Here is a 144,179-nt window from a genome sequence, read left to right as displayed (position 1 = left end):
GCCGACAACGAAGAAGTTTTCGTCATCCAGCAGGACGAGGTTCGCGAGGTAGCGACGCGCCGCTACAAGCCGAGGTCTGCACCAACTGAGAAGAATCGCTACCCTGAGTCGCAGAGCTGCGAGTGAAGCCAACAAAGACGCCAACGTCCACCCTGTCACGAACGAAGCATCGCTCCTCGTCAGAGTGACGACCAGCGAACAACCTGCAGGAAAGGCGGAGATCGCTGAACGAGCGCCACCTTGCGCCACCTTGCGCCACCTTGCGCCACCTTGCGCCACCTTGCGCCACCTTGCGCCACCTTGCGCCAAGCGAGCGCCAAGCGAGCGCCACCGCGCGCCACCGAGCGACAACGAGCGACACCCAGATCGACCCGCATCAACCAAAACCGACTCGTCATCCCGCCGTGGAGGAAAAGAGTCAAAGCCTTCTGGACGAGCGCGCCGCTCACCTCACAGCGGAGAAAGTGTCAGCTGACGCTCGCACAGACAGCAGAGAGGTCGTATCGCTTCCCACACACAGACTCAAGGAAACACAGAGGAAATCTTGTCAAACCAGTTTCCTTTGTCTTAGAGTCTCGCGGAAGAATTAATTAAAACCGAGCCAAATTCGCTCTCCCGCAACACGCCTCACCCACCATTGACTCCAACCTTCCGTTAAAAGGATTTCACACTTGCCGATTAATCTATTGACATATACTTTCGCCTCTTGGGTATAATAAGTGATTTTTATTACCGCAAAATGAAGTGTGTCATGCTTGTTTTCAAACTCGGCCAGTCGCCGATTGTGATCGATACAAAAATGAACTAATGAGATGCCTGGTTGTTAGGAGGGTTTTTTAGTCATTCAGTTCGTTAAATGCATAAGAGTTTTGAGTTATTCATTCATTTTAGTCAAACGCATAGTCTCGTAATTGCATAAGAATTTTAGTTATTCATATTAATCGAACGCATGATATCGCAAATGCATAGGGGTTTGGTTATTCATGAATTATTGACGCATGTTTGACCTGCATGATAGAATGTCACGTGCTTGTTAGAATAAAATTGCTTCACACCAACTGTTCGAGTGCTTCTTTCCAAGTCCATGCAAAACTATCTTATTTTTGATAACTGTATCCTGTGATGAGATATGAAAATGGAGACCTAAATATCATAACACACACTAGGATAATCGGTAAACGTTTAATCAATGATCATCGTGTTATCCTGATTGACATAACTCTGGATAAACGAAGCTGAGCCTAATTACCACAACTGCTCACATTAACATCATCGCAAGCATCCGCATAAATTACTACGATTATCTCCGCGATTATCATAATTTATGCATACAATTACTCACACCATCATAATTTATGCATATCATTACACGCATTATCATAATTTATGCATGTTAATACACACATTAACATAATTAATGCGATTTGCGCATTTTTCGGACAATTATAAATTTTTATTATTTTCATCAAAATTTCATAACCTGACACATACAACATCGGTCAGATTAGGGCGTCCATTTGCGTTGGAGATATCAAATTGTCGGGACCCGTTTTCGTTTCGTCTTCCTTGGCGGTTCCTTGTCTATTGGGCACTGATTTTTTGGCTAAAATGCCCATTAAAATTCTCATCGATCAGCGTTGTATTGAACTACCATCGGGTCGCCGTATTTAATTTTTGACGAACCCTACTGAAATTCGGACGGCGTGCGCTACGATACAAGCCTTGGCGACACAGACCGTGCACGTGCCCCCGGGTTCACAGATGTTAATTCCCCTCCGGTTGCGGAAACCATGGGTGGGGGAGACCTCGGAACAAGGCATGCTTTTGGGTCCTTCTAATAGGGCTGTCGGAGGTCTCGATTTGTCGGTGGCTCACACTTTGGTTCGGGCTGACAAGGATCCGTTTGTGATGGTTTTAAACGCTGGGTCGCGGCCGGCCGTCATTCAGCAGGGCACCGTGCTAGCTCGCGCGGCACGGGTCCCTGCGGAAGAGCGGCTGGTTGCGCAGGTTGATCCGAGCCCCACGCAGAACATTAAACCGAAGGAGGACCTTGAATGGGTCGATTCGCTGTGCGCGGACTCGGACGATTTGTCAGCGGTACAGTTGGGTGCGCTGCGCGAGTTGCTGATAGAATTTTCTGATGTGTTCAGTAAACATAAGTATGACATTGGGTGCACGAACCTGTTACGCCACCACATTGAAACAGGCGATGCGGCACCGGTCAGGCTAAATCCCTTCCGACTGAGTCCTGCTGAGAAGGAACATGTTCAGTCGGCCGTCAACGATATGCTAGAGGCCGACATTATTTCGCCTTCTTCCAGTCCTTGGGGAGCACCTATTGTGCTGGTTAAAAAGCAGGACGGGTCCTTGCGATTTTGCGTAGATTTCCGTTGTCTGAATAAGATCTCTGTGGCTGACGCGTATCCGCTCCCCAGGATGGACGAGTCCCTCGATGCATTGTCTGGTGCGCGATATTTTTCGACTCTTGATTTATTATCGGGATTCTGGCAGTTGCCACTCGACGAAGAGTCTAAACCTAAGACTGCATTTCGGACTCCAGGGGGCCTGTTTCAGTTTAACCGGTTACCCATGGGACTTCACTCCTCTCCCGCGACGTTTCAGCGCCTTATGGAGTTGGTTTTGTCGGGCTTGCAATGGGATACGTGCTTGATTTACCTTGACGATGTCATTGTTTTCAGTAAAACGTTTGAGGAACACCTCCAGCGATTGAGAGGGGTGTTCTTGCCAATGCGATCGGCTAAATTAAAGTTTAAACCGGCCAAATGCCACCTTCTTCGTAAGTCCGTTAGATACTTGGGTCACATTGTCGACTCTTCGGGGATTTCTACCGATCCCGCGAAGACGGACTGTGTCAGTTCATGGCCGACGCCCACGTCAGTTTCGGACGTGCGCAGTTTCATCGGTTTTACTTCTTATTACCGCCGATTCGTTGAGCACTTTGCCACCATTGCAAAACCCTTGCACGCTCTAACGGCAAAAGGAGTGAAGTTCCGATGGGGACCGGAGGAGGAGGCCGCGTTCTGCTCCCTCCGGGACGCCTTGGTGGGTGCCCCACCCTTGCGCTATCCTGACTTTGCGAGTCCCTTCTTGCTAGACACGGATGCTAGCAACACGGGCATTGGGGGGGTGCTATCCCAAGTCGTTGGGAGAGTCGAAAGGGTGGTCGCCTATGGTAGCAGGGTGTTGTCACCGGCGGAGCAGCGCTACTGCGTCACCCGTCGCGAGCTGCTTGCCATTGTTTTTTTTGTACAACAATTCAGACCGTATCTCTATGGTCGTCACTTTACAGTCCGGACGGACCACGCGGCGCTCCAGTATTCATTGAGGGTCGCCCAACCCTCGGGCCAATTGTCACGGTGGTTGGAAGTCCTCCAGGACTATCAGTTCACGACTACGTACCGTAAGGGGTTGCGACACACAAATGCCGATGCACTGTCGCGATTGTTGCCTTGTCACAAATGTGCATGCTTATCGGGATCGGCGCGCTGTAAATCGCCAGTTGCGGAAGGTATGGGGGCATTGGTTGCGACCGCGGGTGCACCAATTGGGGATGTTCCCGCTACCCCAGGGGGTGAGGACTCGCTGCTCTCACTGTCGCTGATTGAGTGGGGCCGTCTCCAAATGGCGTACAGCTCCCTGCTAGCATTGCGCCGCAGGGTGGGGGGTTCCGAAGAGGACCAGGAGCGGACTGGCTCCTACGTACTTAAGCAAGGCCTGTTAATGAGATGGGACAGTTTGTCCCGGCGGCACGCACTTGTGGTGCCTTCCGCTGTGAGGGGGAAAGTTGTCTTGGCCGCACACGAACGCCTCTTGCATTTGGGAGTAAACAAAACGCTTGCCCTGCTTCAGCGTGACTATTATTGGCCGGGGATGGGGAGTGACGTGGTGAATATTCTGAAGGGATGTGTTGAGTGCGCCAGACGGAAACCACCGCCCGTGGCAGCTAATCCACCGCTGCAATCTTTTCAGGTCTCACGCACTAACGAGCTCGTTGCGCTCGATATTCTGGGGCCTTTTCCAGTCACGCCTAGGGGTAATAAGTACCTGTTGATGGGGGTCGAATATTTTACCCGGTGGCCTATGGCGTGGCCACTCGACAACCAGTCGGCGGCGGCTGTGATGGACGCCTTTGTCCAGGGCTACGTCCTGGACAAGGGGGCTCCCGAACGCTTGCTGACCGACCAAGGGAACATTTTTTCAAGTAAATTGCTGCAAGAGGTGTGCGATCTGTTGGGTACTAAGAAGGTGCGTACCTCCCCGTACCACCCGCAGACGGACGGGATGGTGGAGAGACTCCACAGGACTTTGACTTCTATGCTGTGCCAGCAGGTGTGTGAGGCACATGTTGATTGGGACCTGCAGGTCCCGGGGGTCCTCGCCGCGTATAGAATGGCCCCCCATGCAGCAACGGGATTTTCCCCATTCTATCTGATGTACGGTCGGGAAGCCGACCCGCCCATGGAAACGCAGCTGGGCCTGTCCGCACCACGAACTAATTCAAAATTGGCAGAGCATATTAAATTTAATATTCATAAGCTGACAGAGGCAAGGGAGGCCGCACGGCTTAATTCGCGGGCTCGCCAAATTGCAAACGAGGGGTTGCGTGCACGGAAGGTGTCCGTGCACAATTGGAAACCAGGTGACAGGGCCTGGCTGCATTGCCCTCAGGCACCTTTGGCTACGTCGCCTAAATTGTTGAAGCCATGGCGGGGACCCGTGGAGGTCGTGCGGGTTGCACGCCCCCAGTGCGTTCAGATAGAATGGGGAAAGCGCCGTTGGTACGTCCACCCCTCCCGACTGAAACCGTTCTCTCCTCCATATGGCCTCCCCTTGTGTCGTGAGGGCCGAGCATGTGACGTGACCGACGACCTAAAGGGGGAAATGTCTCTGCCTGATCCTCACATGTCTCCGCCTGATCCGCTCCCAGGTGTCTCGGAACTGACAGCTGCCGACCACCGGCGGCCGGATCTTCGCGGCGGGGCCGGTCCTTCCAAGCCCGATCCGCGCCGTCAAGAGCAATCGGAGCCACCGGACGGTCGTCAGCGTCCCGTCCCATACGACGGACCGGCCAGACGGACTCGCGCTAGGTCGCGCTACTTTTTATGACCTACCACGTGAGGAGTCGAGGCAGCCGGAGCGCCTCGTCACTGCGTTTAGTCACAGAGACACTGAGCGCGTTCATTTTCTGGAATTCGCTTTTATTGTGTTGTTCGTTGGGCTGTACATAGCTTCTTATCTAGGTGTTGTTGTTGTTGTTGCGTTACGGGGCACACTGGGGGGTGGGGTTTTTGTTGTGTTGACGTTGTGTTGTGTTGTTGGTTAGCAGCCGGGCCGGCTGCGAGCTATGTGGGAGGGGGTGATGTAGTGGTGATACGCGCTGGGGTAGGGATCGCGTGCCAGCGCGTAGTGATTGGCTGTGTGTGTGGTGACGCGCGCTGACGGTGAAGGATCAGGTGTCAGCGCGGGGTCGTGGGTTATGTGGTGCTGATTGGCTGTGTGCCGGTGACGCGCTTGAGAGGGAGTGATCGGGTGGCAGCGCGGCGTGATTGGTTGGGGAGTGGTAACACGCGCTGGGGAAAACGGATCGTAGGAACAGCGCGTCGTGATTGGTTAACTAAGGAGCGATGCTCACGTCGAGGTCCGCATCCGCTCCGTCTCCCGTGAGCGGGGACTATATAAGGTGATGCACACAGGCGCACAGGGAGAGTGTAACCAGCGAAGACTGAAGACGGAGAGGAAGAGATAGGGCCCTGTGGTACCTAGTCCCGCTGTCCTGTAGGGACCGGGACTCTGTGTAACCCAGAGGCGGAGTGCAGGGTGAGCATGCAGTGTGAGCATGCAGTGTGAGCATGCAGTGTGAGCATGCAGTGTGAGCATGCAGTGTGAGCATGCAGTGTGAGCATGCAGTGTGAGCATGCAGTGTGAGCATGCAGTGTGAGCATGCAGTGTGAGCATGCAGTGTGAGCATGCAGTGTGAGCATGCAGTGTGAGCATGCAGTGTGTGTAGCCAGAGGCATAGGGTCTACACGAGTTAAGTGAAGTGTGTGTAGCCAGAGGCATAGGGTCTACACGAGTTAAGTGAAGTGTGTGTCGTCAGAGGCATAGGGTCTACACGAGCTAAGTGAAGTGTGTGTAGCCGGAGGCATAGAGTCTACACGAGTTAAATGAAGTGTGTAGTCAGAAGAATAGAGACCACACGTTGTATCGAGACAGTAGTCAGAAGAATAGAGACCACACGTTGTATCGTGACAAGTCAAGATCTAATAAAAAGTGTGTTACCCGTCAAGGAGTTTCCTGCCGTCATTTCCAATACTTCACCTGTATAACCTCTTACCACGGCAACTCTCTCTCCCACTTCAGCAAAACATTATCTTGCTGTGGTTTTCCCACCTGATGATTGCTTGTGTTGCAATCAAAACGTCGTGATTTATTTTATTTTATTTCATACCTACGTGACTTTACCGAAAGAACCAAAGAGTATTAAACATTTAATTCCTTTCAGCACCAATTGGCTCCAGCAAACTCGTTTTATACTGATCATAGTACAACTTCAAAATTAAGTTGCAGAATCATAATATGTTCAACAAATCGCATGCAACTATCGTATAAATTTAAAAGATTAGGATATTTGTCAAATTGTGATTGAGATCGAAGAATAGCCAAGGACGGGTGTAAAGCAATAGGTGCTTTGGTGAAGTAGGCGGATTAATTGAGAAGGGGTGTTGACGGTGAAGCCTACCTGACATGATGAGACAGTTCATAAGTTGCACTAATGAGCTCTGACAAATCACTTACAATTGTTTGAAGATAGATTAAACGAAAATAACTATATACTGCTTTGAAACTCAATAATTATAATTGGCAGTGACTTACACATTTGATCCAGCACTCTGTATGCGAGGGTTGGTGGATAACGTAGATTTGTGGTAAATCAAAAGCTCCTGAGCTGTGAAGTAGCGAGAAAATAGTATTACGGATGTGTTGCTTACAACCATCTTTGCAGATATTTTGTATTATCCCCTCACAGGCATTGGTTGTCTCCACTTAGACCAGTCTTCTCCCATAACAAAAAAAGACAAACGTATAATGAAACTGGTATTGCAAGCCAAATATCTCAATGCCGAAAATGTACCTGCAAATTACCCAATCGGGATTAAACACAGCAACATCGCCGCTTACTGCGACAAACTTTGCAGGACTCTCTTGGAAAATAATCATGAGACTCAGTGAGGCATTCCTGAGTGAACAAGCGTAATACATTATACGAAAAATGTCCACTTTCTGTGAAGACAGACGTACAAAAAAAATATTTTATAAACATGCCAGCAACGAGTTCTCACTTTACGACGAATCTCTCAAGCGCAACTGATTTCCCCACTTCCTCTCTGTTTCCCTCTTGCCATCCTTTATTTATGCACCAATCCCCTCAACCCGTCTACTTGTCACTGATGATTCGCCAGGGAGCTCCCACCCTTAGTCCGCTGTTTTTTAGTGCAGTAAGGCTGAGCGAGGGATGCCGAGTTGAGAGAATCCTTTTACAAACTCGCGCATAGCAAGTGCTTTCGTTGTTGCTGCATTATGCCTAAATAAATCAGCAGTTGTGTAACTCTGGGCTGCTCATTTGTGTAAATGTAAGGCATTGGTCTTGAAGTTTAATGACACCTGTATTGCTGCTTTTATCATGCAGATAATGTATTTCTCCGTATATGTGTAGTATAATGCCAGTAGACTCTACCTGCGGTGTAAGTCAACTAGTGGCCACGGGAGGTAATGACAGGGGAGTCAGCCTACAGTGCGAATGCACCAGTGGCCACGGGAGGTAATGACAGGAGAGTCAGCCTACAGTGCGAATGCATTAGTTTCCACGGGAGGTAATAACATGGGTGTCAGCTGTGAGGACGAAGGGATTGGTGGCTACGTGAATGAGCGTGGTCAGGTGACTGAAGAGGACAGTAAATCTGCAGGTGGAGTGAGCGTCCAGAGTCCGTGAGAAGGTTCGGGAAAGTGCGGCACGGCCTCGGTCCATATATAAGGGAGATGCAGTGGGGTCTCCCATCTGTTCAAGTGAACATGTCTTCAATAAAGAAACCATCTCAAGAAAAGTGTGTCAAGTCGTCTTTACAACTAATGCCCAAATTGGAATGTCATCATGCGACGGCATAGCCGCAAGGAGAATTCACTGATGATGACTTCGGACGGGGAGGAGACCCCATTGCAATAAGCCCCGGGTAGCAGGGACCCGGTGAACAATGCCACAGGTGAGGAGAGAGCGGCGGCGGTAAGGAGGATGCAGGAGGCCAGCCGACAGAAACAAATAAACGAGGAATAGGTCGAAGTGACAGGACGGCTGGACCGGCTGTTAGCAGCGGTCTCGCAGCTCACCATGCAACTTGTCGCAGCTGTGGTGAGAGGAGGAGCAGTGGAGAGCAGGGTGGGAATCTCCGCGATAGAAACCGATCAACCGATGGCCGCCATTTCGCGAGTGAACCAACTGGCGGCCGAAGCAACTACAGCTCTGGTGGCGCAGGAAAAAGCAACTGACCGCCTGTGGCAGATGACGCCTGTAAAATAATTTGTAGCAGTGGGAGGCGACTGGGGCGCCTTCACTCGAAGGTTCGAGGCAGTGTATTAAGCCATCGGATGGAAGAGTAAGCATTGAGTGCCCTGCCTACCGCTCTTAATGACGATGCCCTCGCGGTGTTCTGTGCTGTGCCGGAGGAGCGAAGGGCTACGCTACAAAAGACGTATGGTGAGATAATGGCCATGTTTGATCCCCCATCAAATATGCTGAGAATGTTCCTGCAGCGAAAGTGGGGGGAGGCCGAGACACCCCTCACTGATCACAGCGCGTTGATGGCGCTGGGCCAGGTAGCGTACCTGCGGATAAACGAGATGGTGCTGGATTATCTGGCGATGGAGAAAATTCTGATGTTGGTGTAGGAGATAGGGGTCATGCTGCCAATTATGGAGGAGGAGGCGCAGACCTCCCTGTGGGTGGCCCGATGTTTGGAGGTGCACGAGGAGATGATCTGGCAGCCTCGTGTGGTGGCATGGACGGGAGATCCCATGTCGGGTGAGGCCTCGACAGCCCGGTCAATGGAGAGTGCAGATAGGCCAACAGAGGAGGATCCAGAGCTGGGGGAGGAGGTGATGGCTGCGGTACATGGGTGGGTTCGACGCCGGAGGGAGACTTCGCGATGGCCTCAAGGATGGGGACCAAGGGAGGTGACCGCTCCGCATTGAGGGCCCACGATCGCCTGCTTCAAGTGCGCTCAACCGGGGCACATTTTACGGGGATGTCGGAGCAATGCCCAGACAACGACGTCGTCAACATCCATCTTCTCGGCAATGGACACTCCACAACTATGCAGGCAAGTTGTGGCCCGAAACATCAATTCATATATCTAGTCCAGGGGTCGGCAACCTGCGGCTCCGGAGCCGCATGCGGCTCTTTTGAACCTTGACCGCGGCTCCGGGGCGGATGCTAGCGAGGGGAGGAGGCGCACTGTGACACCTGCTCTGGCGTTGCCGCTGCTGACAGGTCGCCGCTCCGCTCCACACTGCCCGCCCGGTGACAGGCAATAACGTTGCCGTTGCTTTGTCACATGTTTGGAAGAAGTAAAAACCTTCCTGGGCAGCAAAGAGCTCACCTTTGCTGAGCTGGAACAGCCAGAGTGGCTGGAAAAATTACATTTTATGGTAGACATGACAGCACATCTAAACACGCTAAATACAACCCTTCAGGGGAAAGGAGGCACAGCCCTGCACATGCTGGAGGAGGTTTTGGCATTCGAGCGCAAGTTGACAGTGTTTGTCAAAGATTTACAGAGAGGTACACTGTCTCACTTTCCCTCTTTGAGAGAGTTCAAACAAAGTCATGATACGATAAATTTGGAATATTTCAAGTCTGCAATCACCACAATGCAAAGTTCGTTTGGGAAACGATTCTGTGAGTTCAGAGAGGAAAAAACGACATTATCCTTCCCTGTCACTCCCCTGGCGATCGATCCATCCCTATTGAATATAACTGCATTTGCAGGTGTAAGTCAACCTGATCTTGAGATGGAACTGGCCGATATAGCCGACAAAGATATATGGGTGTCCAAGTTCAAATGCTTGACCGCTACTCTTGAGGATGTTGCCCGTCAGAAGGCCATTCTGGCTCAGAATCATAAATGGAGTGATATTGAAAACCTTCCCAAACAGGACAAACTTGTATTCGAAACATGGAATGCCATCCCCAACACTTATATAAACATGAAAAAGTATGCATTTGGAGTCCTGTCGATCTTCGGCTCCACATATGTATGTGAGCAGGTCTTCTCCAACATGAACTATATTAAAAACAAACATCGATCACGCCTCACAGATGACAGCTTGCAAGCCTGTGTGAAAATGAAGGTGACGTCTTACAGCCCTGATGTGCAGACACTGTGCACTGAGGTTCAGGAGCAAAAATCCCATTAACCAGGTAATTTAGCTATTAATTTGCAAAAATATATTTTACATTGTTAAGTGAAAAAGTCCTTTTTTATTCAGATTGACAGCTGACTGCACGATCCTGTATATAGCAATAAGGTAAGAAACAATATATGCAGTGTTATATTTGTTTTAAATGTTGCAATGGTTTTGCGGCTCCCAGTTTATTTTTTCCTTCGGAAACGGGTCCAAGTGGCTCTTTATGTCTTAAAGGTTGCAGACCCCTGATCTAGGCGGTCGTATCCCCCGGGCTCCATTATCGCCCAGCATCCTTTGTCGGTCACATCGGTTGCGTCGGTCGTGGGTGAACGGCGAGTTCGACTCTAGGCGGGTGGCCCAAGTCGGGCATTCAATGGAGGACTTTGGCTCGTCGAGTAGTGGTGGCTCCCACAGGCACATCAGCAGTGGCCGGCTCAAGTGATGGGATAGAGGTGCGTGTCTTGATTGACATTGGCACATCGGCCACCATTATTTCGGAATTGATATACAGCATGCTGTCATCGAGTGGCCGCTGTGTGACACTGGTTGTGAGCGTGTGTGTGGTGGCTAATGGAGGAAGAATGGGGATCATGGGCCAGGTTAAAGCATTGTAAAGATTGGGGGAATTGCGATGTCGGCGCCCGTTTTGATTTAAACAACGCTGGCTGTCCCATACCTGTTGGGCACTGATTTTTTAAATAGAATGCCCCTCAAAATCTTTATGGACCAGAAATATATAGAGATGCCATCGGGGCATCGGTTGTTTTTTCTTGGATTTTGTTGGAAGAAAGGCGGGTGAAAACGTCGCAGTTCAGCCCTTGATGAGGGAGTCGGTAGATATCCTGCCAGGCATGCAGATGTTGGTTCCCTTGCGGTACCGCAAGTGGTCACATTCAGCTGACCCAGATGCATTGGTTCTCCTTACGCCGTCCAACAGAACGACCCATGAGCTTATGCTGGTCGGTGCACAGATGATCCTGAGCGTGAGCCAGGAGCCGTTCCTGCAAGTGTTAAATGTGGGTGGAAGGACAGCTATGGTCCAAGTGGGAACCGTGTTGGCTCATGCCATGCCCGCGTGTTGCGAGGCAGGAAACCCAGCAGCGACAGATAGCGCAGGAGTAGTGGAAGAGAGAGACGAGTCAGATGGAACTTGGGCAAAAAACCCTTTGTAACGAGAATCCTAATTTGGCTAAGGTGCAAAGCAGCGAATTTAAGTCGTTGTTGCTGCAGTTTTCGGACGTTTTTATTAAGGGCAAGTTCGACATCGGTCGTTCTACTCTATTTCAGCACCACATTGATATGGGAGACGCAGCCCCTATTCGCCATAACTCATATCGGATGAGTCCGGTGGAGAAAGAGCATGTGAAACAGATGGTGGATGAGATTCTGCCGGCGGATATAATTTCGCCATTGAGCAGTCCTTGGGGTGCCCCTATAGTGCTGGTAAAAAAAGTCAGATGGTAGTCAGAGGTTCTGTGTTGATTTCCATAAACTGAACAAGCTATCAGTGGCTGATGCATACCCGCTTCTGCGTATGGACGATTCGTTGGACATGTTGTCGGGTGCTTGTTTTTTTTCTATGCTGGATTTGTTATCAGGATTTTGGCAATTACCCCTGGATGAGTTATCTAAACCAAAAACTGCATTCCGTATACCTCACGGACTGTATCAGTTAAATTTTCTCCTGATGGGGTTGCATTCGGCACCTGCCACATTCCAGAGGCTCATGGAGTTGGCTCTGGCAGGACTGCAATGAGACTTATGCTTCATTTATTTGGATGATGTGATCGTGTTTGGTCATACATTCGAGGAGCATTTGCAATGGTTGCCTACGGTGTTATCCAGAGTACGCTCTGATAATTTGAAATTGAAGCCAACTAAATGTAATTGATTGCAATCCTCTGTATAATACTTGGGACGCATTGTGTGTGCTTCTGAAATAGCTACAGACCCCGATAAAATGGCATGTGTGCGGGATTGGTCGACCCCAACGTCTGTGGGTGAGGTGTGCAGTATTGTCGGGTTCGTGTCCTATTATCGACCATTGCAAAGCCCTTCTATGCATTGACTGCCAAGAACCAAAAGTTAATATGGGGAGAGGAGGAAGAGGTTGCGTTTGTCGGACTACGCGACTGCCTCTCCAATTTCTCTCTGCCCTTCATCTTAGACATGGACGTGAGTGACCTGGGTATCGGGGCTGTCCTGTCTCAAGTAAAGAACGGAGTGGAGAGGGTCATCACCTGTGGTAGTCGCGTTCTGTCGCCTGCGGAGCAGCAGTATTGTGTTACCTCGAGGGAGCTGCTGGCAATGGTCTGTTTTTTCCAACAATACAGGCCCTACCTCTATGGCAGGGACTTCAAGATCCACACTGACCATGCGGCCCTGCAGAACTCCCTGTGAGTAGATCAACCTTCTGGCTAGCTCTCACGCTGGTTGGAAATACTGCAAGAGTACTCCTTCTAGGTGGTTTATAGGAAGGGAGCGAGACAGTAACAGGGACACGTTATCTCAGCTGCCTCGTGGGGAACTGTGTGTATGTGCGTCGGGCATGGCGCGGTGTAAACCATCTGCATCTGTGTAGCCTGAAGTCGTGGCTTCGCTGGGGGAGGCAGAACCCACCGTGGTGAATGTGCATCGAGACAGCACACTGGGGCTGATGCATGCGGAATGGGGACAGCTGCAGATAGAGGATGGTTCGTTGTTGGCTTTGCGGCGTCGCACGGAAACAAACTGGTATACCCCTGCCTCGGCAGTAGTCCCGCGGTTCGTTATGCACGAGGGACTTTTAATGCAGTGGGATGGGGTCACTCAACATTGGTGACTGGTGGTCCCTACTTCCCGACAGGGTAAGCTGATGCGTGCGGTGCATGACACAGCTGCTGCACCTTAGACGTCATAAGACGCTCTTGACTTTGCAGCGAGATTTTTACTGGTCTGGATTGTTGACCAATGTCCATCAACTGGTCGCGGGTTGCACGGAGTGCGCGCGCCGGAAACCCCCGTTGCAAAAATCTCAGCCCCTGTTGCAGTCCATCATGGTGTCCCATATCAACGAATTGGTCGTGCTAGATATCCTGGGCCACTTTAAGGGGTTCACAACAGGATAACAAATTTATCCTTGTGGGGGTGGAATATTTTACCAGGTGGCCAATCGCTTGGACATTACTGGACCAAACAGCTGCATCTATTGCTGGCACGTTCCTGCATGGCTATGTGTTGGACAAGAGTGTCCCAGAGGAGCTACTGATTGACCAGGATCGAAGTTTTTCATCTAAGCTGCTGCGCGAGGTGTATAACGCATTGGGCACTAAAAAGATTAGAACGTCCCTACACCACCCTCAAACGAATGGAATTGTAGAGCGCTTGAATAGGATGATCACATCCATGCTTTGCCAGCCAGTGAATAAGGCACAAACGGACTGAGACTTGCATGTTCCAGGGGTTCTGGCAGCATACGGGATGGCTCCACATGCCTCTACGGGGTTTTTCCCTTTTTTTCTAATGGGTGAGAGCACGAGCCCTCCATAGAGGCTCAAGTGGGTTACGACTTCAAATAAACAAATACAGGACGTACCCGTGCCACTGCAGGTTACGTTTGGGCGGGTGTCGGAGGTACGTGCTGCGGCGAGGGAGAATACTGCCTGGGCAAGAGCCGCTAATGAGAAGAGCGCAGGGTGGCGCGAGCACTTGCTTACTTGGGCTGTCGGAGACAGAGCGTGGCTGCATTGCCCGCAGGTGCCGCTGCGTACATCACCTAAGTTGCACCACCCCTGGAGGGGACCGGTCGAGATTGGGGAAATTAATCGGCCGTAGTGTGTACGAGTACAGACGGGGCGTCTATATAATGGTTGAAGAGGGGAAGGGCCAAGTACGGCACACTTTTTATTAATATGGTAAGGTGAGGCTTAAGACTAAGAATAGACTGCATAACAAAAAGACTGAGCCTTTGTTATGGAGAGGTACGGTTTGTGACTACGCCTAGCCTACATAACAAAAGTGTGAAAAAAGAAAAAACTAAACCTGGTTAAACAAAACTGGCTGTCTATCAATAACCTGTAATAGTTGTCTGTCAAATAAGATGGTCCAAATAAGTGTAGTTAAATCTTTTTTGCATGGTTAATCACATCTTTCCAATGATTACTCAGTTTGTAACCATCATCACGGTTGAAATTATGTCTGTGTTTGTATATTTGTATGGCTTCGTGTACAAACCTTTGATGGTAGCCAGGAGGTTTGCAGAGCACCTTGGTCTCGGAAAAGACAATTTCATGAGTGCCCACAGAGTTGTAGCAATGATCGGCAACGGCCGAAGAATCAGTTCTGCCGTGTTTCAGATCTGACTTGTGCTCGCGGACACGATCAGAAACATGACGTTTCGTTTCTCCAATGTAGCAATCACCACAACTGCAACTCAATTTGTAGACTCCAGGATACTGTAAGTCGGAACGACATCCTTCACAGATGGAATCAGATCACGGATTTTATGCACTGTACTGAATCGGACTTGGATCTTATGATTGTTTAGAATTTTGGATATCTTTTTGGTCACGCCTGCTATGTATGGTAACGTGATAGTTTTGGTCGGAGTTTCATGTGGCTGTTTCTGTATGGTGTATGGTAGGAGAGTCAGCGAGAAGGTTCGGGAAGGGGGGCGTGGCCTCAGTCCGTATATGAGGGAGATGCGCGGGAGATTCGGTGTTGTTGCAGTGGGGTCTCAGTCTGTTCAAGTGAACGTGTCTTCAATAAATAAACCATCTAAAAAAGTGTATCAAGTCGTGTTTACACTTGTATATTCGATCGCTGGCCGAATATGCAAATATCTCCCGTCAATAGAAACTTTAAAAAAACCCAAGTGGTAATGTTTATCTGAGACAGGATTAAAATCCGAAGCTTCCACTTAGCAAACTTCAAGTTCTCCACACTCTCGATCGTGGCATCCTCTCCTCCATCCCGGTACTTCAAAATTGGCACATGTAAATGTTGCACGTAGATGTTTGCTCCAGGCTAGGCCTGGTGTACTTGGTAAACTATTGGATATGTAATGACAATGGGGCCTGCATGCAGTGTGGAAAAACTAGTGGCCACGGGAGGTGGTGACAAGGGTGTCGGTTGCGAGTGCGTGGGGACTGGTGGCTGCGGGAGTGTTGGAGAGGGGAGCGTGGTCAGGAGACGGAAGAGGACGGTGGAGTCTGCCGGTCGAGGGAGCATCCAGAGTCAGCGAGAATGATCGAGGGGGGGGGGGCGTGGCCTCGTATTGATATGTGGGGGAGATGTGCAGCAGACTCGGGGCTGTTGCAGTGGGATCTCCGCCTGATGTCAAGTGACCGTGTCTTCAATAAAGTACCAGCACAAGAGAAGTGTGTCAAGTAATCATTACAGATAGAGAAATGTTGCTTCTTTCTCTTGTGTGAAGTAAACACAGACCACATTTACCACGTAAATGTGTTGTATCTATAATGATAACTTTCACCCCGTGTGTCAATCCACTGCTGGATGAAACCTTCCTACGCGGTGTCGGTCATTGGGGCTGTTTCCCCATTAGCCGTCGATTCCTAGCGCAGTGAGTTAACTACTGTGCTCCCTCTCCCTTCAGGCATTTTTTTTACATTGTAAATGGTCAGCGCTGGTAGGAATGTTTGCGAACTATGTGTGGGTAATGTTAAGGGCAACCGGAAAATGTGCAATATCCGCGTTATGAAAACTGGACTTTCCCTTTATACAGCTTCGTGTGAAGTGCACGACCACACAGTTGGTGTTAAGCAGGCTGTGTGCCCAAGGACTGTGGGGCACATGGCTCACCCGGAGCTGCCGAGGGCCGTTATCGCGATGGCTCTGTTGGCGACGTGCGGAGCAGGTAACAGCTTCTCGTTTTCTTATGCACGTGAATGCTATATGTTATGTGCAAGAGCCTGCTTTGTTTGCTGGTAGACCAGAATATACGCGTGTAGACACTCATAGCTTCACAGCCGTGGAATTCACATGTTTGCTTTTAGAGGTCGAATGATTCGGACGACAGGCCACCCTGGCTATAGATACAGTGAGGGAAAAAAGTATTTGATCCCCTGTTGATTTTGTACGTTTGCCCACTGACAAAGAAATGATCAGTCTATAATTTTAATGGTATGGTTATTTACACAGTGAGAGACAGAATAACAACAACAAAATCCAGAAAAACGCATGTCAAAATGTTATAAATTGATTTGCATTTTAATGAGGGAAATAAGTATTTGACCTCTCTGCAAAACATGACTTAGTACTTGGTGACAAAACCCTTGTTGGCAATCACAGATGTCAGACGTTTCTTATAGTTGGCCACCAGGTTTGCTCACATCTCAGGAGGGATTTTGTCCCACTCCTCTTGACAGATCTTCTCCAAGTCATTAAGGTTTCGAGGCTGACGTTTGGCTACTCGAACCTTCAGCTCCCTCCACAGATTTTCTATTGGATTAAGGTCTGGAGACTGGCTAGGCCACTACAGGACCTTCATGTTCTTCTTCTTGAGCCACTCCTTTGTTGCCTTGGCCGTGTGTTTTGGGTCATTGTCATGCTGGAATACCCACCCACGACCAATTTTCAATGCCCTGGCTGAGGGAAGGAGGTTCTCACCCAAGATTTGACGGTACATAGCCCCGTCCATCGTTCCTTTGGATGCGGTGAAGTTGTCCTGTCCTCTTAGCAGAAAAACACCCCCAAAGAATAATGTTTCCACCTCCATGTTTGACGGTGGGGATGGTGTTCTTGGGGTCATAGGCAGCATTCCTCCTCCTCCAAACACGGCGAGTTGAGTTGATGCCAAAGAGCTCCATTTTGGTCTCATCTGACCACAACACTTTCACCCAGTTGTCCTCTGAATCATTCAGATGTTCATTGGCAAACTTCAGACGGGCATGTATATGTGCTTTCTTGAGCACGGGGACCTTGCGGGCACTGCAGGATTTCAGTCCTTCACGGCGTAGTGTGTTACCAATTGTTTTCTTGGTGACTATGGTCCCCGCTGCCTTGAGATCATTGACAAGATCCTCCCGTGTAGTTCTGGCCTGATTCCTCACCGTTCTCATGATCATTGCAACTCCACGAGGTGATATCTTGCATAGAGCCCCAGGCCGAGGGAGATTGACAGTTCTTTTGTGTTTCTTCCATTTGCGAATAATCGCACCAACTGTTGTCACATTCTCACCAAGCTGCTTGGCGATGGTCTTGTAGCCCATTCCAGCCATGTGTAGGTCTACAATCTTGTCCCTGATATCCTTGGAGAGCTCTTTGGTCTCGACCATGGTGGAGAGTTTGGAATCTGATTGATTGCTTCTGTGAACAGGTGTCTTTTATACAGGTAACAAGCTGAGATTAGGAGCACTCCCTTTAAGAGCGTACTCCTAATCTCAGCTCGTTATATTAATGAGGGAAATAAGTATTTGACCCCCTCTCAATCAGAAATTTTTTTGGCTCCCAGGTGTCTTTTATACAGGTAATAAGCTGAGATTAGGAGCACTCCCTTTAAGAGTGTACTCTTTCTGATTGAGAGGGGGTCAAATACTTATTTCCCTCATTAAAATGCAAATCAATTTATAACATTTTTGACATGCGTTTTTCTGGATTTTGTTGTTGTTATTCTGTCTCTCACTGTTCAAATAAACCTACCATTAAAATTATAGACTGATCATTTCTTTGTCAGTGGGCAAACGTACAAAATCAGCAGGGGATCAAATACGTTTTTCCCTCACTGTATGGAACTTTCCTAGAATAGAAAAGAATGCCAATACCTGGTGATTAAAACTGCTTTATAACAATAAAAACCAGAGAGTTGAAACGAACCCAAACCACAACGGAAATACCAAATTAATCGCTTATTTATTTTTGCCAAAACCAAAAATGTAACTAAAATTTACTTTATTCTGGAAGGATCTGTGGGCCATGGAAGCGAGGTGGTTGAGCTTTTCCATCAGAGCAACATATGACGTCCTTCCAACACCAGTTAATCTTCACCAATGGTATGGTGAAGATCCGGACTGTGCCCTCTGTTCCATGCCAGCCAACCGCAGGCACATTCTCACAGGGTGTAAAACAAGCCTCACTCAAGGACGCTACACTTGGCGTCACAACCAAGTCCTTAAAAACCTTGCGTCCGCCCTGGAGGACAAGCGAGCTGCCACCAACTCCCTACCACCCCCAGCAGCATCACACCCCTTACGGACGACCTTTGTCCGCGAAGGGGCTAAACCACCGAAGAGCGGCTCTACACCAATAGAGCGAGACCAGCTGCGCTTGGCCCGCGACTGGAAAATGCTAGCTGACATTGGCCGGCAACTTGTGTTTCCCCCGGAGATCGCAACCACCACCCTAAGACCTGACATGGTGCTCTGGTCCCGTTCGCTCAAGAAGGTCTTCATCATTGAGCTCACAGTACCCTGGGAGGACTCAGTAGATGAGGCTTATGAGCGAAAACATCTGCGCTATGCCGATCTAGCTGCCGAAGCACGGCATCATGGCTGGAACACAGAAGTCCGACCAGTGGAGGTGGGCTGCAGAGGGTTTGGGGCAACATCTACAACCAGACTGCTTAGAGACCTGGGAATTAAGGGCCAGAGCCAGCGTTCGGCAATCAGAGCTGTATCGGAGGCGGCAGAAGGCAGCAGTCAGTGGCTCTGGATGAAGAGGAAAGACCCCAGCTGGGCCCCAAAGTGAGAGGGCCAGGAGGTATGCAGTCAACAATGCTTGACTCAGGGAGGAGGACACCCCTGCCATGCATAGTCCCATGGGATGTTGGCTATCAACAACAAGGCAACTCCTATGACTAATTGGGAATGGGACGCAAGCGTAGGATTGATCACCCTGTCGCTGGCCGCCTTTGGGGAGGGTGTATAGTATGAAAGGCCGAAACACCCTAGGAACCAAAGGTTCACTACTGACGATGCGCTCCCCAAATTTCACCAGGCTCACTGTTCATGAACTCTTGGAAGTGCTTGCACAAAGGATAGTAACATCTCATCCTGTTTTCTTTGGAATCTGAAATGAATCCCCCAAACAGGATTTGGTTACAATTTTTTGCGGCTGGGGCATTAAAAGTGGAAATCGCAGGGATCCTTCGGCCACGATCACTGTCATTACCTCTTACACTAGAGCAGCTGCTCGTTAGCTATGGGCCCTCAGAGACTCGATAAGAGAATTTGTACATGGAGCTCAGCACACGGCAGAGGGCACAAGAACGACACAATTAGAAGGTTAGGGAGCTACCCTCACTTAGTCGCGAAAATAGCCATGTACACTGGTGACAAAGACACACAGAGACAAAGACAGGGGCTAGAGCCGCCAATTTTGCCGATAACATCTAATTAAATTTGACCCCATGTTTGACATAAACATGACATTGCGGGGGTTAACTTTTGCTTTACCTATTAACATGATCATTCAAGAGTAGATTTCAGTCTTTTCAGCTGGGCAGTGGTGGTTAGTCCAGCGCTGCATAGAGACAGCAGTGAGGGTTGTTGGATCACACACAGATGCTGTGAAACTCCCTTCCTATGGGTGTCGAGGAGCATCCATAACCCTAGCATGCCAGGAGAATGCGGTAGAGTAAATGGATTCATATTATTTGTCCCATTTTCTCTATCACTGTAGGATAGAATTGTCTGTTTTTACATATATGGTTATGACTGTGATGGCGCTTTGGGTAGCAAAAAAAAACTTAACTTGACTGCGGTGTTGCCACCTCGCACGCATCGGTTTTCCCTAGGTTATGTGATCTCCTCTAATATGTAAGTGTAGTGGTTTCACACGCGCTAAGGGGGGAAATTGCACACATGTGCGTGTGGGTTACAGTGGGGGCATATCGGGACACGTGGCTGTTGCCAGGGGCCGAAGGGTGCGTCGGAGACGGGTGGCTGGGCAATTAAGGATGCGAGGCTGTGATTGGCTGGTTGTTGTTGTTTTTGTTGTGTGTGAGATGGCGCCTCCAAGTCTGGGAAAAGAGGCAGGTGGCAGCGGGGGCTGGGGGCGAGGGGCGTGGGGGGGGACGCCAACTAATTAATTGGGAATTAATAAGGGTGGAGATAAATAGAAGGGATCATCTTCTTAGGTTTTTCGGTAAAGTCACGTAGAAAGTAAAATAAAATAAAAACAAAAATCACGACGTTTCGGAGGCAACACAAGTCTCCGTCATCAGGTGGGACCGTCACAGCCAGATTAGCTGTATCAAGTGAGGCAATGATTCAAGATGTAATCCCTTAAAAGCGAGTTGAGGGGGGAGGGAGAGGGAGGGGGGAGCTCATCAGACTATGGTAGCCAATGAAAGGAACGTATCGGGAGGGAGGGGGGGCGAGGCCAAAAGGGTGGGCGATGGACGTGGAAGCGCTTGTGCGCAAGCGGCCAATTACTGCACACGCCAACACAATGGAGCGATTGTGCGCAAGCGGCCAGCCACTGCACCCGCCAACACAATGGGCAGAGAGGAGGAGGGGAGGTCTAATACACATGATAGACAAAAGAACGAAAATGATGATGGGTACAAACTTAGGGGGAGCTCATCAGACTATGGTAGCCAATGAATGGAACGTATTGAGAGGGAGGGGGGGCGGGGGGGGGGGCGAGGCCAAAAGGGTGGGCGACGGACGTGGAAGCGCTTGTGCGCAAGCGGCCAATTACTGCACACGCCAACACAATGGAGAGAGAGGGGGAGGGGGGGTCTGATACACATGATAGACAAAAGAACGAAAATGCCCATGTTTATACCAATGCTGGCTGAACAATGAAGAGAGTACTGTTAAAATAACTTGGGATGTTAACACTCGGTAAAGTACAGTAAAATAGTGCCTGTCAGATAAGATGTACTTTACCGAGTGTTAACATCCCAAGTTATTTTAACAGTACTCTCTTCATTGTTCAGCCAGCATTGGCATAAACATGGTCATTTTCGTTCTTTTGTCTATCATGTGTATCAGACCCCCCCTCCCCCTCTCTCTCCATTGTGTTGGCGTGTGCAGTAATTGGCCGCTTGCGCACAAGCGCTTCCACGTCCGTCGCCCACCCTTTTGGCCTCGCCCCCCCCCCGCCCCCCCTCCCTCCCGATACGTTCCATTCATTGGCTACCATAGTCTGATGAGCTCCCCCTAAGTTTGTACCCATCATCATTTTCGTTCTTTTGTCTATCATGTGTATTAGACCTCCCCTCCTCCTCTCTGCCTATTGTGTTGGCGGGTGCAGTGGCTGGCCGCTTGCGCACAATCGCTCCATTGTGTTGGCGTGTGCAGTAATTGGCCGCTTGCGCACAAGCGCTTCCACGTCCATCACCCACCCTTTTGGCCTCGCCCCCCCTCCCTCCCGATACGTTCCTTTCATTGGCTACCATAGTCTGATGAGCTCCCCCCTCCCTCTCCCTCCCCCCTCAACTCGCTTTTAAGGGATTACATCTTGAATCATTGCCTCACTTGATACAGCTAATCTGGCTGTGACGGTCCCACCTGATGACGGAGACTTGTGTTGCCTCCAAAACGTCGTGATTTTTGTTTTTATTTTATTTTACTTTCTACGTGACTTTACCGAAAAAACCTAAGAAGATGATTCCTTGCAGTCACGAAAGCTTCAAATCTAGAAATAGAAGGGAGTTTTGGAGTTGCGGGGAGTTGGAGTGGAGACGTGCCTGGGAGCAGATGCAGATGGTCGGAGCTGAAGACAGGGAGTAACAGAAGAAGTATAGGGTAGCAGTGGAGTAACAAAAGAAGTATAGGGTAGCAGTGGAGTAACAGAAGAAGTATAGAGTAGCAGTGGTGTGAAGGAAGAAGTATCGTGTAGCGGCTGGAGTGAGACGGAAAAGCTACGAGAGAGTGGCTGGAGTGAGACGGAAAAGCAATGAGAGAGCGGCTGGAGTGAGATGGAGAAGCCGTGACAGAGCGGCTGGAGTGAGACGGAGAAGCCGTGATAAAACAGAGTGAGACGGAGAGACTGCGAGAGGGCTGCTGGACTGTGACGGAGGAGCGGGGAGGAGAGTCGAGAGAGACGGCAGAGCGGACTGAGCGAGGCCGGCGGAGCGCAGCGAGCGAGCAGAGAGCGCGCCAGAGAGTGTTACTGAAATGTGCTGCATTAGTAGAAATAGAGACGACAGAAAAGCAAGAAATTGTCCGTGTAAAGTACAGCACTACATAAGCACTAATGAATTGGCCGATAACATCTTCATATATAGAGGACCGCAGAGCTGGAGTGGGGGGATTTAGCGCCTTGCTGGCTGCTTTCCCGCTCATGTGTAGTTTCTCCTCGCGCGGCGGCACGTTACAAGTTGTAATTATAACTATTAAAGTATATTTGATAAACACTGTGCAGCGTGCAAAATTTATTGCTTTGACTGTCCATGATGTATGCATTACTGAATGCACATTATAGCTACCATGAATGCATTGATATATACAGTTATTCCGTTTTCTGTATTCTGGGTATGTACGTGCCAATTGGAACAACTTAAACAATCCACAGTTTATATTCTATGGGTATTTCGGTAAAGCCACTTAGATATAAAAATAATTAAAATATAACGATGTTTTGATTGCAACTTAAGCAATCGTCTTTAGGTGAGAGAGAGAGAAAGCTGCTGAGACAAGGTCTTATATAGACCTGAGATGGGTGCATTAAGGTAGGTAGGTGGAGCTAGAGATGGTCCAACCACAGAGGCTAGGGCAGTGGCCTTTGTATTGTGAGAGATTAGCATGTCAATGGCTGGGGCAGTGGTCTTTGTGCTGAGAGATTAGCCTGTAGGGTGCCACCAAAGCTGTGGAGGTGGCCATTGTATTGTGAGAGATTAGCATATCAATGCTAGTGAGACATTCAGCCTGTCAATGCAAAGACATCCAACCTGGCAATGCAACTCAGAGAGTCGAAAATAACAGCTAACATCGGCAGGTAGGATGGAAACATCATAGCCAGTTATGACTTAAACTGGTTAATAATCCACAGTTTGCATGCTATGTGCACAAATTTAATTTTGATGGAAAAAACCATCGTCTTTAGATGTCCAAGAAAAAACATCATTTTTGTCCAAGCCCTTTCCTTGTCAAACTATGTGCGCTAAACAAAACCGCGCTTATATCGATGACAGAATAAAAAAGAACTATGCTCCGCTGACATGATAATGCACACTCCAATTAAAATGGATCTCTGCTGGTGGCAAGGCCCAATCATTAGCCAAGCAAAATACGTCCTTAGCAATGGCTTCATTAGCAACAGGCGTGCCTAACAACAGGTGTTGTTAGTAACAGACATCCCTAGCAACGGCTGGGCCTGCAGGAAGTCACAAGGAACCTGGTAGAGGGTGTTAGACAGAATGATTGATTGCATGATGCAATAATCAATCAAAGCAATTAGTGAATGATTGAGGTTATAATTACAGGAATTGAAGCCAGTACAGATTGCAAAGAGTGGAAGTAATATGCTCTAAGTGGGGGAGGCACCTTAGCATTCGAGTTGCCGCATTCCATACTAGATGAAGCTTCTGCACCAGGACAAATGGAAGCTCTGCATGAACGACATTACCATAATTCTTTAGTTACTGTACAGTTTACTGGTAGACATCCAGTTTTGTTTCATTATGTTGAGCTTCTTTTTTCACACGCTGGTTCTCTGCTTTAAGTTTTACCCACCAAGCAACATAGCAGGAGGCTGTTTCTTCCTGACCTGCTTTTTCGCTTTTACCATCTACATGGCAGGGGCTCGGTCCCATTAGCAGCAGTTGCACTTTAACAACTCTGGCACCCCCCCCCCCCTCTCAGCCAGTCTACATAACAAAGGCTCGGTCCTTTGTTATGTAGACTAGCCATAGTTTCAGCCGCACTTACCTTACCATAATAATAAAAAAGGGGGCCTGTCCTGGCTCCTCCCCCCTCAACCAGTATATATACGGGGTCGGATCTCTTGGAATTTCTCATTTACTTGATACAGCAAGCGTGCTGTGACGGTTCCACCTGAAGACGGAAGCTTGTGTTGCCTCCGAAACGTCGTGTTTTTTATTTCATTTTTTATTTTACTTTTATTAATTTTAAGTAAAAATTTTTACCTACGTGACTTTACCGAAAAAACCCAAGAATATGACATTACCATAATCAAGACGCGTCGATATATGCAAGCTGACAATAAGAGGGCGAAAACCACGGAGTTGGCGAAGATGAAAAAAAATCCAGATTTAACCACAGCTGCTACCTACGTAAGCATGTTAATGTTGCGGTCAAATAAATCCAAATACAGGTTTTTTTTGGGGGTTAGATTGCGTAAATATATAAATGTGTCGTTAAACCCGCCACCACCCGACACAGCCAATTAGTAAGGTTTGTCACGTAAACAGAACATGCCAATTCGTTACTAGTGTAGTGACTCAACTCGGAGACAGTAAGACTTTTATTTAACAAGCACCATCGGGATAACACACACCCTACGTGGGTGCACACTTATTATTAAGTCCGTTAGAACAGTTGGTAGGCTGTCTGACTCGCAAAGCCCCGGGATGGTGAAGACGGAGACGACGACGAGGAGATGGTCACGACAACGAGAAGGTGACGACGATGGATTTGAGCAGCACGACGGGGATCCCACTTCCAGCAACAGCCACGAAGTCCCCCACACTCTTATATTCTCAGCGTGGACTTGCTCCACCCTGGCCACGCCCCTTTTCTGGAACCTACTCACGAGTTCCCGGGGCTTCCCGATGGGCCCCTTATGTGACCTTTCCCCTAGATGTCCCTCTCTTGTGTATATCATGGCCTGCTGACTTGAGTACTGACATACACCGCAGTTCCCCTTTTCCCCAGCAGCAAAGCTATGCCACTACACTAGTACAGCACATCGGTGTGTTGGAAAGCAAAGCCACAACATGGGCAATCAGAGTACGACGTTTCGCCAGTACTTACAACTAGCTTCATCAGGCGAAAGACAGATTTGTGGAGAAAACCTCCTGTTTCGTTCTTTAAATAGAGTGGTTGATTTGATGGCATCACTTGTGAGCCCTTCTTGAGCGATGTAGGGGTGGGGGGATTTAATGAATGCATATAAATGACAATGGGTATTCATTGTCGGTTGGGTTATTTATATGGTAATCAACATACGTTATGCATGCACATTATGCAAACCCATTGTTCTTGTACCTCCTGTCGATTTTCTTTACTAATATAGTCGTACCAAGTATGGTGACCTGTATAGACATGCATTTTAACAATCTATTATTTGATTATTCACTTCCAAGCAGCACTAAGGCTGTAGCTATCCGAATGCTTAAAATAATTTGAATTTCTCTCACTTTCAAAAGAATCCCGAATTAGTCTTGGCCAGTGGTAACTTCTTCTTCTTCTCTTCTTGTTCGTCCATCAAAGTTGATGATGACCATGGCACGTTTGTCATTTTGTTGGGTTTTGATGAGTGCGCAGATGGCTGAAGAGGCCAATCCGAGCCCGGAATTCTCTGTGGCACACTGGACAGGTCAGGGAGGATGTAGAGCTCTGAGGTGCAGCCACACGTCCTTCCTTTGTAGATTTGCGCTGCTGCCTCTTCAAGATAGCACAGGAGCTTCTCCTACTCTCACAGAGGACTGCACCGTCCTGTACTTTTCTTCTCCAGGCAGGTCGGTCCTGTGCTAGGGATTCCCAGCTTTTCAGGTCGAATCCAAAGCTCTTCAAGGAAGCTTTAAGGGTGTCCTTGTAGCGCTTTTTGGGGCCACCTTGTGCTCGCTTGCCATTCCTCAGCTCGCCAAAGAAGACTTGTTTTGGAAGTCTCGCGTAGGGCATTCTGGTCACGTGGCCAGTCCATCTAAGCTGTTCCTTCGCAAGCAAGGTGTAGATGCTGGGGATATTTGCCTTGCTGAGGACTTCCGTGTCAGGGATTCTGTCTTGCCACTTGATCCTCAGCAGTTTCCTCAGACAGCTCAATTCGAAATGATTCAATTTCTTGGCATGGCGCTGGTAAACTGTCCAGGCTTCGCACCCATACAGAAGAGTTGGTAAGACAACAGCCCGGTAGACCTTCAGTTTTGTCTCCTGCTTGATGCCAGTCCTTTTCCATACCGAGTCACGTAGATGTCCAAAGGCTGCACTGGCCTTGACAATCCTGATGTTAACTTCATCATCTATGTTGACAGCGCGAGACAGTGTACTACCAAGGTAAGTAAACTTGTCAACGGCCTGAAGCTTTTGCCCATTCACAAAGATGGTTGGCTCAGTGTAGGGTTTCCCAGGAGCAGGTTGGTATAGGACTTCAGTCTTCTTTGTGCTGATTGTTAGGCCGAAGTTGTTGCAGGCTGAGGAGAGGTGGTCCATACTGTCCTGTAGATCTTTATTTGAGCCAGCAGCCAGAGCACAGTCATCAGCAAACAAAAGTTCTCGAACAGTGATTTCCTCCACTCTAGTTTTGGCTTGCATCCTCCGCAGATTGAATAGCCCACCGTCAAAACGGTAGATGAAGTTAATCCCAGTGTTGTGGTTCTGGAATGAGTCTTGTAGCATGGCAGAAAACACCATGCTGAAGAGCGTTGGCGATAAAACGCAGCCTTGCTTCACCCCGTTTGTGATTGGGAACGGATCAGAGAGTTCTTGCTCTGACGGAGTTTGCGCACGATGCCAATGAACTTGTCTGGACACCCATACTTGGCCATGATTTTCCATAGGCCCTCCCGGCTGACTGTGTCGAATGCTTTTGTTAGATCAACGAAAGCCATATATAGATCAACATTTTGTTCTTGGCATTTCTCCTGTAACTGCCGGGCAGTAAATACCATGTCAGTGGTTCCGCGGTCTTTTCTGAAACCACACTGACCCTCAGGTAGCAGACCCTGGTCTAGGTGGACAATTAGGCGGTTCAGAAGGATTATTGCCAAGATTTTGCCAGCGACTGCTAGTATGGAGATGCCTCTATGGTTGTCGCAGTCCTGCCGATTGCCTTTCCTTTTATATAGATTGATTATAGTAGTATCCTTGAACTCCTTGGGAACGGCTTCTAATTTCCACATAGACTGGAAGAGGTCGGTCAGTTTCTCGACTAAGCGAGGCCCTCCAGCCTTGTAGATTTCTGCTGGAATGGCATCGGACCCTGGAGCTCTGCCTGATGAGAGGAGGTAACTAGTTTTGCACAGAACTTCAACATTATCGAAATCAATTGAGTGTCCTTGTTGGCATGCGTGTTCTGCCACTGCCGACGGTTGTTTTTGGGAGTATTTAATATCTATTGGTGTTCTTTAAGTCTCGTGCTGATCATTCGTCCTGTTTGCCCACCATAGCATTCGACACAAGTGCAATGCATCCGGTAAACACCTTCTGTTGATATCTTCAGTAATACATATTTCGTACCAGATATGAATTTCTGTATTTTATGAACCATGCCAAATCTGAATCGGATGTGACATCTGGCTAGTTTATCTTCCTGAAGAGCTTGGCAGGGTGGTTCCTTGCCGATTAGATCTTCTTGGCAACAAAATATGTTTTTGCCAGGAAGACCGCCTTCAGATACTTTCATTGGCAGATTACCAGGACTGCCTGGTCAAGATCACAGTATGATAAAATCTGGACCAACAATGTTCCTGCTTCTGTAGTTCTTGCTTCTGCAAGCAGAGCTTACCGGAATTCTAAGGGGCGCTCACCAATAGGCGAGAGGAAACTATAGATGAGGTGCAACATTATCTATGGAAGAGCGGAGCATACAATCATCTGTCTTGACTTACTCATCGGTGGAACCATGAAACGGGAATAAAGATAAATAAGTCAGGAAGGCCATATCGAACCAAATAGACTCCATTTGCCTCTTGAACCGAATCCAAGGAAGTGTCGATCCACCACAACGTTTAAGAGGGATATAAGTTCCTCTAATTATACCCAGAATTACCCCGTGATCAGTCTATGAGGGAAGATTGAAGCCAAGTTTCCGAACTGTTATACCCTGAGCGAATATTAGGTGAGGTGTATGTCCATGATCATGAGTTGAATCACACACAGGCTGGATAAACCCCATGGACACCATGGCGTCCAATACATCAGTGGCAAGTTCATCTGTGGGATCATCAACCCAAGAGTTGAAATAGCCCAGCACAATAGTGTGGGGAAATTTCAAAATTAGCAGGGAGATCACCTCTGAGGGAATGCATCTCCCAACATACAGAGAAGTGAGGATATAAATACTCTGACCAAGCCTAAAAAAAACCACCAAGACTACCCAATCTTAAGTAGACAATACAAAAGATTAAACCGTTGAAAAAGGGGACAAATACTGATGAAGGTGAAGGGGCAAATACCCTAGCACTGGCCTCTGAGGGGGAGGAAGGGACAGACGGCCTCAACAACAACTGACATTCGCCACTAAGTGGCGGTGACGTCACCACGTCGCTTGTGCCGGGCTATGTCCATGTTGAGGCCACGTGAAGTGTCGAACGCCCGCTGGCAGGAGGTCACGGGGCAGACCTAGGTGCCACGGGTTGTCTGATTGAGATGACTTGCTGATGAACCACCTGTACCCCTACTGTGCCAACTTGCTGTGCTTTAGCCACCCGGCGCTCCGCTCGTTGTTGTGAACGTCGCTTCTCCCCCCTCCGTTATTTTTGGAGTGTGACTGCCTCCAACTGCCCAGTAGCGTCCTTCACGAACCTCCTCCACATAGGCCGATCTTGACACCACTGGTATCAGTCATCAGCAAGTCCACTCAGCTCCACATCCTCCTGTACCACATCACTCCATATCTTCTCTAGCCTGTGCCGTGCCCATTTAGCCCCCTCGATCTGGCCGAACAAAAGCTATTTCGGCATGCGGTGGCTGGGCATGCGGGCTACATGACCCAGCCAACGCAGCCTTGCCTGCCGGAGGAGCTCACCGATGGGACTTTGTCCACATCTTTCAAGGATATGTGAGCTGCTCACACAATCTATCCTGGTTAAACCCAAGATGGATCGTAGGTAGGCCAGCCTAAATGTTTCTAACTGGCGAAGATGTTCCATTAGGGGGGTGACCATTTCACAAGCATAGAGAAGGGAGGGAATGACTGTGGCCAAGAAGACCTGAAGCTTCGTGCAGAACGACAGACCAGGTAGCTTCCACACAGCGTTACGCACTCGATGAAAATATAATGCCACTCGCCTGATTCGGAGTGAACCCTCTGCTGTCAAACCGGAGCCGGTCATGAGCACACTGCCCAGGTATGGGAAACCATCCAATCTCTCCACAACTGCCCTATCACCAATTGGGAGTTGCGCAGGTGGAGTGTCCGATGGTGCAAAATACCCAGGCAGGTGCTTAGTTTTGGTGGGGCTGATAGTAAGTCCCCACCTCTTAGTAGCAAGCTCCAGTTTCAGCAGCAGCGCCTCCAACTCCTCCTCTGAGTGAGCAGCAATTACCAGATCATCAGCATACATAACATGGTTGAACAATAGGGAGCCATCCCTTAACCGCACCTGGGCATCGATCAGCCTCCCATTGTATCTGTACCAGATGGAAATTCCTCCAGTACAACTGACGTGGTCGAAAAAGATGTTAAAGAATGTGGGAGCCAGAGGACATGCCTGTCGCACCCCAAAGTGAACAGGGAATGACCCCGAATCCCGGCCACATAGTTTTACAAGGATTCACTCACCATCATGAAGGTATTTAATGATCATGAGCAGTGGGTCAGGGACTCCGAAAGCACGAAGAACAATCCAGAGCCCAGGCCTACTGATAGTATAATAGGCTTTGACCAGGTCAATAAAGCAGAGATGTTGGTCTTGCTGGAATTCCCTACACCCCTGCTATAGCAAATAGACAAAAAATATGGCCAATGTACAGGACCGCCCTTTCCTGAAACCACATTGGGGCTCCGCAATTCCCTCCTCAACGTGCCTGGCAAGGCGATGTTGAATAATCCTTGCCAGGACCTTTCCCGGCACACTGAGGAGTGAGATGCCCTTGTAGTTGTTACAGTCTGTGCGGTTCCCCTTCTTCAAGAGGGGGAACACCAGGGTATCCTTCCAATCCTGTAGAACCAGTCTAGTGGTCCAGACTGTTGTTATGATGTCATGTAGGGCAGTCTGTGCACAAACGCCACCCTCCCTCAGCATTTCGATTGGGTGATAATCTATGCTCGGTGCCTTTCCTGGTCTCAGGCTCTGGATCGCCTTCAGTACTTCCTCAACAGATGGTACCTCAGCCAGCACCGCAGTCTCAGCAGGGTCATCTCCACTTTGATCCAGACTGAGGGATTTCTACTCTCCCAGGACCTCACAGAAATGCTCAAAAAATCTGCAAATCTGTTCCTGAGGGTCGTAGATTGGATCACTGTTCTTTCCCCTAATGATGGTAATAGGTGTGGCGCTGCAGGTTACTTTTTGGATGGAATTAAAGAGCGATTTGTGATCGCAGGCCATTGAGGCATACTCCATCTCCTCAAAAACCCGCGACCACCAACTATCCTTGCAGCACCTCACGGCTCTCTGAACCTCTGAGCGAAGGCTGCGGTAAGCCTCTCTAACGTGAGATGCTGTAGACGATGAGAGTGGTCCTGTCGTTTTTGCTCAGCTAGCCTAAACACCTCCTCTGTCAGCCAGGGTCTCCGAGGAGGTCTGGACCGTGTACCCAAAGCAACCACTGCAGTCGCATGAGTCACAATCCTAAACCTCGCCCATTTCCCCTCAACATCAGGAGGAGTGGGGGACGATGCCAACCCCAGCCGCAAGCGATGATGTAATTCTCGCTTGCAACTTTCATCAGCTAGCTGAGATCATGCCGCTATGAGTTTGAATGAGGTCCTGGGTGTACACCAAGGCCGTAATTTAAATATATATTGGGGGGGACACATCCCGCCCAATTTTCAAATATGCTGAAAATGTCCCCCCAATATTTTGCTAAAAAACTATTTTGCTATGCTATGTAAATAAAATATACAAATTGCTAAACCTTGGCCACAATATCTGGACTTGTCTTCATATAAACAATGCGTAGATTTCTGTGCATATGATTGTGTGAGATGCTGTAGACGATGAGAGTGGTCCTGTCGTTTTTGCTCAGCTAGCCTAAACACCTCCTCTGTCAGCCAGGGTCTCCGAGGAGGTCTGGACCGTGTACCCAAAGCAACCACTGCAGTCGCATGAGTCACAATCCTAAACCTCGCCCATTTCCCCTCAACATCAGGAGGAGTGGGGGACGATGCCAACCCCAGCCGCAAGCGATGATGTAATTCTCGCTTGCAACTTTCATCAGCTAGCTGAGACCATGCCGCTATGAGTTTGAATGAGGTCCTGGGTGCACACCAAGGCCGTAATTTAAATATATATTGGGGGGGACACATCCCGCCCAATTTTCAAATATGCTGAAAATGTCCCCCCAATATATTGCTAAAAAACTATTTTGCTATGCTATGTAAATAAAATATACAAATTGCTAAACCTTGGCCACAATATCTGGACTTGTCTTCATATAAACAATGCGTAGATTTCTGTGCATATGATTGTGGTTATGGTTGTACTTTATTAATCCCTAATCTCTGCCATTACATACAATGAATCAAGAAATGTAAAAAATAAAAGTTGAAACGGAGCAATGTAATACAATACATTATTATACATTATTGTAAAAATTTAAATAAAAAGTCCATCCCATGTGTTAGTGAATTTTTTTTATATTTTAGGCAAGAAATGAGTTTTCTAATTTAGATATTTTTCTGGGTTGGGACCCCCAGACACCCTGGAAGATTTGGTCTCCCCCAATGTTGACTCCGTGGCTACGGCCTTGGTGTACACCCCCCACCGGAGTGGAAGAATGGCAGGCGCATCTTACAGATGACAAGTCGATGGACAGTGGGCAGATCAGCTCCACGGTAGGTCCTGATGTCAAGGACATGGGCCCGCATCCACTGTTCCATCACTATGTAGCCCAGCAGATGTTCTTGCTTGGACCCAGAATGCATCCATGATGATGTGTGGATGCGCCGGTGCCGGAACAGCATGTTGATAATTACAAGCCCATGGGCTGCACAAAAATATAGCAGCCTCCTACTGTTGTTATTGAACTGATCTGGTAATGTCTTCCAATCCCTCCAGAGGTGCTAGCATCATGACCAACTCGGGCATTGAAGTCACCCAACAAGATGACTCGATCCCGAGGGGCCACTTTAGCCAGCACCTGTGACAGGAGGTCATAGAAAGCATCTGACTCATCAGCCTTGCCTGCATCCCTCCACGGATGTTCGTCGTCGGTTGGGGCATAAGTAACCATGACCACCACTCCTCGCCTCTGGTTGATGGAAAGGCGTGCCCAAAGTAGCCTGGGGTTTACAGCTTCCCACACCTCACTGCCACGCTCCCACGCCCCCTTCATTATTTTGTTCAGGAGAAGAGCCACTATCTGCTGTTTGGCAGTCTCCTGCCCCACGTAGAGGAATGTCCACTCCCCATGGCTGTAGGAGCCAGAGCCGGTCCACCGGCCCTCCTGAATACCACAGAGATCCAGGTGGTACTGATCCAACTCCTGACATAGGAGTGGCAGCCTCTCCTCTGCAGTGAGCGTTCGAACATTCCACATAGCCATCCGAAGTGGCTTTTTGTTGCTTCTGGAAGAGCCCCGAGGGTAAAGTCTCCTGGCTCCGCCAAATAGGGTTTGGCCAGGAGACGTTATAGACGCCTATCCCCCCGGGGCCTCCAGCACACGCTTAATACGTTTTTTGCATCGTAGTTTAGTTGTAGTTAATTGAAGGTGGAGGGGTTACCAGCTCTTCGCACCCATTCAGAGCCCCCATTTGGCCGCTGTGGTGGTTACTAACGCCATGAAGGGAAAGGCCAATACAAATTGGATATCCCACCATGGCACTGCCCACCACAGCGTTGCCATCCGGCACCACGAGGAGGTAGGGGGTTGTTTTTCCAGGACAGACGGCCTCACACACACAAACACGCGCAGTCTCCTAAAGACCAGGTAGCCTAAACAGTGGTGGAGGCGGCCGAATCGTTGCAGAGACGGCTGTATAAGTGATGAATCGGCCGAGCCGCGGTGGAGGCAGTTGAACCACGGTGCAGTGGCATGGTATAGGGGTGTAGTATATTATTACAAAATTTGGATTTGTCATAGGTGTGTGGGTGTTTCGTCAGTTGGTCTGGTGAATGTGAACGATTAGACTGATGGCTGGTTTGTGTCAAGTTAGCGGTGGGTGATGTTTGCTGAATGTCAGGAGAGTAGTGCATCTGGTGAGGATCAGGTTGACTGGTAAGTGGTGTTGTGAAACCAGTGAGCAAATGGGGAAGATAAGATACCCCGATAGTACAAAAAAAACATAGCATTCACAATTGTACAGTATTTCCAACGATTACTTTAATCTCTACTTTACAAATTATATTGTAGGTAACGCAATATTTAATCCCCCAAAATCAAAGTTTAATTGGTAATTTTAACATGAAAATAATATGATAAAGGCATAATTTAATTTTTTTCATATGTATCAATGTTTATCTCTGTGCATCTCTATTCATCTCTATTTGGGGCGCCACAGTGGCGAGGAGATGTGATCTCCCTCGCCTGGTACGCAGGAGCCTGTCGTCCTTTGGTATTGCCCTCCACATTTAGAAATGTGTGTTTAGATTATTTGGCTACTATAAATCCGAATATAGGTTAAGCTAATTTAATTAGCCACTATGTGTGACCAGGTCATCAATGAAAATAGCGAATAGCTCAAGTGGAATTTACCTGCTAAATAAAATATCAATTGCGTCTTTGCATCTCCGTTTTCATCTGTGCATTTCGCAAAAACAAAGATATTGCACATTTGTCACACACAGACCTCCCGCGTGAGACAAGGCATGCTGCTGCTGCCTTACATGAATGGGCAGTGGTGATAACGACTGTGGTCAGTTTTAGTCTCAGATTCACGAACAGCTGCGCTGGTCAGTCTGCAGCACTTAAGATATGGACTCAGTAAGCGACGCCAGCTGCATTCTATGTTATTATTATTGCATGCGTTTAAATTACATGTTTTTGGAAGATGTTTGCACAGGTCATGCGAGGAGCGGCGTAGTCGTGGCGTCCGAGGGAGACAAGGTCGTCTTGAACTGCGCTCTGCCACGGAATGTGACAACCCGCAGTTTGGAGAGTATACAATGGCGAAAACACGACGTGAATGTGAGTTCGTGCGAAGAGTGAAGTCGCGATCGAGCGACATGAGTGCAATGTGAGCATTATGGGTGTCTGCAAGGATTTGTGATTGATGCAGCTGGTGAGCGGTGGCCAGAGGTCGCAACCGGGTACCCGATACCCGTACCCTACCCAATACCCGGCTACCCGTACCCGGCCGGGTACGGGTACGGTTAGCCATTTGCGACCCTGGTGCGGCCGGGTATGGGTACGGGTAGGCCGTGAGTCACTGGTGAGTAACCGTTTGTCACTCATTTCGGGTAGGGTACGGGTAGGGAACGGGAACCCGTACCCGGTCGGGTACGGGTATCCATTTGCGACCCTGGTGCGGCCGGGTACGGGTAGACCGTGAGTCACTGGTGAGTAACCATTTGTCACTCATTTCGGGTAGGGTACGGGTAGGGAACGGGAACCCGTACCCGTTTACGACCCTGGTGCGGCCGGGATATGGGTAAGGGTAAGGAATCAAAACCCGTTTGCGACCTCTGGCGGTGGCGCAGTGGTGAGTGCACCAGCGGGTAATTTCCCGCCAGGACCGATGTTTGATGTTACAATTGTTAAAATCGGGGATGGGGCGAGTTGTATATCCAGTAACCGCATTCAAAAGGTAAAAACACCGTTCCCGGTTTGCGGCACACATATGGATTTACAATGCAACATGTTCACTTTTTAACTGAGAAACGAAGGGAGTAGCCGTTGTGTGATATGTAGCACATCGGACTCATCGATAGACAGGTCGCGTGTTTGGTACGCCCACTCTTTCCAAGACGTCTAATTAGCGTGGAAGAGGAGGCCAAATACCCTCTAGAGAACCCTCTAGTGGAGGCGCTTCCACCACCAGTGGCGCAAAGCGAGAAATTACAGGGGTGCACCTGTATCCTTTCAAATGAGATACGAGGATAAAATACCCCACGGCGGCTTTTGTACTGTGACGCGTGCGAACCGGTGCATTCATTACTAAAATTCAAATTAAAACGACTGCGTGTTCTATAATTTCGAAACTGGCAATCGACTAGGATACGTTTACCCTTTAACAACTTGATTTGTTATCCATGATCCGCTGTAGCGGCCGGCGAGGAAGATGGGGCTATTCCCCGCTTCAGGGCGTTCTCACTCACACAAAAAACAAAGATCCCCCGTATAGCCTTAACAGACTGTTGGGGCAAGTGCTGTTAACGAGCACCTATGAAGCCCGGCAAGGTACACAAAGAGGTGGGTGGCCAGTACCACGCCCGTCCGCCTTTGTCTCCCTAGTGGCAATGTTTAAACACCGCACTAGGTAGTCATTTGAGGCTGACTCGACCTAGGGGAGGCCCAGGACCGGTTCAAATAATCGTCACTAGTGTTGGCCGTGAGCGAGAATTTTACTTGGGTCGCCGGGTTCGCAGCGCAGCGTACTGACTGCTACACTACCACTCCACGCTCCCACTACACTACCTCTCTCTCACACACATGCACACACGTGCGTGCACCCGTGTGAGAGAAAGTTCGGAGACACGTGCACGTGTGTGCCTGTCCTCGCAGAGCGGACTCGCCGGTGGCGGGAACAGCTACGGGCATTGGGAACCCAGTGCGCTGAGCATCTCCATAGGCGGCCATGAGTCAGCGGTGGAAATGTAAAATTCCCATTACGAAGGGGTGAGTAGGGGGGCAGTTTCCCATAGCCACTACCCAAGCTGCTGATGATGTTGTTGCTCTAGCTGATGTTCCTGCTCCTCCACTGCTAAAGATGAGGGAGGGAGCGGCGCTGCCGATCTCCTGTGTGGACATCTGATGAATGTGTGCGAGTACATATATGTGTGCTCATATTCTATATATATAAAAGGGAAATTTGTGAAAATGTGTGTCTGTTCGAAATGTTTAGCATACTTCCCAACATGCAACAAACTTGAAATTTGGCATGTTGGTAGCTTCCAGACTGTACACAATGCAAAACGTATAAAAATATACTTTTGTATTTTGGTGGGGGGGGGGGGCGCAAAAATGTATATATTTTGCACGGCAAGTGAGCGGTGATGTCACATCTGTAATGTCACCCGCATGCGGAAGCGTTACGCAGTGTGCCTGCTGACGTCACGCACCCCCCACCCTCCGCGTAAGTCGTGTATTAATCCAAGACAAGAATCCAAGCTGCTCGCTAAAACCACTTTCCACAACAGCCTGTGAAGGCTATATTGGGAATAGTTGTCTTTTAATATATGTCACGTGTATGCTAAGAACCTTGTAGCCTGAATTTAAATCCATGGCTAACATCAGTGGCGAGCGACATCTGAATCGCTCCTGGGCACTCTCTTCACTATCCCGCACTGACCAGGGGTGAGGTAATGGTCACACAACCCTCATGTCCGAAAAGGCGTGCAGTGGCCTTCATTTACCAGTTGATTGACAAAACATAAACTGTATACAGCACCTTCAAAAACACTCAATCTACGTTCAGGGTGAGAACCAAATGAATTGTCTTGATGGTCTACACGTGTCATCTGCTTAGATCATTTACCACTCGAAGAAACTTGAGAAGCCATCTGTTTTTCATGGACTCGCCTTTACGGGGAACATATCAGATGGGAACGCTTCGATGGCTTTCCTCAACATTCAAGTCAATGATTCTGGGCATTACACTTGTACCCTGGAAGGGAAAAGCACTTTAATCGTCAACAACTTCTGTCTGGATGTCGAAAGAACATACATCACCACCACCACCACCACCACAGCAACAGGTATTGGAGACTTGTCTGTCTACACAAGCTGACACGCCCTACACGTCCATTATTTACCCAGGAAAACTTAAATAAGTCTCAGAACTTTTTCAGGAAGGCCTCGCATTAAGATATATGGATAATTCCATTAATGAGCGCATATAAATGTGAACAGAAACTGGAGTTCCCGGAGAAAACCCAGGCATACGAGGGGGGAGAAACTCAGCGCTTCCGTCAACCTCGCTGAAGCTGTTGCTCCATATACGCCCAATGTACGTGCTGAAGAATGTTCTCTTTAAGCAAAATTTGGGTGTCTATATTCCAAATAATGGGGCAAATCACCATAGATGATGGCCTCAACTCTAATTGCCTCGATAGTGTTTTGAGAAAAATGTATTAGTGCACTTTAGTTGGCTATTCCCACCCATAATAGAGGTTTTTAGGTTAGATCGTGTAAATATATAAATGTGTCGTTAAAACCCGCCACCACCCGACACAGCCAACTAGTAAGGGTTGTCACGTAAACAGAACATGCCAATTCGTCACTAGTACAGCACACCGGTGTGTTGGAGAGCCAAGCCACAATATTTACAAGGATTCATGTCTGCATTAACCACAATACTTGCAGTCAAAATGCAAACATAAACACACTCTGATAATATATAAGGGGAAACACCCTATTATTATATTTTGGTACTGGCAAAGGAGGTCTAATGATGTAGATGCTTACCCCGAGCCCTCATTACTTTGATAGTGCAGTCTCTTTGAGCTGTACGCCTTTTGGCGTCATTTGGTCTAGCACCAATTGAGACGAGGCTCAAAAGAAAGCTGTCTCTGGTGTGGACCAACCAGTTTCAAGGACAATGCCTCTATTATCAGTGTGTTTTTTGTTTGCAATTTGACTGCAAGTATTGTGGTTAATGCAGACATGAATCCTTGTAAAAAGGTTTCAGTTTTGTTGCCATAAAAAAGGAGAAAACCCCTATCATTATATTTTGGTACTGGCAAAGGAGGTCTAATAAAGCAAAGAATTATAACATTTTATATTTGAGCCTTGGCCTACAAAAGGTTGAATATGAAAGTTTTAAAGGATTCTGAATGTAAAAATGAAATTAATTTGAGCACGTTTGACACGAAATCCAATACAATGTAAGGCCCGTTACTATTTCTCGTGATGTGACGAAATAGGCACTTGCTAAATTCTTAAAAAGAGCCTAGAAATTGCACGTTTTTATCAAGACCTTTTCCAGCTTCGGTTGAGAGTGATTACAGGTTCTATTCCTGACTCGAGGGGCCGAGTTTGTACGTATGTTCTACCCTTGTTTTGCATGAGTTTCCTCCAGGTTTTTCGATTTTCTCCCCATAGCTAACAAAAAACATACGATGTAACCATTGTGGGCCAAACATCCCAATGCTACAAATATCCTGCAAGTTAACTCAATTGTGATCAAACACATAGCAACATTGCTTCCTGTTGATAAAAGCCTGGCAGGACCCTTCTGAAAAATATATGAGACTCACTGAGACTTTATTTGGTACCGAAGAGTAATAATACATAACCCCTGCCCTTTATTCTGTAACGCGGAAAATTGCCAATCAAGCTCCTATCATCGGTAAGATTGGAATCGCACAATAGATTTTTAAAGGTCCGTTCCCCATAGTAGTCCGTCCGTAGGTCTGGATGAACGAGAACGTTTCCTAAGTAAACATGCACACGTTAAAGTTTGTTTTTAATGTGTAAAAGTGAAATCGAGAAGCGTGTAGGGGAAGCTGCGTCGCTGATTAATTGGTCGGGCTTCCCGTATTATAGCCGATATTGAGTCTGAACATTTTGTTCATTTGAGCGTTTAATTGCCTGCTCAGAATCTACAGCCACACAAGCCCTGCACGTTGAGAACTACTGGAGTACGACGATGACAGTGATCGTGGGAATCCCTGTGTTCGCCATCATCCTCATCGCCCTTCTCACATGGGGATACCACAAACATCATAAGGCCGTTAGAGCTACAACGCAAAGGTGATGACCCATTGTCTTAATAAATAGTAATGCTACATACCGTATTCATATAACGTCGTCCACGTAAATTTTATCTCAAGACGCTGTACAATTTGTAATGTGATGCTTTCGAAATGGAGGCGCAGGAAATTACTGACAGACGCTCGGGAAGGCAGCCAAAACTGACGCTATTCACAACTGTCCAAAGTTTCTGGTCATATATTGGGATGTTTGGCCAACTCCAACATCAGCTAAGCGGTCAAAATCCGTATAAAAATGCTTCTGTAAGTAAACTGCTGTCAGTGAGCTAAGGATGATTCGCATAATCTCCAGCAACCACAATCGATGTAAATAGGAACCATTTTGAAGTTGCAGAGAAAACGTGATCTGGGCTGCACCTCAAATGCAGGGCTTGCTCTGCGAGTGAAATAACACTTACAGCAGTAGCAATGGTTTCTTAGTGTAGTCGTCATAAACAAATGTGACCAATGTAACTGCCCACTAAGCATCGCTCAATTATGTCAGTTTCACGTCCCTGTAATGAGGCAGATAAAGATGGGCATCCAGGACCGAAGAGTGAACAATTTATATGTCAACAGATGTAAGTGGCCATATTTGGAATTATCTCATGAAATGGATGTTACTTTCACCGTTACGTGGCAGTCATTATAATTACGATTAATGCATGTTTATCATTATCATCATCACCATCAGTTACAATCTATTTGCACTTTTATTAAGTGGATGTTAGCATTGAGACTGATGTATGGCTCTTTCTGATGACTACTATGCCCCACAGAAAAGTGCAAGAGCGGCCATCACACATGCAGGAATATGCTAACATTGACAAGTCTGTAAGTATTATACCATTATCCGTCTTCATACTTCAGGTTTTATTGAATTTATTTCAGAAAACTTCGTCTTCCTTTGGGGTATTTACTATTGACCATGTTCAGCGTCAAAGTCAAAGAATATAATTCCCATCTTGACAATTTACAATTTATGGTGACATTTTCCCGCTGTCAGTGGTACAATATAAAAAATATAGGCATGTCTCGCTTAATGAGCATTCCTTCTACAATAATTTGGTGTTACGAAAAAAAATTATTGAGACTTATTTGTTCGCAAAACGAGCAAATGTTCAGTTAGCAAGCGGAGACTGATCGATAAATATGCGTCCCGTGGCACAGGGGGCACCCGGTGGCCCACAGGTGTTTGTTTAGCTAGTCTCTTGTGCTGTGCCCGTGTGTTTCGTCGTGTGGGGGAAGGGAGCCTTATGGTGATTCAGTAACAAGTGGCTGGGGGGCGGACGGTGGCGCTTTGGTGAGCAGTGCCATGGGGGGAGGGCCATTTTCTATTGGCCATTCCCCTCATGGCGTTGGTCACCACCACAGTGGCTATGAGGGGTTCTGGACTGGTGCGAGGGGCTGATGGCCCCTACACCTTGAAATGGATTACCACTAAACCACGAAAAAAATATCAAACGAAGCTTGTGTTGGAGGGGAACAGGTGTCTATGACGTCTCCTGGCCAAACTCCATTTGGCAGAGCCAGGAGATTAAATCCTTAGCCTCGGGGTTCCTCCAAAAACAGCAAAAAGCCACTGTGAGTGGCCACTCGAGGAGAGGCTGCCACTCCTCTGTCAGGAGCTGGACCGGTACTGCCTGGATCTCTGTGGTATTCAGGTCAGGAGGACCGGCTCTCTCTCCTGCGATCATGGGGAGTGGACAGTCCTCTACTCGGGGCAGGAAATTGCCAAACAACAGGGAGTGGCTCTTAATTAAGGGGGCGTGGGAGCGGAGCGGTGAAGTGTGGGAAGCTGTAAACCCCAGGGCGACTTTAAGCTCACCTTCCCATCAACCAGAGGCGAGGAGTGGTAGTCGTGGTTACTTATGCAGCAGCAACCGGGTCACTGGAGTAAAGTGGACCACCGCAGAAGCACTAGTGAGATCGGCTGCAGGGGGAGAGAGAGAAGGGGGGGGGGAAGGAGGCGGGGCAGATAGTGGACCCCACATCAGCACCCGGGTCACTGGAGTAAAGTGGACCACAGCAGCAGTACTCGAGAGATCGGCTGCAGGGGGGAGAGAGAAGTGCTGCTGCGGTGGTCCACTTTACTCCAGTGACGCGGGTACTGCTAAGGGGTCCACTTTCTGCCCCGCCTCCTTCCCCCCCACCCACTTCTCTCTCCCCCCCCTATTGCTGGGTCCTATATAACCTCGTGCCACAGCAGATCTCTCACCTACTTCAGCAGTTTTTTCTTGCTGTAATTGTCTCATCTGATGACGATTGCTTGTGTTGCTATCAAAACATCGTGATCTATACATTTTCTACCTACGTGACTTTACCGAAAGAACCAAAGCGTATGGATTCCTGCAGTCACAAAAGCTTCAAATCAAGATATTAGACATCTGTTTCGACCACGTGGTTTGTGAGGCCTTCAGTGGTTGTGCCGGAGGGGCTTCCACGTGGTGCAGATACAGTGGGGGCTGGTCGGTGCCCGGGTATGGTTGGCGGATGGCTCCTTGTTGGTCAGACATGTTGTGTATGCCGATGGTCTGGTAGTTGCTGCTCGCTCGGGGGGGGGGGGGGCGCAGATTGGAGGCGCTGCTGCTGAGCCTGGAGCATGCCGCTGAGGGCTGGGGCCTTACCATCAGCCCCACCAAAACTGAGCACCTGTCTGGTTGTTTTGTGCCATCATACGCTGTGCCCCTGCGGCTCTCAGTTGGTGATGGGGCAGTTGTGGAGAGAGTGGAGAGTTTCCCATGCCTGGGCGGTGTGCTCATGACTGGCTCCGGTTTGACAGCGGTCTCGTTCCGAGTCAGTCGGGTGGCATTATCCTTTCGTCGGTTGTGTGGCACTGTGTGGGGGCTGCCTGGTCTGTCACACCACGTGAGGCTTCGAGTCTTCTCGGCCACAGTCATGCCCTCCCTTCTCTGCGCTTGCGAGGCATGGACCCCCCTGGTGGAGCATATTTGCTGGTTGGAGGTATTTGGGCTGGCCTGCCTGCGGTCCATCCTGGGTTTGACTGGGCTGGGTTGTGTGGCAAGCTCGCGGATTCTTGAGGGATCTGGAGGGGGTCCCATCGGTGAGCTCCTCTGGCGGGTGGGGCTGCGTTGGCTGGGTCATGTGGCCCACGTACGCAGCCACCGCATGCCTGGCAGCTTTTGTTCAACCGGATGGCGGGAGCTGGATGGGCGCGGCGTGGGCTGGAGGGGAGGTGGAGTGGTGTGGTGTGGGAGGATGTGGAGCTGGGTGGACTTGCTCATGACTGGTGCCAGGGGGGTTGGGATCGGCCTCTTTGGAGGAGGCTCGTGGGTGATGCTGCTGGGCAGTTGTAGGCCGACGGTGGCGGAGGGCGGAGGAGCCATGCTCACGAGAGCGAGCGGAGCGCTGGGTGGCTAAAACACAGCAAGTTAGGCACAGTAGGGGGTACAAGTGGTGCATTGGCCAGTCAACTCAGTCAGTTGACCGATGGCACCTGGGTCTTTACCCGTTACCTGCTGTCGGCGGGCGTTCGACACTTCACATGACCTCAACGTGCACATAGCCTGGCACAAGCGCTGTGGTGACGTCACTGGCTGTTGTTGTTGGGGTGGATCGTGAAGGGACAGAAAGTCACGCTCCATCTCGCATCCCTGCCTCGTAGCTATGAACCCAGCAATCCCGATTCGATTCTGAGCCACGGCTAACATCAGTGGCGAGTGATATTTGAACCATTGGAAGATCATACAATGTCCACATGGAAAGGTGCTGGGATCATCATTCAAAGCCAGGCAGGCGCTTCTTGCTGGGAGGCACGAGTGTTGACACTGTGCCACCTTGCTGCCCTTATATAAGATTGAATACATAGAAGCATAGGGTGCAGTTATATGCTGTACAAATCATACACTGAATCCATACATGTGAATGCAATTGTGAAATAAACAGTTGTAAATTGGAATAGATCAGTAAAAATAAATTACACGGATAAATGTATTTCACAGAGTTGGTGACAATGCAAAATTATATGCACATGCCATATAACTTAAAACCCTTAAGCGAGTCTTCGAAACTAATTTGGCACAACCCCCGGCAAGGTCTAAGATCCCTCCCTCTCAGGACAATTCAATTTAAGTTCCTTCATGACACATATCTCACTAACCAATGGAGGACTAAATTATCTCAGACCATATCTCCGCAGACTGCCCAAGGTGCCCCACGAGCACCATCCAAACTTACATTCACGCCTTCTGAGAATGTCCAATCATCAGGACATTCTATGATAAAATAACCGATCTGTACAAGGTGATGTCTGGCACTGAGATACTACCTGCCATTGAATCCTCCCCCTTGGGCCTTAAACCCAAGGTATCACCAAGCACCTTCAGCTCCTGGAAAAATCATGGGGATCCTTCATTCACCCTCTGGCATAACTCCCTATTCGCCCTAGCAGCTTTAGTACACCTGAGTCCAAAACTGAGGAATAAGGAAGTTCACCCAGATCTGGGGCCCCCTCGTGAATGTCACTCCAGAGACCCTGAGTTTACTTGATTTAACTTGAAATGAGACTGACCCCCCTACCCCTTCCTCTCTCTTTCACCCTTCCTTCCCTGAAGCAAATGGATCTGACGCACATACTACATAACGCTCCGGTCCTACACGTCCGTGTTGGTTTTCTATCTGAGCCGCTTGTCCCGCTGTGCACTACTCACCTGTCACAGAAGTTGTACACCGCCCCCCCCCCCCCCCCAAGGTTGGATCAATAACAATTGTTTTACAACAACAAAAAACACTTCAGCGAAAAATGTGTCCCTTGAATAACATTGCCTCCAGAGTTGCATTGGCTTTAGAACAGGAGCTGTGGATTGGTGTCAATCATGGGTGTGGATAGGTTTTAGGGCTCCATGGCCTGCCCAATGTGCAGATGAATAACTCAACAATAACAGGCAACTGGACCATTTTGTATACACGTTCTACACCCATTCACTCCATCCTCTACGGGTATGGCGCAATACAAGCACGCGTACATCACTGTGCTTCAGTGATTTACTTGACTGTATTGCCTTTTGTCATTTTTGTGGCCCATGTCGCTCTTATGAAACTCAACCGGTCTCTTGAGTTTTCACCTGTTTAAACAAAATCAATTTGAAACTTGACGTCATGAAGTGTTTGAACGTCGTGATTTTACTGAAGTTCCTCTTCGGCAAAACCACAAACTCACGTCAGGACCCGGATTACACAGTGCAGGTTTAAGCTGCACACAATTAGTTTAGATCAGAGTCGGATCCGATATGATTTATCTGATAGGATTGATAAATCCAATCCGATCCAAAGATGAGAATGGCTGAATGTAAATGGAAACCGAACATGATTGGGCCACGTCCTGATTGGTTGAACTGTATTCCACAGCATGTTATTACGAAATAATAATCAGCTGATGGTGATAATTGTATTAATTTCGACCTGTATTCCATGTTTCCTTTAAACGAGAGAAAGCCATGAAAACATGGATCAGATCTGATTGGCTCAAAATCGTATTTAGGGTTTTATCACACCTGATACGATCTTGTCCAATCAGATTCGAAGTGTGCACCCTTTAGACCGTGTAGTCAACCATAAATAATTTATCGTAATATACATTTGTTGCTCGTGTTTGAACCAAGTAACATTTATACTCTTTGGTTTTTCGGTAAAGTCACGTAGGCTAAAAAAAGAAAACAAATAAATAAAATCACGACGTTTCGGAGGCAACACAAGCTTCCATCTTCAGGTGGAACCGTCACAGCAAAATTACTGTATCAAGTGAAGAGAGCTCTAAGAGACACTACCTTCTTCTTGGTTCTTTCGGTAAAGTCACGTAGAAGGGAAGTAATAAAATAATAAAAATAAAACATAATAAAATGAAATAATTCTCACGACGTTTCGGCTACAACGCAAGCAGCCGTCTTCAGGTGAAGAATGAGACACTACCAAGCTAGTAGTGTAGTGTCTCATTGGTAGTGTCTCACCTGAAGACGGCTGCTTGCGTTGTAGCCGAAACGTCGTGAGAATTATTTCATTTTATTATGTTTTATTATTTTATTACTTCCCTTCTACGTGACTTTACCGAAAGAGCCAAGAAGATGAATCCCTGCAGTCACGAAAGCTTTAAATCGAAATTTAGACACTACCTTATATACTGGTTAAGGGGAGGGGGGATGAGCCAGGATGGGCCGTGGGAGGGGGTATAAGCTGGTGAGGTGACGACCTGTGCTGCAGCTGTGGCTACGCCTGGAGCTTTGTGATGTAGATGGCGGAAGTAGATAAGCAAGCTAGGATTAAGCCACCTTTTGTTATGCTCGCCGGTGAGTTATATTCCAAAGCAGGCAAGCAGTGTGTGAAAAGCTTAAAAAAGTACTATGGCTGTACAATTATAAGGCAGCTAGAGTTTGGCTTGGTTGATTACATTTTTCCAATGATTGCTTAATTAAAACATGTACATCTGACCCTCATGATGAACGGATACTCTGACCGTACTATCCGCCAAGCTGTTTCTCCCACCATGCATAAACAACCACCTGAAACTCCGATCAAAATCATCACGTTGCCATACATAGCAGGTGTTACAAAAAAGATTTCCAAAATTCTTAACAAACACAAGATCCAGGTCCGATTCAATACAGTACACAAAATCCGTGATTTTATCTCATCCGAAAAGGATGTCATTCCTGACTTACAGTACCCCGGTGTTTACAAATTGAGTTGTACCTGTGGTGACTGCCACACGCCAGAACGAATTCTTCGGCCGTAGCTGATCATTGTTTCAACACAGCGGGTTCTAATGATATTGTTTTCTCTGATACCAAAGTACTCTGCAAACCTCGCGGGTACTACCAAAGATTTGTCCATGAAGCCATCCATATATGCAAACATAGACACAACTTCAACCGAGAGGATGGTTTTAAATTAAGCAATCATATATAAGGTCGTGTCTCTTAGAGATCTCTTCACTTATTCTTTGGTTCTTTCGGTAAAGTCACGTATAAAGATAAAATAATAAATTAAATAATAGCATACTACGACGTATTCGATTGCAACACAATCGGTCATCATCAGGCATAAAAGAAATAGCAACAAAAATCAAACCAGAAAACTATAGACAGACATATAAGCAGACAGACATCATGAAGATACACAGAGAGAGAACACGTATCGGCACAAAGAGAGAGGTCGTCTCTGTGACGGGGCCTTATTTATAGAGAGGGGGGCGGGGGCGGAGAGAGGGAGGGGGCAGAGAAAAAATTAGCATGTCAATGAGTGGGCAACGATGTGGTACGGTACGCAAGCTTGAAAATTAGGAGAAAGACACACTAAAATTAAATAACCTAGTAAAATATCGAAATGTAATGTAATGCAACCCAGAGAGTCGGTCAACACACAATTAACGCATAGCCCGTTTATTACGTATTTCAAAGATTGCTAAGTTAGAATTTAAGTGTGAAAATTCCAAAGAGAGGACACAGGCAGAGAGAGAAAACAAAAACCAGAGAGAGAGAAAAAAGATAAGCTTAAAACTTCCCCGTAGAAGTGGTTCAATCTTAATTTTGGAGCTTTCGTGACTGCAGGAATTATTCTTTGGTTCTTTCGGTAAAGTCACGTATAAAGATAAAATAATAAATTAAATTATAGCATACTACGACGTTTCGATTGCAACACAGGCAATCATCAGGTATAAAAGAAATAGCAACAAAAATCTAACCAGAAAACTATAGACAGACACACTAAAATTAAATAAATGGGTTGCATTACATTACATTTCGATATTTTACTAGGTTATTTAATTTTAGTGTGTCTTTCTCCTAATTTTTAAGCTTGCGTACCGTACCACGTCGTTGTCCACTCATTGACATGCAAATTTTTTCTCTGCCCCCTCCCTCTCTCCGCCCCCGCCCCCCTCTCTATAAATAAGGCCCCGTCACAGAGACGACCTCTCTCTTTGTGCCGATACGTGTTCTCTCTCTGTGTATCTTTATTATGTCTGTCTGCTTATATGTCTGTCTATAGTTTTCTGGTTAGATTTTTGTTGCTATTTCTTTTATACCTGATGATGATTGCTTGTGTTGCAATCGAAACGTTATAGTATGCTATTATTTAATTTATTATTTTATCTTTATACGTAACTTTACCGAAAGAACCAAAGAATAATTCCTGCAGTCACGAAAGCTCCAAAATTAATCTCTTCACTTGATACGGTAGTTTTGCTGTAACGGTTCTGCCTGAAGACGGAAGCTTGTGTTGCCTCCGAAACGCCATGTTTAATTTATTTGTTTTCTTTTTTAACCTACGTGACTTTACCGAAAAAATCAAAGAGTATTGATCCTTGCAGTCACGAAAACTTCAAATATACATGTAACATTTAATTTGAATGGATTTAATAATTGTCCAAATTAATATTGGGTGTATGGTTAGAGTAATGGATTGGCAATAATATGTCAGTAGTATGGTCCTAGTTGTGTAGTTTTACTCACATCAGCATTAAGATAAATTATCTTCTATCAATCTGTGCAGCGAGTATGGAATAAAGAGTATTGCATTATTTTCGTATTCCTCTTGTTAATTAATCCCCAAATTTGTTTCTGTTTCTCAGGATAATCTGCAAGATGAAACGTACGAGAATTTATATTAGCAAAAGTAAAACGCACAGTTGGTTTAATAAATATACTAATCATGGAGTCGTCATTTTCATGCTCATCTTTTTTGGTTATTTCAGTAAAGTCACGTAGATAGAAAATAAAAATAAAATGTAAATAAAATGAACAACAAAAAAATAAATATAAACGCAAAAGACCCACGACGTTTCGATCGCAACACAAGCTGTCTTCACTGAAAGAACCAAATAATATAAATTCTTGCAGTCACAAAAGTTGTAAGTCAAAATTCATGATCATCATTACAGCAGGAACAGCAGCAGTGTTGCCCTCAAACGCCGAGGCTTCTGCCCGCTCAATCGACCACCTTCGATTAATCTCGGTCATCTTAATCCGCCCCTGTTCCTCTCGCTTGCTTGTGTGCATGTATCGGGTAACATTCGCACGACCTACCGAGCCATGAATGTGTCGTTTCTGATACTTTGTGGGTCTTGAATAAAAAAAAAATTATTGCGTAAATAGTCGCGGTCCTTTCAACACATTTCACCACACTCCACTCCGGTTTTTGCGGTTAACATTATTAAAATAAAAATATGCTGACATTTTCGCACTTAGACATTCCACCACCTCTTACGTCATGCTCGTCGGTATTCACAACTTAAGACGGTGCTGGCATCTTAGCACCTGTGTTATGCCACATATGCCCTAGAAACTAGACGAGTGGAAAGGTCAGAACCCGGGTGGTATCAGATAAAAGAAGCGATAGCAACTACAATTGTGCCAAACAGAGCACTTCCTCATCTGGTTAAGTTATACGAACTTGACACTTGGGCATGGTAATTCTATTTCGGAACGGGCTCCCATCAGCCGCCCAGCTGCATTATTTACAAGTCTGGTCTAAAGAACATACAACCCGCATAGAAATATCCGCATTACATGCCATGTTATGGTTGTAAAGCAAGCATTGCTCAACTTCAGCACGTCATGCCTGGAAATCTTTAGAATTAAATACTAAAATTTCCCATATGAGTTGAATGGTTCACCTTTAACATTCCATGAGCACTGATGCCCTCCAAGTCTTGTACAAGCAAAATACATTCGTTTGGCACACGGATCAAAGGAGAACGTTGTCACCAACATAGATTTAACAAAAGACAAAGGTGTGTATTTGTAATAAAATCTCTCATCCTATCCAGACCACCAGCTCATAAGAACTGCATGTGACCATATTGTCCCTTTAGACCACCAACTTAAAAACTTTAGAAAATGTGTCCATCCCAACTGGCAGCAGTGAAACAAATACATCAGCACAGCACAGTCATCAATATTCGCTTGTGTCATATGCCTGTTGGAGCCTTATTTATTGAAAAGACGTATAACCTTCATATATTGCTTGCAAGAGTTGTGACGTGGATCAGCGGGCCCGGTTTGGAGCACGCTAATCCTGGACCCTTGATTGGCCACTCCGACAGCCACTCCGGGAGCTGCAGAGATTATTAATGCGCCAGAAAATTGGCCAGGGAATTCAAAGGCAAAAGAGTGGGAAAGAAAGGACGGAAGAAAGAGATGGCGGTTAGCGGTGAAGGTTGTGTAGAGAGGATTATTGAATGAGGAAACTTGGCTCGAAGTTCGAGGAGATTCAAGAAGGGTGTGTGACGTGAGCACGGGCCTCTTGCCGAGATAATGAAAGAATAGACCTGTGGTGGAACGGAGCGGGATGAAGAGTGCACGTGAAGTGTCAAAGACTGTTGGACAATAAAGTATCTCCATTGGAACCTCATTTGCCAGTAAAAAATATGATAATTGTTTTTTTACCCTTTTATCTGGCAACAAAACTGACACCTTTTTTACAAGGAGTCATGTTTGCATAGACCACAATACCTGCAGTCATAATGCAAACAAAAAACATAACTCTGATAATATATGCACTGTCCTTGAAGTTGATTGGTCCACACCCGAGACAGCTTTCCTTAGAGCCTAGTCTCACATGGGTTGGACCAGATGACGCCAAAAGGCACACAACTCAAAGACAATGCACCATCAGAGTATGAGTGCTCGGGGTAAGCATTTACACCATTGGAACCTCATTTGCCATCTGGTCCAACCCATGTGAGACTAGGCTCTAAGGAAAGCTGTCTCGGGTGTGGACCAATCAACTTCAAGGACAGTGCATATATTATCAGAGTTATGTTTTTTTGTTTGCATTATGGCTCCAGGTATTGTGGTCTATGCAAACATGACTCCTTGTAAAAAAGGTGTAAGTTTTGTTGCCAGATAGAAGGGTAAAAAAACAATTATAATAAAGTATCTCTCGAAGAAAAAACGTGTGGACCTCATTTACACAATATTTAATCTAGCGTTGACCTAGATGTAATGTTTAACCTTGTATTCATTTCGTGGCGCAATATCTGGCCTAGCGTTTACAGACATGTCTCACCTAACGAGCGAGATATGTTCCGTAAAAATTGTTCAGTAAGCGAAAACTAATTAAATAATCATCCTTTTCCCATTGAATCCCATGTTAAAAACTGAGATACGTTTCAGTCCCAAAACTTTTTTAGTTGAGAAATACATATCATTTTTAAATAAAGCAATAAAATGTAATACTTACCATACATAGAGAACCATAGTGATTTCAGGTGCCTGGCATTTATATTATTTTAAGGATAGATGTTAGTGGGTGGAGGGAGCAGCAGAGGCCATGCAGGACCGCGGGTTCAAATATCACTCGCGCACTGATGTTAGCCATGGCTGGGAATCGGCCCAGGGTCGCTGGGTTCATAGTAACGTTCTCAGCGTCCGTAATTAGTGTCGCCACCCACCATTTCCCTCAACCCACCCATTATAGTGCTACCATGAGGCACCTTCCCCCACACGACGAAACACGCGGGCACACAGCACAGGATAGTTGTTAAACAAACAGTTGTGGGCCACAGCGCGCACCCTAACACCACGGGACACATTTATCAATCGGTCTCCACTCGATAAACTAACTTTTGCTCATTTTGCAAACAAATGTGTCTAAATCCACATTGCTTGTTATCGTGAACTATCACAGGAAGAACGCTCGTTCAGCGAGACACGACTGTAATTAGTGATACTGTGTTTTGGTTAAGCGTTTATTAGTACAGGGACAGGAAATGTGAATCAATAACACGTTCCTTCGGAGGGGGCAGATAGGAACTTGGTTGGACAGCGCATTCGTGCACGACAGCCAGACAACTCATAGCTGGTGGGCAGTGTGGAACCTGTTGTTCCTACCTGTATAAAAAAGATGACTTGAGGTAGCCAGGCAGCCAGCCAGGTAGCCAGCCCCCTTAACTATCGGCCCCTCCCCCTCGCTTAGGCCCCTCCCATTACCCCCCTCCCTTAGGCCCCTCCCCTGACCAACCCCCCATATCCTTAGGCCCCTCCCCTGACCCGCCTCCCTTAGGCCCCTCCTCTGAACCCCCCCCCCCCTCAGGCCCCTTTCATGACTCCCCCCTTCCTTAGGCCCCTCCCCTGACCCTCCTCCCTTAGGCACCTCCCCTCTCAGTACCCGGCAGTAGGTCTCCACCAATCAAAGAGCGGTTTGTAAGGTCTCCACCAATCAAAGAGCTGTGTGTATTATATATTTATTTATGTACGACAGACAGTCAGACAGACAGACAATAAATCCCTGGTGGGCAGCGTGGAACATTGTTCCTACCTGTATCAGTACATGTGTAGGACTTGAGATAACACGCGTCACACGTTTGGTTGTGATACGGATGTGCGGCCGATAGTGAGGCAACCGGGGACACAGGGGGCGGGGCGTCATACAGTTGTTGTTGCGCCAATTAAGGGGGTGAGGTAATTAAGGGACGCCGCAGGTGTTAGGGGTAACTGAGGACGCAGGCCGGTGATTGGTCGAGAAGGTAAGTGTCTGGGACCGGCGTCGGGGTGTCTACAACAACAACATCACGTGAGGCTGGGGGCCTTGGGACGAAGGGAAGAGCGGGGGATGACATAATTAATTGGGGCTAATTGGTTCGGGGATAAAGGCAAAGAGTGTGGCGGAGAAACGGGAGTTGGTGTTGGAGTCGGAGTTGGTGCCTGGGACGGAGACGGAGCAGCAGAGTATAGATACGATAGCAGCAGACAAGAGAGTATAGATACGATAGCAGCAGACAAGAGAGTATAGATACGATAGCAGCATACAAGAGAATACAGTATCGGATAGCAGCGGAGTAACGGACCTTGATAGAGAATCTACGACGGAGTGAGACGGCAGGGGGATAAAGAGTGATCGAGCTGGAGAGAGAGAGAGCAGAGAGGGGGGTCGCTGGAGGAGAGGAACAGAGGGAGAGCGAGCGGGGCCAGCGGAGCGAGCGAACAGAGATACATGGAGTGATGTTGATGGGGAGTTGTGCATTGAGGATAACGGAGAAACATGGAGTGGTGATGACGGAGGAGATGTGAACTATATGCGTTAATAAAAGAGACTAAAAAGACAAAGAAGCTGTCGCGTCAGTAGAAGTTCTACACATGTGTAGTGACTGACTCAGAGACACTAAGAGTAGGAGGCACTGTTTATTAACACGGCCTAACAGTTAACACTTGGTAACTACGGTTCCCAGTCAAGCCAGCTGCATGGTAGACTGCCTGACTGGCGACGCCGAGATGGTGAAGACGGCGACAACAGTGAAGACTCCAGCAGCACGACGGGATCCCACTCCAAACGACAGCCTCGTGGTCCCCTCCCAGGGCCCCTCTTACACCGTCAGCGTGGCCTGGCTCCACCCCCGGCCACGTCCCCTTCTGGAACCTACTAGCGGGTTCTCGATGTGCCCTTTCCGTAACCTTTCCCCTAGATCCCTCTCTGGTAGATCACGTGGCCTGCTGTCAGTCAGGGCTGTTGTATTCTGCAGATCCCCTTCCCTGCCAGCAGCAAGCGCTATGCTGCTACGTGACCGATTCTATGTCACGACACGTGTTATAGTGCCAGTGGCTGGAAGTACCTGAGAATTAGTCTCAGTACAGTGTTACAGTGTCAGTGGCATAAGGTGACTGACAATAGATAGGCGCCAGTGTAATCAGACCCCGCAATGTGTATTCACAAACAATTGCCGGATCCCCCGCGGTGAGAATTGTACACTTCCAGAAATAGCGCTGTGGCGGGGGACGGAGCGGGAGGGCGTGGGCAGACACAATGATTAACAGATGCAGGTAAGCGCACGATTGGCTGCGCCGAAATCACTGGTTCAAGCCTTTGATGTTCGGGGATAAGAATCATGAGACAGAGGGAGGTGACGACGTGGAGGAGAGGGAAGAGGGGAGGATGGTGGCTCGCCCTCCCCGTGAGGGTGACGAGAACGACGTCGAGACTCGCAATAGATCACCTGGGAGCCTATCTTCAATGCAACTGTGCTGCCATGACCGCGGAGCAACTCTGCAAAAGGTAGGCTCACTATTGGCTGCGGAAGATGATGTAATGTAACCCTGGATTTTCGAAATCCCAGGGCCTAAAAAGGGGGAACCCGAAACGGTTCAGGACTCTTCTGATCTCCAGCCGCTCGGTGACCCAGACTGACTCCCTGCCTCTTCGAGCTGCTCACAGCGTCCGTGAGACGCCAGCGAATGCTGCCACGAGACAAGCGTGAGGCAAGGTTCTCTCCCATCTTCATCCCTCCGCCTCTCCTCGCGTCCATGCGACGCCGTGAGAACGGTTGCGAGGTACGTAACAGGGTGCAGTATGCCTTTTGGCGTCCTCTGGTCTAACACCGTTTGAGACGAGGCTCAAAAGAAAGCTGTCTCTGATGTGGAACAATCAGTTTCAAAGACAATGCATATATTATCAGAGTATGTTTTTTGTTTGCATTTTGACCACAAGTATTGTGATTAATGCAGACATGATTCCTTGTTAAAGGTTTCAGTTTGGTGATTGAACAACTTAACACCTGTTTTGTTGCCAGATAAAAGGGGAAAACCCTATTCTCAGCATAGAGTATCGGTGCGGTGTGATTTTTGTGTGTGTGGAGCAGCTGCGTGGGTGGACGAGCGGCGAGGGTAGAGCCGCAGCACGAGGGCTCATTAAATGAATCTCCTGCAGGTGCACGCGTGTTTGCGCTGCTGCTGTAGTGTTAACCGTGGGGCATGCGCGTATTAGAATACAAACGCCAGCAGGGGCGCGCGTGTTCACGCTACCGCTGTAGCATTAGTCATATAATAGTGCGTGCACGGGTTAGGAGATAAACCGGCCGCAGAAGCGCACGCGTTCGCGCTGCCACTTTAGAGCGCGTCTTAGCGCGGGTGCGGGGCAGCGATTAACCACCCGCCAACGCGCATATTCGCTCGGCCGTTTAACGCCAGTCTTTATGTGGAAGCGGATTAGCATATCACCACCCGAAGACGATTGTGTGCATTCACGCCGCCGTGTAGCATCAGGCTTAGTGCGGGTGCCTATTAATATTTGATCACTGGCAAGGGCGTATTAACGTTGGTGTACGGGCGCGTGTGGAGTAACCTCGTGTGGCGGTGAACCAGCGCTATAGCCACGTCTCTCCAAGAGGGCGCTAGCGCGAGAGAACCGATCACCCGATCAGCGGGGATCTGGTGGCAGCTGAGCAAAGCGGTGGAGGAGGGAGTGGAGGGGGCAAACGTAGCGCCCCACCTGCCCAGCGAGGGTGATGGAGCGGACGTCGGCCCCCACACAACTCAGCTTAGCAACCTCGAAACGTCTGCAACTCTGCTCAATCCGTGCAAAATACCTTCGAACCTTGAGAGCTGTCCAACGTTTTAGGTAAGTGCCCAAAACCTTAGTGCTCTATGAGCTTGCAAACCTCTATAGTTTGCTCTGCTTGTGTCGAGACCTGTAAGCTCATGACCCGTGCAGCCCTGCTCAGCCTGTCTGCGACCTCCGAGGTTATGACCTCCGCACTTGCTCGACTTGTGCTGACTGAAACCAGCGAATCTGCTCAACTCGTGTCTGAAACCTGAGCTTGCAACCTCAGCCGCCATGTGTTTAGGCCTGTGTCCAAGACTTGCTTCCTTGACAGGACACTCGAGTCTGGAGTTTCATCACGAGCTATTCGGACTGTGTTGACAAAGTACTTTCTTATGCCATCAACAGTGATCTCGTTCACATGACTTGCGTTAATTCATTGCCCTGTAACCTGTGAAACCTGTGGAAATCCTCGTGTTGTTCTTTGTAGAGGTCGTGCAGGGACATGCCAAGATTGAATGCAGGGGTCAAGAAAGGGACCACACCCAGAGAAAAAATGTAAGGCATGGATAGGGAATTGGGGGAAAACCCCACAAAACAAATATTGGCATAAAGAGGAGAGGAAGAGAGGCTATATAAATAGATATCAAAGGCTTAGAGGCTCCAGGAAGAAAAGGATGTAGTCAACAACAGTTTTATTAACTGCAAGGATCAGTGATGTCTGCCCTGCCCGACAAGTGTTTGTCTTGGTGTTGAAATGGAGGAAAACTCCCTTACCAGGTCGACTCGTTTCGATGCCATTTAATTTGCAAACGCCAGTTGTTTTATCTTTGCTTTGAATCATGCCTTGGAATTTGGCTAGCTAGATAGGTCCATGGATTGAGACAAAAACTTGTGTGGTTTATTTTACATTGGATCATGACAAATTCAGATGAGGCCTAGAATATATTTTGAGAACACCAAGTTGTGACTGGACTCCATTTCGTGTTCATAGATGCCTATTTAGGTTGTCTGGGCTCATGGTTTCGGCATGATCGGAGTTTATCCTTTTTCACTTTTGGGAGGCAATAATTCCCAACCCGATCGTCACAGTGTATACCTGAGTATATGTGTAGTGGCATCGGTGGGTGTCACTGTGTAATACTCCTTCTTGAGACGGCTTCGGAATCAGTCCTTTTTATTTCCACTTCCACAAATACACTTTACTCACACACTCTCCGTTGCTGGCAGACAACGGAGAGAGGGCAGACTTCACACCAAGTCCCCACTGCGCACGTGGCACCCAGAGCCCCCGTACGCGCGTGACCCTGCTCTTGTCGTTCCCAAGTCTGCTCTCGATCATTCCCTCTCTCTCTCTCTCAATCCCTTCGTCACGTGGTACCCCCCAGCCAATCCTCCATGGACAGCCTTGACCGTTCTCGATGGTTCCCTGTCAATCCCGGGACCACACATCTGATCCGGCTCCCCATTAGCTGGGGCCCCGAATGGCCAGGCCAATCACGCCGGGGCCATGCTCCCGTGGCATGGCCCTTATTGGCTACAAAGCAGGACCGGCAAGCCAATCCCCACGTGAACCCTCTATGGCTGTTATTACAACTGCATGTCATGTGAAGCCGGCCTGTGTGAGGCACGACACACACCGCTCACACCATCTACAGCAGTGCAGTGGGAATGCAGTACCGGCCCTAGCAGTGGGCTGGCTAGGATTGCCAATCGAGTATGGATGGCACTGCACTCCACGTGCAGTGCCAGCCTTTGGAGGTTAGGGGGCGAGAGTGCCAGGAACAGTGCAAGGGTTCACAGGGGGCAATGGCACTCCGTATGAACCCGGAGGCCTAGTGACCGGAGGTACCGGCCGCGGGGCCCAAAAGAGGGGACTGGAGTACCACGGGACCAGGACCAGGTCCCTCTTGAAGGCTCTAGAACACTGTGGTGACAAAACAGATTCAGCAAAACGTGACGACCGTTCGCACCCAGCCTTACGAACACACCATTCTTAGGTGAAGAAACAACGTGGCAGAAGCCCAGGGTACGTAACGGCAGTCTCAGGACTTGGTTGGCGCTTTCAACAGGGCTCTGAACAACTCAATGCAGCTGCACTATCGGGACTTGGTTTTGGAGCTTCCAGCAGTGCTCTGAGCGACTCAACACTTCGGCAGGCCCGGGTCCCGGCTCGCACCCAAAACAGCGCTCACAGCGACTCGGTGCAACAGCTGTCCCAGCCACCGACGCGTCCACCCCGCAGCACTGCACAAAGCGACTCCGCGCACCAGCAGCACCGTGCACCGGCCAGTCCACACAACTGCAGCAGCACCGACAACAGTCTCAGCCACCGAGCCCCCCATACAACATCAGCGTGCTGCAGCAACTAAGTAATGCCGGCCCGGACAAATATACAAATTTAGTCCCGCCCTCACAGCCTCTGTCAATCAACTTGGTACGTGCAGTGCGGAACCACACAAGCCCTTCAACCAATCACGCACAATTCCAGATTTGAAGCTTTCGTGACTGCAAGGATTCATACCGAACACTCACGCACAGCCCCGTCGACTGCCCCTCGCCCCACACCAATTGGCCTGCCCTGACTGGCCAATTCGTGTCCCGCCCCCAGTCAAGGTCAGACTTTGTGGCGCCTTGGCTTCCGGAGACGGTGGGCTTAGGAGGATTTTCCCCTCCACAATAGCCCCCCCCCCACCCCGAGGCGACAGGATCCGTCCACACCGTTACACCTTGTCTATTTACATATGAAGTATTCGGAATGACGGCGGGAAACCACTTGACGGGTAGCACACTTTATTAAAACTTGTCTTTCCACAATAACACATGTGGTCACTATTTCTCACACTACACACTCCACTTGACACGTGTGGTCACTACAACTCACGCTGCACATTCCACTTGACACGTGTGGTTACTACGGCTCACGCTACACGCTCACAGTACACGCTCACGGGCACTCCAGCCCCGTAGCGTCCGTGGAGCCTACAGACCCACCCCAGCTTGGGCGTGGGTCACGACCTCTGGGTCCCGCGGGCCGGCCCTCACATGGACGTTCGGCCCCGGGTCCCAAGGTCCCGCCTCTGAGCCACACAGGGCCCCGGTCCCCACAAGGACAGCGGGACTAGGTGCCTCAGGGCCCTATCTCTTCCTCCTCCGTCTTCTGTCTTCACTGGTCACCAACTCCCCGTGCGCCTGTGCGCACCGCCTCATATAGCCTCCGCTCCCGGGAGATGGAGCGTATGCGGACCGCGACGTGAGCACCCCCTTAGTTGACCAATCCCCACGCGCTGCCACACGATCTCCTCGCTGTCAGCGCGTGTCACCGATACCCAGCCAATCACCGCCTCATAACCCATGACCCCGCGCTGACCCATGATCCTTCACCGTCAGCGCGCGTCACCAACACACACAGCCAATCACTACGCGCTGGCACACGATCCTTACCCCAGCGCGTATCACCACTACATCACCCCCTCCCACATAGCTCGCAGCCGGCCCGGCTGCTAAACAACACAACAACAACAATAATAGTAACAACAACAAAATCCCCACCCCCCAGTGTGCCCGTAACACAACAACAACAACACAACGACACAACACCAGACAAGAACCTATGTACAAACCGACGAACAACACAATAAAAAGTCAACAACAACATACAACACCAGACAACAAGCTATGTACAAACCGACGAACAACACAATAAAGTAATTCCAAGAAAAAAACGTGTCCAGTGTCTCTGTAACTATCGATCCCCCCCTCCGCTCGCTCCTCAACCGGGGTGATAGAGCGGTCGAGCGGATGGGGAACGCAGTGACGAGACGCTCCGACCGCATCGGCCCCTCATTCAGTTGGTCTGGAAAAGTTGCGCGACTTAGCGCGAGTCCGCCTGGCCGGTCCATCGTACGGGACGGGACGCTGACGACCTTCTGGTGGCTCCGGCAGCCCCGGAAGGCACGGATCGGGCCTGGAAGGACCGGCCGTGTCGCGGGGATCCGGCCGCCGGTGGTCGGCAGCTGTCAGTTCCGAGCCACCTGGGAGCGGATCAGGCGGAGACATGTGAGGATCAGGCGGAGACATTTCCCTCCTCGGGTCGTCGGTCACTTCACATGCTCGGTCCTCACGACACAAAGGGAGGCCATACGGAGGCGAGAACGGTTTCAGCCGGGAGGGGTGGACGTACCAACGGCGCTTTCCCCATTTTATCTGAACACACTGGGGGCGTGCAACCCGCACGACCTCCACGGGTCCCCGCCATGGCCTCAACAATTTAGGCGACGTAGCCAAAGGTGCCTGAGGGCAGTTCAGCCAGGCCCTATCGCCCGGTTTCCAGTCGTGCATGGACACCTTCCGTGCACGCAAGCGCTCGTTGGCGATTTGGCGAGACCTCGAATTAAGCCGTGCGGCCTCCCGTGCCTCGGTCAGCTTAGCAATGTTAAATTTAATTTGTTCGGCCAATTTTGAATTCGTTCGTGGCGCGGAAAGACCCAGCTGAGTTTCCATGGGTGGGTCGGCCTCCCGACCATACATCAGATAAAATGGGGAAAATCCCGTTGCTGCATGGCGGGCCATTCTATACGCGGCGAGGACCCCCGGGACCTGCAGGTCCCAGTCAACATGTGCCTCGCACACCTGCTGGCACAGCATAGAAGTCAAAGTCCTGTGGAGTCGCTCCACCATCCCGTCCGTCTGTGGGTGGTACGGGGAGGTACGCACCTTCTTAGTACCCAAAAGGTCGCACACCTCCTGCAGCAATTTACTCAAAATTATTTCCCTGGTCGGTCAGCAAGCGTTCGGGAGCCCCCTTGTCCAGAACGTAACCCTGGACAAAGGCGTCCGTCACAGCCGCCGCCGACTGGTTGGCGAGTGGCCACGCCATAGGCCACCGGGTAAAGTATTCCACACCAACCAACAGGTACTTGTTACCCCTAGGCGTGACTGGAAAAGGCCCCAAAATATCGAGCGCAACGAGCTCGTTAGTGCGCGAGACCTGAATAGATTGCAGCGGTGGATTTGACGCCACGGGCGGTGGTTTCCGCCTGGCGCAGTCTACACACCCCTTTAGTATATTTACCACATCGCTCCCCATCCCCGGCCAATAATAGTCACGCTGAAGCAGAGCAAGTGTTTTGTTTACCCCCAAATGCAAGAGGCGTTCGTGTGCGGCCAGGACAACTTTTCCCCGCATAGCGGAAGGCACCACGAGTGCGTGCCGCCGGGACAAATTGTCCCATCTCATTAGCAGGCCCTGCTTGAGCAGCCAGGAGCCAGTTCGCATACGGCCCTTCTCGGGACCCCCCGCCCTGCGACGCAACGCTAGCAGGGAGCTGTCAGCCATTTGGAGACGGCCCCACTCAATCAGAGACAGTGAGAGCAGCGAGTCCCCTCCCTCAGGGGTAGCGGGAACGTCACCAATTGGCGCATTCGCGGTCGCAGCCAACGCACCCATGCTTACAGCAGCTGGCGGTTTACAGCGCGCCGACCCCATTAAGCACGCACATTTGGGACAAGGCGACAATCGCGACAGGGCATCCGCGTTAGTGTGGCGCAACCCCTTACGGTAAGTGGTCGTAAACTGATAGTCCTGGAGGACTTCCAACCACCGTGACAATTGGCCCGAGGGTTGGGCGACTCTCAATGAATACTGAAGCGCCGCGTGGTCCGTCCGGACCGTAAAATGATGGCCATAGAGATACGGTCTAAATTGCTGTACAAAAAAAACAATAGCCAGCAACTCGCGACAGGTGACGCAGTAGCGCTGTTCCGCCGGCGACAAAACCCTGCTACCATAGGCGACCACCTGTTCGACTCCCCCAACGACCTGTGAGAGCACCCCCCCAATGCCCGTGTTGCTAGCATCCGTATCTAGCAAGAAGGGACTTGTAAAGTCAGGATAACGTAAGGGTGGGGCACCCACCAAGGCGTCCCGGAGGGAGCAGAACGCGGCCTCCTCCTCCGGTCCCCATCGGAACTTGACTCCTTTTGCCGTTAGAGCGTGCAAGGGTTTTGCAATGGTGGCGAAATGCTCAACGAATCGGCGGTAGTAGGAAGCAAAACCAATGAAACTGCGTACGTCAGAAACCGACGTGGGCGTTGGCCATGAACTGACACAGTTCGTCTTCGCGGGATCGGTAGAGATCCCCGAAGAATCGACAATGTGGCCCAAGTATCTCACGGACTTTCGAAGGTGGCATTTGGCCAGTTTAAACTTTATTTTAGCCGATCGCATCCGCAAGAACACCCCTCTCAACCGCTGGAGGTGTTCCTCAAACGTTTTACTGAAAACAATGACATCGTCTAGGTAAATCAAGCAAGTATCCCATTGCAGACCCGACAAAACCAACTCCATAAGGCGCTGAAACGTTGCGGGAGCGGAGTGAAGTCCCATGGGTAACCGGTTAAACTGGAACAGGCCCCCTGGAGTCCGAAATGCTGTCTTAGGTTTAGACTCGTCGTCGAGTGGCAGCTGCCAGAATCCCGATAATAAATCAAGAGTAGAAAAATATCGCGCACCAGACAATGCATCGAGGGACTTGTCCATTCTGGGGAGCGGATACGCGTCAGCCACGGAGATTTTATTCAGGCGACGGAAATCTACACAAAATCGCAAGGACCCGTCTTGCTTTTTAACCAGCACGATAGGTGCTCCCCAAGGACTGGAAGAAGGCGAAATGATGTCGGCCGCCAGCATATCGTTGACGGCCGACTGAACGTGTTCCTTCTCAGCAGGACTCAGCCGGAAGGGATTCTGCCTGACCGGTGCCGCATCGCCTGTTTCAATATGGTGGCGCAACAGGTCCGTGCACCCAATGTCATATTTGTGCTTACTGAACACATCAGAGAATTCTATCAGCAAAGCACGCAGCGCACCCAACTGTACCCTTGACAAATCCTTTGAGTCCGCACACAGCGAATCGACCCATTCAAGGTCCTCCCCGGATCGAATTTTCTGCGCCGGGACTGGATCAACATGCGCAACAAGGCGCTCTTCCGCAGGGACCCGTGCCGCGTGAGCAAGCACAGTGCCCTGCTGAATAACGGCCGGCCGCGAACCAGCGTTTAGAACCATAACGAACGGGTCCTTGTCAGCCCGAACCAACATGTGAGCCACCGACAAATCCAGACCTCCGACAGCCCTATTTGATGGACCCAAAAGCACGCCCTGTTCCGAGGTCTCCCCATCCAATGGCTTCCTCAACCGGAGGGGAATCAACATCTGCAAACCCGGGGGCACGTGCACGGTCTGTGTCGCCAGCGCTTGTATCGTAGCGCACGCCGTCCGAATTTCCGTAGGATTCGACAAAAAAGAAATACGGCGACCCGATGGTAGCTCAATGCAACGTTGATCGATGAGAATTTTAATGGGCATTTTAGCCAAAAAAATCTGTGCCCAACAGACAAGGAACCGCCAAGGAAGAGGAGACGAAAACAGGTCCCGACAATTTAATATCCCCTATGCAAATGGACGCCCGAATCTGCCCGACAATGCCCAAAGAGCCCCCATTTGCCGCGTAAAATGGCACGTCCACCGGAAGCAGAGGTCGACATTGGACGGGGAGAATGTTGTAAATGAGGTCTGAAATTATAGTCGCCGACGCCCCCGTGTCCACTAACACCCTGACCTCGACCCCCTCTATGAATCCCGTAACGACCGATGAACCCGCCGACGCAGCCACTATTCTGTGACCCAACTCAGACCATTTAATGTCCCCTCGGTCCCGCACGAACCCCCCTCTCCAAACCGAATCCCCGACCCCTAATTGGCCCTCCTCTGCCGCAAAGCGACGGCCCATGTGTGTCGTGCATGTAGGCCGAGCATGTGAAGTGCCGCGACTTGCCGGGGGTAGTAGGGACGACTTGGGGCCTTGGTCGTCGTCCAGCCGAGGTCCCATGGCGCGCTGACGTGGAGCGCGGCAACCGGACGCCACGTGGCCCCGGAGGCCGCAGTTGTAACACGTGATGAGGGACGTCGGAGGTCTCGGTTGCTCCAGCTTGCGGGCCGATCGCAGAGGCGAACGACCCCCCGACCTCCAGTCCCCCGGTCGTCCAGCGGTGAACGCCTCCTCCCGTGGGCAGACGACTTGGGGCTCGGTGACCACCTGGCCCGGAGCTGAGGCCACGGCAGCAGTGCAGACGACCCCCTGTTTACGCTTGAGGACCTCGTACGCCTGTATACTTGTTGCGACCCGCAATGAAGATATGTCGACTTCGTCGGCCGTGTTGATGGGGACCCCCAGGTCCTGCGCCAACTTGAGCAGTTGCTCCAAGACCATCGCATCCTGGCCCTCCTCGTCCATATGAGGGAACGCGGCGTCGGCGAGAGCCAACAACGCCGTGCGGTAGGCGAGCGCGGTCTCCGTGTCCGCCTTCCGTCGCTCGTAAAACTGATGGCGACAAGCCGAAGGAGGTCCATAGACCTTGGCCATGAGGCCCAACGCAGCCTTAAGCGTGGAGCGGTCCGACCTCTGTGCGGACCTGAAGGCCGCGAGCGCGTCGTCGACCAACTTGGCAGGCAGTGCCCGCAGCGCCGTAGCGTCGGACCAGGCCGACATTTCTTGATGCGCCAGAAACCTGCGTTGGAATGCGCCCCAGTCCCCGCCTTCCGCCTTGAAGGCTGTCAACGTGGGACGGCGCTGCTGGAAGATGAAGTCGTCCTCTGCCACGTGGTTCCTCTCCGCCGCACCGTCGGTCTGCAAGATGGCGGCCCCTATGGCGGGTGGCTGATGGCGGTCCATAGCGCGCGCTGATGACGTAAGCGGGCGCGCTTGGAGAACTCCCGCCACGTGTTGCTCGCCGTTCCCGCCAAAAGATGTCCGCGTGGTTGAAATGGCGGGAACTGCCAAGTCATTTTGGCGGGAATATGCGAAGCGAGCCTGTTGAATGTCCGCCGACGTCCCCGCTCCTCCCGACGTGGTGATGGTGATCTCCGCCAGGATGGACGCCGCGGCGAGTAGCAGCTCTGCCAGACGGGAGTGCGCCTCGCGGAGTCCGGCATCAGCCCCCAGCCGCTCGTTGGGCGCCCCCGGTGGGTCCTGCGGCGTCGGCATCTCCTCGTCCTCTCCCCCTGATGCCAGCTGGCCCGAGTCGTCGAGGTTATCCTCGCGGTCAATCCCGTGAGTCCGACGAGTCTTCCTTGTATCCATGCCTGGAAGACTGTTTCACTTCTGACGCCAGTTGAAGTATTCGGAATGACGGCGGGAAACCACTTGACGGGTAGCACACTTTATTAAAACTTGTCTTTCCACAATAACACGTGTGGTCACTATTTCTCACACTACACACTCCACTTGACACGTGTGGTCACTACAACTCACACTGCACATTCCACTTGACACGTGTGGTTACTACGGCTCACGCTACACGCTCACGGTACACGCTCACGGTACACGCTCACGGGCACTCCAGCCCTGTAGCGTCCGTAGAACCTACAGACCCACCCCAGCTTGGGCGTGGGTCACGACCTCTGGGTCCCGCGGGCCGGCCCTCACACGGACGTTCGGCCCCGGGTCCCAAGGTCCCGCCTCTGAGCCACACAGGGCCCCGGTCCCCACAAGGACAGCGGGACTAGGTGCCTCAGGGCCCTATTTCTTCCTCCTCCCCGTCTTCTGTCTTCACTGGTCACCAACTCCCCGTGCGCCTGTGCGCACCGCCTTATATAGCCTCCGCTCCCGGGAGACGGAGCGTATGCGGACCGCGACGTGAGCACCCCCTTAGTTGACCAATCCCCACGCGCTGCCACACGATCCCCTCGCTGTCAGCGCGCGTCACCGATACCCAGCCAATCACCACCTCATAACCCATGACCCCGCGCTGACCCATGATCCTTCACCGTCAGCGCGCGTCACCAACACACACAGCCAATCACTACGCGCTGGCACACGATCCTTACCCCAGCGCGTATCACCACTACACATACAAGTGCAATAATAAACATTAATCCATGTTGACGTTTCTGTAACTTAATGTCACCAAGACATTTTCACGACGAAGAAGTGACTTGTCCTTACAAACTTTTGTTTCAGGAAATGTTATTTCATGTTTATTTAGGGGCCGTCCATAAATGACATCACGCATTTGGGGGGGGGGGTGTCAGACATTTGTGACGATGCATGACGAGGGGGGGGTGAGAAATGTGACGTGACATCAAAATGCGCAACTTTAAGCAAATGTAGACAACACGTTCTACTTAATTAAATAGATTTTTAAAATAAATTTTTCTCCTACAACATCAGAGTGCAGCGCCACATTAAATACGCACTACAATGACAATAGTTTAAAGCGAATTGAAGCATGTTTTATTTTCAAAATGGAAATATGGTTTGGGGGGGGGCAGAGCTTTGTGACTTTTTGTGACGCCGTGTGACGAGAGGGGGGTCAAAAATCGTCCAAAATCGCGTGACGTCATTTATGGACGGCCCCTTATATTTGTGCACTGTTTTTAATGTATTTTGTATCGCGGTTGTTTTTGCCCTGGTTTTTATTTATCTGATTTTTATGCATTTAAGAAATGATGTATAATTTTAAAAAGTATAAGCAAAGCATATGCTGATGTACATTGAGGGTAACGGTGCAATATTAAAAAAATGTCTGAGTCCATTAGGACACATACCTCATTAATTAAGAGCCTAACAGCATCGTTAGCTGTCAGCGGTATTAGCTCTGCGGAGCTGAGCATAGTCTTCCCGCTCATGCCCAGCTGCAGCTGCTGTACAACAGTCAACGCTATGTCACTACACATATATGGGGATGCATTGCCGATGTTATTTCTTTTGTATGAGCAATATATCAGGGGTTCATTGGGGTATCAGTAATCGCACTAATAATACAAATGGTAACATTATTTAATAAATACAAATTCTAAATTATATCAACAGTATGTACTGTACTCATGAGTGGATTCTAACGTACTCCTCCTAAAAGACAGCAGTGGGAGATGAGGTTGGAGGAGCTGCTGCGCTCACAATCCGGGGTCTTTCTCAGAGAACTCCAGGACCTCCGTGATCTTAGTGATGCCCTCAGTCCTAATTTCTGTGAAGATTCTTTTGGGGGGAGTCCGAGACTCTCTACTCTGCCCTCGTGAATTCTCACTTGGCTAAAGGTAATTTAGAACAGTCATCGACTTACGACCACAATTAGGTCCTGATGCCCGTTCGAATGTCGGATGGTTCGTAAGTCAGAACACAATACAGTAATGTGTTATATATAAATGTCCATATGGTCAGTGTTATGAAACATGTTAAGGTTCAACAAAAAAGGGAAGCATTATTAATCTCATAAATAAGAAATATTGTAGATTTGCATGTAACATTGTAAAAAAGTACTGTATAGAAAATAAAACATAAAGTAACAAATAAAATAAAACTTTCATTTTCACTTACTTTGAGTCCTGATGTTGGCTTGCTTGTCAAAAGGGCGCAATGAGTAACCACAATTGTACACACGGGGGCACGCGTGCACACACACAAAGACAAAACACAAAGATATCCCATATAGCCTTAACAGATCTTTGGGGCAAGTGCTATTGGCGAGCACCTATGAAGGCCGGAACGGTACACGAGGGGGTGGGTGATCAGCACCTCGCCTGACCTCCTGTCTCCCCAGTGGCAATGTGTATATACCACACCAGGTACTCATTTGATGATGAGTCGACCAAGGGGGAGGCCCAGGACAGCTTCAGATAATCTTCACTGGTGTTCGCCGTGAGCGGGAATCGAACTGGGGTCGCCGCTTTCGTAGCGCAGAGCGCTAATCGCTGCACTACCACTCCCCACACACTTTCTCACACACACACGTGTGCATGCGCACACACAAACAATTATTCCCAGTGCGAGGCTGACTCATTACATCTCGTGGGAAATTGCTCCACTGTACAAAATAGTTCCTCGGTTCAATTTGCAGGTGCGAGTCTGCGTTTCAAGTCAGTGTGAAAATATATATTCCATGTAAGCTGCTTCGTAATTGCGGGCGTTCATAAATCGCGTGTTCGTAAGTCGAGGAATGGCTGTGTAGTGGCGTTAATGATGGCACTAGACAGCACCAGCTACTACCCCAGGAGTGCGGCTGTGCGCCTGCAACCTCTCTCGTGGGGCCGGACCGAGTGCGGCATGCGAGCAGGCCCTAGGGGGCGTAGTCCTGGAGACAGGGTAGCAAGGGGGCCCGGAAGGGGGCTCGAGCGCTCGTGAGGGGGAGCCGGGAGCCTGCTGGATGAATCCTGGGGTCCTGCGCCTCGTCGTCTCCGAGTCTTCGGTCTTCGCTCGGCATCGTGGGTCAGGCAGCGTATTAGGCTCAGTGACCCGTTTGTGTAGTTAACTCGCTATTCACATAGTTAACAGTATAGTTTAGAGTTATCTCATGAGGGAAAGTTGTTAATAAACGTGTTGCCTCAAACTCCAGTGTGTCTCCAAGTACACCACTACACCTGTAATATCAAAAATATATACGTAATCGTGACTATTAATCGTAATGAATTGCGGGGGGTGGGGTCTGGTTAGCTAAGAGCGTGCGTCACTCTCATTGGCTGAGACAATGATTGGGGCGGGTACATTTCCTCAGCCAGCACTCTTGCGTGTTATCACTCCTGAGCATTGTTTCGATTTTTGAATTTTCTTAATTTTTTGGTAAAAATGTTCTCCAGGACAAAGAGAGCTATAATGAATCAGTGTTCTATGGGGTCGTGCTAATTGAGGTATGCCTGTATTACTATTATACAACTGACAAAAATCGGGAATTCGAATGTCCCTAGAAGACTTAGGTCTTAGGAAAACCTCGGTGCACAATTCTGGTTCTCAAGAGCTGCAACTCGAAATCTTCAACTGCTTAGTGTACAGCTGAAAACGGTATGAAAACTGGGTCTGGTTAAGATAATTATTCAAGAGATTCAATAATTGAGATCTCAGACAGAATGAAGACCGGAAAGCCTCTGCGGCCTTTAAGGACCGAGTCAGTGGCACTGCTGCTTAGACACTCAAGAGTAAAAAAACATGACAGCACAACTCCTTGGACACACCGAATCCGTATATTTTGAGAAATAGACTACATAAATCAGCAATCCAAAGTGTTCTGTAATAAATAACAACCCGGAGATAATTTCAACAATGAAATGGATCCATTGCATGAGAAGGTAAAAGCTGCCTTTGAAAGCATTCAACCAAGAAGCCTCGTTTCGTCTCTAACCGTACCGCATGGCGGCTCTGGGAGAGGGGAAGTTACACGGATCAGCTTTGCGAACCATGCCACCCCTGCACCGACTCCTTATCCTCCTGTGTCCTTGCAAGCAGACCACAATTATTGCCTATGGCACATGCAGCCACGTTTAAACAGACCACCAATTAAGTGTATGGATTTGCATTGATGGGGCACTTGCTTAAATACCTCGGGAACTCAGACCGCCTTACTTCACATCTCATCTCCACCATTCCAAAGCCCTGCCGCAGTCTAACTCAAGGGATCCCGCTGGCAGCTGTCCTCGTGCGGCGGCGTTAGGTGCCCAGAGCACAGGCCTACAAATGGGCATTAGCATCTGACAAGTCGGGGGGGGGGCGATGTTGCTATAGTCTCTTTCCAATTAAGACATTTGCCAATAGTTTATCAAATATTATGATCTTGTACCGTGGCGCCAGCACACATGGCCTACCACTACTATGACAACGAGGTGTACTCCATTGTTCAGTTACAAGAGGAGGGCTCATTCTCTTGTGTGCCCACGTTGGAAAGTCGCCTCAGAAGGCCAAACGTGACTTGTCCAATTCAAGTAGGAGCTCACTCTCCGCGGGACCATGCAAAACACACGCGAGCTCATGCGCGGCGGGGTCGGGGTCACAATTGGGGTCGGGGGGTTCCGCGCGGCCAGGCTCAGTCAACCTTGTGCTCCTGCGCGACTCTCAGCACCAGCCGCCTCTCCCGCAACAGATGCGCGTAGAGCTGAATGAAGCCTGCGGATCAACACACACCAGGGGAAGGGACCGGGCAGGGGATGAAGCAGACGACAGCAGAGAGGTGGAAGCAGCTGGAAACATAGCCACCGAATGACAGACTAAGCATGGCATCAGTCTACCCTCCTCGTATGTTTTGTCACATTTAGTCAGTTTACTGAGATAAAAACACATAATAGAGGCATGAGTCCAAATAATTGCATTTTAATATACTCTTTGGTTCTTTCGGTAAAGTCACGTAGGTATAAAATGAAATAAATTAAATCAAGACATTTCAGGCGCAACACAAGCGTCCGTCATTCGATGGGACAACCACAACAAGAAACAATTGCTGAAGTGGGCAAAAGGGGTGCTTGTGTCGAGAGGCTATATACAGGGAGGGAAAAACGTATTTGATCCTCTGATGATTTTGTACGCTTGCCCACTGACAAAGAAACGATCAGTCTATAATTTTAATGGTAGGTTTATTTGAACAGTGAGAGACAGAATAACAACAACAAGATCCAGAAAAACGCATGGCAAAAATGTTATAAATTGATTTGCATTTTAATAAAGGAAATAAGTATTTGACCCCTCTGCAAAACATGACTTAGTACTTGGTGGCAAAACCCTTGTTGGCAATCACAGAGGTCAGACGTTTCTTGTAGTTGGCCATCAGGTCATTAAGGGTTCAAGGCTGACGTTTGGCAACTCGAACCTTCAGCTCCCTCCATAGATTTTCTATGGGATTAAGGTCTGGAGACTGGCTAGGCCACTCCAGGACCTTAATTTGCTTCTTCTTGAGCCACTCCTTTGTTGCCTTGGCCGTGTGTTTTGGGTCATTGTCATGCTTGAATACCCATCCACGACCCATTTTCAATGCCCTGGCTAAGGGAAGGAGGTTCTCACCCAAGATTTGACGGTACATGGCCCCGTCCATCGTCCCTTTGATGCGGTGAAGTTGTCCTGTCCCCTTAGCAGAAACCCCCCCCCCAAAGCATAATGTTTCCACCTCCATGTTTGGCGGCGGAGATTATGTTCTTGGGGTCATAGGAAGCATTCCTCCTCCAAACACGGCGAGTTGAGTTGATGTCAAAGAGCTCCATTTTGGTCTCATCTGACCACAACACTTTCACCCAGTTGTCCTCTGAATCATTCAGATGTTCATTGGCAAACATCAGACGGGCATGTATGTGTGCTTTCTTGAGCAGGGGAACCTTGCGGGCGCTGCAGGATTTCAGTCCTTCACGGCGTAGTGTGTTACCAACTGTTTTCTTGGTGATTGTGGTCCCAGCTGCCTTGAGATCATTGACAAGATCCTGCCGTGTAGTTCTGGGCTGATTCCTCACCGTTCTCATGACCATTGGAACTCCACGAGGTGAGATCTTGCCTGGAGCCCCACGCCGAGGGAGATTGACAGTTATTTTGTGTTTCTTCCATTTGCGAATAATCGCACAAACAGTTGTCACCTTTTCACCAAGCTGCTTGGCGATGGTCTTGTAGCCCATTCCAACCTTGTCTAGGTCTACAATCTTGTCCCTGACATCCTTGGAGAGCTCTTTGGTCTTGGCCATGGTAGAAAGTTTGGAATCGGATTGATTGATTGCTTCTGTGAACAGGTGTCTTTTATACAGGTAACAAGCTGAGATTAGGAGCACTCCCTTTAAGAGTGTGCTCCTAATCTCAGCTCGTTACCTGTATAAAAGACACCTGGGAGCCAGAAATCTTTCTGATTGAGGGATCAAATACTTATTTCCCTCATTAAAATGCAAATCAATTTATAACATTTTTGACATGCGTTTTTCTGGATTTTGTTGTTGTTATTCTGTCTCTCACTGTTCAAATAAACCTACCATTAAAATTATAGACTGATCATTTCTTTGTCAGTGGGCAAACGTACAAAATCAGCAGGGGATCAAATACTTTTTTCCCTCACTGTAATTGAAGATTTAGTTCAACATGGACTGAACGCTGATGTTCCTACTCTGGTTAGGTACTGCCTTACCAACACTTACTTCACCTGGAATGGTACTTTCTACAAACAAAATGAAGGTACCCCTATGGGTTTCCCCTTATCACCAGTGATAGCGAATGTTTTCATGGAGAAATTTGAAACAGATACCATCCAGACATCCACCCTACGTCCTTCCTTGTGGAAGAGATATGTGGATGACACTTTTGTCATTTCGCCACATGGCCTGCCAGCACTGAACCAATTTCTCAACCACATCAATTCCATACACCCATCTATCAAATTCACCATGGAAGTGGAGAAGGATGATAAGCTACCATTCCTGATGTTTTGTTCGAGAAGAGACCTGATGGCTCGTTGGGACACTTTGTCTACAGGAAAGCCACCCACACAGATTCCTATCTGAAACCTGATTCCCACCACCATCCGGCACAGAAGAATTCCCTCATCAAAACACTACACCATAGGGTCCACTGCATTTTTGACCAACACCACCTAGCCAGTGAACTGGAACACGCACACCAGGCCCTCAAGATGAATGGGTACTCGGACCGCATTATTCGCAAACCTGTTTCTCCTCTACAAACTAAGTTGCTCCTGTGGTGATTCTTACATTGGGGAAACGAAACGGCATGTATTGGACCGTGTTCGCGAGCACAAGGCAGATCTGAAACACGGCAGGACTAATACCTCCGCTGTGGCTGACCATTGCTATAACGCTGTGGGCTCTCATGATATCGTTTTTTTCCGAGACCAAGGTGCTCTGCAAACCTTCCGGCTACTATCAAAGGTTTGTTCATGAAGCCATCCAGATATATAAACATAGATATAACTTAAACCAAGAAGATGGATACAAATTGAGCAATCATTGGAATGATGTTATTAACCAGGTAAAACCTTAACTGCTTTATAGTTTGCCTTCATATCTGCATCTCCAGTTTTCTTCAGCCTCCTACCCACAGCCCCGCTTACTTCCCAGCCCCAGGATTTTACCGTGCTAGTTTCCTACCCCCAGCCCTGCTTACTTCCCAGCCCCGGCATTTTGCCGTGCTTATTTTCCTCCTACCCCCAGCCCCGCTTACTTCCTAGCCCCGGAATTTTGCCGCACTTGCAGCACCCCATCCTCCCTACCCCACACCCCCACCCTCTCTATCTCTCCTCCCTGGCTCCGCCCCCCCTCTCTTACCTATATAGCCTCTTGACACAAGCACCCCTTTTGCCCACTTCAGCAATTGTTTCTTGCTATGGGTGTCCCACCTGATGACGGATGCTTGTGTTGCGCCCGAAACGTCGTGATTTATTTTATACCTACGTGACTTTACCGAAAGAACAAAACAGTATGGATCCCTGCAGTGACGAAAACTTCAAATCTAGATTTAATTTTAATACGTACAATTTCATGCATATTAATCGATTTTAACTAATTGTATTCTTATGATGCTTGTTTATCCAGGAAAGCCTCACTGAGTCTCAAGTTTTTCATTGTAAGTGGGCAATATTGGCACTGCTACTGCTGTGCGTAATCCCAATTGAAGTAATTTGCAGGTACAGTACTTTTTCAGCATTGAGACACTTTGGCCAATACCAGTGACATGTTGTGTATGGGATTAGCAATGAGAGGAGACCGCAGAACCCAGATGAAACCCATGCAGAACAGAGGAAGAAAAGCACAAACTCCTCAGAGAGTGGCCCATTTCTGGTGGAATCAACCCCAGGGGCTTCTTGCTGAGGCACAGGGGTCACTACTGGAGTGCACGGCAATATTTAACATTGGAGGGAATGCGGTCACGTGAGAGGCACTCGTGTGCGGGATGACCTGATTGATTTGACCTTGTCGGTATAGCACCCCTTCCATGCCCCCACTGCTATCCACCAGCCCCAGCTGTGATGGCCAAGCGCACCAGGCACGTAGACGATCATGATGGCAATGAGGAAGGTGTGGTAGTCGAAGGAGAAGTTGTGCGCGTTGGGCATCGTGATGGAGTAGAGCCCCTTGCGCTGCACGTGGGGCAGCGCCGCGTGGATCGTCAGCAGCTCGCCCAGCACACCCAACGGGTAGAGCACAATGAAGAACGAGTATCTGCACACACGGGGGCTCATCAGCACTTGTGCAGCCGCGAGATGCCGCGGGCGTCAGGCGCTGCCCCCGGTGTCGTGCATGAATTCGCTTGTTGTTCACCACCGTTACCCGTAATGCTCTATCGCAACACACAACGAGTTTTTGTACAATATGGTGAACATTGCGCTCATCGGGAGTTCCATAGTTTATATGGAGTCGTCTTGCTAATCCAGCAGCATTTGTTAACAAGCCTGACTGCTGATGAGACGAATAATGTTGAATACGGTTCGTTTTTTTTTATAGTTGCTGGACACTGATCAATACTGTAAAGCGGCCAGCAATAACCAGCGCGATTATTGTTGTAAGAGTTAAGAGGTTCGTTGAATACAGCATGGTTTTACGAGCTCGAGAAATGCGATAGTGGGAGAGAATTCCAGTCAAGCAGTGCTCTTCATTTACAAATGCAATGTATAGATTTGGCAACATAATGATGATCTGATATTATAACTTCCTGGATAGCGCACATGTAATACAACAACCCAATGGGTTAACAAACTCAAATCAAATCAAGAGGTGACAGACTCCACAACTCTCACAGTCTCCTCAAACTGGCTCGCGGTGACCTGTGACAAGCCACGCTGGAGGAGGCTCAGGAGAGTGTGGCGCACACCTCGCCCACTTGACGCAGTACGGGATGTACTGCAGAAGCGTGAACGTATAGAAGGAGTAGCGCACGATCTCCGTCACCATCCACGTCACGATGAACAGCAGCGTGCTCTCCTCGTTCTGCACCTACAGTGGCAGCAGTAGCAGATGTCACCAGCAGCAGCAACAGCGCACCAGGGAGCGGGACTCGACGGGGGGGGGGGGATCCCACAATGGTGAAAACAATCTCCGTGCAACAGTCAAGCACAACAGCCAGGCGGCCAGGTTGTATACACGTGTGCTAGACTGCACGCGTATGCTATTCACAATAGATTTTTCGTTTAGGCCATTCAAGGGTGATGTGATATTCTGACTTTCTGTATTGTTCATCTGGATCTTGTCTTGATGATGCAAGACGAAGTTTCAAGTGAAACGTTTTTCATCGAATTGCTCTCTAACTTTAATGGTATTAGCCAGAGGAAAAAATAATCGGCACCCTGTTAAACGCGAGTACACATTACTTTTTCTTTGGATATATCAGGTGGTGGAGGGTTTTCAAGACACAAATTGGTCAAATCCATTGTGGCCTAACCCGTGCCACTAATTTATGAATCGTATGATGTCTGCACTTCAGGTTCACATGCTGCATCCTCAGCCAATGTGGCCATCAGAGATCATTGGCCAATGATCACTGCCAGTGAGGCTGACAACACGGACCCCTGGGCAGAATTCGTCTCGCGTAACGCCCACAGGGGGGCTACGCGGGCAATCAAAATGTGCCTTCCCATATCAACCAAAATCGTCCGAGCAGGGTTTGAGGCTGGTATGTATCAAACGTGCAGGTGACTGCCTCCGAGGCTGGGGAGGTGCTGAGTTGTGTCTGTGGAGCTGCGAGGTGAAGCATCATCTCCGGTTTCCTCCCACAAGCTGCTCGTCAATGTTCATTATAAAGAGAACAAATATCGCAATGCAGGCCTCTGCCTACATTGCCTTGAGGTTCATGTAAAAAAAAAGTTATATTTAAAAAAACTTTTATGAAATGTACTAGTAATGGCAGAACTCCACGACTCCAGGAAGTGGCCCCGAAGCTTGCCATAGCGTAAGGAACCATGGCCAATTACAGGCAATGTCAGTTGACCATGGACAATTAGACCCACGCCGAAACATAACATATAAAAAATGTTTAAAAATATATATTTTTATTTTTTTATGATAGAATATAGTATTGTCATTAGTATGACATAAGTATACCAAGTTTGCAGTCGATACCACATTGGGAAGTGGGTTAAAATTGAGTTACAAGATTTGAGGATACAACAACGACAACAACAACAGACAGAGTGAGTTAAAAGAAAGCGTGTAATAATTGTTTTTTTTTACAAATCCCATCAGGCGCATGGCCTTCAGGGAGATAAAACTTCAGCAGCGTTGGTTCAACACAATAAAAAACGGCTTCAATATTCAGTCAGGCTCTGCTTGAACCAATGCTGGTGAACTTCCAGATGTTTTTAGGCAGGGACCCTCTTTTAAAGCTCAATGCAAAATCATTTGATATACAACACAGAGTAATCACAAGCATCTTTGCTGAGAACATAAGCAACAGAATAAGTCGGCACTTTCCCTCCTTCCTATTATATGTCACCCCACGCATTTTTGTACACAACCTGTCAGCTACACGGCCTTCTGGGAGTTCACAAGTTCAGCAACATAATTTATATGCATTCATACTTTTCGATTTAAAGCTTTCGTGACTGCAGGGATTCATCTTCTTGGTTCTTTCGGTAAAGTCACGTAGAAGGAAAATAATAAAATAAAAAATATTAAAATAATTCTCACGACGTTTCGGCCACAACGCAAGCAGCCGTCTTCAGGTGGAGAACAGGTCTGTCAAGGAGAGCATTCAGACTCTGTCTCCTTGACAGACCTGTTCTCCACCTGAAGACGGCTGCTTGCATTGTGGCCGAAACGTCGTGAGAATTATTTTATTATGTTTTATTTTATTATTTTCCTTCTACGTGACTTTACCGAAAGAACCAAGAAGATGCATTCATACTCTTTGGTTATTTCGGTAAATTTCGATTTAAAGCTTTCGTGACTGCAGGGATTCATCTTCTTGGTTCTTTCGGTAAAGTCACGTAGAAGGGAAGTAATAAAATAATAAAAATAAAACATAATAAAACAATTCTCACGACGTTTCGGCCACAACGCAAGCAGCCATCCTCAGGCGAAGAATGAAACACCCCAAGCTTGGAGCGTATATTTAAGCTGGGTTAGAGGGGGGGGAGGTGGGAAGAAGAGCGCCTAAACAAAATAATTTGCATATCAAGAGGAATTCAGCATATGGAAAATGCGTAGGAGGTGGGCGGGGGGGGTTCCAAATCAATACTATGCCCGTGCATTATGCAGGATTAGCAGCATCAAAGGGGGGGGGGGAAGGGGGGGAGCATTAACAAAGGAAAGGAATGTTAATAGTATGTAGCTGTAGTTACTAAACAACCACGTAAAAAACTACAGTATAAACTGCATGACAAACTAAAGTATAAACTACATAGCATCATCAGTAAACTTACTATACTCTACAATAAGCTGAGTTACTAACAGTAAGTAATACATGAAAAATTCTACGTTGTAAAAAATTATATAATATGCTTCCATCTAAACTTTATTCTCTTACATCACACGCGTCTATACCGTACTATATACTTCCATAGGCAAAACCAACATTAAATTACATACTGTATAGCAATACAGTATGTATAGCATACATACTGTATTGCTATAGCAATACAGTATGTAATTTAATGTTGGTTTTGCCTATGGAAGTATATAGTACGGTATAGACGCGTGTGATGTAAGAGAATAAAGTTTAGATGGAAGCATATTATATAATTTTTTACAACGTAGAATTTTTCATGTATTACTTACTGTTAGTAACTCAGCTTATTGTAGAGTATAGTAAGTTTACTGATGATGCTATGTAGTTTATACTTTAGTTTGTCATGCAGTTTATACTGTAGTTTTTTACGTGGTTGTTTAGTAACTACAGCTACATACTATTAACATTCCTTTCCTTTGTTAATGCTCCCCCCCTTCCCCCCCCCCCCCCCCCCCTTTGATGCTGCTAATCCTGCATAATGCACGGGCATAGTATTGATTTGGAACCCCCCCCGCCCACCTCCTACGCATTTTCCATATGCTGAATTCCTCTTGATATGCAAATTATTTTGTTTAGGCGCTCTTCTTCCCACCTCCCCCCCCTCTAACCCAGCTTAAATATACGCTCCAAGCTTGGGGTGTTTCATTCTTCGCCTGAGGATGGCTGCTTGCGTTGTGGCCGAAACGTCGTGAGAATTGTTTTATTATGTTTTATTTTTATTATTTTATTACTTCCCTTCTACGTGACTTTACCGAAAGAACCAAGAAGATATTTCGGTAAAGTCACGTAGGTAGAAAAATAATAGATCACGACGTTTTGATGGCAACACAAGCAACCGTCATCAGGTGAGACCAACACAGCAGGAGAACTGCTGACGAAGGAGAAAGAGCTGCTGCAACAAGAGGTTATATAAGGTAGGAGGCAAGCTGCTGATGCAAGCTGCTTCTAAAGGGTAGAAATGGGCGTCGCCCAAGAGTCATAAACGATTGCTGCGCATGAGACAAGGGGGAGATCGGCGGCGGGAGGATAGAGAGGGGGTGGGGCATAGATAAGAAAGGGGCTGCGCGTGCGACAAGGGGAAGATCAGCGGTGGCAGGACGAGAGAGAGGGGGTGGGGTATAGATAAGAAAGGGGCTGCGTGTGAGACAAGGGGGAGATCGGAGGCATGAGGAGAGAGAGAGGGGGTGGGGCATAGATAATCGGTGGAAGGGAGAGAGAGAAGCTGTGACTCAGAGAGTCGAGAATAGCTGCTAACATCAGCAGGCAGAAAGGGGAGCATAATCGCCAGTTATGACCTAAACCGGTTAATAACGTCCTTCCAATGATTGGTCAGTTTGTACCCATCTTCTCGGTTGAAATTGTGTTTGTGTTTATATATCTGGATGGCTTCATGGACAAATCTTTGATGGTAGCCTGAAGGTTTGCAGAGTACCTTGGTCTCGGAAAAACAATATCGTGTGAACCCACCGCGTTAAAACAGTGATCAGCTACGGCAGAGGTATTGGTTCTGCCGTGTTTCAAATCTGCCTTGTGTTCGCGAACACGGTCCGAGGCATATCGTTTCGTTTCCCCGATGTAACTGCTGCCGCAGACATAACTTAGTTTGAAGACACCAGGGTATTGCATGTCAGGAATCACATCCTTCACAGATGGGATCAAATCACAGATTTTGTCTACTGCATTGAATCGAACCTGGATCTTGTGTTATGTTCAAGATTTTGGAAATCTTTTTGGTAACACCTGCTATGTATGGCAGGGTGATGTTTTTTTGTTGGGTTCTCAGATGGTTCTCTCCCCATGGTTGGGGATACAGCTTTGCGGATTGTGCGTTCTGAATATTCATTCATCTTGAGGGTTTGGTGTACGTGCCCAAGCTCACTGGCTAGGTGGTGCTGGTCAGAAATACAATGGGCCCTATGGTGTAGTGTTTTGATGAAGGAGTTCTTCTGGGCTGGATGGTGGTGGGAATCAGGCTTTAGATAGGAATCAGTGTAGACAGAATGTCCCAACGAGCCATCAGGTCTCTTCTCAATCAAAACATCCAGGAATGGTAGCTTGCCATCATTTTCCACGTCCATGGTGAATTTGATAGATGGGTTCATCCTCTTAGTTCTTTCGGTAAAGTCACGTAGGTAAAAAATGAAATCAAAATTAATAAAATAAAATAAAAATCACGACGTTTCGGAGGCAACACAAGTCTCCGTCATCAGGTGGGACCGTCACAGCCAGATTTGCTGCATCAAGTGAGGCAGGAATACAAGATGTAAGCCCGTAAATACAAGTTGAGGGGGGAGGAGAGGGGGGGGGAGCTTATCAAAATGTGGTAGCCAATGAATGGAACGTATCGGGAGGGGGGGGGGCTAAAAAAAGGTACGAAGTGATCGTAGGCGTGTATAGAATTGATGTGGTTGAGAAATTGGTTCAGTGCTGGCAGGCCATGTGGCCAGATGATGAACGTGTCATCTACGTATCTCTTCCACAAGGAAGGACGTAGGGTGGATGTCAGGATGGCATCTGTTTCAAATTTCTCCATGAAAACATTCGCGACCACTGGCGATAAGAGAGAACGCATAGGGGTACCTACATTTTGTTTGTAGAATGTACCATTCCAGGTGAAGTAAGTGTTGGTAAGGCAGTGCCTCACCAAACTTGGTACATCAAGATTCAGTCCCTGTTGGACCAAGTCTTCAATGATTGCAATGGTGTCAGGCACAGGTACCTTGGTGAACAAAGAGACTATATCGAAACTGACAAGCAAATCATCTGGAGACAGTGAGATGTCCTTGATTAGAGAGACCAAGCGAGCTGAGTTAAGTACAGCTGAGGTGGTCTTGCCCGTGAATGGAAGCAGGGTCTCAGACAGAAATCGGGCCAGTTTGTAGGTGGATGAGTTAATGGTGGATACGATAGGACGAAGTGGAGTACCTTCTTTATGGATTTTTGGAAGGCCATAAAATCTGGGTGGTCTAGCAGCCGAAATTTTAGAGAGAGCTGATTGGTCGGTTCGATTAGAGAAGTCGAATTAGTGTTGATATTGTAAGTTTTCGTGGCCAGGCGGTTGGTAGGATCTCTGTTGATATTGGTATAACTGCCATCATTAAGAAGGTCCTGCATTTTCTTGTATGTGGTTTTATCCATGATGATAGTGGCATTGCCCTTGTCGGCTGAGAGGATAACAATATCATCTCTTTCTCAATTGAGCGAGTTAAAAATGCTCATCCTTGCTGATGTTACTAATAGGATTTTTAGCGTTTTAAGATATTGCCACGTCTGCCGGAATGTGTCCCAAACCTTTGAGGGCTATGTCGACCTGGAAAATGATATCATTCACTGGGAAGTGTTTAGGGGTGACTGCGAAATTCAACCCTTTAGCCAGTACCGATTTTAGGCTGCCAGAAATTGGGCTGTTACTCTGATTGATAACAATCTTGTTAACATCTAACTTTTTTACGTGTGGCTCTGGATTCTTTTTTGACAAGAAGTTTAATTTAGGAATCAGATTAACTTTACATTTGATTGACATTGTAGCGGCTGAAGAAACAGTCATGTTATCTACTTGATCCCAATCCGATGTGGACATTTTATCTGTTAATGCTAAGTATGATTGTAAGAGAATCTTGTCTAAATGATCAAGTTCAAATTGGAGCAGTCTTATTCTCTCTGAGATTAGAGCTAGGCTGGCCCTGAACAAGATCCGTTTAGCGTTAGGAGAAGTGACAGCAGCAGATGTGAGTGTAAAGGCGATTGGTATTATCTTGTTGTCGAGGCATCTCTTCAGAAAGGTGAGCGACTCGATCAGGTGAGCCTTCTTGTCTCACAGTCTGTTAAAATATCTAACAGTTGTGTGGAAACCCTCCCCGTAGAGGCGGTTCAATCTTGATTTGAAGCTTTCGTGACTGCAGGAATCTATACTCTTTGGTTCTTTCGGTAAAGTCACGTCGGTAGAAAAATAATAGATCACGACGTTTCGATCGCAACACAAGAAACCGTCATCAGGTGAGACCAACACAGCAGGGGAACTGCTGACAAAGGAGAAAAAGCTGCTGCAACAAGAGGTTATATAAGGTAGGAGGCAAGCTGCTGATGCAGGCTGCTTCTCAAGGGTAGAAATGGGCGTAGCCCAAGAGTCATAAACGACTGCTGCGCAGGGGGAGATCGGCGGCGGGAGAATAGAGAGGGGGTGGGGCATAGATAAGAAAAGGGCTGCGCATGCGACAAGGGGGAGATCGGCGGCGGGAGGATAGAGAGGGGGTGGGGCATAGATAAGATTCATTAATCCCTCTCTTCACACGTGAAGGGCTCACAAGTGACGCCATCACATCTATCCCTCTATTTAAGGAACGAAACAGGATTCTCCACAAATCTGGCAGTCCGCCTGATGATGCTAGTTGTAATTACTAGCGAAACATCGTACTAAAATTATAATTTTTGTGGATTTGCTTACCAACACACCAGTGTGCTGGACTAGAAACGAATTGGCATGTTCTGTTTATATGACAAACCTTACTAATTAGCTGTGGCAGGTGATGCCGGTTTAACGATACACTTATATTTACGCGATCTAACCCAAAAAACATATATTATGGATTTAGCAACATTGGTTCAACACAAGCCTCTGTGAGGCGCTCCTGGGTGGATAACGTGCATCACCAGGCGTGGGATTGAAGGCGGGGCTTAGTCACCGGGGGGTGAATATAAGCCAGGGGCGCAGCAGCATGTGGAGTTGGCGTGTGAAGATCAAGAGGAGCTCCCCGTCGCTGCTACCCCGCCACCTCCACCTGCCACATGGCGGCTCGACTTTCAGCCGCTCAGCCGCTCCCAGCGCGCCGTCAGCTAGCGGCGTGTTGGTGAGCGCCACGTGGCACGGGGCAGCGCAGCCACCCGAGTGGATAACATCCGCAGCGAGAGAGAGAATCTGAAGCTGTACCGAATAATTGATTAGTAAATAACTTGAAGTTCTACCGTGTCGGAGCCACTCATTACATGTGTATCAGTCTATGTGTGTGCGACTCGATGTGTGTGTATGGATCGGCCTCGGGTACCGTTGCTAAGAGGTGGCCGGCTTCGCAGACACAATGGAGGAAATTGGCTTGTAGGGTTGTTGCTGCGGCGATGGGATCATCGACAGTCGCTGCCACCATTCAGGGTGTTGATGTACGCGTTTTGGTTGACACGGGGGCATTAGCTACGATCATTTCCGATGTTATCTTTCAATTGTTGTTGATTCCTGCGTCGAATGTTCGCCCGGTATATGATGTTTGTGTTGCGGCTAACGGGGGTAGTATTGGCATCATTGGCAAGGTTGACGTGTGTATCGCCATTGGGGATATTCGTGCGTCGGGGACCATATTGATTTCGCTGGCTCGCTCGCGGGTGAGTCAGGATCTGGCAAGGAGGGTCGAGTTTTTGCCCATGAGGGGTTATTAATCTGACAAGATAGTATATACCCTTCAGAGGGATTACTATTGGCCGGGTATGACATCTGACATCATTAGTGCACTTCGAGCGTGCACCGAGTGTGCCCGGCAGCATTACATTCCACCTTTACATACCATCTCTGTCATGCGCGTCAATGAATTGGTTGCCCTAAATGGGTTGGGCCCGTTCCCTTTGACGCCTCGTGGGAATAAATATCTTCTCATCGGCGTGGAATATTTTTCACGCTGGCCTGTGGTGTGGCCCTTGCCAGATCAATCCGCTTTATCCATCGTTGACGCCTTTGTGAACGGCTATGTGATGGATAAAGGGGCGCCGGAAAAGTTGCTGTGATGCCACCGCCACGAAGCCGTTCGGCAGGCGCCCCATCTGCGACCTCGCCACCACCAAGCGACGGAGCCGACCCCGCGTCCCCCTCACCTCACCTCACATGAACACACCCGCACGCATTTCCCCCCACCCATAGAGCTGAAAGGGGAGGTCACCTGATCGACCGGTTTTAATCCGAGAAGCCCTTATCGGGATTGACTTTTACGGTTTCTGGCGACCAGGGAATTGGACGACCTCCCCCCGACGCTACTTTGCACCACGGCGCTGCGACCGGCCTCAAGATGGTATGGTCGCGGCGAAGGGCATTCAGCCACCGCGGTTGAAACGCATCCCCCCACACACACCCCCACGGGTCGACGAGACAGGCAGAGGAGGGATGGGGCGGCATAGTTTAGGGTGCGCAATTGATAGGGCAGGTGGTGGGGACATGCGGAGGCTCCGCGCTTAACTTCCGCAGCGGGCCGTGGTGATGGACGCCGCTGCATGGTGCGCAGGAGCACGGCGCCATGCATGAGAAGGGGATCAATTGGAATCGCCGCCGCAGCACATCCGATTAGCATATCAAAGGCGCCCGGAACCGCCGGGCGCGTGCCAGCGGGCGCGAGCCAATTGTTAAGGAAAAACTGAGGGCCGCCACCCCGCTCGGAGCCGCATCCCTTTGATGTAGGGAGGATAAAAAGGGGGCGCAAAGGGGAAATCGCTCTCACTCCAGCGCCAGGCGACAGGACGCTCTCCAGTCCAGCGACCCGAACGTCCGTGAGACGCATCGAGGTGCGCTGCGAGTACGGGATCAACGAACCGCCGTGGGCACCTAACAGTGAGTAAGAAGGTGAAGTAGGATCATAGCCGATAAATAGAGAATAGGTTCAGGGGTGGTAGAATAGGCCAGCCTCGTCGACCCATACTGACTCCACAACCAGTCCCAGGTAGCAAGCAATAAATCCTTAATAGCTGACCGGGTCTCCGTGTGATCTCGCTGAGAGGTGGGAACGCGTGTGGTGCTGTGTACACAGCGGCTTGCCACGCGGGAGCGTTGCGTAGATCGGCGCACGAGTGGGTGTCGCGTGTGTGCAGGTGTGTGCGCTCGTAGTGTGGGGGAAGGGGTCGGTGCGTCCGCAGGTCCCCGCTCCGTCTATCGCCGCAGGGACTCGCGCAGTGTGAGGGCAGCATCATTCGCCCTCCGACCCCTGACCCCCGTTTAATAGCGCATGATTCGTGGAGAGACAACGCAGCGTTTGCAGGTGAACGAGAGCAAGCGGCGAGCTATGCCTCTCACACGAGCTCGCGGAGGGACGGACCTGGGAGGGGAGCCGTTGGGCGATGAGCCCAGCGACGGCAGCAGCTGCTCGCAGAGTAGCGAGGGGTCGACGAACGGCAGAGCCCCTGCCATAGGCACGGAGCAGGGAGGGACTTCGGGGACCAGCGGCCCCAACAATTTGGTGTCAGAAGTCGTACGAACCCTCACATCTTCACGGGAAGGTAGCGCGCTACTCCACGCAAAGGTAAGGCATGTGTTCACCGGCCAGGGGACCCCCACATGGAAAGCGTTCTCCCGCAATATCATAGGGGCTAAACAGCTTAATGGCTGGTCGGACGCGCAGGCGTTACCACAACTTATGTTGAACTTCGATGGGCGGGCAGCCGACTTTGTAGAGGCACTACCCGAAAGCGTGCAAACCCAACTAGAAGAACTAATGCGTAGATTAGACCTGCGTTTAGGCACGCGCAACGCGATGCGGGCAAAGACGGCCTTAGAGGTGCGCCGACGCCAACCTGGTGAGAACTTCCAAGACTACGCCGAGGACGTGCGATCACTTACCCGGATCGCCCGTTCAGAGTTTGCGAAGGAGGTCATTGACGCGCTAGCTGCAGACAAGCTACTCAGGTACATAGCTCGCACCGCGTGGTGGCAGCCGAAAAGGGGTAGTGCAGGCCTCCCCTTCGATACCCTAGTCGAGCAAGCACTGGAGTGTGAGGAGCTCTCCAGCGAACGCGCGCAGCTCCGAGGGTCGGGACAGGAGTACACCGTGGCGAGCCTTATCCCTGACGAGGAGGAGGATGAGGAGGAGCCCGCCAGCCCAATAAGGAGATGAGCAAGAGAGCCCCAGAGACCCCGCGAGACAACCCCGGGGTGGGTAGCCGGGTTACAGACCAGCATGGGAGATATTGACGGTAAGATAACCCAAGTACGCGAGGAAGCAAATAAAAATATGAAGACCCTCCAGTATGAGATGGGTGAACTACGTTCCACAGTAGGGGGGCTAGCCGGGAGGGTGTCCCAATTAGAGTCCGATTTGGGACAACTGCGTACTGGGGGAGGGAGAGGGAGCGGACAGGGGACCCGCTACGGAGACCCCCCCCTCCCCGGGCATGTTATATGTGCGACCGCCGAGGGCATCTAGTGAGAGACTGTCCTGAAATCACCCGAGCTAGGCAGACGCGGGGGTTAAACTCCAACGCCCCCTAGAAAGCGGACCAACTAGGGGTGCAATCGATGCGGTCCTGATACAAATAGACGATAATGAGAATAATGGCGAGCGAGTGATCTCCACACAGGTTCCAGCAACAATGCCCACGGAAACGGTGACTCCTGGCGACGGGCTGCGGGAGCTGGTGGCGGGGATCACGGGGGCCACGTCGCTGGTGGAAGGGGAGGTAAACGGAATGCGTACCTGAATCCTGCTGGACACGGGGGCGGTGGCCTCGCTCGTGAACGCAGCGCACTGCAGCGCGATCGGGGTCGACGTGCGTCACCTGCAGGCACCGGACCGCGCGCTGCACACGGCGAGCGGAGCCGGAATGGGGCTGCTGGGGAGAGCCACCCTAGAGGTCTGCATAGGCAGTCAGGTGTGCACCCAGGAGTTCTACGTGTCGAGTGCGTTGTGTCACGAGTGTATCGCAGGTACCGACCTCTTAGAACAGCTGGGACTCAACGTGCAACCCCGCCAGCGATGCGCCACCATGGAGAGCAACGGCGAGCGGATACCATTCCTGGGACGAGAACCGACGCGCCCCCACTTCGCACCTGTGGCCGCTATCCTGGCGACGGCAGTCACCATCGGGCCGCTCACCGAGATGCTGGTGCCAGTGGCAACATCCCCCACCGACCCCGCGCTCCGACCATCAGCTGAGGTAATGCTAACTCCTCACCCGGAGTTGGCAAAACGGTATGGGATCGTGGGATCCGCCACGTTGGTAAACGCAGATGGGGACCGATTGTTTATGCAGATGTTTAACCCCCACAGTACCCCAGCGATACTGCGACGGCGCACCCCGATAGCCACCGTACAACCCCTGCACGCACGCCACTCTAACGACTCGGTGTTCGCACTCTGGGCTGAGGACACCGGTCATCCTGAGGGTGACCAGGACCTGGCCTGGCGAGTCGACCCGACTCCCCGAGCCGAGGTCGTTCCCCTGCTCGACGCGTTACATGTACCATGGGCGGATTTACCTAAGGGAGAGGCCGATCGGCTGCGCGAGTTACTGTGGGAGTATGCCGACGTGTTCAGCGAACACGACTCAGACGTGGGTCGGACCGACCTTGTTAAGCACCAAATTGACACTGGTGCAGCCCGACCCATCAAACTCCCTGCGTACCGAGTGGGCGCACCCAAACGCACCCAGATCAAAGAGTCGGTTGGGGACATGCTTCGCGATAACATAATTCAGCCCTCGGCGAGCCCCTGGTCAGCCCCGGTGGTACTAGTAACGAAAAAGGATGGGTCAACCCGGTTCTGCGTCGATTACCGTAAATTGAACGCAGTCACACTCGGCGACGCCTTCCCCATACCCCGCATCGACGACACTTTTGACAGCCTCGCCGGAGCGCGATATTTTTCCACCCTCGATCTTGCGTCCGGGTACTGGCAGGTGGAGATGGCGGAGGAGGATCGGCCGAAAACCGCCTTCACCACCCCGAAGGGACTATTCGAGTTTCGAGTACTCCCGTTCGGACTCACCAATGCGCCCGCGACGTTCCAGCGGCTGATGGAGTTGGTGATGCGGGGCTTGCAATGGGAACAGTGCATGATTTACCTGGATGACGTGATAGTGTTCAGTAGATCTTTGTCTGAGCATTGGTCCAGGTTACGAGAGGTATTCCAGCGACTGCGAGCGGCTCATCTCAAGCTCAAGCCACGTAAGTGTTACATCGCACAACGCGAGGTGGGGTACCTCGGGCACCGCGTCAGCGAGGCAGGCGTGCACACCGATCCGGAGAAGGTACGCGCCGTAGTGGAGTGGCCACGGCCAAGGAATCTGACGGAGATCAGATCATTTTTAGGGCTCGCCAACTATTATCGTCGATTTGTAAAGGGATTCAGCGAGATTGCATGCCCCCTCACCCAACTCACCTCCCCTAAACACCCCTATCAGTGGACGGGGGCCTGCCAGACGGCCTTCACCACTCTCAAAGACCACCTCACCCACGCCCCCACCCTCGCTTTCCCCGATTTTACCACCGTTTTATTTTGGACACCGATGCCTGCAGCAGCGGGCTGGGCGCGGTGTTGTCACAGGTACAGGATGGGACGGAACGAGTCATCGCGTACGCCAGCCAGACCTTGAGTGGGGCCGAACTGAACTATTGCGTGACCCGCCAAGAGTTGTACGCCGTGATTTTCGCATGTAAGCAGTTCCGGCCGTATTTGTACGGCAGGAAATGTCGCGTACGCACTGACCATTATGCTCTGCAGTTTCTTCTTACATTCAAGGAGCCGCGGGGGCAGATGGCCCGGTGGTTGGCGCAGTTGCAGGAGTACAACCTGCAAATCGAGTATCGGGCTGGCCGGACGCATGCAAACGCGGACGCCTTGTCGAGGCGGCCCACGGTGTACGCCGAGACAAGGGCGGAGGAGGCCTGCCCATGTTTCACGGGGGGACGCTGCCGGCAGGCAACGGACCCCCGAGGGGCCGCGGCCACTGACCCCCCCCCAGCGAGAGAGAGTGCAGTGTGCGCCACAGAGACCCTCACAGGTGGCACCGAGGATCCCGTCGACCGCCCGGCAAGCGTGGGACCCACGGCTCGGGACCCGGCGGATCACACCGCCCCGATCGGACGGATCCAGGAGGACGTCGGCTGCGCCTTCCCGGGCCTGAACGACGAGCAGCTGAGACAGACCCAGCAGCGGGATCCCGATCTGGCGGCAGTGGAGGCGTCACTGCGGGAGGAAAAGAGCGCCCTACCAGGACCCTGGAGCGGTTTGTATGCCCGGTTGTGTGTGCAGAACAGAGTGGTACGGGAGTTAACCGAGGCCGGCCAGCCGGGGTGCATCTGTGTTCCTGCCTAGGTGCGACCCCAGCTGCTACGGCTGGTGCATGACCACCCACTCGGGGGCCACGATAGGGAACGACGCACTCGAGAGACCCTGCGTCGCCAGGATCTCTGGCCCAAATTGGCACAAGATGTGGCGGCCTGGGTACAGGGCTGCCGCGCCTGTCAGCAGTGCGGGCCGAAACCGGCACGATACCAGGTACCCCTAAGGCCGTTGCGCGTCAGCCGCACGAATCAGCTGGTCGGGATCGACCTACAGGGGCCATTCCCGCGATCCCATCGAGGCAACCAGTATATCCTAGTCACAGTAGAGTATTTCACCCGCTACCCCGTGGCAGTGGCCATCCCTGATAAAACGGCCTTGGTGGTGGCCCGGGTATTTGTGGAACATTACGTACTTAAGCACGGGATCCCAGAACGAGTCCTCACCGACCAGGGTAGCGAGTTCGAGGCCGAGCTGTTCCAGGCACTGTGCCGAGAATTCGGAATCCAGAAGGACCGAACCACAGCGTACCACCCCCAAGCGAACGGTATGGTAGAGCGCATGAATCAGACCCTAGCGGGGAAACTCAAACGTATGGCGGCCGCAAATCAACGGGATTGGGACGAACACCTCCCCTATGCCCTTTTCGCCTACGCCACCACTGTACACACGTCGACGGGACAAACCCCGTTTTTAATGATGTTCGGCCGTGAGTCTCGTTTACCCGCAGATCTGCTATTCGGCGTTCCTTCCCCCCAGCCGGAGGAGGGAAGCCGCCCCGTGGAACACCTGTTGGAGACCCTGCGAGAAGCCCGAGGCCGAGCATACCCACAAGGGGAAGCCGCGCATCGGCGGCAGGAACAGGGCACCCGACCCCGCATGGAACCCCCCTTATTCCTGACAGGCGCTAAGGTATGGCTACACACCCCTTGTGTCAGGGCCGGGCAGGTGGGGAAACTGACGACCTACTGGCAGGGACCCTGGACCGTGGTGCGGCAGATCTCCCCCTGGACGGTACTAATTTATGGCGGGGAGAGGGGTCGAGAGACGGTGGTCAACGTCCGCCGCTTAAAACCGTGGAAAGCGGCCCCTGCGAGAGAGAACCCCGTCACCCGAAGGCCCCGAAATCCTGGAGTACCCGCACCCCTCGTGTTGGTGGGCCTCGCACACTACATGGGCCCCGCCGGGCCCCCGAGACGCCCCTAAACCCTTCCGCTGCTGAGTTTGTGCCCCAGCCCACAGGTGCCGGAGGACGGGGAGAGCCGCTGGAGTGGAGGAGGAGGCCGCCGCAGGAGCTACAGAGGACGGAACCACCCGCCCCGAAACCAGCCACAAGGTCCGGACGGATCCCCCGGACCCCGCAACGTTTCCTCGTGGGCGCGGCCCAAGCAAGGTGCTCCAGTCAACCCAGGACGGGGACTGGCACCTAGGGGGGCTGTGTGATGCCACCGCCACGAAGCCGTTCGGCAGGCGCCCCATCTGCGACCTCGCCACCACCAAGCGACGGAGCCGACCCCGCGTCCCCCTCACCTCACCTCACATGAACACACCCGCACGCATTTCCTCCCACCCATAGAGCTGGAGGGGGAGGTCACCTGATCGACCGGTTTTTATCCGAGAAGCCCTTATAGGGATTGACTTTCACGGTTTCCGGCGACCAGGGAATTGGACGACCTCCCCCCGACGCTACTTTGCACCACGGCGCTGCGACCGGCCTTAAGATGGTATGGTCGCGGCAAAGGGCATTCGGCCACCGCGGTTGAAACGCATCCCCCCACACACACCCCCACGGGTCGACGAGACAGGCAGAGGAGGGATGGGGCGGCATAGTTTAGGGTGCGCAATTGATAGGGCAGATGGTGGGGACATGCGGAGGCTCCGCGCTTAACTTCCGCAGCGGGCCGTGGTGATGGACGCCGCTGCATGGTGCGCAGGAGCACGGCGCCATGCATGAGAAGGGGATCAATTGGAATCGGCGCCGCAGCACATCCGATTAGCATATCAAAGGCGCCCGGAATCACCGGGCGCGTGCCAGCGGGCACGAGCCAATTGTTAAGGAAAAACTGAGGGCCGCCATCCCGCTCGGAGCCGCATCCCTTTGATGTAGGGAGGATAGAAAGGGGGCGCAAAGGGGAAATCGCTCTCACTCCAGCGCCAGGCGACAGGACGCTCTCCAGTCCAGCGACATGAACGTCCGTGAGATGCATCGAGGTGCGCTGCAAGTACGGGATCAACGAACCGCCGTGGGCACCTAACAGTGAGTAAGAAGGTGCAGTAGGATCATAGCCGATAAATAGAGAATAGGTTCAGGGGTGGTAGAATAGGCCAGCCTCGTCGACGCATACTGACTCCACAACCAGTCCCAGGTAGCAAGCAATAAATCCTTAATAGCTGACTGGGTCTCCGTGTGATCTCGCTGAGAGGTGGGAACGCGTGTGGTGCTGTGTACACAGCGGCTCGCCACGCGGGAGCATTGCGTAGATCGGTGCACGAGTGGGTGTCGCGTGTGTGCAGGTGTGTGCGCTCGTAGTGTGGGGGAAGGGGTCGGTGCGTCCGCAGGTCCCCGCTCCGTCTATCGCCGCAGGGACTCGCGCAGTGTGAGGGCAGCGTCATTCGCCCTCCGACCCCTGACCCCCGTTTAATAGCGCGTGATTCGTGGAGAGACAACGCAGCGTTTGCAGGTGAACGAGAGCGTGCGGCGAGCTATGCCTCTCACACGAGCTCGCGGAGGGACGGACCTGGGAGGGGAGCCGTCAGGCGATGAGCCCAGCGACGGCAGCAGCTGCTCGCAGAGTAGCGAGGGGTCGACGAATGGCAGAGCCCCTGCCATAGGCACGGAGCAGGGAGGGACTTCGGGGACCAGCGGCATCTGCTACGATCATTTCCGATGTTATTTTTCAATTGTTGTTGATTCCTGCGTCGAATGTTCGCCCGGTGCTTGTGTTGCGGCTAACGGGGGTAGTATTGGCATCATTGGCAAGGTTGACGTGTGTATCGCCATTGGGGATATTCGTGCGTCGGGGCCCATATTGATTTCGCTGGCTCGCTCGCGGGTGAGTCAGGATCTGGCAAGGAGGGTCGGGTTTTTACCCATGAGGGATTATTAATGTGACAAGATAGTATATACCCTTCAGAGGGATTACTATTGGCCGGGTATGACATCTGACATCATTAGTGCACTTCGAGCGTGCACTGAGTGTGCCCGGCAGCATTACATTCCACCTTTACATACCATCTCTGTCATGCGCGTCAATGAATTGGTTGCCCTAGATGGGTTGGGCCCGTTCCCTTTGACGCCTCGTGGGAATAAATATCTTCTCATCGGCGTGGAATATTTTTCACGCTGGCCTGTGGTGTGGCCCCTGCCAGATCAATCCGCTTTATCCATCGTTGACGCCTTTGTGAACGGCTATGTGATGGATAAAGGGGCGCCGGAAAAGTTGCTCACCTATCAGGGAAGGAATTTCACTTCGAAGCTGTTGTGTGACGTGTGTACTGCTTTGGTTACACGTAAGATCTCTACGTCTCCATACTACCCTCAGACGGATGGTATGGTTGAGCAGTTGCCATACATAGCAGGCGTGACCAAAAAGATCTCCAAAATTCTAAACAAACATAAGATCCAAGTCCGATTCAGTACAGTGCATAAAATCCGTGATTTGATTCCATCTGTGAAGGATGTCGTTCCTGACTTACAGTATCCTGGAGTCTACAAATTGAGTTGCATTTGTGGTGATTGCTACATTGGAGAAACGAAACGTCATGTTTCTGATCGTGTCCGCGAGCACAAATCAGATCTGAAACACGGCAGAACTGATTCTTCGGCCGTTGCCGATCATTGCTACAACTCGGTGGGCTCTCATGAAATTGTATTTTCCGAGACCAAGGTTATCTGCAAACCTCCTGGCTACCATCAAAGGTTTGTACACGAAGCCATACAAATATACAAACACAGACATAATTTCAACCGTGATGACGGTTACAAACTGAGTAATCATTGGAAAGATGTGATTAACCATGCAAAAAAGATTTAACTACACTTATTTGCCAATCTTATTTGACAGACAACCATTACTGTTTTACCATGTTTAGTGGTGGTCTCCCTGTTACAGGTTGAGTCACAAACCGCACCTCTCCATAACAAAGGCTCAGCCTTTGTTATGCAGTCTCACCTTACCATATTAATAATAAGTATGCGGCCCTTGCCCCACCACCTTCTCCAACCATTATATAAACGCAGTGGTAACTCCTGAAATCTCTCATTTACTTGATACAGCTGTCGTGGCTGTGATGGTACCACCTGAAGACGGAAGCTTGTGTTGCCTCCGAAACGTCGTGATTTTTATTTTTATTTTATTTAACTTTTTAATGTTTTTACCTACGTGACTTTACCGAAAAAACCTAAGAATATAAATCGTACCTTGTCCGCAATGTTGTGCCAGACGGTTAATGAGCGGCAGGTTGACTGGGATCTGCAGATACTGCGTCCTCTCGGCCTACCGCATGGCGCCTCACGCTTCGACGGGATATTCACCATTCTTCTTCATGTATGGGAGGGAGAACGTGCTGCCTGTTGATGTTCAATTGGGTTCCCCGGTCGGACCTCCTACGTCGACTCTCTGACCACATCCAAGAGACCCTTCGGCACCTTTCGGAGGCGTGGGAGGCTGCCAGACTGAATACTTCTAAGACCCAGGCTCGGAATGAGCATTGTACGCGGAGATCTAAATCCGACATGCCATGGTCGGTTGGGGATACGACATGGCTCCATTGCCCCCAGGTGTCCATGGGCACCTCTCCCAAACTCCACAAACCATGGCAGGGCCCTGTGACGATTGTCGAGGTTTTGCGTCCTCAGTGTGTCCACGTTCGCCACGGTCGCCGGCGTTGGTTCGTTCACCCGTAGCGAATGAAACTTTTTGTTGCTCCCGTTGGGCCATCGTCATCTCAAAATCCTAGAACCCCGGTGCCTGACGTGGCCAACAGGTCTGCTGCCCCTGTGCAAGGTGATCTTCCAAAGTCTGTTTCTTTGCCGCCCACATCGCCCTTAATTGAGACAGAAGGACTGGAGGTTTCTGTCCCGCTGTGCCCACCTGCGCCGAATCCGGCTGTCCTGCCCTCTCCTGGCCCACCCCTTCCACCGGCCGGTGTCTCTGGGCTTGTTCTGCCACTGGCGGATGGGCCGGCTATGCGGACATGGTCCAGAACGTCGCAGTTTTCTTGAGTAGTCCTGGGTTCTGAATTGTGTGATATTTTAAATTTCCGAGGCGTTGTTGCCATGCATATAGTGTTTGCCATTTTGTTCCTTCTTCTACTTCCAGTTGTTCCATACTTGGTGTTGATGGCGCTATATATTACGTTTTACCCTTCCTTAGCCAGGACGGCAAGATTTTTCATCACGGGGGTGGGTGATGTAATGTGAGCACCATCTCCCGTAATATTGTGGGGCATACATTGGTTATACAGCTACGGCTTATCTACAGTAGAGATTATATCTGGGGTAAAGTTGATGGGGCGGATCCTCCAGGGAAGCCTCGGGAACGTTCCCGAAGGTTCCAAGAGGGGCGTGGCCGGAGGCGGGGCTTAGTCACCGGGGGGTGAATATAAGCCAGGGGTGCTGCAGCGTGCGGGGTCGGTGTGTGAAGATCAAGAGGAGCTCCCCGTCGCTGCTGCCCCGCATCTCCACCTGCCACGTGGCGGCTCGACTTTCAGCCGCTCAGCCGCTCCCAGCACGTCATCAGCCAGCGGCGTGTTGGTGAGCGGGTGAGCGCCACGTGGCGCGGGGCAGCGCAGCCACCCGAGTGGATAACATCCGCAGCGACAAAGAGAGAGCCTGAAGCTGTACCGAAGAATTTATTAAAAAATAACTTGAAGTTCTACTGTGTCGGAGCCACTCATTACATGTGTATCAGTCGATGTGTGTGCGACTCGATGTGTGTACATGTGTTTATATCTCTGTGTGTCAGTCGCTGTGTGTGTGTTAGTCAATGTGTGTGCGTGCTGTGTGTGTGTACACAACTAATATTTTACAATTAGGTTACTTCTATTTTAAATTATCATGTGTGTGTCTGCATCGATATGTGCGCGTGTGTGAGTCGACGTGTCTGTGTGTGTGAGTCCATGAGTGTGTTTTAGTCGATGTGTGGGTGTGTGAGTCCATGTGAATGTGCGTGAGTCGATGTGTGCGTGTTTTGTGTATGCGTAGACAACTAAGATTTTACAACTAAAATAGTACATTTCTTAATTGGTTATGTCTGTCTAAGTACATGTGTGCGTGTGAGTCGATGTGTCTGTTTGTGTGAGTCGATGTGTGTGTGTGTCAGTCGATATGTGTCTGAGAGTCTATGTGTGTGTGCGTGAGTCGATGTGTGTGTGAGGGTCCATGTGTGTTTGTGAGAGTCAATGTTTGTGTGTGTCAGTCTATGTGTGTGTGTGTGCCTCCATGTGAGTGTGTAAGGCCATTTCTTTGTGTGTGTGTGTAGGCGCATGTGTGTGTGTGTTAGAAACAACAAAAAGCCACTACCGGATGGCCACGTGGAATGTTCGAATGCTCACTGCGGATGAGAGGCTGCCACTCCTCTGTCGGGACCTGGAACAGTACCGCCTGGATCTCTGTGGTATTCATGAGGTCCGATTGACCGGCTCTGGCTCCTGCCACCATGAGGGGTGGACAGTCCTCTACTCGGGGCAGGAGAATACCAAACAACAGGGAGTGGCTTTTCTTCTGAACAAAAGAATGAAGGGGGCGTGGGAGCATGGCGGTGAGGTGTGGGAAGCTGTAAGCCCCAGGCTACTTTTCCCATCAACCGGAGGCGAGGAGTGGTGATCGTGGTTACTTATGCCCCCACCGAAGACGAACATCCATGGAGGGATGCAGGCAAGGCCGATTAGTCAGATGCCTTCTATGACCGCCTGTCACAGGTGCAAGCTAAGGTGGCCCCTCGGGATAGAGTCATCTTGTTGTTTGACTTCAATGCCCAAGTTGGTCATGATGCTGGCACTTGGTCTGAAGCGATTGGAAGGCATGGGCCAGATCAGCCCAATAACAACGGCAGGAGGCTGCTAGATTGTTGTGCAGCCCATGGGCTTGTAATTACCAACACACTGTTCCGGCACCGGCACATCCACACAACATCATGGATGCATGTCGGGTCCAAGCAAGAACTCCTGCTGGACGACATAGTGATGGAACAGCAGATGTGGGCCCATGTCCTTGATACCAGGACCTACCAGAGAGCTGATCTTCCCTCTGACCATCGACTTGTCATCTGTAAGATGCGCCTGCCATTCTTCCACTCCGGTGGTGGGTGTAGACCCAGGACCCCATTCAAACCTAAGGTGGCCTGGTCTCAGCTAGGTGATGAAAGTTGCGAGAATTTCATCATCGCTTGCGGCTGGGGTTGGCATCGTCCCCCACCCCTCCAGATGTCGAGGGTAAATGGGCGAGGTTTAGGACTGTGACTCAGGCAGCTGCAATAGCTGCTTTGGGTACGTGGTCCAGACCTCCCCAGAGACCCTGGCTGACAGAGGAGGTGTTCAGGATGACCGAGAAAAAGTCACAGGCCCACTCTAATCGTCTACAGCATCCCATGTCAGAGAATGAGGAGGCTTACCACAGCCTTCGCACGGAGGTTCGGAGAGCCGTAAGATGCTGCAAGGATGGGTGGTGGTCGCAGGTTGCTGAGATGGAGTCTGCCTCAATGGCCCGCGATCACAAATCCCTATTTAACTCCATCAAAAAATTAACCTGCAGCGCCACACCAATTACCATCATTAGGGGAAAAAACGGTGATCTCCGACCACCAGGAACAGGTTTGCAGATTTGCTGAGCATTTCTGTGAAGTCCTGGGGGAGGGGAAATCCCTCGACATGGAAAACATCGTGGGACAAAGTGGGGATGACCCTGCTGAAGCTGCGGTGCCTCAAATATTGGAGGAAGAAGTCGCCCCCTGTGAGTGGCTGGCTGATGTGCCATCTGTTGAGGAAGTACTAAAGGCGATCCAGAGTCTGAGACCAGGAAAAGCACCGGGCAGAGATGATCTCCCAAGCGAAATGCTGACGGGAGGGTGGCGTTTATGCACAGACTGCCCTACATGACATCATAACAACAGTCTGGAACACTGGACGGGTTCTCAAGGATTGGAAGGATGTCCTTGTGGTCCCCCTCTTTAAGAAAGGGGACCGCACAGACTGTGACAACTACAGGGGCATCTCACTCCTCAGTGTGCCGGGAAAGGTCCTGGCAAGGATTATTCTACATCGCCTTGCCAGGCACGCTGAGGAGAGGATTGCGGAGCCCCAATGTGGTTTCAGGAAAGGGTGGTTCTGCACAGATGCCATATTTTCTGTCCATTTGCTACAGCAGAGGTGTAGGGAATTCCAACAAGACCTACATCTCTGCTTTATTGACCTGGTCAAGGCCTATGATACCATCAGTACGCCTGGGCTCTGGGTTGTTCTTCGTGCTTTCAGAGTCCCTGACCCTCTGCTCACAATCATTAAGGACCTTCATGATGGTGAGCGGGCCCGGGTAAAACTACATGGCCGGGGTGCGACAGGGATGTCCTCTGGCTCCCACATTATTTAACATATTTTTCGACCATGTAGTTCGTGAAGCCTTTGATGGTTGTACCAGATAATTTTACATCTGGTACAGATACAATGGGAGGCTGATCGATGCCCGGGTGCGGTCAAGGGATGGCTCCCTATTGGTCAACCACGTTATGTATGCCGATGATTTGGTAATTGCTGGTCATTCAGAGGAGGAGTTGGTGGCGCTGCTGCTGAAACTGGAGCGTGCCACTAAGAGGTGGAGTCTTACCATCAGCCCCACCAAAACTAAGCACCTGCCTGGGTATTTTGTACTATCGTGTACTCCACCCCCACAACTCCCAATCGGTGATGGGGCAGTTGTGGCGAGAGTGGAGAGTTTCCCATACCTGGGCACTGAGCTCATGACCGGCTCCGGTTTGACAGCAGAGGTCTCACTCAGAATCAGTCAAGCGGCATTATCTTTTCATCAGTTGCGCAACGCTGTGTGGAAGCTACCTAGTCTGTCGCTCTGCACGAAGCTTCAGGTCTTCTCGGCGATGGTCATTCCCTCCGTTCTCTACGCTTGCGAAACATGGACCCCCCTCATGGAGCATCTTCGCCAATTAGAAACATTTAGGCTGGCCTGCCGACGATCCATCCTGGGTTTAACCTGGCTGGATTGTGTGAGGAGCTCACAAATCCTTGAAAGATCTGGGCAAAGTCCCATTAGTGAGCTCCTCCGGCAGGCAAGGTTGCGTTGGCTGGGTCATGTAGCCCGCATGCCCAGCCTCCGCATGCCTAAACAGCTTTTGTTCGGCCGGATCGAGGGGGCTAAACAGGCGCGGCACAGGCTAGAGAAGAGATGGAGTGATGAGGTACAGGAGGATGTGGAGCTGAGTGGACTTGCCGATAACTGGTACCAGCGGTGTCAAGATCGGCCTCTGTGGAGGAGGCTCATGAAAGACGTTACTGGGCAGTTGGAGGCAGTTGCCCTCCGACAACAATGGAGGGCGGAGGAGCAACGCTCACAACAATGAGCGGAGCTAGTTGGCACAGTAGGGGTCACAGGTGGTGCATCAGCCAGTCGTCTCAGTCGACCTGTGGCATCTGGATCTGCCCCGTGACCTCCTGCCAGTGGGCGTTCGACACTTCACGTGGCCTCAAGGTGCACATAGCCTGGCACAAGCGTCGTGGTGACGTCACTGCCACTAAGTGGCGAATGGCGGTTGTTGTTGTCCATGTGTGTGTGTAACTCCGTGTATGTGTATCTAAAGTCGATGTCTGTGAGTCTATATGTATGTGTGTGTAAGTCGATGTCTTTGTGTGTGTGGGTCAATGTCTGTAAGTGTGTGTAGGTCGATGTGTGTGTCTGTCTTTTTCGCCCGAGCAACGCCGGGTACTTCCCACTAGTAATTTATATTCTTTGGGTCTTTCGGTAAAGTCACGTAGATAGGTTCAAGGAAATTAACAAAACCTACGTTTCGATCGCAACACAAGCAGTCGCAACACAAGTGGACGACCGCTTGTGCTGCAATCGAAACTTCGTAGTTTGTGTTCATTTCTTTGAACCTATCTACGTGACTTTACTGAAAGACCAAAAGAATATGAATTCCTGCAGTCACGAAAGCTTTAAGTCAAGATTATAATGTATATTTCTCACATTTAACGTTGTTCAAGAGTGGAAAAAGTTGGGGCTGAAACTTATCTCAGCTTTTAACATGGGGGTCAATGGGAAAATGACGATCGTTTCATGAGTTTTCACTTACCGAGCAATTTTCGTGGAATGCATCTCGCTCGTTAAGCGAGACACGCTTGGAAACTGAAATATATCCCAGTACGTCAACCAAAGATGCGTTCCTAAGAAAATATGTTCTGATTCAAAGCCTACTAAAATAACACTTTTCAACATATACTAAGATATTTTCATACTTAAATATGGAGAATAACTAGACAGGGATTAATAACACACTGCATTATAACTTGAAACTGCCATACACGTGGTTGTGAGGTGTTGAGGTTGGGGGCTGACAGGGAGGGTGGGGGAGGGGCAGGAGGAGCGTCTTCCTCCCCCTGTTGGGGAGGGGCAGGAGGAGCGTCTTCCTCCCCCTGTTGGGGAGTACTGTACCTACAGTACGTGCAGTTCAAAGCATGGTGGTACAGTAGTTTGCACTACCCGGCTTGTAAACAACACGTGGTGAAGCTACAAATGGTGGCGGCCAGAATGGCCTGGAACGGTATTAAATGCACGAACGGACAAACGACAAAACGCGCATTTAGTTTTAAAAAATTTCACCCCACCAAAATTGTACAGAAAACCCTCACAATTACGTTTTTGAAAACGCTCGCGAATGCAGAATTCACGAATGCAGAAACCTCGTTCCAATGAGGGAAAATGGGGTGACGTGCCTAGTACGAGCGATAATTTGGAGGGCGGGGGGGGAATGGTAAATGTTTAATAAGAATAAGAATAATAAGTAAATAATACATTATAAAAGAACAATGTGTTTTTATTACGTTTGATCATCATTTGACAACGATGGAGGTGGTGGTGAGGAATTCAGGAGGATGACTCCCTCGGGAGATGCAGGTGTTTGGGGAGCACTCGCCGCATACACTTTATCCAATTGCATTCGCCTTATTTTTAATGGACCTCACAGTCGACTCATTTACACCAATATGTATAAACGAATAGATTAAGTACGTATAAAGTCAAAATGCACAATAGCGAGTATAGAGCGGGATTGCTGCAAGTGCTGAGGACTAAGCGGGCAGCCGATGAGGCGTGCCAAATGTTCGCAGTTTCCAATGTACCATTCTGCGCATACCTCCCCGGTGTCGCGAATAGGGAATCGGTAAACATTTAGTAACTCACGGATATGCGAAACTCGCGAATCGAGAATGCGCGCATAGCGAGGGTTTACTATATAATTGACAAAAAAACTTAATATCTAAACAAACGAGAAATAAAAATGTGTTAATTTATGACGAACATAATGAATCACCATAAATTAAATTAACGTGTATCGAGGTACATCTGTATCTCTCCATCTAAATCAGTTCAAGCCTCTCGTATCTCACGTGACTTCTATGTTGCCACCTCAGAAAGTAAAATAGTTTAGAAAAGTAGGATGAGCAACGGTGATCGCAATATGATGATCGTTAGAAAAACAGACAAACGATTATTGTGGATCTAATATGTGACATATCGTTATATCGCAGCACCCGAGTATGTGTGTTGATGAGACACTGAATGTCGAAACCAGTCCAGAGCGTGCATGTATTTTACTAATTCTGCTGATAATGAGCACTCCCAAAAGTCCATGAGACCAAAAAGTTGGAGAAAAAATATTTTTGTATATGGAGAGAAAAATTTGGGGACATGTATTTCTATTGTATTTTATTGATTGTATTTCGCAGGGCCCATATCCCACAGAGAGGGTACACATGGCAGCTCACAAGCATTGGCTCACTATAGCCTAACTATTCTGATGATGAGACTGTAAAAATTGGCTCAGCGTGTTCATCTATAGAATTAGTCAAGCTAAGATGCACTCCATCAAGGACAATGGGTCATGTAAAACAACACCGTGGAGAGACAAATGGTAGAAAGGCGGCGTTCATATTCTTGGGTCTTTCGGTAAAGTCACATAGATAGGTTCAACGAAAATAACAAAAAATAAACAAAACTACGTTTCAATCGCAAAACAAGCAATCGTCATCAGGAGAAAAAATATCGGGAAAGCTGCTGAGGCAGGATGATTTAAAACATCCTGCCTCAGCAGCTTTCCTGCTATTTTTTCTCCTGATGACGATTGCTTGTGTTGCGATGTGACTTTACCGAAAGACCCAAGAACATGAATTCCTGCAGTCACGAAAGCTTTAAGTTCAAAGGAGGCGTTTATAATTTCGGTACCTCTCTCACACTGTGCACCACGGCCCACAGTAGGAAGATTCGCGAGGACACGTGGAACGCCTTGAGCGTCACACTCGACGGCACGATGCCTGGGGGCAGAGAGCGATAACAACAAGCTGGCAGGCCGATCTGTTCAGGGAGCCTCCGTGTTATTCAGGAACAACTGAACGCACAAACTCGTGCTCTAACCGGCAAGAACACGCTTGGCGGTGGTTAAAGCAGCATAACATTCCCTTTAAAAAAACTCCCGACCTCTGTGAAAGTGTTTCATTGTCAATCTCACCCGAAATTATACAGATGTGGTTCTTGGCGTTGGTTAGCCATGCTAGGTTTTCCTTGTGATTGGTTCAGAAGTGTGCATCGAGTCCCTCGAAACAGAAGAACACGAATTGTCAGTGAGTGCATTACTCACCGAAAAAGGAGTAGAGGACCTGCCAAGGACAGCAAAATTCCAAATTAGAGACGTCTACTGGGACCGCGAGTTGCGCGCTGTGGTGGTGCTGTGCAGCGCCCCCTTGTGCATTCGGGCTGTCACCGCGTGCGTTTCCGCACAACGTCCGACGTTACGCTTCAGTTGCTGAGAAAGCTCCCAGCACGTGGAGCAAAACTCAGAATAATCACGACAAACCCACACGCTGTAAATCCGATAACACGTGGGAGCGCGATGAGAGATTGGTTTGATTAGGGTTGTTAAAATCAATGTTTGCATAACCGTGACCACGTGAAAAAAGTGGTAAAAACCGGGTACCGGTTTCTATCACACACGTAAAATTGTCCAGCATTAAATGTAAACTAATTAACTTTTAACCTGGGTAACAAGGGGAGCTGCCATAGCCGTGTAATGGCTACACGGCTATGGCAAGTTTAATCAGTGCATTCATGGCTAAAAAACCACTGGAATTGGTTACCGGTGCGTGACTTTCAGAACCGGTAGGCAGTTCTCGAAACGGTTATCGGTTTGCGTTCAACATCCCTAGTTCAAACGAAGGATGAGCGCATGGCCGCTGCTCCTGCTGTTGCAGTTGCTGCTGTGAGCGTCGCGGACCGGCACCTCGAGGACAGACGCGGTCTGGAAGAGCTTGAGCGGCTTCTCGACACTGCGGTAGACGCCGCGCACGGTGCCCTGCAGCAGCGCGTGCTTCAGCATCACCCCCGACATCACGATCCATCTACACCACCACGTGCACACAATGCAGCAGGGCTGACGATCAAGACAGATTCTGAACCACCACCATGCACGGCGATCATGACCCATCTACAGCAGTGCGAGCACCGGGCTACGGTGGGCTGTGGTATTTTCAGAAATTCTAGGAAAGACCCTTACTGTTCGTTTAACACGTAGCAGGATTTTCGCGATTAATGTCATCCACAACACATGTATTTTTTTGGGTTAGATCGCGTAAATATATAAATGTGTCGTTACACCCGCCACCACCCGACAGCCAACTAGTAAGGTTTGTCACGTAAACAAAACAGGCCAATTCGTCACGAGTACAGCACACCGATTTGCTGGAGAGCCAAGCCACAACATTTACAATCTGAGTACGACGTTTCGCCAGAAATTACAACTCGCCTGATGAAGCAAGTTGTAATTACTGGCGAAACGTCGTACTGAGATTATAAATGTGGCTTGGCTCTCCAACACACAACCGGTGTGCTGGACTAGTGACGAATTGACACGTTCTGTTTACGTGACAACCAACCCTCACTAGTTGGCTGTGTCTGGTGGTGGCGGGTTTAACGACACATTTATATATTTACGCGATCTAACCCAAAAAAACCCTTACTGTTCATCAGCTAGGATAGACGAACTCGCCATGCCGTTCAGTGGCCGATTCAGCCCCCCCGCCTCTCCCACCTGACCTCTCCATTAGTGACTGCGCAGTCCGGCAGGCAGCGTGCCAGCTCCCCACCCCGGCACGGCACACGGGGGGGGTGGGGGGGCCAGCACCACGCCCCACCGCCTTCGTCTCCCCAGTGGCGATGTTTACACACCAAACCAGGTACTCATTTTAGGCTGGGTCGATCTAGGGGAGGCCCAGAACCGGTTCAGATAATCGTCACTGGTGTTGGTCGTGAGCGTGAATTGAACTTGAGTTGCCCGGTTCATAGCACAGTGCGTTAACCATCACGAACACACATTCGCTTTGAATCATCATTTGGAAGTACGGTATTTATTCAGTATTTATATTATTTATTCTCCAGGAATGTGTCTTGTATAGGGTATTATACGTGTTTATTTCAATAATTTTGTTTAAAATTTGTGGCATACAGTACAGTGCTTATTTAAATTGTGTTGCGTCTATTTCGTTGCCGTGTAGCCCGCCCCATTATTTAGGTAAGGCCGAAGTATTGAATATCGCGTTTTTTCCAAGAACGTGACCCACCGCCATATTCAAGGGGCTCCTCCTGTACGTTCCGATTCTTCGACCGGTGGATCTCTCGCAGAATAGCGTGCCACGTGGTATTCAAAGGAAGCCTTCGGTTGGAGGCACCGCAGAACTTCTGTGATCCATTCGTAGATGTTGTGGCCGTGTGTCCGTGTTGTGAGTCTGTGTTGTGGTCGTCTGTCCGTGGTGTGAGTCAGTGTTGGTTCCATGTGTCCGTGGTATGAGTCAGCGTTGGGACTGTGTGTCCGTGGTGTGAGTCAGTGTTGTGGTCGTGTGTCCGTGGTGTGAGTCAGTGTTGTGGTCGTGTGTCCGTGGTGTGAGTCAGTGTTGTGGCCGTGTGTCCGTGGTGTGAGTCAGTGTTGTGGTCGTGTGTCCGTGGTGTGAGTCAGTGTTGTGGCCGTGTGTCCGTGTTGTGAGTCGGTGTTGTGGTCGTGTGTCCGTGGTGTGAGTCAGTGTTGGTTCCATGTGTCCGTGGTATGAGTCAGCGTTGGGACTGTGTGTCCGTGGTGTGAGTCAGTGTTGTGGTCGTGTGTCCGTGGTGTGAGTCAGTGTTGTGGTCGTGTGTCCGTGGTGTGAGTCGGTGTTGTGGTCGTGTGTCCGTGGTGTGAGTCAGTGTTGGTTCCATGTGTCCGTGGTATGAGTCAGCGTTGGGACTGTGTGTCCGTGGTGTGAGTCAGTGTTGTGGTCGTGTGTCCGTGGTGTGAGTCAGTGTTGTGGTCGTGTGTCCGTGGTGTGAGTCAGTGTTGTGGTCGTGTGTCCGTGGTGTGAGTCAGTGTTGTGGTCGTGTGTCCGTGGTTTGAGTCAGTGTTGTGGTCGTGTGTCCGTGGTGTGAGTCAGTGTTGGAGCCGTGTGTCCGTGGTTTGAGTCAGTGTTGTGGGCGTGTGTCCGTGGGTTGAGTCAGTGTTGTGGTCGTGTGTCCGTAGTGTGAGTCAGTGTTGTGGTCGTGTGTCCGTGGTGTGAGTCAGTGTTGTGGTCGTGTGTCCGTGGTTTGAGTCAGTGTTGTGGTCGTGTGTCCGTGGTGTGAGTCAGTGTTGGAGCCGTGTGTCCGTGGTGTGAGTCAGTGTTGGAGCCGTGTGTCCGTGGTGAGTAAGCGTTGGGACTGTGTGTAAGAATGGAGAGGGACCCTGCACCCAATCCCCCCGATGAGATGACCATGCCCGCGGGCACCTGTCCGGCTGTCCCTCCTTCCGCCCTTCCCCCCAGCAGCTCCTCCTCCTCTCGATGGGAGCAGCTGTCTTGAACTCGGCTCCCGTGTCGCTATTTTTGGCCGCGCAATTCGCCCGTCAGCAGGAGCCCAGGCGGTGCGGGCGGGGGGCCCGGACCCCCCCTTCCGCGCAGGGGACCAGGTCCCCGATCCCACCGAGGTCCCGCGGTTAATTTTAACGGGACCCGCCAGGTTCTCCCGCGAAGTTCCACGCACTGAAGGGAGGTTGGGGGAGAGGGGTGCACCGTGCGTACGCCGCAGCGGCTCTGTCGAGAGGGGAGCGCGCCGAGGGGACCCACCCTGCCGTCATGGCCACGTTGTAGAAGATGAGCCACGCGGTCGCCACGCCGGTGCTCCCCGCCGGGGCCACGGGCGCCACCGCGGCCGCGGCCGCCGTTGCCCCCCTCTTGTTGTCGCCATTCGCTAGTGACGCCGCCTCAACGGCAGCGCCCGCCTCGCCCGGAACCATAGCCCCGAGTAGCCGCAGCAGCAGCAGCGAGTCCGGCGAGACGAGGGCACGCGGAGTGCGGGGAGAGGGCAGAGTTAGAGGAGGAAGGGGGGAGGCGAGGAAGGAGAAGATGAGCGGGCAATGGGAGAAAAAGGAGAGGAGGGAGAGAGGTGAGGGAAGGACGACGGGAGGGGAGGAAAGGGGAGATGAAGGGGGAGGGAGGAGAGGACGAGATGAGGGAGGAGGTGGTGACTGCCTCCAGCTGCCCCAGCAGTGTCCTTGACGAGGTCGGTTGCCACCTGTCCCGTAATTGGCATCTGTGTTCGGGTGTCGGGAAAAGATTTGTACCGACATTTGGTGCCGATAAAAACATTTGCAATACGTTTATCTCGGACCATATTTCCTCTACAACAACGGCTGCCCACCACAAGCGCCACCACCCTGCGCTTCACGCATTCCACCTCGCAAGGTTGTCAATGTGCCGTGACCATCAGTGGACGGGTGTAGAGTTCGCGACGTGACGCGATCCCCACGGTGCTGTTCCTGAGCGTTCATTTCGCCACGCCACGTGTACTCCCTGCACGTGAACAGCATTGGCACAGCTTACAGACTTCCATACACACGTGCACACAACGGCGACCCCTCCGCCAATAAGTGATCTCATCACGGTGCTTTTGCGCCACACTTCGGGTGCAACTTCGAAGCAACGTGGAGTGTTGAAGGCTTGCTTATTGGCTCCTTCGCTTTGTTGTTGATGTAAACTCCTCACCATCAAAGCCTCGTTCAACTCAAACTGAGACTGTAGGCAGGTCGGCTTGAATGTGTAAAGCCAGCATCGTGTGCTGGCTGTAAAGGGTCCACGTTTAGGAAGCGTAGACAAAAAGGACAATGATTGTGTATGAGAATCCTCGGCGCTTCGTGTGGAGCAACAGGACAGGTCACACATTATAAGGTCGCGCGCATTACACACAATACCTTGCTGATCATCTCAATGAGCGTAAACCATCACGCGAATTGCGGTCGTCCTCGCAGCAGCGACTTTTGGCTGGCCATCAAAAAAGACGGCCACTGCATCGCGCGCTTTCAGATGCGCTTCTGTGACCGTCTGGAACGCTCTTCCGATATTAGGAAGCCACTCGAGCTATGCACTTTTAAATCTAGATTGGATACTTCTTTCTTTAGAACTGCTTTGTGTTTAGTTTGTTGTCCTTCCCCACACCTCTCAGCACGATTGACTACGTACTTTTTCGAAAGAAGTTCAACGTACATAGATGACAGACATTCGATGCTGCATTATGCAGCCTGGGTTGAGCTAGCAATTAAAAGTTGTACGAATTTGATCATCGCTCGCAGCTGGGGTTGGCATCTTCCTCCATCACAGCTCAATGCCGAGGGGAAGTTGAAGTTCTGCACTGCAGCTAATACGGCTGTGGATGTATATCAGGGAGACCTCCACGAGTCTCCGAATTCTCAGTGAGCAGCAATTACAAAGTCATCAGCACAGCGAGCAGGGTTGACCAGTCGACAACAATCCCTTGGCCACCTGCAGCCAATGGACCTCTCACTGTGTCTGCACCAACATCCGACTGGTACAGCTACAGAATGTTTCTAGATGCCTGCTCAAGACTTCAAATAGTTTAGGAACCAGCCGACATCACGACCACACCAAGGTAGACAGGAAATAGCCCTTCCATTGACTTTACCCAACTCTACCATCATCGTGAAAGTCCTTAACTATTGTGTGCAGACGGTCAGTCCCCAAAACCCAAAGTATGTTTTGGTAGCATTGGCATTGACCAGGCCTGTACAGAAGTGTAGGTCCTGTTAAAAAAAAAAACCCCACAACTGCTAGACCAGACAATATAGTCTTTGCAAGACCACATTGGGGGGTTCGCAAGCCTAGCAAGACGATGTCAAATTATCATTGCCAAGACCTTTCCTAGCAGAGGAAGATTCCCTTCTTCATTCATCATGCATAGTTAGCGAAGGACCGTTGCACCAAACGTGACCTCTTGCGACAGCGTTTGCATAAACTGCTTTTGCTGCCATACACCGGTGACTTTACCGAAAAATACTAAGAGTATGAATCCTGGCAGTCACAAAAGCTTCAAATCTAGAATACACCGGTATCTCGAGAGATGTTTGATCAACGTATCACGGGGACGACCATGGGGGCGGCGCGATTCTTTAGAGCTGTGGTTCTCAGTGTGGTCCGCAAGCTGCTGATATAAATGCAGGTTGATCCGGAAATAATGACAGTTTTCCTTTCGTTTCAAACACTCTATTTTACTTATATTTCATTTAAAATAAAGTTAGATAAATGACCCCGATATAAACTACCCAAACCCTAATATCTAAGTGTCCCAGACACCCCTCTTAAAAAACCTTATGGCTGCTTTTTAAAAAATATGTTTCAGTAATATAAATTATTTTGTATTGCTGCTATTTAAAGAGAAGTTAATGCGTTTTATCATGGGTAGTCCACGGGGCAAACCATTTTTGAGAAACACCGCTTTGGAGGGTCGCAGTCCACTTATAACGCCAGCCACCAACTGAAGTGCGCAATTTTCTGGAGTTTGCAGATGAAGAGTGCCCTTGGTGGTTGTTAAAAAGTGCAGCCCCCCTCCCCCCCTGTTCTTAAAGAGGGGGGGGGGGGACCAGGGCATCCTTCTAATCCTGCAGGAACCCCCCTAAGCTCTCTGGTCCAAGTAGCTGTGCTGTTGTGTAAGGCAGCAGGAGCAGCCTGCACAAACCAGCACTCTTCACAGCACCCCCTCTCCCACGCACACAATCAAAACGAAAAACTTAATAGGACTTTTATTTTTTCACATAACTGAAAGGGTCCACACTTTTAGTCTAAACCATAGCAGTGAAGAATAACCATAGCCTAAACCATAGTGATGAGTAATCCACCTTTTAAATTTCACTTAAGTGATCTTTTTTCTTTCATAAGCAATAGGCAAAATATCCAAAAAGCAGCTGCGGGGCAGCAGTGGCCGGGCCGGATTTTAACGCGGGAACGTCGCCTCGGCACGAGGGCCCACAAGGCCTGCATTGCACGAGCCTCCACTGCCACGGCACTGCATCCTGCATCTCCCTGCCCATTCACATCAGTGAAGCACATTCTTTAAAAAAAAGGTACACCTTTAAATGTGAACGGTTAAATCAACAACCAACGTAAAATGTCACATTGCAAATAACATAAAGCGCTTTTCAGAAAAGCCTGACCCTGTTTGCAAGCCCACCCCCAACCCCCCCTTTATATGATTGGGGCACAGTTTTGAATGGTGCTGCAATGCGTGCAATGAAAGCAACCATTTCCCCATTTAGTTTCTGATTCCCAGAGTCGGTACGAAACCCAGCTGAGTGCAGGTGCATTAGTCATGCCCATACTGGCCAATGAGGCAGTTTCCATTGATTTATAAATTAAGCCAAATGCCATGATTCCTTAGGGTCCCAAACACTGTAAGGTATCTGTAAGAATATTGATCTGGACATGTAAAGATGAATTCAACTCACACTAATCTACTCACCTAACCACCTAGGTCAGTACACACTGCAATGTGCACTCCGGAGGTTCCCGGAGTTGCGATGGGACATAATTCTGGGGATCGATTTGGAACCCGAGACGACACTAAATCTCTTACCGTCTATCACTCCTCTGAGCCTACCGCTCTGTGTCAAAGTGCAACCGCTCGGGCTCCGCTCGTGTCAGAAATGGGAACGGTCTCAGCAGCGGAGCACCATCCGTAAGCCCTCCAAGCAATGCTGCTCCGTGGATTATCGCGAGCGTTCCGATAGCGGCGAGACAAAAGGCGCTGTCGAGTGTGGGAAGGCCACCGCGCAAAGGGAGGAGCCACTCATGCGAGCCGCGCTGCAACGAGCACCACGCTTGCCCCCTTAAACACAACCTGGGATACAAATTTGCGTCGACGCAAGCTGTTCAACACGAACATTGCTTTAGTTTCCACAAGTGCTAGAGTAACGCGTCTCATGGTATTCGTTTTGAGCCTAGTATCATCCAATACAGGTGACAAATTGCATAAATACACACGGTGTTTGCTTGAACAATATTTTTTCAACTTGAAATTAACGATCTCAATGAACAAGACTGCAGTGTTCTCCGTGATCCCTTAAATAAGATGTAACATCCAATGTTGTAGAGCAAACGTATGTTTTATTATTGTGGAAACCAGCGGGAATTGACACGTATTGTTCAATAACACACACGCAGAGACGGCACGTCTAGAGTAAAGCGAGTCTCCGAGGGGCCACGCTGCCATCAGCCCCAGCTCACGCACTCGCACGATGAGGGATGCTCACTTCTCCGGCCTAGCGGACAGCGGCGCTTGGCAGCCTGCACCTCTAAAGCGATCCTCCCTCCGTGCGCGCCGTCACAATTCGCGCCGTCCGGTGCCACCGCCCCACCAAGATTCACCCGAATCCACAATCTTGCCATCGCACCTCCACTAACCCCGTTAGTGTAATTAATTATACGTGTTCACGTTTCTTTTAGTGTTGTACTCTCATGCCGACTTGTTATTAATACGTTCTATAAAAGCAGAGGGTTCTAAGTACTATGTTGCCCACACCTAAAGGTGCTTCTTCCCAACACGGCGGGGCCTGGGCGACGGCGGCCTTGCCAGCTCGATGATCGTAGCCGCCCGGGGTGATCCGGGCTGTGGCCGGCTGGGACAGGGGCTATCCACGTAGGCAGCAAAAGCTGCCTCGCAAGCAGGGAAGGGGTCAGATCAAGAGTATTGCAGTTTGCTGGGTGAAGGTCGTGGCTAATTGTTTTGGTTAATCACAGATAGAAAGGATACGGTTAGGGGGCATGGGTGGGATTACAGTTAGCTGGGTAAGAGCTATGGCTAGGGTATGCATTGCGGCTAGCTGGCTAGCTTCGCAGTTCGGGTTGGGATGACGGCTATGGGGATATAGCTTAACTAGCCCGTTGAGTTGGCAGGCTCATGTTGCTCGTAAAGGATGGAGTGTCTTCATTCTCATATTTGTGTCTCCCCACGAAAAGCTGTGCACTGTTGGTCAACAATACTTACATTATTTTAATTCTCCTTTAAATTGGTTTAACATTTTATATACTATGCATAGTCTAAAAATCTTATGGCATATCTGTTGCCCTTGCCTCTGGGGGAGATTGAAAAGTGAAGATGCCGAGGGAGTTCATGCGAAGCCTTATAAAGACTAACACCGTGTCGCCGCAGCAGCCATGTGCAGCGCACCTATGAGTTTGCACGTCGTGGACAAAATGTCATCGTTAAATGATTAGTTTTTTATATTTACAATGAGCCCAATGTTACTCAAATAAAACTGTGGCCATCCGGAGAAAATCAATGATAAAAAATGAAAGGAGAGAAGAGCGGTGTTCGGGTCGTGCTGCTGGCGCGGGAGACACCCGTGGAGGTGCCATCGCTGCGCTCCTAGCTGATGCTGAGCTGCGCGAAGCCGATGAGTTTCACGTCGTCCGGGATCTCGGAGCCCTCGCAGCCCGACGCCTAAAACACGTGACAGAAACAAATATTCCCCGTATAGCTTTAACAGACTGTTGGGGCACCTATGAAGGCCAGCACGGCATGCGAGGGGGTGGGTGGCCAACACCACGCCCGACTGCATGTGTCTCCCCAGTGGCGATGTTTTTACACACTGCACCAGGTACTCACGAGGCTGAGTCGACCTAGGAAGAGGCCCAGGACCGGTTCAGATAATCGTTACTGGTGTTAGCCGTGAGCAGGAATCGCACTCGGCAAGCTGGGTTCGTAGCGCAGCGCATTAACCGCGACACTACCGCTCCCCACAACTTACACACACACAAGCACGCGTGCGACACAGGTTACACACATGTTTTAAACAAGAATTTTACACACACACAAACCACCCATGCGCAGGTCACACATCACCATATAATTCTAGTTTGTTGAGCGATTATGGTGATATTTAAACCAGCCAGCGCCGCCAATAGCGACGTCGCTCACAACACTCACCAGCTTGAACGTCAGCGACTTGTTCGTCTGCGGGTCGTCAACAATCTTCTGCAGGTTGGCAGCAACTAAACACGGCGCACGCACAGACGCATGCAGCGATGGTGTGCACCACAGACACTGGTCGGTACGAAACTTGTTTGGCAGCGCGGGCCGTGCAAGCCAGTGGGGGTTGGTGACGAGGAAGCAGTTCTTAATGTTTTGGGTGCACCATTCCTCAGTCCACCTCGATATCACCGACGAGTGACATGGGATGACTACACATTCAATGTAGTCATCACCATGGATCTGCACGGGCATCAGCAATGTACCAAGAGCTGTGCGCGATACTGCGAGTAAGTGCCACGAATGATGACTCCCCATTAAACACGTAGTCAACTCTTGAGACTATGGGCTAGTCTCGTTTAACGAGCATTCTTTCTTCGAGACTTCACTATAAAGAGTAATTTGAATTGACTCATTTGTTCGCAAAATTAACAAAATGTTTGTTTCTCGAGTGGAGACCGATTGATAAATGTGTCCTGTGGCGGCAGAGGGCGTGTGGCACACAGCTGTTTTTTTAAAAACTATCCTGTGGTGTATGCCCGCATTTCGTCGCGTGGGGGAGGGTGCCTCGTGGTGGCACTGTAATGGGTGGCGACGCAAATTGCAGCTACGGAGGATCGGAAGTTGCGCTTCATCTGTATCCCTGCATCGTGGCTACGAACCCAGTCACCCTGGTTCGATTCCCAGCCACGGCTAACATCAGTGGCGAGTGATATTTAAACCAGCGGTCCTGCATGGTCCCTGCTGCTTCCTCCAACCACTAACATCTACCCTTCAAACAACAAATTCCAGGCACCTGCAAGCACTGTGGTTTTCCATGTGTGGTGTTATATTTGATGTTGTACTACGTTATTCAACAATTTGAATTTGTATTTCTCATGTGAAAAAAGTTCTTCAAGAGCGGAGAATTTTGGGGCCGAAACGTTTCTCAGCTGTTAAGAATGGGAGTGAGTCAATAGGAAAACGACAATCGTTTAATGAGTCTTCATTTAACCAATAAATGTTTGCGGAAACGTATCTCACTCATTAAGCCGAGACGAGCCTGTATACCGATCTCTTGACTGTGTAACAGTCGGGGTAAGGAAGGGTAAGTAATTTGCTACAGGTCGCAGTGAAAAGCAACTACATAAGATCACTGTACATTCATGAGTGGTTATAATGAATCATGCACATTCAGCAATACTCTGTATTCCAATAATCCGCAAATTTCTGTAATCCGTGGATGACTCGTAGCTGCCCCAGAAATCCACGGGACTGTTGATCCTGAAATCTGCGAGCAGGCCCGTCATATTCGCGGTGTCCTAGGATTATATTACCTACTATAATCACTCAGGAATGTCTGTCCTTAATGCTTGTGACGTCACTCCACATCGACCAGCCCCCCTCATTAATATTCATGAGCAGGTGACATGCTCCAAATGGACACCCCCCCCATTATTATTACCTACTATGAGCCAAGAATGTCTGTGTGCAACGCTCGTGACGTCACTCCACGTCGACCAGCCCCCCTCATTAATAATCATGAACAGGTTATGTCCTCCACATGGACCCTCCCCCCTCATTAATAATCATGAGCAGGTGACGTCACTCCACATCGAACAGCCCCCCTCATTAATAATAATCAAAGATGACGTCCTCCAAATGGACAACCCCCCCCCCCACTCATTCTTGACTATGCAAGCTCAGCTATTTATACATTTACACCTCGCATTGCAAAGACACCCCCGTGGATGCAGCGACATGACAAGTGGGATGGTTTCATCTCCTGGGTAAATGAAGGCCGAAACTGTCTGCTTTGACTGAACTAATGAGACATTTTATCTCGTGATTAATAATTTTTTCACATTTTCGTTTGCATTACTAAAGAAACGTTGCAGTCTGTGATAAGAAACCAACAACTCGGGCCAATTACTCACCGACAATAACGTCCCGGCCGTCCACCAGCCCCGCAGACACGAGCTCCTGAGACACCCCATCAGCGGTGTCTGCGACACACCATCACCACACAATCACACACCATGCCATTCACATGCAATCACACACCAAGACAAAGATCCCCAGTGTAGCCTTAACAGACTGTTGGGGCAAGTGCTGTTAAGAGAGCACCTATGAAGGCCGGCATGGCACACACCACATGCAATCGCACACTACCACACCATTACATCTATAGAACACTACCAAATGCAATCAAACACCATTCAATAACATTACACAATATTCAACACCATCAAGTGACAAAAAAACCCACTCAATTCCACCATACACCATGAAGCAGCATCTAATCAGCACAGTCTGCAAGTAAAGGTGTGCTCCCCAACTCTGTCGCTCAAGACATGGGCGGCGCTGTGAGATGCCAAAGCTTTAAACGCCAGATCATCATGATTATTATTACACCACGGCCCTGATTATGCATCACACTGTCGGGTCCATGACTGATGCCAGGCCGTGCCAATCTGCTACACAATGGACGGTACTTGCCGTGTAAATGCTAACACAACACAAGTTACGAATGATGCCGCTCATTCGAAGCACCCATCCCATACAAGGAGCACAGGTACACACATACACGCATGCATACTTACACAAAGACAATATCCCCTGAACTGCCTTGGGGCAAGTACTCATAATGAACACCTATTTAAGGTGGGTGGCCAACACCATGCCCTTTCGTCTCCCAAATGCTGTTGTTTACACAGCATTTGAGGCCGAGTTAACCTAGGGGAAACTCAGGATCGGTTCAAATATTCGCCATTGTTATTTTATCACGAGGGGGAATTGAGCTCAGGTCACAGGGTTTTAAATGCAGTGCACAAACTATATACAGTGAGGGAAAAAAGTATTTGATCCCCTGCTGATTTTGTACGTTTGCCCACTAACAAATACATGATCAGTCTATAATTTTAATGGTAGGTTTATTTGAACAGTGAGAGACAGAATAACAACAACAAAATCCAGAAAAACGCATGTCAAAAATGTTAGAAATTGATTTGCATTTTAATGAGGGAAATAAGTATTTGACCCCTCTGCAAAACATGACTTAGTACTTGGTGGCAAAACCCTTGTTGGCAATCACAGAGGTCAGATGTTTCTTGTAGTTGGCCACCAGGTTTGCACACATCTCAGGAGGGATTTTGTTCCACTCCTCTTTGCAGATATTCTCCAAGTCATTAAGGTTTCGAGGCTGACGTTTGGCAACTCGAACCTTCAGCTCCCTCCATAGATTTTCTATGGAAATAAGGTCTGGAGACTGGCTAGGCCACTCCAGGACCTTAATGTGCTTCTTCTTGAGCCACTCCTTTGTTGCCTTGGCTGTGTGTTTTGGGTCATTGTCATGCTGGAATACCCATCCACGACCCATTTTCAATGCCCTGGCTGAGGGAAGGAGGTTCTCACCCAAGATTTGACGGTACATGGCCCCGTCCATAGTCCCTTTGATGCGGTGAAGTTGTCCTGTCCCCTTAGCAGAAAAACACCCCCAAAGCATAATGTTTTCACCTCCATGTTTGACGGTGGGAATGGTGTTCTTGGGGTCATATGCAGCATTCCTCCTCCTCCAAACACGGCGAGTTGCACTGATGCCAAAGAGCTCCATTTTGGTCTCATCTGACCACAACACTTTCACCCAGTTGTCCTCTGAATCATTCAGATGTTCATTGGTAAACTTCAGACGGGCATGTATATGTGCTTTCTTGAGCAGGGGGACATTGCGGGCGCTGCAGGATTTCAGTCCTTCACGGCGTAGTGTGTTACCAACTGTTTTCTTGGTGACTATGGTCCCAGCTGCCTTGAGATCATTGACAAAATCCTCCCGTGTAGTTCTGGGCTGATTCCTCACCGTTCTCATGATCATTGCAACTCCACGAGGTGATATCTTGCCTGGAGCCCCACGCCGAGGGAGATTGACAGTTCTTTTGTGTTTCTTCCATTTGCGAATAATCGCACCAACTGCTGTCACCTTCTCACCAAGCTACTTGGCGATGGTCTTGTAGCCCATTCCAGCCTTGTGTAGGTCTACAATCTTGTCCCCGACATCCTTGGAGAGCTCTTTGGCCTTAGCCATGGTGGAGAGTTTGGAATCTGATTGATTCCTTCTGTGAACAGGTGTCTTTTATACAGGTAACAAGCTGAGATTAGGAGCACTCCCTTTAAGAGTGTGCTCCTAATATCAGCTCGTTACCTGTATAAAAGACACCTGGGAGCCAGAAATCTTTCTGATTGAGAGGGGGACAAATACTTATTTCCCTCATTAAAATGCAAATCAATTTATAACATTTTTGAAATGCGTTTTTCTGGATTTTGTTGTTATTCTGTCTCTCACTGTTCAAATAAACCTACCATTAATATTATAGACTGATCATTTCTTTGTCAGTGGGCAAACGTACAAAATCAGCAGGGGATCAAATACTTTTTTCCCTCACTGTATAGATACATCCGTTAAGATGTTCAAACACCAAATATATAGCTTTTGCAAGGTATAAAGTCTGCATTAACCACACATACTTTTGTAAAAACATGGAAATAAACATGCTCTGATAATATATGCATTGTCTTTAAAACTAATTGGCCTACACCAGCCAGCCTTCTTTATGGCCTTGTCTCACCGGTGTTGGACTAGAGAACGCCAAAAGGCAAACAGTACAAAGACAATGCAAGTATCAGAATACTTATAGCTTGGGTCGAGCTATAAGGTTATTTTATTTTGTGTGTGAACATTTTAACACCTGTTTTATTGCCAGAAAGGGTAAAACCTATTATTTTTTCTGATCCTGGCAAAAAGGTCCCATAGATATAACACGTCCACGCACGTGTGAACTTCGCAGAACCGCTCCACAGGTGTGCGAAGTCAGTAGCCGCAGTGCATGGGGGTGAGGGACACGAGCTACAACAGTAACTCGTGCGTCGGTGTGCGTTTCAACGTCAAGAGCTCCTCTTGCACAAATGCTGCTGTTGTGACCACAATCCCCACCCCCCCTACGATCGCTTCGTTCCGTCTGCCAAACCCCATGATCGTTGCACAGATTCTGCTGTAACGCGAGACGCAGAAGCGGGCGACTCACCTTTACCACGAGTGAATTCAAAGCGGATGTCGTTCAACTCTCTCTTGGAATTTCTGCGGCAACATAACAGCACACACCGATTGCTGTTACCCATCGATACAACACAGCAAGGCGTCGTTTGTCATGTGACAAGCACTCAGTGTTCAGTCTGCATACGTGCGACTCGAGCAGGCCTTACCGGAGCCTCAGCACCAAGGAGACAGGCTTGCTCTCGCTCCCAGGCAAAGGCTCCGTGCTGTGCACCGACAACTGCACAACACACACCACCACTCACATTACTGCACCACACATGCCCTGCCCTGGACACGACTTCATCTGTACATGCTACCTTTGCCACAATTATCTAAAAAATCCAGCATTCAAACCATCTTAGTTTTCATATCTGTCTTATCCTCAATTCCTAATAACTTTCTTGGCACATCACATTGGCAATCACTGCATCAACATATCTTCACAATATATTGTTCTGCTACGGTAACATTTATTTTGCGTTATATATTATGTAGTCTGATGTCGAGCTAGAACCCATATCCACCAGAAAGGAACGTTGCTCATAAACATCTAGTAGTGGTTCAAGCAAACGAAGCCTGATGAAACAATGAATTGTACTGAGCGAATGCTGCTGAAATTAAGCACTCCCCAGAAGGCCGATGTGTAAAAAATACTTACATTTCTTTTTTCCGGAGAGGCAGATATGGGGATGAGGCATTTTGCTTACCTGATCATTTATTTACCCTTACAATGGGGATTTAAACTTAGCACCAAAGCAATTATAATGCTTGCTTCACAAAAATAATTACCGGTCCAAAGGTTGATTGTAATGAATCAATGCCACCGAAATAATGCACTCCCAGACGACTGTGTGACCGATTGGATCCGGTGTGAAAAACATCCTTTCATATTGTGCGAAAAGCCATATTTTGGAAAGGAGCCATACAGTCTGCTTAGTTTTAAAATAATTGGCCAAATATCCCCAGCGTAGGATTGCTCATGAATAATGTCTTGAGCCTCAGTGATGCCTTCCCAAGCGACACAAGACTTTACTATCGCTGCATTCGAAGCATACCGTTGACGTTCCCCCTGTGGCGTCTGCCGCGTTCGTGGCGGCAGGAGGGGCGGCCGTGCCGGGAGGGAGAGCTGTGGGGACGGTGAGGAGGGCGGCCGGGCCGTCGCTGCCCGGCTGGGAGGCCGGGGCGTGCTCCGCGACAGTGATGTTGTTCATCGTTCCCTGCAACAGAGCCTGCGTTGGTTGTCTCGCATCTCAAATCGCACTACGGTCATGGCTTCTGTTCCCATTAACTTCGCTCACCGATACCTCTATTCATGTTGAGGATTCTGGTTAACCAAACCATTTTATCTCATCCATACTGTGTTCAACTGTCACACTGAAGGTCACAACACTTCTCTTACAACATGCGTGTGCACATAAGCACACATACTAACGTAGACACCAGCGCATTTGCACACACGCAAGAACATGCATACATATAGGCAAAGGAATGCATGCAACACACACGTACCCATGTGTGTACCAGACAAGAGCCTCTGTGTATATGTAAAGAAACGTGTGCACATATGACACGTGCAAGTCGACACACTGGCACTGGCCGTGCAGCCCAGCGAACACAAGCGGCCCTTGTAAATGGCCCAAAGGGCTTTATGCACAAGGCAATTTGAGATTGCGTCCATCAGTGTTGGCCCAACACAAATTTTCCATGTGGAGCAAGGCTGTCTGGCTTTGGCAGGCTATCCATGGAAGCACAGTAATATATCTCACGGGGTTTCCATGGGCCACACTAAACATGTAAACATTTAAAACGGAGTCACATACCTCCAAACTCAACTCCGGTTCCTTTACTCGCGGGGACTGTAAATGTCAATTAAAAGAGAAGTCAGATATGTCATCAACATCAAGCGCACATTTGACACACTTTTTGATTTTAAATGTTTTTGTTTCTCCTTACTGCAGGGTGGGTGGCGTGCCCCAATGGAAACGCGTTCGCCGCTCATTGCAGAAGTTCGAGGTTCGAATCCAGTGGTCACCCTGGTTATTACGGCGGGTGTAAGAACCATAATATTACACTCCGTCTTTCTTCACAGTGGATGTTAAAGATGCCCCGATGTCATTCGCAAAAGAGTAGACCATCGTGTACCGGTGTCACGGTCCAAATTTGTCAAATGCGAAAATGACACCAATAAATACTCAATTTGGATTATAAATAGCAATCAGCACCCATACTGGCAGGCTCATACCCCAGGTGACTCTTGCAAAGTAAAATTATCCTGACCTCTTGAGTTATCACGTAGTTAGAAACAAATTACTTACATTTTAACAAGTAACAATGTTATTTATAAATCTAAAAACATATTTTACCAAAAGTAGAATATTTTTACATTTTTAAATAGCATCAACTCTCCTAATAAATGGGTCCATGTGTCAAGGCTGTATTGAACACAACAAATATTGTAACTAATTTCCTCCACATCACCGTGTAAACAAACCCCACCACATCAGTCATTAACGTAGCTGCTTGACAAGAACATTCTTGGCCAAGGCTTGGGGAACGAGCCTAGCTCAGAACAGCACAGCAGAGCATCTTTCAAGTTAGAGCGGTGTCTTGAACAAACACACGGGACAATGAAGGACCACATCAACAGCTCACTATCATAATCACAATCCAATGTCTCACCACTGCTGGAGAGCTGGCAGACTGCATCAGTTTCAGGCCAAATTTCAGTCGAAAACAAGACTGTATTTGTAGTGAAATTATACGAAGCTATAAAACGCACGTCGCACGCATAAAGCCACATGTGTATGAACCAGCGTTTTTGGAATCTCATGCATTATACTTTAGGAGTTCATATGATTGACAGCCACGAGAGGTGCTAAAATTCACCACAATTACAAGAAGGAATTTATTCTTGAATGGCGCTGCGAGACGAGTCACGTTTTGCCTCTGACACTTGGCGGATTAAAGCAGCGTGTGCCCCATCTGGCTCATAGGAGAGCGTCTGCACAGCAAAGTGGACCATGCAGCCTTGAGCAAGGTTAACAAAGATCAAATATAAATCATTATTGATTCATGGGTTATGGTACACAATCAATCTGACCACATCTGTGTCATAAGACCCTCCATTACCCGACAGCCAAATTCAATTGTCACATGTACAAAGTGTTTAACATGCTAAAATATCGAATAACCTTAACTCGTAGCTGCCAAAAATTAAGTTTTTTTTATTTTCATCTCATACTCAAATGCGTAAACAGAACACGTTTGTAACTCGCACCTTAAATGTAAAACCTAAATTTATCCTTTACTTCCAATTGGCTGGGAGGGAACCAAAAGCCTCCCTTTCGTGTTCAAACTTTGGCCGAGAAACCGATCTCGTGACACGAATCCCCGTGGATGTGACGTCGCTCCACGCCACGGCAGCATTTGCGCTGCACCATCCGTGTCAGCCCTCGTGTGGCAGTGAGATCAACTTCCAGGCACATGCACTACCACGACCCTCCCAGCAGAGGGGGTCACACACTGCTGCCACCAACCACGATCACGTTTGGAGCCCAAGTATGGTAACAGGCCCAATGAACGGTGCGGTAAAACGACATACACGTCAATAGAGACGGGTTAAAGGAGACGGAAAGTGGTGGGGTAGAGGGTTCAGGTTACCGATTGGCTGCAGCAGTCATGGTGCTAGACCATTGGGGGCAACCCCTAAGCAGAATGTATTTTTGTGCCCCAACCCTTTCAATATATAAACTACGAGTGAGATGATTTAAATGGGATGAGATAGACAATAGACAAGATGCAGTCAGACAAGAGAAATGTGGACAAAAGATGTAGTTAGCCGAGAGAAGATAAAGTTAAGAGATGTAATTGTACGAGTGATAAGTAGACAAAGGCTATATGTCGTGAAATAAGATAAGAAAAATGCAGATAAGATAGGAATGAGAGAGGAATTCTCACTTATGCTCATTGGGATTGAAATCTCACTAATGTTTGGTTTACCACCGTTGTTCTATCAATGCAGGGCCCCTCATGCTGCTTGGGGCCCTACGCTCCGTCGCTATTCATGGGGCGATGGCAGGGCCCGGCAGTAGCGTGTTCGTTGCTTGCCGAGAAGGCTCGCGGTTTAAATCCGGCAGGCCGCCCTGGTCATTACTATGGTGTGTGTGTGTGAACAAACAAACGCCGCCTGCTTCACAGTGGCCATTAATGATCCCGTGACATCATTTGAGTAGGCCAACGTGTGCCAGCGTCGCTGTACAAATTAGAGAAAATAATTTATAATTGCACAAATGATCTTAATACACAGTAGCATCACCCACAACTGCACAACTACTGCAGAATCTCTTTAAACACAGCGCTATTAGCAAGGTGCAAATACCAAATTAACACAATTACTATTGCGTAACATCCGTTATGATTTGAAGCTTTCATGACTGCAGGAATCCATACACTTTGGTTCTTTCGGTAAAGTCACGCAAGTAGAAAAAATAATAATAATAGATCACGACGTTTCGATCGCCATCCTACCTGCCATTGTCAGCAGTTATTTCCGACTCTGAGTTACATTACCAAGTTAAATGTCTTTACTTTAACGGGCTAAATGTCTCACTAACAAGGCAAACGTTGTCCCCTTTCCCTCGATGTGGCTCTCGTTTTTTTTTATCAGACTAAAACTGTCTGTGATGTTGTTGTGTGTGTGTCTCTGTGTGTGTTTCTCTCTCTGTGTGGTTGTGTCTTTCTGAGTGTCTCTCCGTCTGTGTGTCTCTCTGTCTGTGTGTCTCTCTGTCTGTGTGTCTCTCCGTCTGTGTGTCTCTCCGTCTGTGTGTCTCCTGTTGCGCGCTCTATCCCCCTAGTCGCGGATATACCGTCATTACAATCGACCCTCAATCATTTCCGCGCCTTTCCTTCACCCTGTTCAGCGTTCTAGCCCCCTAGTGGCGGATATACCGTCACTACAAATTGACATGCTCATCTCTCACAAAACAATGGCCACCTCCTCAGCTCTTTGTCGTCGTGGAGGTGCATCAACCACAACTTACTCCCTTACCCCCCCCCCCATCTCGGTTCCCATCTTTGGATTTCCAACTCGCTTAGGCACAATCTCTAGCCCCTACCTTCTTGCCCGATGCGGCAACCGCCCCCCTCCCGGCTCTATAGAAAGAACTTGTTTCAGCAGCCTGTTTCTCTCTCCCACCTGAAGACAATTGCTTGTGCGGCGATCGAAACGTCGTGATCTATTATAAACATTTTTTATTATTTCTCTACCTACGTGACTTCACCGAAAGAATCCGTTAACTGCACAGCAAGGAGCTTCCTCCTCCTCTTAGCTCAGAGAAGGACCAAGCCTGTGCTGGGCTGTGGTGGCACCCACCCGCTCCTGGATGGTGGCCGCCTGCCCCTCCTCGCTCTCCTCGTCCAGCTCGTTGTCACTCCACTCCCAGCCGCCGTCCTCTGTCTTGTGAAGGTGTCCGCTGGAGCCCGGGACGCGGCGCACCTGACAGAGTGGGAAAGAGCACCGGCTACACCACACGTCTGGCAGAAGCAAGAAGCAGGATGGTCATACTCGTGCTGCCTCACAGCAACAAGCGCCTTGATATTTCCGGTTGAGGTGTCTTTCTGTGTGGGGATTATGTCTTCACCCCCTGTACTGTAGAGTGTGGAGTGCTCGGAGGGCTGGGAGCGGTGGCGCAGTAGTTATCCCACAGCGCGATGAACCCAGCAACCCAAGCCCGATTCCTGCTCATGGTCAACACCGGTGACAATTATCCGAACCAGTCCTGGACTTTCCTAAGGTTGTCTCGGCCTCAAATGAGTACCTCGTGTTGTGTGTAAACATTGCCACTAGGGAGACAAAGGCAGCTGGGTGTGATGCTGGCCACCCACGCCCTCATGTGCTGTGCCAGCCTTCATAAGTGCTCGGTAACAGCAGTTATTCTAACAGTCTTTTAAGGCTTCCATAACAGTTTTTTTTGGGTTAGATCGCGTAAATATATAAATGTGTCATTAAAACCCGCACCACCCAACACAGCCAACTAGTAAGGGTTGTCAGGTAAACAGAACATGCCAATTCGTCACGAGTACAGCACACTGGTGTGTTGGAGAGCCAAGCCACAACATTTACAATCTGAGACATTTCGCCAGTAATTATAACTAGCTTCACCTTTTAAGGCTATACAGAGGAACTTACCCAGTGTGTACATGCCCATTCTGCATTCATTTCCTCCGGGCTCTCTGGTTTCCTCCCACAGCTAAACCCACACACCCAATGGTGTAACCAGTATTGGCCAAATCATCCCACAACTGCAAAATTACCTGAAAAATATTCAATTTAGATCACATACACAGCAGAAACATTGCCCCCCTACTGCCAGACTTGGCAGGGGCCTCATGAAAAAGCGTCTTGAGACTCAGCGAGGCTTTCTGGGTTTGTGGTTTTACTCTGAAGACTGTGCACGTGTTGGTCTACAATAAGCACATGGGTGCATATGCTGGCCACCCACGCCCTGACCAAATAACCCAGAACATCCCATGTCATTAGACCTCAGAAGCTAAGCAGGTTTACTATTTACCCAGAAAAGCCTTGCAGAGTTGGAAACTCTTTTTTCTGGAGGAACATGCATTGGGATGTACGGCTAACATTAATGACAGTGGGTTTGGGTTTTATTTTTATCTTTGGAGGGAATTGGAGAACCCCGATAAAACTCACGCATAACAGGGAGAGAACATACACATTCCACAAATAAAGGTGCCCAGGTCAAGAATGGGTTGAATCTGGATAGTATTTGGGTTAACCTGTTGTTCCAGGTGATACAGGCTGGGGGGTTAGTTGGTGGGCAGCAGAGAACAGTGGAGCAAAATACTTGTTTTTGTACTTACTTCTATGCCACTCTTCAAACCCACACCGACTAGCCTAGTAAAGTACAGAGACAAAGATCCCTACCCCCCAATAGCCTTGGCAGACTGATGGGGAAAGAGCTATTCGCGAGTGCCTGTGAGGGCTGGTAAAGCACGAGGGCGTGGCGAACCTCACGCCCGGCAGCCTTTGACTCCCCAGTGGTGTTTAAACATCGCACCAGGTACTCCTTTGAGGTGGAGTTGATCTAGGGAGACCCAGGACCTGTTCAGATATCCGTCACTGTTATCGGTCAAGAGCTGCAACCGATCTGGAGTTTCCGGGTGAGTCAGCACAGCACGCCAACTACGGCACAACTGCCCCCCACAAAGTGAAAACCACCCCCACGACCTACAAGGTGTGGTGGGGGGGGCTCACAATAATAATTAAAATAAAAAATGCGCATTCCATCCTAGGATCTCAAAGCGCATCCAGAAATGGTCTGACAAAGGGTTGCACTTCTACAAATAACATTCAATGCCATTCCTTTGTTTCTATAGCCGGCTCAGAGCACGGAGCTCGGTTTCACATGGGGCAGCTTCTCCGTTTCAAGAAAGTGAGCTTGGGCACTGTGCAGCGCAGCGCCATTCATTCAAACCACCTCCACACTTCCATACTTGGGAGTTAATTCAGTCAACTTCAAATTCGGTGCCGACAACCGTAACGTGGCCTCCCCCAGCACTGATACGCAATGTGTATTGAACCAGCCTGATATGGGGCCCCCAGCCACACTGGCATGAAAGATCAGTGGTGCGGTTTTGGAAGGGGGAAATATAACAGCACTCGACAACTTAATGGGAGGTGGCCAAACATCCCAAGATAGGTCCACAGAGATTGAGCAGCGAATGCTAGCGGCAGCTCTGGCTGCCTTCCCAAGCGCTTGTCTGTGGTTTCCCTCGCCTCTGTGCAAAAATTGCACACGTCACAAATTCTACGGCATCTTGAGATGCAATTTGCATGAATGACGCCGCTATGTTAAAATGTAATTATTATAATTCCAGCAGCAGGAAAGGGCACGAATGGAGACCGTGATTAAGATACCTTCTTGGACCTCTGGGTGATTGTCGGAGCTTTGTGCAACAGCTTCTCCGCCAGGTATTCCTTGTTCTGAGAAGCACAACATTACAAATCGCAGTGAAAACAACGTCAATCCCTTTCCCCTGAGCTCAGTGCGATAGCAATTAAATATCCATTACGTAAGCAGGTGATGTCTCAGGTGAGCACACAGGTAAGGACTCAGTTGAGGATAAAGGCAAGCACACAGATGAGTGCACGGGTACATTTAGTGGTACATAAATATAACATGATTATTCTCATTATTATTATTATTCAGTAACAGCTCAAATAAAAGGTGGGAATGGAACTACGCAATAGCCTACGCTTGGACATGGGCACGTCGGGTTTTGTAATGTCCAAGAAAAATTCTGTTCCGCGTCTCCACATTAAGATAAAATGTATGTGTTTAGTCGGTCACCCTTTCACAGCCTTCTATGACAATATTATCCAGCAGCATTTGTTTAAGCAAGCAAACTCTGGAGCGGTTTCGACTTTCTGGATCTCATCAGCAGTCAGGCTTCTTATACAAATGCTGCAAGGTTTTACAGGTATTACTGGCGAGAGCACGCCATCTAAATGATGGGGCCCTGTTCAATGCAAAACTCAACACCGTGACACACATTCATTGCATCGCTGTGCAGCGTCCTGGGTAAAAGGATAAATGAGCAGTACTCCCGTCTGCGTCTCCACAAATACATACATCAACTGGCCCATCAGCTCCAGGCCAATAGTCAAGCCTCGACATCCATGAGGGTTAGGTTATTGAAAATCTGCGTGAAAGTAGAATTTGCGAATGTAGCTGCTATGTTTATATGCGGGGAAAGGGGGGGGGGGGGATTCGGTTCCCGTGTCCGATTGAACAAATGGGAGAAAATAAAAATGTTTCATAACCATAATCTTGTACACATAAAAAACATCAATGTTTAAACAGAATAATCCAAATATATTTAATACATAGCACATCAATAAATTACACTCAATCTGGAAGTATTATTTGCCGAGGATGATGGGGACGTGACGATGATCATTCTACTTTGGCAGTCATCGTTACACTTGCCGCCACTCTTTCCTCCGATTGCCCTCGTGTCTCTCTACAAATCGCACTGTTGACTCGTCTACCACCACACAATGGCACCAACAGCAGACAACGGAACATCACCACGAGCAAGTCTATCCAACAACTCCATCTTTGAGCTAAACTCATCACCTTCTCTTTGTCTTTTACCTCTCGTTCTCACTTCTTCCACTCACTGAATACATAGACCACACGATGGAAAAAAAAAGATAGGGCAACTGTAGCACGAAAGGGCAACGGCACTTGAAGCGCAAAAACTTCGGCCATGTGGATGGCGGCACATGGGCCACATTTCGCTACTGTACTGCAAAAGTACAGGTATCCCTTCACCATGATGCGGATGCTGCTAAATCGCGAATAGCCAAAGGGAAAAGGCACAAAAGTGAAACCGGTATAGAAATGTGAAATAGCGAATAATCTAATTTCATGAAAGAAAAATCCGCAAAGACGTTTTACTGTATTTAAGGCCAATGAATTGATGTTTTATTGTTTATTTATATGTTGTGAGTTCATTCCTGGTTGGGGGTTGACTCAGACCATCATCCTTCCAGGGTTGATATGAACACCACTCTGTGGGGGAGGTGAAAAGTGGTTGTCCTCTGGATATACTCACCCTCATTTTAAGAATGCAGAAAGTTTCACAATTGGCTCAGCACGAATAGCACCAGCTTCGATGCTATTTGAGCGTGGAATCGCTCCGTTAAACCGAACAATATTACAACATGGCCCCTTATCGAACACCACTCATTCACAAGCTTGGTCACACGAACCAGGGCAGTTGAAGCTCACCTTTGCTTTCTGGAAGAACTTGCTCTTGAGTAGCTCAGCTGCCGTGGGTCTGCAGAAAGCACAAGGGTGGGAGCACACACACACACACACGTCACAGTGCGGCCTCCCCCAGTGCAGTGAATGCAGCCCGAACCACGTCGCCACGAGGCTGAGTTTCATTTGGCGGTCGAGAGCCTGCCTCGGTCAGAAGCCTTGTGCACGCGATACCTATGACTCAAGCAGGGGGAGAATGGAGTTTTGCAAGACAAGCACCGCACCACAACAATAATCACATTCATTATGTCAATCAAAGACAAAGATCACCCGTAGAGCCTTAACAGACTGTTGAGGCAAGTGCTGTTCACAAGCACCTATGAAAGCCAGCACACAGCACACAACGTGGTGGGTGGCCAGCACCATGCCTGACCGCCTTTGTCTTCCCAGTGGCGATGTTTACACCGCACCACCAAGTACTCATTTCTGGCCGAGTCGACCTAGGGGAGGCCCATGACTGGGTTCATAGCGCAGTGCGCTAACCGATACACTACCGCTCCCCACATTACTTAAAACAACCCACAATCAAACACGCACCCTCACAATCAGACAACTGGTGGCTCGGCAATCGAGCGAGTGGCTCGCAATTGGAAGGTCACGAGTTCAACTCCTGGTTGGGAGATGAATCAGCCCATCATCCCTATAGGGTTGATAAAATAACGACCACTTTGTGGGGAAATCAACGGCAGTTGTCCTACACAGACTCACCACTGCCATAGGAATGTGGAATTTCCACCACTTCCTCAAGCCTGTAAACAGGAAATGAGCACCAATGCCTCAATGCTCATTTGAGCAAGAAATGGCTTTGATATTAGCGTGTGGACTACGACCTCCACCAACTCACCTTTTAGCAGGGTCCTTCTGTAAGCACTGGGAAATCAGCTTTCTGAAGGACTTCCCATACTTTTTAACCATCTCCTTGTCCTCAACGCCAGTTTCCAGGGTGGGCGGATCATTCTGCAGAGTCAGCATCAGGACCTGGACATATATTACAGATCGTTGGTCCAGGATGCACACCATCAAAATGCCCATGGTAAACGCAGACTCTACGGCCATGCAATGCAATCATGTTGATTGACGATCGGGCACCGATTCACTCAGTTACTTGCTCAATGGCAGTCAGTCACCGCCTTATCACTCTGCTATGGCTACTTTCATGGTTACTGTTTGCGTGAACTTCACTCATCGATTCCTCCACCCAAGTTGAGGGCTCGGGTCAACCGGACAATGATAGTTTCATCTCACATATCACACTGTTTCACCACCACAGTGCAGGTCATACAAAAATACACCCACCCACTCACCCGATCACTCAAAAATGAACCGCTCACTCACTTGCTCACCCACTCATTTGCCCACTCACCACACTGCAGGTCACCTCACTTTTATTTCCGCTTCTTCTCTTACACTGCTCCACTCTGGAATTATCTTCCATCGTCGTCTATTTCCCCCGCCCCAACTTCTAACAAAATTAGCCTTGCTCGATTCAATACACGTGTTACACTTATCCATTACAACTTTGACAGTGCTGTTTGTTGCTGGCTGCATTATGTTTTGTGGCTTTGTGCCCAAACGCAGCAATTGTGTAAAAACGAAACCCCACAATGGGCAACATCCGATGTCCTCAAGCAGCTGACAATGTGCAGACTCAGAACCTGGTCGGGCAGTTTCCACAGGCAGAGCTCCAAGTGCACAGCTCTTCGAGAGCCACATTTTGTTCTGGTGTCCTGCCAGTGAGAGTTACGATCCGAGGCTGGGCGTCAGGGTGGAGAAGTGGTAAAAAAACTCATGCCTCGCAGTAAACAAGGCCCTGGGTTTGATTGCCGACTTGGATGCATTTACGCGTGTGTTCTCCCCCTGTTCTGTATGCATTTCCTCCACGTCCTCCTGTTTTCTCCCATAGCAAAAAATAAAACCCACACAATGTAACTGATATTCGCCAAACATCCCAATGCTGAAGATTTACCTGCAAATAACTCAATTTGGATCCCACACAATAATATTGCCCCCTATTGTGAACAACTGAAGGCCTATCCTGAAATAAGGTCTTGAGATTCAGCAAGGCATTCAGCAGGGTAAACAAGCGGTAGTAATAGGTGCCTGTTTACCTTCATAGGTGGGTACTTGTGGTATGGGGCAGCCCCGGATGCCAGCTCGATGGCGGTGATGCCAAAACTCCAGATGTCTGCCTTGAAATCATAGCCTCGCACCTATTCACAGGGCAGCAACACCACCCATAAACACAATGCGTCCCGTGCAAGCCATGGCATAACGCAATCGGAATCAGGTGTCGAACCACAGATAGCATCACACAAAGCTACACTCAAGCTCCAGGACCTCTCCTCATCTTAAAATGTTTATACAGGTCAATAAATTCTTCCCACTTGAGAATGACGATTATCAACTAGTAATTCAGAAAATGTGTAATGCAGTGGTGACGAATACACAAAGCACTGGGTACCATTCTAGTGAATCTGAATGCGCTCCGCGAACTGCCAGAAACACGACCAAAAATCACACATTTAACCCTGCAATATACTAGGGAGCATTAGCGCCATCTATTGGAAGAAGTTATTGTTTGTAATGCATTCATTCTTAAGTTAGGGTTTGTTAAATCTTTACTTAAAGCTTACATGACTGCAGGAATTCATATTCCTTGGGTAACCTATCAACGTGACTTTTCCGAAAGACCCAAAGAATTAAGGATTTATCTTTGTGGAAAGCAAGCAACGATAATTGTTGCCTGCTTTTCCTGTTTGTTCCGAATTGTCCTAAGATCCACAACAATAATATATTGTCATCCACCCGTGGCTCGGGATGCACACGTTAGCCACTGCTGCTGTAATGTATCTAGTTAGGTTTATCTGTCACACAACATGGTCCCCTACCAAAAGAGTTTACTCCCGACCAAAACCTTCAATATCTAAGTTCCCACAGCACGGCCGTGCATTGTGCCAAGGATAGAAAAACGCAAACAGTTTTCACTTCATTGTAAATGCCTAAAACGTCATGAATTTCAACGCTTCGCAAACGTCCTTGGTTACTCTACCATCCAAATCACAATACCGTCGATCCTCTACGATAACTTCACGTACAATTGTATGTGGCATATATCCTCGTCTATTTTACATATGAGTACAGGTCACCCAATATCTGTTAAAGGTTTCTGTAATTTAATTTGTAACGAGCTATGATCAGTCCAGGGATAATCTGCCCGAGGTGACATGCACTTCAGGGAGTTAACGATTTCACACCATTGCGAGCTGTACATTGCGGTACTTTATTTTATTTGTGTTTGTCATTTTGGTGACCCAGGGGTCACGCTTGCAAATTATATCCTATCCTGGTCTCAAAAACTTTTTCCCGTTGCACAAAATTAACCTTAGCCATAGCAGGGAAGTTGTAGAACCAGTGTAAAATAGCTCATCGGTTACTTTTGACAATTCATTAACACAAATAATTCATTTGTAATGGTGCCACGCCATCTTTTAAAAATATATATTTCAGTAGGAGCCCAATTCAGAGCACGAACCACGACGTAGGGGAGGGGGGTACAGAACTTCCACGGACATAAGTCTCAAACTCTATGCCCCAGAACTTCGAGAAGCGAGGAGATTGGGCTCACTGCCCCAATGAGCGTGGAATTTGTATTTGTGTAGTGAGGGGATGGTAGGGGAAAATAATTTAAGGCAGTAGAGGGCGCAGGGGGAAGAAGGTGGGAGGAGGGGGGAAATGGAAAAAGTTAAGGGAGGAGCACCTAGGAAGGAATAACTTCCACGCGCCGAGTGAACATATCAACCTCTATAATCCCGCAAGGCAGTAATTAACTTCCGTCCATTCCAAGGGATAGAGGGGGAGGGGAGCATTCCTTGCACCTATCCCCTCCCCCTGACCTGCAAGCATAGGCACCTCGCATGAGGCTCTACAAGAATGGGTATCATCTGACCTCGAATCTCGTCCCCTGCCTTTAAGTTTGTGGCTTAAGTGTTATGTTCCCGCGAGGGGGAGGAGGGTACCCAAGCCACCGTTTCCATGAAGAAGGGTTCATGGTCCCCTCCATTATGCCAGGACGGACTTGTGATCTTAAAGGTTTGCAGTAAAGCATGCTGGCGTCTTGACAGTATATTATTTCAGGACCCATAGAGTTGTTTCAATTGAGGGACTAAGTCTTGTTCAATTGAGGGACTGAGTTCATAATAGTCGAGAATTTCTTAATATCTGGGCATGACCAGAAGGCGTGCCTGAGGGGCATTTGGGCAATCCGGTTAAGTAGGTGCCATGCATTAATTTATATTGGTGCCACGCCATCTTAAAAATGTCTTGCAACCCTGCACTTCATATGCAGAAATATTAAGAGAGGCAATCATCATGAAAGCTGGAGCGGTGACGAAGCAGTTAGCGCCCCTGCGTTACGAATCCTGTAGTCCGTGTTGGATTCCCAGCCATGGTTAACATCAGTGGCGGGTGAAAGCTATCCTCAGCTACCTCACTTCACCGACCAGCACTGCACAGCGTGATAAAGTATAGATTAAACAAACCCAGTGGTTGGTAGAACCAGGGCCCAACACAACTATGGCAGCATGCGACACAGTGCGGATTATTCTTCGGTCTCAGGAATGTTCCTATTAGGGGTGTTAACCAATAAATAGTAAGCAGGGAAGCGTTTTCATCAAGTCAGGAACCAAGGGAATCTCAGCGATTGGCACGAGCGAACCATACAAAAGGCACGGCTCCGTAAGTCACGTGGTACAGTTGCCCGTGTTTCTCAGTTAAAAAAGTGCAACCAGAGCAATTGCTCACTTGCTCTCTCTAATGCTGGCAGAAGGGCCTGCACTAGAATTGACCTGCCATTCAACTCTGGTGTAACCAGGAACGGAGGCGGAGCGAGTGGATTGAAGAAGCTTGCCCCCATTGTTTTAACTGGAGCGCCTGGAGATGAAATCAAACCGGCAACCTCTGGATTGCAAAGCTCAACGCTGCTCACCGTCGCACCACCACGATGGCAGCTGCTGCGGCAAACTCGTATTTTTTTATCGGTTTTTGCAAAGTGGTTACCGGTTATGCGGCAATAACGATTGTAATGACTAGTTTCCATACAACAGCGCACGGAGAGGAGGGGGCACGAGGGGGGGCGGCAGGGATCACAACCGTACCTGCTCCATGACCTCGGGCGCCATCCAGCAGGGCGTGCCCACAAATGTCTTGCGCACCTTGTTCCTCGTCACGTCTCCACCGGTCGCCAGAAACGCACTCACCCCAAAGTCTGGCCAAAGTCAAGAGTTAGCAATAATATTAACTTCGTACATTTGGTATTTATGCTATTCTTAAAGCAGAGGACCATGACAACGGCATGCAAAGGCCCGCTCGTTTTCAATGACATCCAGGATTCTTTATCGTCCACAGTGAAGCAGACGACGCGTATTTTTGTTACGGTTAATACACCTACAGTAATAAACAAGGGCGGCCTGCCAGATTCGAAATGTGAAACTCTGTAACAAATGGCGAAAGTACCATTGCGGGGACCACATGACCACCCCGAAGGGTTCAGAGCGTGTGTCCGGTCTTTACTCTCATGTGAGAGCACGGACGTCACAGTCAGCGAGCTCGACGACAGAACAACACGGGGCCAATTCAACGACATCACTGGCAAGGCACCGTGGGTGCTGCCAACGCTGAGAAGCACACGCGATTAGCCAAGTTCTCTGCCCTTGCGTCAGTGCAGGCCACCTCAGACAACAAATCTTCAATGAAAAACACATGTGGGCTTTGATTTACAGTGCACATGCAGGCTTTGATTTATGGTGCACATGCAGCTCGTCTCGAGTTACTCATGTTTATGCCACAAAAGTGCCAGTTACTCACATGAAGCCATTTACCTGCAATTTGAATGGTGCCGTCCTCACCCAAAAGGATGTTTCCTGCCTTCACATCCCTGCTCCCAAAACACACAGGCTTAAGACTGTGTAGATCACATAAAAAAGTCTTTCAATCACTTTAGAGAAGAGCGTGCAGGTGGCAGGTATCACAATACCTGTGGATCTGCCCATTGCGATGGAGGTAGTCCAAGCCTTCGAGAACCTCCTTCAAGATCGAGGCGATGACGGGTTCCTCCAACACTCCTGATTTATGTTCGCCCTTCTGAACAATGTGCTTTATCATGTCCAGCATGGAACCTGAAACAATCATTGAAACATTCATGCTCACATACAGCCCTCTTCAATCCACTGCTGGATGAGGGGCTCGCTATGCCGTGCAGTTCGTAGGGGTTATTAACCCATATTTCGCCATGCTGCTCAGTGTGGGTTGGTACAGTGTCATGAGAACAGGATGTCCCAGCCATAACCACACACATACACAGCACAGCCAACTAAATAATGTACACAGGACAATTCTGTCTACCTCAGGTTCACTCCCTGCAATCAACACACCTCCTATATGACACACCCAGGATACACAAACACATCACACTAATTAACAACAGCTGGCATTCGCCACTAAATGGCAGTGACGTCGCTACAGCGCCAGTGTCAGGCTAGGTGCACATAACATCACACACAGAACACAACCCCATCACGCAGACACACCACATACCACACACAAACCATCACCCAGGACACACATTTCATCAAACACACACACACAGCAACCCTCATGTCCTGACAGCACACAGTAGCTACCTTATCACAGTACAGACTGGGAATGGGTGATCAGCATCCTCTTCACCCTTGATATGACGACTGTACAGAATGGGCGTAAGTATTTTTTATTATTAAGCTTGCTTGCAGAAGGAGGCTATGCTGCTTTGTATGTGATCCAAATCGAGTAATTTTCAAGAAATGTTTCAGCATTCAGATGTTTGGGCATTACCAGTTAGTGTTTTTCAGTTCTGGGAGGAAACTGGAAAACCAAGGAGAAAACCCATGTATAACAGGGGGAAACAAACTCTAAAACACAAAGATCCCCAATATAGTCTTAATAAAGTGCTTTGGAAAGTACCGTTAGCGGGCACCAATGGAAGCCGGCACGGCACACGAGGGGGTGGGGGTGGGTGGCCAGCACCACTCCACACACGAACTCACACACTCTCATGCTGCAGAAAAGGCGGAAAACATATAAACGCCACGCAGAAAGATGCGGAGTCGGGAATCGAATGCAAGCTGCACTGCGACCATCCTGCTGTAGAAAGTCCGAGGGAATACCAAGTGGATCTCAAGGTGCAGCGGTGGCCATACCTCCACTTAGCAGCCGCATCACCAGCCACAGCTCCTCTTTCACCACGAACGACGTGTAGTAGCTCACCACGTTGGGGTGGTTGCACTGGCTCATCGCCTGGATCTCTTTCTGAAATGGGAGGTCATGGGTTAGAATGGAAATCCGGACGCCGAGCAGCGACCATGAGAGCGCCGGACAGCAGGGGGTGAAGCGAGTGGCGAGGTAAGCGGCGAGGTGAGCAGACTCACCAGAAGCTCGTCCATGCTGGTCTGGCACTTCTCCAGGTTGATGCGTTTGATTGCGACTCTCTCTTTCCGCGGGACACACATGGCGGCCTGCACGACGGCAGTGGCGCCGCTGCCTGAACCGAGAAAAAATTTGGATAAATAATGCGTATGCACGGATACAAGTCAGGGAGAGTTCCCAGTCATCAGAGCATTGTAGCATTGGTGTTCATCCTCCTGTTTACAGCCCTGCCACATTACTATGGCAGGAGAAATGTATCCACAAAGCACACATTTTATAGACCCTGGGCAAAATACTCACATGCATTGTGTAACGCTCTCCAATCCCGATTTAGTCTTCAGTATTTAATGGCCAGTATGGAGCCAACAGGGATAAATGTGTTGACATATTTGCAAAGTGTTTTGTGCAAGCCTTTGATAAATGGTGCTCAATATGGTTAGTCCTGAATAGTTTAGTACGGTTAAAGTTTAGTTTGTGTTCTATCATGTGTGTGTTTTCGTGCTCTAAGTTAAAGACGGATAGCGCTACCGCATAAATGCATTAAATCTTAGTTGGAAAGCATTAACAAGGGACAGTGATCAATGGGAACGCATCCTAAACACACACACACACACCAGGCACGTGCAACATTGAAAAGCATCAATCTGCACAACACAAGGCTGACTGACAATAACTTACAAGGGTTCTAGTTTCAGGTAAAAAAAATTTGTTTAACCAGGTGAGAACTGAAGGGACCAGGATACGCCTCATTTGCAAGTGACCTGGGTCACCAAAATGATGTGAAATGGAAAATATTGCAAACATAAATCAATGTTAAATAATAAATTCCCTGTTGCATAAATCAGCTCGGGCAGATTTTTATTTTACTGATCATAATAGACTTACAAATGTAGTTACGAAACATTAATAAGATCGTGGGTGACTACCGTACCAATGTGTAAACAGATGAGATGCAATTCCTTTACAGATGGTGCAAGAATCCGGCCAGGCGGCTCAGCAGCAAAGAGAGTTGGGCATAATCAGAAGGTTGCAAGTTCACATCCTGGTTGGGGGGGGGGGGTTAATTCGGACCATCAGCTCCCTAGGGTCGATAAAATAGGTAAAAAAAGACCAACGGTGGTTGTATGTATAGTAAACTTCTTTCGCACCCCAAGTAGCCAACCGTGCTAATCGGTGGACTATAGGTTCACTTGCTCCCACCATAGGAATGCGAAAATTTCCATCACCGGCTAGGGGCTATGAACGGCAGATGAGCACAGCCTCAAAGAAACCACTGGCCTTGTCACGTAGGCAGGGCAACTCGCACGAGCTGGATTTGATTCCCGTGATGGATCTGGGGCGGATGGTCGTGGAAGGACAGGGGTCATGGAGGAGCAGGAATTTTCATCACGGAGGAAGGGGGCTGGGCCGATTCCTCGCGGTGCAAGGGGAGGTGGGGGTTGTTAGATCTGCACGGGGGAAGGCAGAGTTGAGGGTCGTGGGAATTTGATCACCGAGGGGAGAGGGAGGGGTGTTGCACAATCGTTTTGACGGTGCCCTACGAGGAGAGCAGCGTGTAACCCTGAGCGCCCCCGTGGCTTCACGCCAGTAGGAACCGGGCTGGCTCGGAGGCGGCAACTGGCCAGCTGATCCCGCGGGGCGCCCGCCCTGACACGGGCCCCTTCTCACGGCGGGGGCGGTGACGCCATTCGCTTGCTTTAACGCGTTAGTACAAACACACGGCAGCAAACGGGACAATCACAATTTTAGCTTTTAAACAGCCGAAGCTAACCCATTCGTATACTCATATTTGCGTTAAAAAGGAAGTTAACATGGCTCTCCCCAGCCCATAGGCTTGAGTGAGCAGGGTAGGCGAGAGTCTAAACCCGGGACTGTGGTTCCCCATCAGTCCGGCCCGCGTCGCAGTGGCCGTGGGAACGAGGCACTCGGCCGGTCCCAGGCGAGGGCTCCTGGCAAGGGTGAGAGGTGATGGCTCAACTACTATCCACGTCTCCCCTCTCCTCTCTCCCCTTTGACATCTCCCCTCTACCGTATCTCCTATTTCACTTTCCTCTCTCCTATTTCCCCGCTCATCGCTTTCAAACCTCCGCTTATCTCTCTGCATCACCTCTCTTAACCCATCCCCCTCTCCCCAGTTTCACCTCTCTGCACCCCCGCCCTTCTCCTGTCTTACCTCGCCTGGGATACAGGAGGTCGTACCTCTTCACTCTCCCCGCTCTCAACACCTCACGCCCACTCATCCACCCGTCTCACCTCTCTAAACTCACCCCTCGACTCCCACTTCTCGCACTCTCTTGCTCCTTCCGTCTGCGCACCCCTCCCCAAGATCTCCCCTCGCACGCTCCCCCTCCTCCTCTCTCCCCTCACTTCTCGCACTCTCTCCCAGTCTCAGTCACACCAGGCCCAGGCCTCGCCCAAGCCACCAGCTTCAAGGACCCTGCAGCCGCAACAGCAGCGGCAATAACAACACAAACAGCGGCGGCAACAACAACACAAACAGCAGCAGCGGCGACAACAGAAGTATCGGCGAAAGGGCTCGTACCGATGACCTCCTGCAACTCGTAGTCATCCCGAGCGTTCGTCCACGCCGCGGCACCGCCACCGCCGCCGCCCTCTTCCGCCATGATGATGATGACGGGCTGAGACGGGGGGCGGGGCCCGCCCCTCTGCCTCCACCCGCGGCCCCGCCCTTTAATCAGCGGCCCTCAACACAAAGCCCCGCCCCCCTTCATCACCCCGCCCCTCCGTTGCTCCGCTCAACTGATGGCCCCGCCCCTCCACCCGCAGCCCCGCCCCTCAGATCCTAAGGCCTCGCGTCACGTGGTGCAGCGTTCCCACCATCGCAGGGGAGCCGTGTGTGTTGGACCAAGTTTAACACCAACCAGGCCAAAACTGTGAACTTCAGAGAACAACGCATCTTCTCTGAGAGATAGGGTCAAATTAATACTGGTAGGAACGAAGTGGACCAGACCACCAATAGATTATATCGTCCGTCCGCGTCCGTTTGTCCGTCCGTCCGTCCGACAAGATGGCCGCCCGCTCCCCCTGCGATCTGTGAATTAAACAAGATGGCCGTCGCTTCCGGCGCCTCACGGCGAAACTTTTTGATCGACTGACTATGGGCGAACTCATTTATTCTGGTGGGTGAACAGTGGCGGGGAGGGGTGGAGGAGGAATTGATGATAAAAACAAACTTGCACCATCGTTACAGCTGCCGCGACGAGAGATGTGGGAGGAGAAGCGGCGACCGCTGCCTTGCAGGTGAGAGGTGCGTGTGTGTGTGTGCGCGTGTGTGCGCGTGCGTGCGTGTGTGTATGTGTGTGCGTGTGTGCGCGTGTGTGTGTGTGTGTGCGTGTGTGTTTGCGTGCGTGTGTGTGCGTGTGTATGCGCGTGTGTGTGCGTGTCTGTGTGTGCGTGCGTGTGTGTATATGTGTGACTGTGTGCGTGTGTGTGCGTGCGTGTGTGCGTGTCCGGCCCACTCGAGCGGCGTGATGAATGGGCGCTATTGGGCTTCGGATCGTTATTCACGGCGAACTGGAAGCGTAGCAACACAACTTCATTACGTGTGCGTGTGCGTGCGTGCATGTGTGTGTACGTGTGTGTGTACGTGTGTGTGTGTGTGCGTGCGGTGTGTGTGCGTGTGTGTGTGCGGCAAAACAACCTACCTCCTCGCGGTGCCGGACGGGCAACACTGTCGTGGGCAGTGCTGTGGGGGGAGGGCCAATGCCCATTGGCCTCTCCCCTCATGGCGTCTGTGACCACCACAGTGGCTAAACGGGGGCTCTGGACGGGTGCGAGGGGCTGGTAACCCCTCCACCTTCAATTAACCACCACTAAACTACGAATTAAACATAAACCTGTAATTAATAAGCTTGTGCCGGAGGCCCCGGGGGGTCAGGCTTTTATAACGTCTCCTGGCCAAACCCCATTTGGCGGAGCCAGGAGATTGAATTTTAACCCTCGGGGCTCCTCCAGAAAAAACGAAAAACCATTGCGGATGGCCACGTGGAATGTTCGAACGCTCACTGCGGAGGAGAGGCTGCCACTCCTCTGCCGGGAGCTGGACCGGTACCGCCTGGATCTCTGTGGCATTCAGGAGGTCCGGTGGACCGGTTCTGGCTCCTGCCACCATGAGGGGTGGACAGTCCTCTACTCGGGGCAGGAGACTGCCAAACAACAGGGTGTGGCTCTTCTTCTGAACAAAAGAATGAAGGGGGCGTGGGAGCGTGGCGGTGAGGTGTGGGAAGCTGTAAGCCCCAGGATACTTTGGGCTCGCCTTCCCATCAACCAGAGGCGAGGAGTGGTGGTCGTGGTTACTTATGCCCCCACCGAAGACGAACATCCGTGGAGGGATGCAGGCAAAGCCGATGAGTCGGACGCTTTCTATGACCTCCTGTCACAGGTGCTGGCTAAAGTGGCCACTCGGGACAGAGTCATCTTGTTGGGTGACTTCAATGCCAGAGTTGGTCATGATGCTGGCACCTGGTCTGGAGTGATTGGAAGGCATGGGCCAGATCAGCTCAATAATAACGGTAGGAGGCTGCTAGATTTTTGTGCAACCCATGGGCTTGTAATTACCAACACGCTCTTCCGGCATCGGCGCATCCACACAACATCATGGATGCATGCCGGGTCCAAGCAAGAACATCTGCTGGACTACATAGTGACGGACCAGCGGATGCGAGCCCATGTCCTTGACACCAGGACCTACCGTGGAGCTGATCTGCCCTCTGACCATCGACTAGTCATCTGTAAGATGCGCCTGCCATTCTTCCACTCCGGTGGTGGGTGTACACCCAGGATCCCATTCCAACCAAAAGTGGCCTGGTCTAAGTTAGCTGATGAAAGTTGCAAGCGAGAATTTCATCATCGCTTGCAGCTGGGGTTGGCATCGTCCCCCACTCCACCTGATGTCGAGGGTAAATGGGCGAGGTTTAAGACTGTGACTCATGCAGCTGCAATGGCTGCTTTGGGTACGGGGTCCAGACCTCCCCGGGAACCCTGGCTGACGGAGGAGGTGTTCAGGTTAATTGAGAAAAAGCGACAGGCCCACTCTCATCGCCTACAGCATCCCACGTCAGAGAATGAGGAGGTTTACCGCAGTCTTCGCTCGGAGGTTCGGAGAGCCGTGAGGCGCTGTAAGGATGGGTGGTGGTCGCGGGTTGCTGAGGAGATGGAGTCTGCCTCAGTAGCCCGCGATCACAAATCACTATTTAACTCCATCAAAAAAGTAACCTGTAGCGCCACACCTATTACCATCATTAGAGGAAAAAACGGTGATCCAATCTCCGACCCCCAGGAACAGGTTTGCAGATTTGCTGAGCATTTCTGTGAGGTCCTGGGGGAGGGAAAATCTCTCAGCCAGGAAAACATCATGGCACAAAGTGGGGATAACCCTGCTGAGGCTGCGGTGCCTCAAATATTGGAAGAGGTCACCCCCTGTGAGTGGCTGGCTGAGGTACCGGCTGTTGAGGAAGTACTGAGGGCGATCCGGAGTCTGAGACCAGGGAAGGCACCGGGCAGAGATGATCTCCCAGGCGAAATGCTGAGGGAGGGTGGCGTTTGTGCACAGACTGCCCTATATGACATCATAACAACAGTCTGGACCACTGGACGGGTTCCACAGGACTGGAAGGATGCCCTGGTGGTCCCCCTCTTTAAGAAGGGGGACCGTACCGACTGTAACAACTACAGGGGCATCTCACTCCTCAGTGTGCCGGGTAAGGTCCTGGCAAGGATTATTCAACATCGCCTTGCTAGGCATGCTGAGGAGAGGCTTGCGGAGCCCCAATGTGGTTTCAGGAAAGGGCGGTCCTGCACAGATGCCATATTTTCTGTCCGTCTGCTACAGCAGAGGTGTAGGGAATTCCAAAAAGACCTACATCTCTGCTTTATTGACCTGGTCAAGGCCTATGATACCATCAGTAGGACTGGGCTCTGGGTTGTTCGTCGTGCTTTCGGAGTCCCTGACCCTCTGCTCACGATCATTAAGGACCTTCATGATGGTGAGCGGGCCCGGGTAAAACTATGTGGCCGGGAGTCGGAGCCTTTCCCTGTACACCTTGGGGTGCGACAGGGATGTCCTCTGGCTCCCACATTATTTAACATCTATTTCGACTGCGTAGTTCGTGAAGCCTTCAATAGCTGTACCGGGGGAATTACCATTTGGTACAGATATAATGGGAGGCTGATCGACGCCCGGGTGCGATCAAGGGATGGCTCCCTATTGGTCAACCACGTTATGTATGCCGATGATTTGGTAATAGCTGCTCATTCAGAAGAGGAGTTGGAGACGCTGCTGCTGAGACTGGAGCGTGCCACTAAGAGGTGGGGCCTTACCATCAGCCCCACCAAAACTAAGCACCTGCCTGGGTATTTTGTACCATCGGGCACTCCACCCCCACAACTCCCAATCGGTGATGGGGCAGTTGTGGAGAGAGTGGAGAGTTTCCCATACCTGGGCAGTGTGCTTATGACCGGCTCCAGTTTATCAGCAGAGGTCTCACTCCGAATCAGTCGAGCGGCAATATCTTTTCATCGGTTGCGTAACGCTGTGTGGAAGCTACCTGGTCTGTCGCTCCGCACGAAGCTTCAAGTCTTCTCGGCCACGGTCATTCCCTCCCTTCTCTACGCTTGCGAAACGTGGACCCCCCTAGTGGAGCATCTTCGCCGGTTGGAAACATTTAGGCTGGCCTGCCTACGATCCATCCTGGGTTTAACCAGGCTGGATTGTGTGAGGAGCTCACAAGTCCTTGAAAGATCTGGGCAAAGTCCCATCAGTGAGCTCCTCCGGCAGGCAAGGCTGCGTTGGCTGGGTCATGTAGCCCACATGCCCAGCCACCGCATGCCTAAACAGCTTTTGTTCGGCCGGATCGAGGGGGCTAAACGGGCGCGGCACGGGCTAGAGAAGAGATGGAGTGATGTGGTACAGGAGGACGTGGAGCTGAGTGGACTTGCCGATGACTGGTACCAGCGGTGTCAAGATCGGCCTCAGTGGAGGAGGCTCGTGAAGGAAGCTACTGGGCAGTTGGAGGCAGTCGCCCTCCAACAACAACGGAGGGCGGAGGAGCGACGCTCACAACAACGAGCGGAGCGCCGGGTGGCTAAAGCACAGCAAGTTGGCACAGTAGGGGGCACAGGTGGTGCATCAGCCAGTCATCTCGGTCAGTCGACCCGTGGCACCTGGGTCTGCCCCGTGACCTCCTGCCAGCGGGCGTTCGACACTTCACGTGGCCTCAGGGTGCACATGGCCTGGCACAAGCGTCGTGGTGACGTCACCGCCACTTAGTGGCGAATGGCGGTTGTTGTTGTTGTGTGTGCGTGTGTATGTGCGTGTGTGCGCGTATGTGCGTGTGTGTGCGCGTGTGTGTGCGGTCGATATCCCTGTACCGGTATTAGTATTATTCCTACCAGCCCACCCCGCAGGGTCCTGTTATATCAGTATCAATTCACAAAACCTAAGGGGTCACGAGCGGAGCCAGTGGGGGGGGGGCACGTGCCCCCCCAATGATCCGATCGAAATTAGGGATTTCGATCGGATCATTGGGGTTTATTAGTAACTCGCTTTACTACCAGGCTTCGCCCGAGACTTGGATTCTTGCCTTGGAACACATTCCTGCGGAGGGAGCTGGTAGGGTTGCTCGGTCAATGGCAAATATGCCCGACTGTGAGGGCGGGCACAAGCCGGCGTGAGTAGGTTAAACGTTGAGTTTTATAAGGGCACCACGGGGTGACCAGCCTCTCCCCACCCAGCCCCACCCCCCACCCAGCCCCTCCCCACCCTCCCCACCCAGCCCCTCCGGAGGGTGGGGGGATGCGTGACGTCAGCAGGCACACTGCGTGAGGCTGCCCCATGCGGGTGACATTACAGATGTGACGTCACCGCTCACTTGCTGTGAAAAATATATCCATTATTGCGCCCCCCCCCCTAAAATACAAGTCTATTTTTATACTTTTACACTGTGTACAGTCTGGAAGCTATCCACATTCCAAATTTCAAGTTTGTTGCATGTTGGGAAGTATGCTAAACATTTCTAACAGACACACTTTATTGTTCTCATCAACGGTTCATGAAACCCTAATTAATCCTGCAGTACAACACGAGTTTGGGAGTTTCTTCCTAGCTTTATTCATCTAGTTCTGCACAAATACCGACAGCGACAATGCTATGTGTGCTTGGTTTTACATGGAAAGACAAAAATAGGAACACATGGATTAGAGAACATACCCAGGTAAACATCTAAACTATTTTAAAAAGTCGGTGGACTTGGGCAGGACACAATTCGCCAGACAAGATGATGGATGATGGTCTGGAAGAATAATGGAGTGGCAGCCCAGGGCTGGAACGCCCACCGAGCTGGAGCGATGGAATAACTTAAATGAGCAGGTGCTGAGTGGACTGTTACATCGTAGGATCGTGAGGTGGCGGTAGCTTGGGGAGGGCCTTCAGCAGTGGATTGAGCACGGCTGATGATGCCGTGTTTACTCCTGAAATGAGTCTACCCATGGCCCACAGCCCCTCCCGCACAGAGCGAGAGGTCACCGTAGGCCCTCCATCACTGTGTTTCCATTTAACAGCATCACATTCCAATCCTTTTTTGTTACACGATCGCCGTAAAGTAAATTCAATTAGTAACTGCAAAAGTCAAGGTCAATGGCGTTGCCACTACCAAGCTTTACAATAATAGTGAATTTTTAACACATTTTTTTTTTCACTTGAAAAAATTATTCAAAGACGTGGGAGCTCCTGTCCCTGACTTTGCCTCTGGTCAATTTGCTTCTGGTCAACACTCTGAGAACCCATCTGCCAGTGTTGGGCTGAATATTGTCAGTCAATACTCAACTGTGATTGCACAAGCAATCATGCCCACTGACAGTCCAGATGTTGAGTCACTTTGTGCTGGAACAGCTGCCACTGGGGGTGCCCTTTCAAGTGTTCGCAATAATATGCAAGTCGTTTACTGCATCTATGAGGGCGCTCTATTAAATACGATGAATGTAACTCATGTGGATCCGTTGCAAAGGTCTCAGAAGTGTTTTGTTCAGGTAGTGGTCTTCTGCGATTCCAGCGTGAACTCTAATGACATGGGAGTTGTGGAAGTTGGAGACTCTGGATGATGGTCACACTCCTCGTGTCACTTCCTAACCATATGATGAGGCAGGATCAGAATCTATTTCACGTGTCATTAAGGATTTCATATTCAGGGCCACGTACATCCTTTTAAGATACATTTTGATCCTATGTTTCAGTAAATACAGTAACAAAAATTAAATAGACGGTGATAGATCAGAATGCATGAGGTTTTTTGGATTAGATCGCGTAAATGTGTCGTTAAAACCCGCCACCACCAACATTTACAGTCATGGCTCTCTAACACACCGGTGTGCTATACTAGTGACGAATTGGCATGTTATGTTTACGTGACAATCCTCACTAGTTGGCTGTGTCGGGTGATGGTGGGTATTAACGACACATTTATATATGTACGCGATCTAACCCAAAAAAGCCCTCTATTATGGATATTGGTCGCGACAGCCTACGTGTTAAACAGGTCAGAGTGCTTTTGGGAAACTGAACTTGACAGTGAAAATCAAAAGACCAATGTTCGTAGAGAAGAATATTTTCCATCAGTGCTCATTCATGTTATATGGATCAGAAACATGACAAATGATAAAGAAAAGTAAGAAAAAGCTGGAGAGTGTGCAAACGAGCAGAGAGGTGCATGCTTGGAATTACACAGAAAGAGGCACATGGATGAGTGTTTATCGACATTACTGTACATACACTAAAGTGGGTTTGGGAGGACATTGCTCGAGAGGATGGTGGTCGAGACGAAATAAATATTGGCAGCTAAAGGTGGAAACACGCCCGAGGACCTCGACTTTGGAAACGAAACGATAAGATCAGCTTGTGTGTAGGAAGGTGGATTGTTCCAATTCGTGAGTCACTGCCGTCCGCAAACACAGAAGTGGCACACTGAGCGATGGCAGTGTCCGTGTGCACGTCCACGCGCAGTGCGGCACCCCCCCCCCTCCTCACTGTGATTGGCAGTTACATGAAAAAAACGTTACCGGTTTGCCACGCATAAAAAATTTCACCTCTGAAAACTGAAAGGAGCGGCCACAGCGGTGGTGACGGTGAGCAGCACACCGGACTTGCAAATCAGAGGTCGTCACCTTTTCCAAGATGTCTGGTCAGTGTCGAAGAGCGCCCTCTAGTGGCGGCCCTTCCACCAATGGCGTGAGCGAGCAATTTCAATAGGCTTGTAACTGAGAGACGAGGGCACGTGTAGCACAAGGTGACTTAGGCTGGCATGCGGTTTTTGCTCGTCCGCACATGCCAATCACGTTCCACCAGAATCGATGACCGATTCCTGACTTTCCTAGCCAGAAACCGATTCTGAAAACAGTTACCAGTTTTAGATTTGAAGCTTTCGTGACTGCAATGATTCATATTCTCAGGTTTTTTCGGTAAAGTCACGTAGGTAAAAACATTAAAATTAATGAAAGTAAAATAAAACAAAACAAAAATAAAATTCACGACGTTTCGGAGGCAACACAAGTCTCCGTCATCAGGTGGGACCGTCACAGCCGAATTAGCTGCATTAAGTGAAGCAATGATTCAAGATGTAATCCCTTATAAGCAAGTTGAAGGGAGGTGGAGAGGGGGGGGAGCTTATCAGGCTGTGGTAGCCAATGAATGGAAACGTATCGGGAGGGAGGAGGAGCGGTGATCAATGACTGCACGCAGTGCTCAACACAATGAATGGAGACGTGTCGGGACGGAGGGCGAGCGGCGATCAAAGACTGCACGCAGTGCTCAACACAATGAATGGAGACGCGCCGGGACGGAGGGCGAGCGGTGATCAAAGACATCACGTAGTGCTCAACACAATGAATGGAAACGTGGCGAGCGGTGATCAAAGAACAATGAAGAGATTACTGTTAAACACTGTGGATGTTAACACTCGGTGAAGTAAATTAAAATAGTGCCTGTCAGATAAGATGGTCCAAAAAGTGTAATTAAGTCTTTTTTGCGTGGTTAATAACATCTTTCCAGTGATTACTGAGTTTGTACCCATCATCACGGTTGAAATTATGTCTGTGTTTGTATATTTGTATGGCTTCGTGTACAAACCTTTGATGGTAGCCCAGAGGTTTGTAGAGAACCTTGGTCTCGGAAAAGACAATTTCATGAGAGCCCGCCGAGTTGTAGCAATGATCGGCAACGGCCGAAGAATCAGTTCTGCCGTGTTTCAGATCTGACTTGTGCTCGCGGACACGATCAGCAACATGACGTTTTGTTTCACCAATGTAGCAATCACCACAAATGCAACTCAATTTGTAGACTCCAGGATACTGTAAGTCAGGAACGACATCCTTCACAGATGGAATCAGATCACGGATTTTATGCACTGTACTGAATCGGACTTGGATCTTATGTTTGTTTAGAATTTTGGAGATCTTTTTGGTCACGCCTGCTATGTATGGTAACGTGATAGTTTTGGTCGGAGTTTCATGTGGTTGTTTCTGTGTGGTGGGAGAGACAGCTTGGCGGATAGTGCGGTCAGAGTATCCGTTCATCCTGAGGGCCCGATGTACATGTCTTAATTCATCAGTCAGGTGGTGTTGGTCAGAAATGCCATGGGCTCTGTGGTATAGCGTTTTGATGAGAGAATTCTTTTGAGATGGGTGGTGGTGGGAATCTGGTTTCAAGTAGAAATTTGTGTGGGTGGCTTTCCTGTAGACAGAATGTCCCAAGGATCCGTCAAGCCTCCTCTTAAACAGAATATCCAAGAATGGTAGTTTACCGTCTTTCTCCACTTCCATGGTGAATCTGATAGATGGGTGTCTAGAATTGATGTGGTCCAAGAAGTGGTTCAATGCTGGGAGGCCATGTGGCCAGATGACGAAAGTGTCATCCACATATCTCTTCCACAGGGAAGGACGCAGGGTGGATGTCTGGATGGCGTCTGATTCAAACTTTTCCATGAACATGTTGGCTATAACTGGTGACAAGGGGGAGCCCATAGGGGTACCCTCATTCTGTTTGTAGAAGGTGCCATTCCATGTAAAATAGGTGTTGGTGAGGCAATGCCTAACCAGCGCAGGTACATCAGAATTCAATCCATGTTGGACTAAGTCCTCAATTATTGTTAGGGTGTCCGGTACTGGGACTTTGGTAAACAAAGATACTACATCAAAGCTGACGAGGATGTCATCAGGAGATAGTACCATGTCCTTAACCATAGAGACTAATTGGGTTGAGTTGAGTACTGCCGAAGAGGTCTTGCCTGTGAAGGGGAGCAGAGTATCTGATAGAAAACGGGCTAGTTTGTACGGAGAGTTTATCGTCGACACGATGGGTCGTAGCGGGGTGCCTTCTTTATGGATTTTGGGAAGACCATAGAGTCTGGGAGGTCTTGCCGCCGATGGTTTTAGAGAGGGACGTTTGCTTGGTTCGATTA

General features: G+C 49.5%; 2 protein-coding genes across 2 annotated transcripts; both read right to left on the bottom strand.

The window, feature by feature from the left end:
• Positions 1-63,898: 63,898 nt before the first annotated feature.
• On the bottom strand, positions 63,899-103,588 carry LOC144943397 (very-long-chain (3R)-3-hydroxyacyl-CoA dehydratase 2-like). Its single transcript, XM_078870756.1, has 9 exons — positions 103,152-103,588; positions 100,310-100,427; positions 99,671-99,689; positions 99,259-99,347; positions 73,159-73,280; positions 72,331-72,509; positions 68,408-68,478; positions 66,642-66,795; positions 63,899-63,903 (listed from the first exon to the last, which is right to left on the bottom strand). The coding sequence occupies exons 1-9, from the start codon at positions 103,319-103,321 to the stop codon at positions 63,899-63,901; spliced, it is 927 nt and encodes a 308-aa protein (XP_078726882.1). The 5' UTR covers positions 103,322-103,588.
• A 2,537-nt stretch (positions 103,589-106,125) lies between these two features.
• On the bottom strand, positions 106,126-134,391 carry OXSR1 (oxidative stress responsive kinase 1). Its single transcript, XM_078871153.1, has 18 exons — positions 134,255-134,391; positions 131,715-131,827; positions 131,487-131,595; positions 130,286-130,427; positions 130,131-130,186; positions 129,408-129,517; positions 126,363-126,464; positions 125,099-125,232; positions 124,222-124,270; positions 122,343-122,408; positions 119,781-119,903; positions 116,230-116,265; positions 115,465-115,626; positions 114,577-114,647; positions 114,399-114,451; positions 111,258-111,326; positions 109,300-109,364; positions 106,126-108,813 (listed from the first exon to the last, which is right to left on the bottom strand). The coding sequence occupies exons 1-18, from the start codon at positions 134,334-134,336 to the stop codon at positions 108,739-108,741; spliced, it is 1,617 nt and encodes a 538-aa protein (XP_078727279.1). The 5' UTR covers positions 134,337-134,391; the 3' UTR covers positions 106,126-108,738.
• Positions 134,392-144,179: the final 9,788 nt, after the last annotated feature.

This window comes from Lampetra fluviatilis, chromosome 31 (genome assembly GCF_964198595.1).
Source record: "Lampetra fluviatilis chromosome 31, kcLamFluv1.1, whole genome shotgun sequence".
NCBI classification, from domain to species: domain Eukaryota; kingdom Metazoa; phylum Chordata; class Hyperoartia; order Petromyzontiformes; family Petromyzontidae; genus Lampetra; species Lampetra fluviatilis.
Note: the sequence above shows the minus strand (reverse complement) of the source record. Positions and strands in the feature narration are given on the sequence as shown.

What these genes read in the sequence shown, in the direction of transcription:
- OXSR1 (XM_078871153.1), bottom strand. Translation starts at nt 134,336, where the DNA reads ATGGCGGAAGAGGGCGGCGGCGGTGGCGGTGCCGCGGCGTGGACGAAC. An exon ending in CGAGTTGCAGGAGGTCATCG is followed by an intron (nt 131,828 to 134,254) that starts GTACGAGCCCTT and finishes TTCTCGGTTCAG; the next exon opens with GCAGCGGCGCCACTGCCGTC. An exon ending in CAGAAGGACCCTGCTAAAAG is followed by an intron (nt 124,271 to 125,098) that starts GTGAGTTGGTGG and finishes TGCTTTCTGCAG; the next exon opens with ACCCACGGCAGCTGAGCTAC.
- LOC144943397 (XM_078870756.1), bottom strand. Translation starts at nt 103,321, where the DNA reads ATGGTTCCGGGCGAGGCGGGCGCTGCCGTTGAGGCGGCGTCACTAGCG. An exon ending in AACGTGGCCATGACGGCAGG is followed by an intron (nt 100,428 to 103,151) that starts GTGGGTCCCCTC and finishes GTGGTGGTGTAG; the next exon opens with ATGGATCGTGATGTCGGGGG. An exon ending in CATGATCGTCTACGTGCCTG is followed by an intron (nt 68,479 to 72,330) that starts GTGCGCTTGGCC and finishes GTTGATCCGCAG; the next exon opens with GCTTCATTCAGCTCTACGCG.